Source organism: Wyeomyia smithii, chromosome 2, assembly GCF_029784165.1.
Source record: "Wyeomyia smithii strain HCP4-BCI-WySm-NY-G18 chromosome 2, ASM2978416v1, whole genome shotgun sequence".
Lineage (NCBI taxonomy): Eukaryota > Metazoa > Arthropoda > Insecta > Diptera > Culicidae > Wyeomyia > Wyeomyia smithii.
In genome coordinates, this window is record NC_073695.1 from 174,587,361 (window position 1) to 174,709,256 (window position 121,896).

The following is a 121,896-nucleotide window of genomic DNA, read 5'->3' on the forward strand; positions in this document are numbered from 1 at the left end:
CATTTCTCAAATAGGTATATATATTTAAAAATAGATGAATCAAAGTTGCACGAAACACTCGCTCTTCGTCGAATAAAAATGCTTGAACCAAATGAACAAAACACTTAGATTTATTTTCGCAACTTTCAGCTTCGAAGTTGACTCATCGTCTTGGTAGGTTAAGCATCGCAGGCGTAAAACAGCGGTGGCGCGAATATTACATGTGCAACGAACCATCGTTCAATAGTACCTACCTATTTGCTCTTCAACCAGATTAAGATATAACAAAATATATATATTAAAGCTTTATTTTTTTCCCAAATTTTTCATTCCTTTCTTGGCTCGACCCAGCCGGCAGTTGAAAGGTAGATAGGCACCTACATAAGTGCTCGTGTGTAAGTGCTTACCGCTCACATACTTATGCTGCGCGAATGTTTTTAGGGACCTTAATTTATGCGAGCCACACAAAAAAAAAACGCATCACATCTGCTCGCTCTCTTCCCTCCATCGTTCGTCTGCCTGTGTACCCATCACTACCAGTAGGACCGGCATGTTGCTCTTGAATTTCTTTGCCCCTGTTGGAGCACTGTGGACGAAACGTTCACTCGCACTGTCCAAAATAATGCACAGGAATATATTTTGGTCAGATATGATGGTTCAGAATTAGTTTAAACGGTCTGTTGTATCTGATGGGAATAATACATACAAAAAAAAAGCAATGCACGCTGGATTACGATAATTAATAATTAACTATTTCATAAGATATACCATAGTCACAACCATAGCCAAAACAACGATCATTTCAAATTTGCAGTGAAACAACATTCTTCGAGCGACAACACCGTCTAAAATTCAATATTGATCCATTTATCCGTAGATGCGACATGTTTCGATTGGTACCCGTAACTTTTTGTACTGAAATAACATGCATGAAAAAAAAATAATTCATTTATAAAGGGTATTAAGGTCAAAAATTGGTGTATTTCAATTTACCGCATAATTTTTATCGCGTAATAAAAAAAAATCTGAACACCCTACACTTTAAAGATATGTGGTATGCATATGTTTGATTTTGACATTTGCTCTTTAGCTGTGAAAATGGTGTCGAAGGAACGCATCAAAATTTTGCGCGCGCATCGCGAAAATCCGAACCACTAGCACGCCATGTTGACAAATTTGTTGAATGTGGCCAAATCAACCGTCACCAACATAACAAAAGTGTTTGGAGGCCTTTTGTCGACTGCCAGGGAGACAGGATCGGGGAGAATCGGAATCGAAAGGCAGTAAAAATGACGAAAAGAGTGGGCAACGGTTTCAAGCAAAATCCCAACCTTTCCGTTCGAGATGTCGCAAGCAAGATGAGATTGTCGTCTACAACTGTGAATCGAGTTAAAAAAGTGGAAGAGGTTGTTTATAAGAAACGACCGCAAGGTTAACGTAGAATTACGACAGCCTGTCTTATGTCAATAAAATTTTGCAATAGCTTTGGGAATACACTCGATTAGGGTTAATCATTTTAATGGTGTGAAGCGATATATTTTTCCGTATATGTTTCGTATACTATTTTTGCTTTAATGGAATGGAATGGGATAACTGTAAAAATAGGTGTGACTAAACTATTTCCAATTATACCATTCTACAACGTTCGAAAAAAAATACATCTCATTCATTCTGGCTCAGAGCGATCATTTGATAAGCTATACTTTATTTTTAGTTTTAAAGTTTTTCCTTAGTTTCGTAGCACGGATGTACAAAAATGATTTCTTGTGGACATTCTGTCGAGCCGGACCAATAGCACTCCCATGAAGGCAACAAAATAACATGTATTGTGTCGTGTTGCGCGGCTTGGAAGGAAAAAATGTTTCCTTCCCCGTGTCGCATGGACATTAGTACGGTAGACATTAGTATGAAGGTGGAAATTCTGCTGTGATGTCAAGCAATAACCGTCTTCTTCAAGACGTTACATTCTTGTTAATGAAGTGTTATGAATTTTTCTAAAACGGACTCAGCACCGTGAGCAGAACTTGCTGAACTTTTCTGTTTGGAATCGGATTTGTTTCGCATATACCGCTTGTGATGCACAGTATCAATGTATCGTAAATACAACACACTGCTGCGCAATTGCAGCAGCATCAAACTGCAATCAAAGTTGCAGTTTAGTAATAACCATTCATTATGCTCTTCCAAATAAATTTAGTAGCCTTGAAAAAGGCTGGTTGCTGCAGTTGCAAATTTCATTCAATTATCGCATAAATGCTCCATGGTCCAGATAGCGCGCGATATCCGCTCTGACAGAGATTTTTCGCACGTTGTGGAATGGGATAACTGGAAAAATAGGTGTGACTAAAGTCGCAACCAACGTCCGTGTGGTATCGGCACAATCATGGAATGAATTATACATAAAACACAAAGCGCGCATTCTTAGTCAACTAGGTATATTCTGTCGACCTTGTTAGGAAAAGAAGCATTGTGCGACCAATCAGAGGTCGACATTTGCGTTTCGACAAGGCTTGACAATTTTCAATAGTACAATCGTTCAAACAATCAGATTCCAACTTTCTGCATTTGGACGGGTGCTTGATTGATTTTCCAATCGATTACTGCAAAAATGACGAAAATCGGTTGGAAACTGACTGAGCTTAAAACGGTTGAAACTGGACAATTTTTGTGACGCTCTCGATGTTTTTGGTTTTTGAAATAGGATCCCTGTAATGAAATTGGTCCCCTGTATATGTTGCCGTAAGACGTAATTCTACGTCAAAATGAACCAGATTGTCGACTTACGAACGGTGGTGACCCAAAATCGTGACGATAAGCCAGACAAAGATCGCGAAACCTGTACGTGAAGATGTTGACGAAGATTGATTACGTGGTACAGGATGATGAAACTTACCGCAAAGCAGACTTTAAAAAGCTTCCTGTACAGGAATATGACACAGCAACTGGAAGGGGAAAGGAGGCAGAGATTTTCAAAACATTAAAGTGGAAGTGTGTTGAAACCATAAATGGCCGACTTCCAGCCATCACGTAGTCGACTTCAAAGGCTTACCACTCGGTAATAGTTTATGCATCACTTGTGAAAACATATCATCATGTTTGTTATGGTAACGAAAACAGAATATAGTGGTTTCATAGATAACGCGTTGACTATCACCGAGTCTTGTGGCACTGAAAATTCGTAGTCGACAACGTGGTGACCACGTCGTGGCTTCTACACAGTACCACCTTAAGCTTCCTACGTTTGCCAAGAAATATCTTGTGTGACCATTTGTTCCTGGGGTTTGAAAAGTAACATTTTCATCGCGAAAGGTTCCGTCAACCAGGAAATTTATGTACATAAGTTCCTGAAAAAAACGTATGTTGCTTTTCCTCAAGCAACACAGTTGTTTTGTTTTGTTTTGGCTGAATTTAGGCATCTCGCCGGAAAAAGGTCATGATGTGATATGCCGCGAACAAGGTGGTGCCAAAGGACATGAACCCTCCTAGCACACCAGAGCTCCGCCCTACAAAAACATACTGGGCTATCGTCAAGCGGAGCCTCAAGAAGACACGAAAGACAGTTGTTAGCGAGAAATCAAGAGAAGTTCTGGCAACATTTGTGTTTGACCAATTTATGACTGTAACACCCTTTAGGTATGAAATAAAAGATAAAATACATTGATAATAGAAAAGCCCTTTAAAATAATTACTCCAATAAAACTATTGGTAAACACAAATCAGATACTTAAAAGAGAAGTAAATGTCTCAAAAGTAAACAATAATTTACTTTAGTTTTAGCAAATAAGACGTGTTTGAGCGTGTCCATGCCAAATAATCTACAGTCGAGGAACGACCATTTTCGATTTGAATGAAAGTTTCATTACGTATTTTACGATTTGAATGAATGTTGCGCTTGTATTTGGCTTAGCAAACTGCGTATATTTCACAAGTGGCGGAATTTTTTAGACTCAAGTCTAATTTTCTAAAAGGGCGTATGCATTTTGGCAATGATTATCATTTCAAAGCATTCTAAGCATTGTAGCTCAGAAATCTTTGATTGTAAGGAAAAACTGTCTGACAGACATTTTGATATACAAAAAAAAACAGTTGATTTTTTTTTTTCAAGAAACTTGAAGCTACCGTGCTGGATCGAAATCCGTATACCTAAGCATCTTCGACGGTCAATATAAAATCGATAAATCACATATTGCTTTAAACTGACATGTTTACTCATAGGTCTACTTATATTTTATCACTATTTTCAAGCAAAATGATTAAAATCACTCCGAAACTCGGAAGAATCGTGTTCAAATAGAACATGTTTTGAATCGAAGCCCGTACACAGTTTTTTGTCTGAATCAAAACCCGTACACTTTTGAATCGAAATCCGCACACACGCGATATAGACTGGATCAAAGTCCATACAACAATAAATCGAATTCCGTATAGATATAAAAGTACAAAAATTAACATCTTTTATTTATAATTTATCTTTAAATTTACGAATGAATATATTTTGAGGAGCAATTGGTTCCTAAAGTTTCACACGGTTATCTAATTTTTCATATCAGCTGAAATAGTGCAATTCGTAGCGTTTCGTTGCGGCACTCCTTATCGTAGTAACAGGAACGCCGGAACCTCTCGAAGCTTCCCAGTAGGACTTTCCCTTGCGCATCTCAGTCACAGCTCCTTCGAAATTGTTTGCCGTATATTTATACTTGTTTTCTTCCAAAATATGCTGAAAACAAAAAGAAAATTCAACAATATATGCATAATACACACGCTGTACGGATTACGATTCAAGCAATTAACGAGAATCAAAATCCGTACGGCACAGTTTTTGTTGAATAAATACGATTTACACTATTTACCAAACAATATACAGCACGAAAATAACAAAGACTTACCTTTTCCATCAATTTCAACAAGATTCATCTGAAGAACGTTTCCTTAGTAAATTCTCTAACGATACAACGAAATGACAATTGAAACCGATACACGATTGATTTTTCATTTTTAATATTTGTATTTCATGGCCTACTGACGCATAGTTTGATTTAACAGAAGGCCAACAGCTCAACGGATAGGTATATGTAACTATCATATGAATTTTCATTTTTATAATGCTTAAAACTGAAGAAAAACATCAAGGTGTACGGATTTGATACTGTACGGGTATCGATCCAGCACGGTATAACAAAACTTTTGGAAAAAAAACCCAGGAACGAAAAATGAATAACAATTATTTTATTAAAGTTTAACTGCGAGGAAAAATTATAAATTTCGTCCTATTTTAAGATGATTATATTCTAATGATACTAAACAAATAAAAAATTATTATAAATCAAAAAGCTCCTGGAGATGATCTTCGTAAGTTCATTTGTTTTTAAGTTAGTATGATTTTAAGTTAAAAAAAATATAAAACGAACAATAAATTATACAATGAATTCTTTCTCTTCAAATCAATTTGTCTTTAAACTTGACATTATTTTGAAACGTATAATAAAAAGATCAGGATGGATAAATAAAAACAAGTTTTTGGTGCTTATTACGGGAGTCACTTCACGGTGAAATCAGAGTGAAGTGAACAAAATCCTACTACGGGACTCACGTAAAAGAGGAAAACGTCGCAAAGTGACATCTGCCGCGGAATCTGGATTATTATGAGTGTCATATCAGTGAAGTTAGAACGGAAAAAGTGACGATTCGCGTGGAATTATTTCACGACCATTTTGAACGGTGAAATGATTCCACGAAGATGCCGTAAGTCTTAAAGTTGATTGATTTGTGATCTAATGGTAAATATTGGATTTATTCTTCAGTAACGAAACGAATCAGAATTTGATCCGTGCCTTAAAGCGGTCAAATTTTCACTTTTTTGCCCGATGAAAAAATGCAATTTAGTTCAAGAAATTTTCGATACCGAAAAAAACATGTTTTTGGGATGCCGAATGTCTAAGAAATGCAGAACACGTCAAGATCTAGTGTTATCTAAAAAACGGAAAAAACGACTTTCTGGGACTTAGAGATTTTTGAGCTGGGTAACAATCTCATTTCACTTGTGCTATTCTCAATTTCACTTCACTGTCAATCTCACTCCACGGAGGTGATTTTTGTCACCTCACTTGAGGTGGAATCAGGAATAGGACTAAAAAAGTGAAGTGAGCGTGAGAGTGAAATATATTTCATCGTGAAGTGACTCCCGTAAAAAGCACCTTTACTTAAGTTAAGTTTTACACTTTTTTCCAAATTTCAATTATATAGAGAAAAATCAAATTCCAATTATGCAGTCTGATATTATTAGTAATTTCAGATCATGAAGGTCTTTGTTGTAAAGTCTCTTATTGCATCCGTTTCTGGGGTATTTTAAACCCAAGTTTGGAAATTTCCAGTTTTCTACGAAAATACGCTTTTTTATGAGTCATTTGTGGTTCTCCAGCAGCAGACAAAAGTTTATTGAAAAGTACGGTAAATATACAATAATTCATTCTTTTACAGAAAAGAAATTGGATTAACCACTCAGACAACTTTTATCAATAAAAAAAATATGTTTAATTTGTCTGCTAATATTTTGTTCCTTTAAAAATTCATTTCGTCTGTTTTGAAAAGTTATCTAACAACCACATTCTCAATACTAAACAATTTATGACAATTAAAGGTAATTAAATACAAAAACTAAAAACAAATAAAAGTGTAAAGTTAAATAAAATAAAGAGAAAAAATCATTGATATTATTTTCCAAACTAAAAAATCAATAACGCTATCCAAGTAAGATAAAATAGTTAAAAAGCAACATTTTGGTCGCCTAGGGTCGCAATCGTAACCGCCATGTGCGTGGCCGTAGAGAAGCGCATGGTTCGAGGGCTACCGGCTACCGATGTGCACGCTGGTGGCGAAGTTTTGTGCGAAAGAACGGTGAATATAGGACTACACAGCCATCAGCCCCCGGGCCGCATAAAAGAAATGTGATGAAGGAAACAAAGCTCTGTTTTCTTTTTGTCTCTTTCGCCCTATCAGGCAGCATGTTCTACCATGGTGGTACCGGTCGGTACCGGTGTGCAGCCGCACATATATTTGTGTATGTATGTGTTTGTGTGCGTAAACCGGGCCTAAACCATAGGAAGATGGGTTTGATCAGGCTGTGTTGAAACTGTTGCGCGCAGATCGGTTTCAGAACATTGTCGTGCATATCGCCGCCGTGGTGGTTTGAGCCACACTTAATTTTACCGGTGTGTCGTGTTGGTTCTTCTGCTTGTTGTTCCCTACTGATTGTTTTTATTTTTTCTCGTGACCGGTAATCGATATATATCCGACGGGCAAAACCGGCTTTTGGGCAAATTCGCGATCGTTATCTTTTCCCCGGTTTCGCCAATCGAGAAAACCGCGTCGATCCTTTGGCCTCGAATCGCTACGCGATGCAGTTTTCGTAGGTCCACTTGAGCGACTGGCAGCGGGTGACATTCGGCCGAGGAAAGGGAATAGAATCGAAACCATTTGAATAATTTGAATTCGACGACAGGAAGTGTTATTTATTGCCCGGCCAAAAAGAGGACGGCTAAGCCTGCCTTCTATGGATCGTGAGAATTTGTGTGGATCGAAAAAAACGAAGCGTTTCGAAAATATTTGGCGCTTCATTCTGGTGTGGTACCCTAGTGGGTATGAAGCTTTGAGTCAGGAAAAAAGGTTAATTCATCAGGAAAATAATTGAATTAGCGTGAGTGAATAAGTGAGTTAATGCTATAATCAAAGAAAATAAAGCTTGATTGTGGTTTTTCTTCAAAGTTTGGTGAGAAGTACCCGCCGCCGAAGCCGACTGTGGATTACTGTGGCTTGGCTCTGCACAGAAGTGCTAACAAGAAAAAAAAGTAGTGAAATCTCCGAGCGGTTTTGTGGGTGAGAGTGATTTTTCAATTGGGCTCGATACAATCATAATTAGCAGAGACGAGGAAGCAAAATAAATATGGGCAAATCAAGCAATTATTGCTTTAACCTAGCGGTCGGCTTGCTGCTAGTTCACATTGTTGGGGTTTGTGGCAAATTGGAACCGATCCATCACAAATGGACCAGGTCGGAAATAATGGATGCCAACGGTTTGTACCTGCTCGAGTGGAAGGTCGATCACAAGGACATCGTTTTCACGGTTACGGTCAACACACGGGGCTTAATCGGATTAGGATTCTCACACAAAAGCGAACGGATGAGCGGGTCGGATCTAGTGCTCGTCTGGGTGGATGATCGGACAGGAAAACCGAATGTGTTGGTGAGTGATTTAATTCTCCACTTTTATCTTCTTATTTTTGCTGGTTGACTTGAGATTTGTGATTGTATCCATTGGCACATCAATAGCATACGAAAATCATACGTTTTAGTTCTAACCGGTTATTTTTATACTTTGTACCATAATTTTCACGATCTGCAAGTAAACCAACCTTTATTCCAAAAACTACGAAAAATGTTTACGTAATGTAAGACAAATTTGAATACTAAAGTGTTCAAATGGCTGACTGACCAAGTTGATGTAGGTTCCTAATCTATACTCCAACGCAAAGAATTAGACCATCTCAGAGCGGATGAATAAGTAACTTGAATGACGGAATACTGAAATCCTCGCGTTGTCCATTATAATGGGTTTCGCCACGCCAATGCAATGAGAGGTTTAATATTTCACATACTATAATGCTATTAATGTTCAATCATGGTGAAGAGGATTTGTCGTTTTGACTGTTATTAGAAAAACAGTCACTTTTTATCACTACCCTTACCAACAGTTCTAAATTCAACATAAAATGAATTGCTTAAAATGTATTTCCCACCTCCTTCGGATCACAACAAGCGCACATCATTGTTTGGCTGAATATTCTATCACCTGCCTTCGAATAACTTGAGGATATCATAAACAGCCGTTGAATCCAATCAAATATTGATTCTAAACCCTTTTTACAAAGGCAAGCATTCAGACACAAAAAAAAACGTAAATCGTTTCGGTCGGCTCGTATATGTATCCAAATTCAACAAGCGAAACGATATCAGTAAATCCGAATGCCGCCGCAATCCACGTGCCATAAGGAACACATTTAATTTGGCTTACAGCGTTTAGAAGTCTGCTTCGGTACCACACTCGTACACATTTATATGCTAGTCGGTAGACCCGTTCTCCTGATGCCGGCTGCCATCCCAGATTATGCATGCCCTCAATAATGTTTCTCTTTTTTTCTGCACCGGGCTAACCGGCAGTCTGCCCCGGAGGATGTTCTTATGTCGTGGTGCGCATCGCGGTACTATGAAGGTAATCAATGGCAGCTGTGGATCGGAACGGAAAACATACGTTATGCCGCAAACACTACCACCATTTAAGGTTTCCTTCCTACCGGCTATGCCTACCTTGAACCACACCACACGTGACCGTCAACTTCCGCGCGTATCGTCATCAACATGCGCCGAATATGGGGAATCACTTCTTCCGCTCTGAAATATTCCGGGGGAAACGGCTTGTAACTAACACATACGATCCATCATTTTGTTCCAGCAATTTCTTTTCCGATTTTCTCATTATTAGTTCGTAAAGTGGGCTCTTATGTTCAGAGCACTACGAATAAGTCCTTTTCTTCCTGCACTACATATATAGGGTATGGAACATATTTTAAGCAGCTTTAGGAACCGCCTGTGTATTGAGAGGAAACACTCGAAATGTGTTGGGTGAAATTCAAAAAGAAGTATATCAATCTGTTCGCTATTTTTTTCTCTGTCAGAACTTATTTTCAGATTGTAAAACTAAGTTAGCAAACTTTAACAACAATCAATTAAAGTTACCAATCGAGGGACAGTATTCCAATCACCCCGAACCTGTTTTAAGCAGTTTCCATCTGCTTTTCAGGCGTTTTTTTTCAGCACCCGAAGTGGCTCCTGAATGGCTGCAATATAGGTCGATTTGTTTCGAATGGTGATTTCTGTGTGATTTCTTTGTGATTAACGGTATTTCTTATATTCGTAAGACAGCTAGACAATCAAAGTTTTCGTTTCCATCATTGGAATTGTAGATATTGATCAAAATCCAGGAGTTTAAGGCCTGCTTTCTTCGACTGATTAAAATAGGCGCTACTGCTTAAGCCGTTCCCTACCCTACTTGCACTCGTGTGCGCTGCGCAACTGGTGGCCTGCTGCCGGGTCGGCGAAAGTTGTTTGGCTTAATATAACCAACATCCTTGCTGGGTAGGGTCCCACATATGAAACATGTTGGCAGTTCGGCAGCTGTTCACAAGCTTACGATAGTCTACCGGTACGTTTTCAGGAAACGGGCAACTTGCACTATAGTTGATTATTGTGAAGCGCTCGAATAAACTATCATATATTTTGATTTTTTTCTTATATTTTTTGCATATTCACGATAATAGAATATGACAAAATATACACAAACAAAACTTCTTCAATCATGTCCATCACCGACGGACAAAATAACGACTTCATCTAGGACACAAATTCACAAAACTCTCGTTCAAAAGCGTCAAATATAAATACACTAAGGTCGCTTTCTACGCGATATTTTTTACGCCGGTTCCGTGTAAAAACACGGATTCCGGAATTAACGCGGTTTTTTACGCGGTTTCCGGAATTCACGCGGTATTTTTTTTTTCTTACGCGGATTGCGGAATTTCTTTACTCGGATTCCGGAATTCACGCGGTTTTTTTACGCGGCTTCCGGAACTTACGTGGTTTTTTTTACGCGGATTCCGGAATTTAAGCGGTTTTTTACGCAGATTCCGGAATTTACGCGGTTTCTTTTTACGCGGCACGTATCCCCCGCGTGAAAAGCGACTATAGTGTCCATACATATAAATAAAGCCACTCGGCTATGTAAATTTGGTCACTTTATTTTTTGTACTAGCGGAAAAACTAACTTTACCCTAGTGCATATTAATGATAAAAATATTTTTAGAGTCAAAACGATTTGTTTGATCGCTATAATGTTTTCGGCAAAGCTGTAGATAGTAAATTTTCCTTCCAAAAATATGTAGTAAAAAGAATTCAATGATTTTTACTTATATTTCGCGCAGATATCTACAATTCATGAATTATTTGAAATGAATTCATTGAAAATAAGAAAATGTTTCATATGGTCAAAAAGTTATTTGTTGGTTCTGGCTGAAGGCTACTTTTGACAGCTTGAAAAAATCGATAAAATTCTGTACAAAAATACATTTTCATCAGGGTGTCCCCAAAAAATCGATGTTGAAAAAGTCAAGATCAAGTCGACTTTCTAAAAAAAATTTTTCAGGTTGCCCAAACGTGATTTATGAAAAAATGAATTTTTTAAGCTACAAACCCACTCTTTGCGAAAAAAAAGTTAGAACGATAATTGTGATTTTTGCTGCCTTCTAATAGAAAACTCAATTTTGCACGTAATATGTAAGAGATAGAAACATGATGTCCTCGGTAAAGTTTCTTGTTTCAAGATAACCTAAAACTTTGTCGGAGACACCTTGCGTTTATCTTATTCTGATTAAAAAGTAAATTTTTTATCACACTCATTGGTGGATTGATCACCCATCTTTATACATTAAAAGATGCATTTTTGAATATCCTGAAACTTCTCTGAACATACCTTATGGCTATAATCAACATTTGAATTACATTATAGGAAACTATACACACAAACGGCAAAATAAAATAATCTTCAATGAAGATATTGAGCTTTAGCGGCATTTTTGACAAAATGCATAGTTTTTCATCACATGTAAAAACGCCAATATCTCAGCCCCTGATAAGATATCATGGGTTTTTTTTTCATGTAAATTTTCGTCTTGAATCCCGCTTAGCAGTAAAAATTTCCGTTCTTGATCAAAAAAAAATTTATATGTGTTTTAGAGCGTTTTATCTAAAAGTTATGAGAAAAATTCACTTTTTCGTGATTTTCAAAGGGCTCTGTGAGTCAAATATTTTAATGCGAAGCTGAACTGAACCATGCAAAATATTCAAAAACAACCCCAGAAAAATAAAATAATATATGGAAAAATGTAGGAATCGAACAGATTTGAAAAAAGTGCAAAAGGGTGGTTTTGTAGCTTGAAAAGGTCATTTTTTCATAAATCACGTTTGGACAACCTGAACACGATTTTTTAGAAAGTCGAAATGTTCAACAAAAAAGCTATAAATAACATTATCTTTAGGGCTGAGCACCATGACTTTTTCAAAATCGATTTTTTTGGGACACTCTAATTTTCATGCACTTACTACACTAAATTAAATTTCTTTTGAAATTATGGTTCTTGAATGTATGCCTGAAACTATTGTATAATTTTGGAAATTATTTCGGTAGGTTCGTACCATACAACCACAAACATAAGTTTGCAATAAGACAAAAAATTGAACGCCTCCAATATTTTTGCGAAAATAACAATCTATAACTTAAATTTGATTAAACTTATGGGGAACGAAATATCTTTTTGATACAGTTATCGACTCGTCAAAATTCTGGGCCAGCAAAAACAACGATTGTGGAATAAAAACTTTAGCAGCTATTACATAATTACTTTTGCACGTTTATGAAAGCTTAATCGTGTTTTGACAAGCATGAACGCGTGATTTTTGAAAACAGCCTATGCAAAATTGTGCAAAATACAATGTTTTATCAACATATGAAAGATGATGTGCAAGATTAGAGTGTATTTTTGCTAAAAAATATATGATAAAACGGAAGTGCCCAAAGTAACCCCGCTTATCAAAGGAAGCCCCTCACAACGGTATTTCACCAAGCTGAAACCGCTATCAATATTCTGCTAACAGTTTGTAGTTTTTATAGAAAAAACACTCAGATTTTTGAAAAAGTGAGTTTTTTTAAATATTTAACTCATGTTAATATTTTTGTGGTTCTTTCTCAATTTTTTTTGTCGTAGAATTGTGTCATACGGCAATATGTATAGTAGGGTGGTAATGACTGTATGAAAAAAAAACCATCATCGAATTTCAAAAACCGACCATTTTTTTCACCACCCTTACGAAAACTAGTTGGTCCATCTTTGCGGCACATCAAGTATAACATGCCAAATAGACAAATGAATATGAACATTTTTCCTACGAAACAGCTTCAAATTAAATTTTTATTGTGTTGTGGGTGGTTACCCTAGTAAAAATAAATAAACCACCCTAATGAAATTCAAGTTTGAGATACTTATTGAACATCAAAATAACTTACATCTGGTTTGGAACGAGTTGTGAGTCATTTTAGAAGCCAGTTCTATTATACTCCATATCAAGACTTTGGTTGCTTAGAAAACGGCTAAGTCCCTGAAAGTCGATTTTCGGTCAAATTATTTTATTTTTCTTTCGCGAAGTGAGTTTTTTCAGGAATGTTTGTGATGTTGTGTGTGCTGCGAAACTTTTACTTGATGCCGTGCCGTGAAGATTATTCGATGAAATAGCTGAATTAGCATATGGGATTGGCGCCACGGTCGTTTGCAGCGGGTTTTGTCTTCGTTTATTGCGTCCGAAGTTGTCGCGTTTTGTCGTGATTCATAATACGTGGAAAGTGTAATTCGTGTTGTAGTCATAGTCGAGAAGCCTTCGTTCAGAGTCCAGTGTGTTTAAAGGGTATTACGAATGAAAGGATTGATGAACACTGCTTTGAGAAGTGTAGAGTCAATCCTGTATCGGGTCGTAGAAAAAAATTAATTTTAGTGGTGCAATTGGGACTACCGAATCCCGTGTGATAGAGGAAGTGAACATTAAAACGATGCGGCTGAAGATAAGTATAGTGAACATGCGGGAGGTAGTTTAAAAGTGATATTTTTGTTACTTTCAAAATTGTTTATGCATAGAAAGTGACAATTGGAACGAGCGTCGCTTTCTTTCCACATTAAGGCTTGCATGCAAGCTTGTGTGCAGGTCCGAGTGGACAGACAGTACTGCGGTTTCCACCATAAATGAAGCAAATGCATTGCAAATAAATGTCTTTTTTTGCTTATATTTCTTAATTTATCATTATTATTTTAAGTTCTTATTGTAGCAATTGCGTAGGCGACCGATTGACATATTATTTATTACAAGTTTAGCAATTTGTCATCAGCTTTTAGGTAATATTTTGGTACATACATAGGTTATATTTTGGTACGTATAAATGGTAAAATTTATTCATTTTACTAATTGGCACTAAATATATATATTGATATAAATGAATCAAACGGATTGAAAGTCTGAAAATATTAATAAAATCTGTAAGATTCTAATATTATTTTGAGGCGGAGCTTACCGATTGGAAAATTACTCCGGAATGTACTGCAAGTACTCAGTCATTCTGTAAAGGGTCTTTGGAAGGTCGGTAGAGCTAACACCTTCTAGAACCCGAAACTAAGATAGTTGCAGAATTGAAATATAATTGCAACTGTCTTTTTTCACTATATCACTGCCATACAGTGGGTTCTAGAGAGGTTCCACACACAAATTATTTTATTTTTCTTTCGAGATTACACCAGATCTCGACGTTTTATGCATTTTTAAGACATCTGACATCGAAAAAAAAGTTTCGATTTTCCTAATTTCATGTACTCCCCTTGGTGGATTTTCTAGGGGTATAAGAATCACAACTTTGAGCGCTTTGAGGCACCCTTAAATCATTTGCATAGATGGTTTGTTTGGGCCAATAAACAAAATGTACATGGTCGGTTTTCGAAATTTGACATGACCCGTTTCACTGCCACCCTAATGTATATGGGTACAAATTGAAAAACCGAAAACATCGAGAGCGCCACGAAAATTGTCCATTTTCAAATGGGTAAAACTCAGCTAGTTTCCAACGGATTTCTTAAGAATTTAGGCATTCGATTGAAAAATTAACTATGCGTCCACCTTACTTTACTTTCATGGGAGATCCTGTTCCGAATCCAGAATACGCCTTCACAAAACTCGGTCTTGTGGGCTTCTCTTCTCCAGTCTCCCCTTACACCCGCTGCTCTGGCATCCTCGTCAACAGCACACATCCAGCGCGTGTGATGTCTGTCTCGAAGTCGTTGGCCTTTATCCGGTGCTCTGCTAAATATTATCTCTGCCGTTGGCTCAACCGCTATCCGTGCTACGGGCCAGCCCACTGTGACCTACCGTGTTCCATCAGCTTAACAGTATCAGCGTGCACAGATCGTGTACAGATCGTGATTCAAGCGCCTGCGCCTCACCCCATTTTCTAGTTTGCCTCCGAGTATTGATCGCAGGATTCTACGCTCGAAGACCCCAAGCGCTCGTCGATCGGCCTCCTTTCACGTCCACGATTCATGTTCGTAGAGCGCTACCGGGAGGATCAGAGTCCTATAGAGCGCAAATCTCGTACGGATCTGTAGGCTACAGGACCTAAGCTGGCTACGCAATCCATTATAAGCCCTATTCGCTGCTGCAATCCGTCTCTTCACCTTGCGGATCATCTCGTTGTCACATGTCACGAGAGGACCAAGATAAACAAATTCGTCGGCCACTTCGAAAGCATCCCCATCCAACTCCAACGCAGCACCAACACCTGCCGAACTACCATGCTCTCTACCTGCCACCATGTACTCCGTTTTGGCAGGGTTGATGGTGAGTCCAATTCATGTCCCTTAAGCTGGAAGTACAAAGTCAGCAGAACAAAGAGTTAATAGCATGAAAATTAAGTGCTCATTCGATGCTCATTTAATGCCATATCGCCGAATTTAATGCTCCATCGTTTCTTTGAAAATTGCATTTGTTTGCTAGCTTAAGGAAATAGCTAGCAGACAATATACGAAAATAGCATTCTTGGTCACAAAACGGTTCTATAACGGTCAAAAACATTTAATGCTCATTTAATGCTCTTGAAAAAACTTGATTTTCACGATAATTTTATTGATTTTGTATAAATTTTCCAATAATATTATAATAATATGATAATACATAAATAGCTTCAATTTTTTCGAACAGTTTCATCTGAAAACAATCAGAATCCTTTTGATACGATTAGATACCAATTAAATGCTCCCATACGCGAGCAGTTTCAATAACTCAGGTGCATTTTTCATTAAATATATATTTTTCAAAAATATTGTTCTGCTAGCTTAAGAAAAAAGTTAGCAGAACATTGGCCAGAAACAGCATTTTTAAGCAATAAACTGTTGTAGAATGGTCATAATAATTTAATGCTCATTAAATGCTCTTGAAAAAACCTGATTTTCATGATAATTTCATTGATGTTGCATAAATTTTTCAATAATATTATAATAATATGATAATACATGAATAGCTTCAACTTTTTCGAACATTTTCCTCTGAAAACAATCAGAATCCTTTTGATACGATTAGATACCAATTAAATGCTCCCATATGCGAGCAGTTTCAACAACTTAGGTGCATTTTTCATTGAATATATTTTTTTTAAATATTGTTCTGCTAGCTTAAGAAAAAAGTTAGCAGAACATTGGCCAGAAACAGCATTTTTAAGCAATAAACTGTTGTAGAATGGTCATAATAATTTAATGCTCTTGAAAAAAACATGATTTTCATGATAATTTTATTGATTTTGTATACATTTTTCAAAAATATGATAATATATGAAAAGCTTCAATTATTTCGAACATTTTCCTCTGAAAACAATCAGAATCCTTTTGATACGATTAGATACCAATTAAATGCTCCCATATGCGAGCAGTTTCAATAACTTAGGTGCATTTTTCATTAAATATATTTTTTTTTTAAATATTGTTCTGCTAGCTTAAGAAAAAAGTTAGCAGAACATTGGCCAGAAACAGAATTTTTAAGCAATAAACTGTTGTAGAATGGTCAAAAACATTTAATGCTCATTTAATGCTCTTGAAAAAACTTGACTTTCATGATAATTTCATTGATGTTGCATAAATTTTTCAATCATATTATAATAATATGATAATACATGAATAGCTTCAATTTTTTCGAACATTTTCCTCTGAAAACAGTCAGAATCCTTTTGATACGATTAGATACCAATTAAATGCTCCCATATGCGAGCAGTTTCAATAACATATGTGCATTTTTCATTAAATATATATTTTTTTAAAATATTGTTCTGCTAGCTTAAGAAAAAAGTTAGCAGAACATTGGCCAGAAACAGCATTTTCAAGCAATAAACTGTTGTAGAATGGTCAAAATAATTTAATGCTCATTAAATGCTCTTGAAAAAACCTGATTTTATGATAATTTCATTGATGTTGCATAAATTTTTCGATAATATTATAATAATATGATAATACATGAATAGCTTCAATTTTTTCAAACATTTCCCTCTGAAAACAATCAGAAACCTTTTGATACGATTAGATACCAATTGAATGCTTCCATATGCGAGCAGTTTCAATAACTTAGGTGCATTTTTCATTAAATGATAATTTTATTGATTTTTTCTAAATTTTCAATAATAAGATAAAAATATGATTTCCTGTTCCTGTTTTTTGATTTTCAGATCGATTCTGTTGACCTGAAAAAGTTAGAAAGATCGTTTATTTTGTGTTTTTTTTTCGATCTTTTAAAAAAATTATTTTTCAGCGTGCAGAACTTTTTTTTTATGCAATTTTGAGTGATTGTCAGGTATCGTGTACCATTTCTATAATTGTCTTATCGGCTTTTGAATGGTTGCGTGCGATTATGACATCATCATGCCTCCATATAGTCCATTTCATTCCTGCCCATAATGCAATGATGATGGACTAGCAATAATGAAATGATCGGAGTACAACCAGATCGAACCAATCTCCAAAAACATGATTTCGAGTCATCGGTGTTCAATGTTCTAGGGATTTTTTGTAATTGGGGCTTATCACAGAAAACGAGGCGAGCGGCGAGTTACTCGCCTGACCAATTTTGATATTGCAGATGGCTGGATTTGGACAAGCTGGTCTGCGAAACTGTTCGACTCAGCTGTCACCAAACATGTTTCACTCGCATTCTCTAATACAACATTTTGCTCGTCCGTCAGTGACTGGAGGTGAGGCCATATCATTATGAACTATTTAAATGATTTCTGTTCTTCATGTATGATGGATTATTCATTCTCACGTAGGGGTACTGGGGGTAAGCCCGGCACTGAGGGTAAGACCGTCACCCGGTTTTTAAAAAATGTGAGCTGTCGGGGTAACACCGTCACCCAGTGAGTTGGGTAAGCCCGACATGGTCTGAGGCTAGTTGGATGTTACTGACACATATTTCCAGAGCCGGATTTAAGGGGGGGCCCAGGGGGCCCGGGCCCCGGGTCCCCACATTTTTGGGGCCCCCACAAAACGAGAAAAAGTTCTTTTCTCTATCAAAAATGAGATTCAATCAAAAGTTCAATTTACAGTAAGAAAATTTGAACAGACCATTTCAATCTGAAACTTTCCTTCAGTGTTATTTTTTCGCGAGCGCCATATCACAACCACATCCATAAGATTTCACCTTCGATTCTCTTGAAATGACACACATTAACACACCATTTGAATCGAACCAGCGCGCATGGGAAATCAAGCTGGAAAGAAGATAATCCACAAGTTTTTTTAATACATTGCTGTTGATTCCGAAAATAAGTTTTCCTATCTGAATCAGGGATACTAGATTTGCGTTGCAAAATGCAGATTTTCAGAGTCCGTGAGCAGATTTTATTGACCTGCAGAAGTGTGTAGGGGTAAACAGGGTAAGACCGCCCTGCGGGGTAAGACCGCCCACTGTAGTTTTACTACCAAGTTATAAAATAATTGAAAAATTTCTTTAACGTGTCTATCACAGTATAATTACATAACATTTTGCACGTTTTTCTGTTTTGATAGTGCGCGAACGGTCGCAGAAATAATCAAAAACAACCTTTCAGCTGGCAACCAGTCAATGCGCTATTGTTTTGCGGCAACGGGACTTAAGGTTTTTCAGTCTAAAAATCTATTGTTTTGTTCGTGAATATACGTTTAATCGCTTGCCTGAATCTATCTTCTTTCGGGAATATCGAAGGCCGTGAGTAATCTTGTAATTTTGACTACTTTTTCGGTCAAATATGAAAATGTTCCACTGGGGGTAAAGTCGCCCACTATACAAGGGGTAAAACCGCCACGTATCCAACTGCTTGTTGTTTTACTTCAAGACCCAAATGCCTCGACACTACAAAGGGAATATTTACAGGATCAGTAAAGCAACTTCAAGCCACATAAGACATCGATGTTAATCGACCATTTTCAATTTGGTTGAAGCTTTTCTAGTAATATATTTTAACAAGACTTATTTTTGAAAAAAGTAAACCTGTGTGAAAATGGTGTTAATGAACCAAAATAATTTTAGAGCCATGACGGTTTGTTTGATTGGTATGAAGTCTCCGGCAGAATTGAAAATAGTAGTTTTTTACTTCCGAAAAAAATACACACTCTAAAAAAATTTAAAGAAAAGATATAAAAATAGAATTAAAAATATATTTTTTTTTTTCAAATTTATTTGAAAAAATATGTTTTTGCCTGTAAAATCTACAAAAGGTAAGCTAAAATTTTATGGTTGTTGGATCATGGAGTAATAGAAATATTAATTGCTAAATTTTTGTGAAGAATTTTTTTTTTTGGACGGTTTGTTTGGTGTATAGAGTCGTTGATAATCTTGTTCTTCAAAAAAAAAAAACATAGAAAATTGAAAATATAAATAAACGAAAGAATAATTATTAGTATTTTTCTATACATAATAAGTCATCAAAAGAATCATACAGACAGGTTTAATGAGTTTTAGTTTTTAGCTTAAAGATAGGTATATTATGAATTCAATATCTTGAAAACCCCCAATTCTGAAAAATCTATTTATTTTGAAAACCAAAAAAGTTACCTAAACATTGATCTGAACTTGAATAATCAGAAAACAAAATAAGTTGAAACTTAGAAATTTTTTTTTCAGATTTTTTACAGTGTATATTTTATTTAAAAAGAAAAAAAATACCATCCACAACTTTGTCAGAGACACTATACCGATAAAATCAACCGTTTCGGCCCTAAAAATATTGTTTATCCTCAAAAAATGGTGGGTGATCTTACCCCGCTGGTGGGCGGGCTTACCCCGCATGAAAAAGATCTGCACATTTTCAATGAATTTTTAAAAATTGAAAAAAAAAACTGGAAAATAAACAAAAATAGTTCTTATTTTTTAAATGCGGGTATTGAATAGAAGAACCTCTTAGCGAAGAAAAAATGAAATTGCAGCCGCAACTTTTTTTTCTATAAACAGAATTGCTTAAGGGGGCGGTCTTACCCCGCTTACCCCTAGTTTTTTCCTAGGTTCTGTAGATTATTGCCAGCGTAGCCTTATATTTGCGCAGTCTTTCTCAAATTGTGTGCAAATTTTTGCTTGCGGATCGCATTTTTTTCGAATTGCGGTAGGTTTTTATTTTTCAGATATCAAGAAAAAAAATCCGGATTTCGATTAGTTGCATACATTTATTTATTTGAGCCTAATGATCTCGAACGCAACTGGAGAAAGGTCTTTATCGAAGATGAAACTGATTGAAAATAGGTTGCGTACGACTATGAAGAGTGAAAGGCTGTCAAACTTAGCATTGTTAAGTTGAGAGTACAATATTCTGAAGAAGCTGAATGTTGATTATTCAATCAATAAGTTCTCTGCAAAAAAAAAACTCGTAAGAAAAAATTCTAGCAAATTTTTGGTAACTTTTCAATGAGAAATAAGTGTTTTTAACTCGTACGATAAAAAAACGGGTTTGTTTTATTCTGGGGCCCCCACTGTAAACTGGGCCCCGGGCCCCCACAATCGTAAATCCGGCTCTGCATATTTCTCATCTATTACCGATATCTCGCTGATAAATAAATTAATTAATCGACTTAGAACCATGCACTCAAGCTCTTCTGTGATTTATGAATGATTCAAGGGTTATTAGAGGTGCCAAATGTACTGAATCAAGTCACAAAACTGACGGCTTTTCCGGTGGTATTTGAAATATGCTCCGGTGTGGTCAATGTGATCCTGGTTTCAATGAAACTAGTTAATAATATGATTTAGAGTGCCACATGATAGGCTTGTCGAGTATCAAATTCTTTCATTGTTTATACATAATGTTCACCGGAACTTGTTCCGGTAATCTGCCCAGAACCAGTTAACCGACAACAACCAAATTCAACAGTAACATACAGAAATGTAAGATCTCTCATTCGGTGGTTTCCGAATTAAAATTGGTTCAGTTAATTCGAGTTAATTCATGAACAAACTTAGGTGCCGGTGTTACCCCCAAGGGGTGCCGGTTTCACCCGCACTGATTGCTAAACGTCATTTTTATCCTAGTTTCAAAACTTCACTATTCCTTGTAAAATAACAATTTGAAAGTACTGAAAACCTTTATATCTTGTAGAAAACAATCTAAGCAATGATTCTGTCAAAAAAAATTCAACAATATTTGCCATCAAGTGCTACTAAAGAATCATTTTCCTTAGGGGGCCGGGCTTACCCCCAATACCCCTACACTGGTGTTAATACTTAACTCAATTAAAAAAAATGGCGCTTGGTTCAGTGAATTTCACAGCGCCTCAAAAAATATGCTTTGAAAGATCGTTTCAACAGAGATCGATCCTGCAGCTCCGATTTTTTAGATGGATCGATCTGGGACTGCTCAGCTGAATCGATCCTGAAGATTGATCTTTCCCTGTAGATTGCCCAATCCCTTATTCCGTATCCTTTTCAATAGCAATAACTTCTCTGGCTATTTTCTAGCAACTGTTGGTCCCTTTTTTCGATTTGTTGGGTACTATTTGATCACTTGTTTGATCAACTGCTTATGCTTATTAGCGGCGAATGCTTATTAGCTGAGTCAATTAAAGGCCATAATCGTCTTGTTCAGTATTAAACTGATAAGATATACAAATTTTCAACCTATGACATCAAGAACGCCAAGCCGGTCGAGGTTGTCTTGAAAGGTCTCACCAGCGATCAAACCGTTGATGAGATCATCATCACCGCTCAACCACCGATCATATAACTTACCCCAACAGAATTAATTGGCATATCTAATGAAACGAAAATCATGAGGTGAGAAAAGTCAGAGAGCTGGAATTTCCCTTGTTAATTATTTAATTCATTTTAACCGGACTTATCTCCCAGATGGTCTCGTCGTACGATGCAAGCCTAACAAGCCAGTCGTCGTAAGTTTGAGTCTCGGTTTGGGAGAGACTGTTAGTGTCTGTAGGATCGTAGCGCTAGCCCCGCACCACTAAAACAGTCGGCTGCGAAGTCTTTGTATAGTAAACAGAATGTCAGTTTCCGAATCGGAATGTAGCACCCAGGCTTTGCTTTACTAACCGCACTGAGGTTAAAAATTTGAAATTTTTTGACAAACCACATGCCATCCATAATGTTCAGGTAAAGTGGGAGTTATAAAGAAAGTTTGGGGGAGGAGAAAAGCCCAATTGCGAATTTTCCAACGTTATGGCCATGGTTCAAAAATCTGTAACTTCGACCGAAAATGCCTCATTTGTGGAGACTCTTCTCACAAAAAGGCTATATGTCCTGTGAAAGAGAGTAAAAATTTTCGCTGTGCGAATTGTAACGGCAACCATATGTCAAATTTTTATTAATGCCCAGTCCGTCTAGCAATTGTTAAGGCACGGCAAGGTAAACAAAGTTCAATTTCACAATCAAAACAAAATTCTCCAAGCTGTACCGCTGTACCGCTCATTTTTTTACTCTTTTGCACAGATAACAGGTTCGGAATAAAATTCTGAAAATGATTTTGAAGCGTCTTGGTTTGGTACACTCGAATAACATAGACTTACTCGTGTTGAAACATGAAGCTATGTCAAACAAAATTATTAACAATTTTCGACAAAAATCGTTGCAATCCTCAATTGCTACGATGAGCTCTCTTTTTAGTCAATAAGTTTTGAATTGAGTTAGTTGTCAGTTTATATATATATTTTTTTTTTCGATAAGTAGGTTTAACTCCCTACGAATGATAAGTCCTAATTGAAACAAATCTCAATAAATTAAATTACATTTTTTATTTTTTATTTTAATTTCAATTTTATTTTAATTTGATTTTTTAAGTTATTGAAACTGCTTGTAAATGGGAGCATTTATTTGATACAGGGGCGACTCGTGGCTGTTGAACCTACCTGTTCAACTATAAATTCTGAAAATCAGAGTTTGAGGAAGTAATTACAATTTTATCCGCGAATGAAAGCAAGTAAAATAAAACTAAAAAATAAGAAAATAAGAGCATGAATTTGGATTTTAGATTCATTTTTTGCCTGACGTCCCCATGTGCATTGCACAGGTTGCACCTATAGACGAGTCGCCCCTGATTTGGTATCTAATCGTATCAAAAGGATTCTGATTGTTTTCAGAGGAAAATGTTTGAAAAAATTGAAGCTATTCATGTCTAATCATATTATTAAAATATTATTGAAAAATTTATACAAAATCAATAAAATTATCATAAAAATCAGGTTATTTCAAGAGCATTTAATGAGCATTAAATTATTATGACCATTCTACAACAGTTTATTGCTTAAAAATGCTGTTTCTGGCCAATGTTCTGCTAACTTTTTTCTTAAGCTAGCAGAACAATATTTTTGAAAAAAAAAATTTAATGAAAAATGCACCTAAGCTATTGAAACTGCTCGCATATGGGAGAATTTAATTGGTATCTATTCGTATCAAAAGGATTCTGATTGTTTTCAGAGGAAAATGTTCGAAAAAATTGAAGCTATTCATATATTATCATATTTTTGAAAAATTTATACAAAATCAATAAAATTATCATGAAAATCATGTTTTTTCAAGAGCATTAAATGAGCATTAAATTATTTTGACCATTCTACAACAGTTTATTGCTTAAAAATGCTGTTTCTGGCCAATGTTCTGCTAACTTTTTTCTTAAGTTAGCAGAACAATATTTTTGAAAAAAAAAATTAATGAAAAATGCACCTAAGTTATTGAAACTGCTCGCATATGGGAGCACTTAATTGGTATCTAATCGTATCAAAAGGATTCTGATTGTTTTCAGAGGAAAATGTTCGAAAAAATTGAAGCTATTCATGTATTATCATATTATTATAATATTATTGAAAAATTTATGCAACATCAATGAAATTATCATGAAAATCAGGGTTTTTCAAGAGCATTTAATGAGCATTAAATTATTATGACCTTTCTACAACAGTTTATTGCTTGAAAATGCTGTATCTGGCCAATGTTCTGCTAACTTTTTTCTCAAGCTAGCAGAACAATACTTTTGAAAAAAATATATTTGATGAAAAATGCACCTAAGTTATTGAAACTGCTCGCATATGGGAGCATTTAATTGTTATCTAATCGTATCAAAAGAATTCTGATTGTTTTCAGAGGAAAATGTTCGAAAAAATTAAAGCTATTCATATAATATCATATTATTGAAAAATTTATACAAAATCAATGAAATTATCATGAAAATCAGGTTTTTAAGAGCATTTAATGAGCATTAAATTATCTTGACCATTCTACAACAGTTTTTTGCTTGAAAATGCTGTTTCTGGCCAAAGTTCTGCTAACTTTTTTCTTAAGCTAGCAGAACAATATTTTTGAAAAAAAATATATTTTATGAAAAATGCACCTAAGTTATTGAAACTGCTCGCATATGGGAGCATTTAATTGGTATCTAATCGTATCAAAAGGATTCTGATTGTTCTCAGAGAAAAAGGTTCGAAAGAATTGAAGCTATTCATATAATATCATATTTTTGAAAAATTAATGCAAAATCAATAAAATTATCATGAAGATCAGGTTATTTCCAGAGCATTTAATGAGCATTAAACTATTTTGACCATTCTACAACAGTTTATTGCTTGAAAATGCTGTTTCAGGCCAATGTTCTACTAACTTTTTTCTTAAGCTAGCCGAACAATATTTAAAAAATATATATATATTTAATGAAAAATGCACATAAGTTATTGAAACTGCTCGCATATGGGAGCATTTAATTGGTATCTAATCGTATCAAAAGGATTCTGATTGTTTTCAGAGGAAAATGTTTGAAAAAATTGAAGCTATTCATATAATGTCATATTTTTGAAAAATTAATACAAAATCAATAAAATTATCATGAAAATCAGGTTTTTATAAGAGCATTAAATGAGCATTAAATGTTTTTGACCGTTATAGAACCGTTTTGTGACTAAAAATGCTATTTTCGTATATTGTCTGCTAGCTATTTTCTTAAGCTAGCAAACAAATACATTTTTCAAAGAAATGATGGAGCATTAAATTCGGCGATATGGCATTAAATGAGCATCGAATGAGCACTAAATTTTCATGCTATTAACTCTTTGTTCTGCTGACTTTGTACTTCCAGCTTAAGAGACATGTCCAATTCTCGCAGCTTCCCTTCTGAGTGCCGTAAAGGCCTCAAAAGCTCTACGGCCAACACCAATTATATCAGAGTTGTTCGTGAAGCCAAGAAGCATGTGAGGCTTTGTGATGATGTTGCCGCCCTCCTGCACACCTGCCCTTCGTATTGCACCTTCTGTAGACATGTTAAACAGCAAGTACGAGAGCCCATCACCCTACTTCAGACCATCTAACGTCACAAACGCATCAGAAAATTCACCCGCTGTCCTGGCGCTTGATAATGAAACCGTCAAGCGTCGCACGTAACAGTTTAATTATTTTTGTTGGAAAACCATGTTCAAGCATAATTTGCCACAGCTCTTTGCGTTCTACTGTATCGTACATCGCTTCAAAGTTTATAAACAGATGATGTGTCTGCAAGTTGTGTTCTCGAAACTTGTCGAGGATCTGTCTCAAGGTAAACATCTGGTCCGTTTGTCGATCGACCCACTCGAAAACCGCATTGGTATTCTCCAACAAAGGCTTCCTGCAATGGCCTCAGTTACTGGCACAGGATACGGGAGAGAATTTTATAAGCGAAATAGAGGAGGATAGGCTTCGATAAGGACAACCTTCGAGTGTATGTCTCTTCTTGTAAATAGAGCATATGAGTCCTTGCAACCAGTCCGTAGGTAACTGTCTCTCAGACCATCCCCTTGAGATAATCTGGTGAATTACACCACACAGCCGCTCGCTCCTGACTGTGAAAGGTTCGGTTGGTAAGCCATCCTTCCCAGCGGCTTTGTTGTTCTTCAGCCCTTTGCAAGCATTTTTCACCTCGTCCAATGTTGGTTGGTCCGTCCTCCCCAATATCTACCCTGTTCCCCTCGACGACTCTTTTACCTTCCTCACCGTTCAACACCACTTCAAAATGTTGCTTCCAACAACTGGCCACCTACGATTTATCGGTAATCAGGTTCCCCTCCCTGTCATTACACATGACAAGTACTGGCATGGTCCGATTCCTGATTCGTTCTAAAGAAGCTCCTCGTGTCGTGCCTGGTGAAGCCATTCTTCGCCTCCGCGAAGACGCGATCGCAGTGCTCACGTTTCTTACGGCAGTGGAAACTCTTTTCGGCAGCTCTTGCCTCCCGGTATTTCTCCTGCATCTGATGCGTCACACGATTAGCTGCTACTATCGTGTTGGCGTAGGCTCAGTTCTTCTCTTTCGTCACCTCTAGACACTAAGCATCGAGCCACCCACTACACATGGTCCTCGTTATCATGCCCATCACTTCTCGCGCTGATTTGCTGACCGCATCATGGATGTGCTACCACCGCTCGTTCAGGTCCACTCCAGCTGGTTGGTGGATGATAATGTCTAGTTTTGGAGTCGTCGTCAGCTGTATTTGTAATAAATTTGGCCTCTGAGATATATTCTTTTTTTATTCATTTCCTTTCGTTAGCAGAGGTCTTTGGGACACTTTCAACTAAGCTCAATTCGAAATAAGTTTTGTCTTTAGTGTATTTAGTTTTGTCCATCTCATAATCCACTTTCCGCTAAATTTGGAATCATTTTCTGCTTTGCCCTGTTCTTTCAGAACGCTTCTATTTTTCAACCATTTGGATGAATTCGAATCATTTTATTTTTTACATGTTCCTCTCCATACAATTAATTTATTAATTTGAATCAAATTTAGGATTATTTTCGTAGTTTTTATTTTTATTTTTGCTTTCCAGGAGCGTTCTTAAGCATTTTAAGTTAGTTCGGAATACCTAATTTGCGTTATCCGTTTTCTAAAGATATTACAGCCTTTTTTGGTTAATTTATGATCTGTCTAAATAAAGCGTCATACAGCATTGTTTCCGTTGTTGGCTTTTTCTAGACAACAGTGACGTCATTCAATCATTTTGAATTAAATTCAGTAATCATCTTTTCTATTTGAAAGAAGCGTTTTAGGATGTTTCAAGCTAAATTTACTAGAGTTTTTATGCATTTTAAATTAAACTTGAAAAAATTTTTCCTTGAGTTTTGTATTTTTTTCGGGTTCAAGTTATTTGATTTAAGTTATTATTTTTTAAGTTATTAGATATTAATTTGAGATCAATTCTTACCTTACCTCTTACCTTCACATACGTTTTCAGAATTTTTGTTTTCTTTTTCTTAACGTGTTTTTAGTAACTTGAAGTTATACATATTCAGGATTATTTTCTTCTCGACTTCTTCTGGATATCAGGGATGTTTTTCCAGTGTAAACTGTTGTATGCTCTCTTCTGGATACATTTTTGATAGTTTTTTCGGCCTTTTCTGACGGTAGATATATTTGAACTCAATTCGTTTTTTCTGGCTAAAGCGGTTTTAATCAGTAAGCTGCATTTTTTTAAAGTCTTCTACCTTGTAGAAAAGATTTTAGCTTTCCAGCTTTTACCGAAGCTTTCTGCCATATTGAATAAGTTTTGTTTTCGGTCACTTATTTGTTTTTTTTTTAAGAAGTTTAAGAAGTTTACAACTTTTTCGAAAGCAGTTTACAACTAAATCTGCAATACAAAAAAATGATCAGGCGAGTAACTTGCCCCTTGTCTCGTTTTTTGTTTGGGTCATGGTATGTGATAATATTTTATCTGAATTATAAAGGCGTTTGCTTTGCCCTTCTCTGTTTATTTGGTGCATTTCTCGGCTCTCTTAGGCTGGATTTTGATGGGATTTTTATCATTCATGCCTTAATAGTCTAGATGCTTTCATGCTGATTTTAAAATTATTTTTGTTATTCTTTTGGTGACACATTGTTTTTTTTCCGTGTTGGGTATTTGCGTCACTGCGACCAATTTTTTGATATTTTGTGACACATTGTTTGTTTAATCACTGAATAAAACCACCGAATTTTTCGAATTAACGTTGTAAAAAAATGTCCACGTGGACAAAGAGGGCGGTAGGGTTTTGTAAATATCCACGCTTGTCTACGGTTGTCTACGCTTGTCCACGAGGAGGGACGGGGGGTCAAAAATGACGATTTATGTGTCCACGTGGAATGTAAGACAGCCCCCAATGGCACAAAATGATACCTTTATCCCATAGGAACATTTGTGCAAAGTTTTAGCCAAATCAAAAATGATAATTAGAATGAATATTGAAATTGGAACATTTTTTATGAAATTGATCTGCGGAATTCCATATCCAACTCACGCGCGGCAACCAGTCCGCGAGACCGCAAAACATTTATCTGTGAGTGGTGTGTTAAAGACCAATAGATGCACATACATAGCCATCATCATCCGATGAATTAAGTCCATATTCAACGGAGTGGTACCAAAACAAATAAATGAAAATCAACCGGTCAGCACGCGGATACTGCTTACACAAAAAATGTTACCACTCTGTTTCACACGTATTGAGCACTTTAATTCAACCTTCTGTTTTCTCTACAATTCGCCGATTTTCCACTCAATCTATGCTGAACAAACAGCGTGTCTCTCGTGAACAATTGATTCATTCCGTTTCTTCTTTGGTTGATCTCTATTTTTCCTCAATTCAATTATATACACAAGTTATTGAAACATCAGATGCAAATAGAGGAAAAAAAAGGAACGAATCCATGCTTTGTTGAGCAGATAACTGTTGGCGTAGAAATATATTCCAGACCATTTAATTAAATTTTTCAATTTTTACCATTATAAAAGTATATTAAAACACCCGAGAAGATTTTTGGTATATAATTATTGACCTAATTCATTTCTGCCGCTGTGGGTATATTTCTAACTTTAATGATTTGACACATGCAACTGAAAGGTAAATAAGTTTCAACGGATAGAGTGGAGAAACAACAAAGTCTCTTCCCAGATTTTCAGATTTAAAATATCATTATATTGCATACACGAGAAGTACTCTATATTCACTGTACCTCTGACAATACTTCGAAACCACTAGCACCTGCTTCAGATTGTGGCGATATCGTTATATCACTAGCCCAATGAGAACGTGATTTGCTTCAATTGAAATGTGAATCGCTGACACTAAATAAAATTAACTGCCATTCCCCAGGAATGTCTTTCCTGCCCCCACAAGCAATACATGCATTCGATTGAACGTGAAGCATGTTCCGAATTGCAAATCGTCGCGCCATTAACATACAAATTTAAATATTCTCGCTCCTTCATTTTTTTCCCAAGTGAAAATCCCTCATAACGTGTACGGTACCGGTACCAACCAGTCAAGCTATTTTCACACTTTTATGCTGACCGTCGACCGATGGCTGCCGTACACATTCGGTAGATTAAAATTCAACATTCATTCAACGATTCCAACATTCATTGAATTACAACCAGCTCAATGACTTCATTCTCCCAGACTCAACTCTAAAGAGTTTACGAAAAGGTTCTCGCACTGAAAACAATTCGTCTTGAATATCGGGCCACCCTGTAGATATTAGATTTAGATATTCGGAACAGAGAAAGACTCTCTCGTATTTTCATTTTTAAACTTACCTGATGAAATCCGTTACAAAACAACAGATTAAACAAAAACCGACTGTGGTTTCATTAACCGCAATCTCTCACCGTTTGCTGCAATGGAATCTGTATCCGGTACCTTTTAGGGGGTTATATCAGCTCGAGACAAACAATCGGATACGTTTTTGGATGCTCCACGTGGAATAAAAATAAGAGAAACAAGGAAAAAGCACATCGCCCACACACCTGAAAGGGTGCGGTAATTTGATAGAAAATTAAGTAAAAACATATTTTTAGCATCCGTCTTCAAAAGCACTTGAGAAGCTTTCTGCCGTACAAAAGAACTAAGAATTAGGTTTGGTTCAAGAATTTACAATGGAAGTTGAAACGTTACGAGCGATTCTGCAACGTTAATGTTTTCCTGTTAGCGTTCTCATTATATGGGCAAACTTTAAACGAAAACAGCCGATGAATGCCACCCGCGGGTGGGAACTGAAGACTACCGTTTCTGCAGCTAAACTTGCGATTTGACGGTGTTGATTCGCATGGTAATTGTGGGACGCGGAATATAAAACGTATTTACCATTATGCGAAAATGTTAATAGCTCAGTTGGGTTCATTGTTATGTATTTCTACGCGTTTTGTTGGCGAATTGTATCAAGTATTTAACGACGGGTTCATTTTTCCAAGTTTATGAATAGAACAGCTTCCTTCACCAAGATTTATTTCATTCAGTAAAATGATTCGTATGGCTTTAAATATGGTACAGAACGATTTCCGTGGTACTTTAGCAATACAGTCGTATAGGAAATCAATTGAAGTGTAATGGGAAAGCTTTGTTAGCGCATTACAACACTGCAAATGTTATGTGAAAAATGTTTTATTTGAAGGTGAATTAAACAATTTATACTGTATTTAAAAATTCACAATCTGTTGTCCGGTTTCTTATTTGATTGATTTCTCTTCTGAACAGTAGGATTTAATAGTGATTTTTGACGACAAAAGCGGAAAAAATTTTCCCCAAAGCTCAAACAAGTAAAAATAGCTTCAACTTTCATTTTTTCCGGTCTGAGCTTTAGGAAAAAAAACTGTGTTTGCCAATGTTATCAAAAAGACCAAAAGTCACAAATTTTGCGATATGACCCGCGTTCATCTACAATGTCGAACACGCATTTGAATTGTCTCGCGTTTTTCATGAGTATTCTTAGCCATTCAGGTTGCTTTTTTACGCGAAGGATATAGCACAGCCATGGTGCTGCATTCCGATTCGGAATTCGATCTTCTGTTCATTATACACGGACTGCGCAGCCAACTGTTTAGTGTACAGAACAATTGCGGGGCTAGCTCCACGATTCTACTGACACTAACAGTCTTTCCCGAGCCGAGACTCGAGCCTACGACGACTGGCTTGTTAGGCCAGTATCGTACCTCAGGACCAGCTGGGAGATATAAAGGAATATGGTGCGTAAAATATACATCAACGACAAACATCCGCGGATAGAACACGTGAAAAATCCGCAAAAAAACGACATAAAAACCTAAAAAACTTAATTTGAATGATAACTGCTGAATGAATTCGAAATAGACTAAAAAGAACTTGAAAAACTTAAAAACGAGTAATACAAACCAACTTCTCCAGGATATCAACGTAGAAAACGCGTGAAAGTTTACAAAGAATGAAGTCCAATATACTATATATAATTGAATTTTAAATGCTAACTAACCCGTTAGTTTTCAATGGATTTTATTTGTTATTACAGTAATCGATTGGAAAATTACCTATGCATCAGCACAAATGCAGAAAATTGTAATTTGATCATTAGAACTTTTGTACCATTGAAAATTGTCAAGACTTGTTGAAACGCAGAATTCAACCTCTGATTGGTCGCTTAATGCTGACTTTCCTTAGCACGGTCGACAAAAGTATACACCCAGTAAACCGGGAATGTACTATTTGGGCTATATAAGAGTCTGCTCCTGCTTGAACCAATCATATTATTGGTGGATGGCGACTAGAACAGGCCTAACTGAGCAGCAGCAGCTGCAGGTAGTAATAACCTTACCAGTCAGCTCCAGGCCGATGTGTCCCTTGCTGTTCGAAGAATTCGTCTATATTCAATTCGGTCCATGGCTGCAGCTCTCCAGCCATGTCGTCTAAGAAGGCCCCGTAGGTTGTCGTCCACTTGATCGAGCCACCTTGCTCGCTGCGCATCCCGTCGCCTCGTTCCTCCAGAGTCCCTCTTCCTCTCATGTACTTAGTCTTCGACGCGTTTGTAACCAGTCCAATTCGTCCGGCTTCAGCCTTCAATCTGATGTACGTCTCCGTCATCTTCTCAAGGGTTCGTGCTACAATGAACTGAACAGACCTCCTGAATATCGTGCCCTTCGTATCAATAGCAGCCCTACGTATCACACCATCTAAAGCGATGTTGAATAGCAAGATAATCCATCACCTTGCCGTAACCCTCTTCGAGATTCGAAGGGACTCGAGAGTGTAGCCCACATCACCTAATCCATCGTCGACTTGACCAACGCCGATTTAAAAACAGATAAACAAATGATGTGTGGGCACATTATATTCATGGCACTTCTGTAGGACCTGCCGTACCGCGAATATTTAGTCCGTAGTGGCGCAGGTATCCATAAATCCCGCTTGATATTGCCCACCGAACTTCCTCGCAAACGGTGATAGGGGAGTTGGTCAGCTCCAGTAGCTTCGTTGTTTTTCAACCGGCCGATCTCCTCTTTATCCTCCTGGGGGTTAGAGGCTGGAATTCTGTCGTTATCTGCGCGTACACTGAGATCTATTACCACTCCGTCGTCGTCCTCTGCTATATCACCGTTGGGGTGCTCGTACTGCTTCCACCTTTCAATCCCCTCACACTTGTTCGTGAGAAGGTAACCGTTCAGGTCCCTACACATGTCGGCTTGTGGCACATAGCCTTTGCGGGAACTGTTCAGCTTCTCGTAGAGCTTTCGTGTGTCATTCGCGCGGTACAGTTCGCACGGAACAGTTCCAATCTTCCTACTGGCGCTATTCTAGTATTGTAGGGAAATTGGGGCGAAATTGACATATTGCTGACAATTTACGTGGGTCAGACGCCTACCAATCAATTTCTGAGATTTTTTTACTCAATATAAAACAGATTTCAACTATTACTTTTAGATAATAGCGCTTACCATTAATGCTCATATATACTCGATATTATTTCGCTTTTCGAAACATACTTAAAACCATGCCAAAACCGTTTTCGTAGAATCACCGTTTTGAGCTCAGTCTTTGTCCGATTTAAGATCTGTTTTTTTTAAATATGGGTGAGAAAATGCTAATATGTGGACAAACTCTTAGAATTTTGATATTTGATCTTAAAACAAAATGGCGTCTAAAAAAAAGATTTTCCGATTTCTCAAAAATTCAAAATGGCGCCACTGTGAAATGTATTCAAACTCAGGGGAATTTGTTTTTGCGTCAAAATACATGAAAAAATCATTCATAGAACCCAAGGCAAAAAAAATGTTGCACTGTGTAATCGATCAATGTTTCACACACGTAGGTTTATTCATTTTCGAGAAAATTATCTGAAAAAAAATTTAAAAAAAAATTTAAAAAACTTTAAAAAAAATAACAAAATTTGAAAAAAAAAATTTAAAAAAAATAAAAAATAAATTTAGGCAAACATCGAGCACGGAGTTTCACCTTAATCCAACTGCATTGTGAAAACACGTCCTTTTATAAAAACTTTAGATCACATTCGAATTTACATTACGCAACTATGCAGGTTTCTTTGAGAGTATGAAAGTGAAACTTTTATGTTCAACTAAAGACATCGAAATTGGTTAGAATTCGACAATTTGTACAACAAATGATACAAATTTCCACATTTTCTCACATGTTTCAACAAAACTGTCAACTTTATCATTCGATCAAGCATCTGTGTACAACAGAAACAGTATACTTAACAAAATTGATGGATGTTTGCCAAAACTTGCGCTCAACTATATCGTACGCTACCTTAAAATCGTTGCGTTTAATTTGTTTACACGAACTAATTTTTATGTGAAGTGATTTATACACTGAAATTACTTGTCAATATTGTGTCTTCTAAACGCATTCATGTAGAAAAATAAAAAGGTTTTATTAAATATGACCCAAATTCCTATACTTTCCAATTGGTACCAATAGATTCGAAGCGAAGGCCGTATCACTATCTACAGTGTTGTTACAAAAAGTTGTGTTGTGTTAAAGACTAAATATCTAAATTCAAAAAAAAAATTAAAAAAAACTGAAACTGAAGGTTATCGTTACTTCACTTACATTGTTTTGGTTTGAAGCAACAAAATAAATATCTTTTGTCGGCTCATATTCTACAAGTGCATTACCCACACAAATAAATATATGTGTCTTGTTCAGAAACAATCAACATCGTGAAAAAAGGGCAATTTCGAACGCAGAAAATGGTTCTTGAGAAATGTTACATAATAAAATTGAATAATAATTATGTGATCAACTGAAAAGGAATTGGTGTTAAATTTTATCAAATGATTTTTACGAAATGAAATTTACGAAATTAACAAGAACTATAAAATTTCGTCATAATGATTAAATAAACTTGAGGTAACAACCAATTTGTGTGAATAGTATATTTCAGATGACAAACAGTCAAGGTATATTATTTTATTTTCGGAAACACCACACTCAAAGAAATAAACGAGATAAACGAAAAAGCTTCGATTTCCTTTCTTCCCGCTCCCACAAGAATGAAGTTATCTGAGATGCTCACTGATTGGTTTTACTTTTCTGTTCTTCCAGGTACGTATATCAAACCAATCAAGAGGTAGTAATAAATAGAGTGAAGATGTCATTTTATGAATGGAGTATAATTGAAAATCGATCTGAGGGAAATTTGATTTCCTTCCTGTTCGTTTATTTCTGTTATAACCGACTACAGCTGATCTACTCCGAAGCGTAATTGAGTGACCTAAATTTGAGTGTTTACAAATAATTACCATAAATGCATAAATTTTATAATACATGTTTAATCATAATTATTATTATATTAATCAAAATAAATTGTGTCTCAACGGAAGATATGAAAGGTATCACGAAAAGCTGCAAACCGAAAATAAACCTAATTGAAATATATTAGCAATTTGGTGGCGCATGATAGAGATGTCGGTGGAGTGATGTAGGGGAATGCCGTAAATTTTCGAAATAATTCATTCTGCTAACGTACTATTCTGACAACGATCCGTAGAATTCAATCTATGCAATGCTAGATCAAAATACAGAAAAAAGCATAATTAAATTCCTTTCGAATATTTCTGAAAATATTTCATCACTTCAAGCGTGAAATCTAATAATCAAATCCGGTTTGTACCGAAAACAAATCTCATTTAGTTGAGATGGTATACATTCCTTGTCAAGAATTTGGCAGCATTGTGAAACAACAATTTTCCTGCAACAAATCCAATATCGAAGCAAAACCAGCGGAAGCTCGTTCAAGAACAAAATCGTACTGTTTACCGCAATATTTCTATCTTCCCTTCGGCATGATGCGGCAGACGCACGTGAACGTTGACAATCACGAAAAAGCAGTTGTTCGATACTTGTTTAGCATCCACCTCTTGTAGATCTCCCAGCCAACGGAAGGTTACAGAACAATTTTAATCAAACAAGTTGCTTTTATGCAAATTAAAATTTTAAGGCTGATCAACGACATCGAAATTCTCCATTCCTCGGATTGATATCATTAACCTTGGCTTCGATAAAAAATATTATTTCATTTAATGCTACAGATTGTCTTACCGTCAGATTAGTTCGAATTACTTAACATAACCTGAGCAATCATACCACAAGGCGATTGGCCTGATTATATCCAATTAATGAAAAACAAATATTCGTATCCTTTCCAAGAAAAAGATATTAGTCGAAGGTAAAATAATTAATTGACGGTAGAGAATTGTATGTTTGGATGTTGTAAGCCAAACTGGAACAACCAGTAATTTCTTATATATTTACTGGATAATAATTTCTAATAAATAAATAGTAAATCAATGTACAGTAGTTGCATTGCTGCACAACATATCTGTCAATCGACTGCAAGTGTAGCCTAGAGCTTTTATTTTCTTAGCCAGAGCATCTTATTTCTATCGTACGTAACAGGACGTTTCTTTGCTCTTGTGCCATATAGATTAAATAATACTTTCCAATAACCTATATTCAATGCTATCAACATGTTTTTCATTCCAATGGCAGCTTCTTTTTTTACCTGAAAATGAAATTGGCTGGCACCCAGTGATAGAAGCTCTTCTTGGCTGTACACCAAGAGCTGATATCGTATCTCACTGGCATAAAGTATGAACAATGCAAAACTACGTGCGTAAAAACCACAATTTGTCTTCGACCAAAGTTTCATAGTCGCACTCGCAAGGTTCATGAAACCATGATACTAGATACAAGAAAATACAGTTTTAAGCCATTCTAGGTCATATCGTTACGTGAAACTGTGGAAAATTTTTATCATCAACGCCATCCCCATCATCAATTCGAAGCTCTCTTAATATTCCACTCACAATTACGCATCATTTCAAACGACCAGTTCACAGTCTTCATCAGTAAAGTAGGTACAAGGCAAACATTTACACGACCTCTCGATTATTTGAAATTATTTATTAGCAAAAGATCAATTTTTAATCAACAAATGCCATAACAAAAACTCTGGTTTTAGATCGCAACACCGCAATGGTTAGTCCAGTGGAAGAAATTCAAATTGATGATAGAAATTAAATTAAAAATTATCTGTGGAAACTTACACCTTACGTAGTATCTTATGCACTAACGAATGATAATGAGAACCATTCAAAGAAGGTGACTTTGGAATTATTAATTAGTGAACTTTGACTTTTTCTCTGCGTCGGTCCTGCAAACTACGCTGCAGGGACATTAGCACCAAGTACCGAGGCAAAACCATATACCTTTATGTGGCAGCAATACCTTCTATCAATTCGGTCTAGTTTAAGCACGTCCGATGGACATTTTATGTTTTTCGCTGTTTTACTTGAGCAATGCCGCAACTAGCAAACGTGAACGTTCCTATTTAATCACGTAACGTTTAACTTCCTCACCAAAAAAATCGAAAAGAGTAAACATGAACATTTTATACTTACTACTAAAAGTAGGTTATTTGTCAACATAAACATAGGTCTTAAGAAATTTTTACGAGTTCTTGGAAAACAACCAAATCAAATCATCAATTCCGGAGTGATTCGCGATCAGGGCGCAACTAACAAAATGTAAACAAATCGTTTCATTACACCTTTGCACAGTGGTCCAGATCGTCGATTTAGCGGTATTTAATTTTTTGTGCAAAAACAGCTGATGTTAGGTTAATAGTATATCAGAAAGATATTTGTTTAGAAAGGCGCTTCTTTTTAGAAAATAAAAATTAGGGTGGCTCCATTTTTTAGCAAAAAGAGCAAAACTAACTTTTTTGCTGATAGAGATACGGTTCTTTTTCATTCAGAGGAGTTGTAGATCCATTTATTCTAAACAACTTTGCCGAAGAAAGCTTGTCTCATCTTGCATACTTTTCGCGGTATGATGAATTTAAGATAGCAAGTTCTAGTGAAAAAATTTTTTATTTTTGATTATATCACAACTTGGTCTTCAAACAATTTTTAGGTCTTTTTAAGGTGCATATTTTTTCTGAATACTTGAAAGCGCTATCTCGTTCACAAAAAAAGTTATTAGGTTTTTCCCTTTCAAAATACGCCTTTTTCAAATGTTTGTATCTAGTTAAATAGCAAACACAAACTAAAACTATTGATTGCGTTTGAAAGGTCGTACTTTTTTGTATATAATATCTAAAATTTGGAGGGTGGATATTTTTCTATCTAAAATAAATCCAATTTGAACTCTGCGTTTTTGGTTGGATTTCGCGATACATGTCACATGCATGCTACTATTTTTGTTATTTTTTTGTATTCGATCGGTCTATATCACTAAACCCAAACGTATGTTCATAGTAAATAAGGTGTTTTTTAATAGTTTTATGACTTATGAGAGTTGTTTTCATAGAAGTTTGGAAAACTCAACAGTTTTTTTTTATGTTTTATTTATGTTGTGTTTCCAGCATGGTGTGCATTACTTCAGCACTAAATGCAATGTGTTTTCTGACTTCTTTTGCCGTAAATGGTTTGAATTTGTTTCGTGCTTCCCATGCCTCGTCGTTGCACAGTCCAATTGATAGAAGCGTACCTATGTAATTTTACGAGAATGTGAAAAAGAACGAGATCTAACAGTTTCACAGAGGCTTAGAAATGTGTTCATCATCATAGCGTATGTTCGATTTTCTCAGTATATGTTTCACACTCCCATTTTATTGTTGATTAACGTTAAGATTACGTAGAAACTCTTAAATATTTCTTCATTGAGGCTTGTGATCTTTGATACTAATTCATATATATTGACAAATCTGCGATTTAAATTTGGTTATTCTCACCATCATATAGAAGCTCACTAATTCACTTTCAACGCATTCCGAAAGGCGATTTCTCATGCTTTAGAAACCAGGTTGTCGCTACTCACCACAATGATTTAGTTTACTTTCGCCAAAAGTTGCATGCAGCGAATGTAGGCGTGCGAGGGTGACATCCTAAATTTATATTTTTCAGGATCGTGAACGTCACGATCGCTTTTCAATGTTCTTCCTTAACGATGACGTATATAAAAAGCTTGTGAATTTATTTCAGTGAAATAATTTCCCACTTTTGTCTTCTTTATGTAGGAAGCCATTTTCGATGTACCTTGAATGCTGTCGATAGAAGTAGGGTGAAGTTTTTTATTTTCCGAGATGATTTTGGTAATTTCCTGGGTTGTCATTTGAGCGTAAAGTGTTTAAAAAACCTTTTTTGGTAAACGTAGCAGAGTTGAAGCTTGCATATAATGCAATACTTTTAGTGCTGAAGTAATACTCTCCATGCTAAAACACATGTAGAATATAAAAATATACTGTTGACTGTTTTTTTTTATGAAAAAGGCTTCCATGAGTCATCGAACTGTTTGAAAAACTTTATTTTTTTATGATCTTACGTTTGGGTTTAATGATATAGACCGATCAATTACAAAAAAATAAAAAAAAATAGTAACATGCATGTGACATGTATCGCGAAATCCAACCAGAACCGCAAAGTTCAAATTGGATTTATTTGAGATAGAAAAATATCCACCCTCCAGATTTGAGATATTATACGCAGAAAAGTACGACCTTTCAAACGCAATCAATAGTTTTAGTTTGTGTTTGCTATTTAACTAGATACAAACATTTGAAAAGGGCGTATTTTGAAAGGAAAAAACCTAATAACTTTTCTTGTGAATGAGATAGCGCTTTCAAGTATTCAGAGAAAATATGCATCTCAAGAAGACCTTAAAACTGATTGAAGTCCAAGTTTTGATAGAATCAAAAAAAAAACGTACATCGAAAAAACTAAATTTTCCAGCGACACCCTAACTTGCTATATTAAATTCATCATACCGCGAAAAGTATGCAAGATAGAGCGAGTTTTCTTCGGCAAAGTTGTTTAAAATAAATGGATCTACAACTCCTCTGAACTAAAAAGAACCGTATCTTAATCAGCAAAAAAGTTAGTTCTGCTATTTTTGCTAAAAGTGGAGCCACCCTAATTTTTATTTTCTTAAAAGAAGCGCCTTTTCAAACATAAAATATCTTCCAGATATACTATTAACCAAACAACAGCTGTTTTTGCACAAAAAATTAAATACCGCTAAATCGACGATCTGGACCACTGTGCATTGGATTTGAAAGGACTGACAAAATTCATTGCAAGAATTCTTTCTTCTGTAATAATCAATGAAATTATTCAAATCAAATTTTTAGTTCAGGGCGACTGGAATTAGACTCTTTTCAGTTTTCAGAATGCTTTAAGGCTCATTTCAAAAAGGTTAAAAACGCAGATTTTAGACATAAATGAACAAATTTAATGTAGTATTATTAAGAAACTATAGGATAGGTTTTTTCTATGTCGACTTTTGGTATTACTATTAATAGCAATCACTTCCTTTTAAATTTTTGAAAATGTGCTTGCAAATTTTGAAAACTAATATACCTCAATGTTTATCTTTAGCTCCCTAATCGCAAATCACTCCGGAATGTTAACATTTTTATATGCTAGCGGTAGCTGAGGCCTGCTGCTGATAGTGCTGACAACACGGCCGCACGACCTGACACACACAGTTGACTTGAAACTAGAAAAAAGCAAAAACCGGGGTTTTACGAGGCGCTACACTTTAGAGGCAAATCTCAGCCACAATCACAATCACATTGTATAAATGTAATTCAAATGAACTATTCTCTGGACTCTGAAATTGCTTAGCAAACAAAAAAGCTGAACTAAATCGTTTCCCAATTCATTTTCCCGATCTGGTTCGATTCAAATGGTGTGTTAATGTGTGTCATTCCAAGAGAATCCAAGATGAACTCTTATGGTTGTAGTTGTAACATTGGCGCTCGCGAGAAAATAACACTGAAGGAAAGTTTCAGATTGAAAAGGTCTGTTCAAACTTTCATGCTGTAAATCGAACCTTTGGTTGAACCTCATTTTTGATAGAGAAAAAACCTTTTTTTCGATTTGTGGGAGCTCCAAAAATGTCGGGACCCGGGCCCCCTGGGCCCCCCTTAAATCCGGCTCTGGGTACTGGTTTAGCAGTTGGCAGCCCCGTCGTGAGACTGAACTAATAAGGCAGCATGCCGAAAATTGAAATACTACGAACAATCAAGAATTGAATACGGACTCGAACAATTGGCAACGACCTAGACGATGAAATATGAACGACGATTGGAAGCTCGGTACATGAAATTGTAGATCGCTGAACGTCCCGGATGGCGGCCGGATTCTGCTGGATCAACTACAACCCCGTCACTTCGACATCGTTGCGCTTCAGGAGCTTTGCCGGAAAGGAGAGAAGGTACGGAGGATTTGTGGCTGGGATGAGCTGGGTACCGGCTATATAGTGCTGGGCAGGATGCAGAGTCGTGTGATCAGGTGGCAGGCGATCAGCGACAGATTGTGTTTGTTGAGAATAAAAGGTCTACACTAGCTTCAATGTGCACTGCCATCACGAAGAAAGACTCAATGTAGCGAAAGAAGCGTTCTACGCACAGCTGGAGAAACTCTACAATAGCTGCTCGGGAACATAAACGGTCAAGTCGGAAGGGAAGACATATATAAGCCGGTGATCGGCCCGCACAGCCTGCACACCGGGACGAACGACAACGGCCAGCGATGCGTCAACTTCGCAGCTTTCCGAGGACTGGCAGGAACACGCGCAGTAGCTCGAAGCGATACTACTCTCGAGGACAGCTGATGCAGCATTCACATAGCTATCGGGGAGACCGCAACGACGACACTGGAAGTGGAAGCACCTAGTGACAGAATCGACTGGCATGACGGGGACTGCGAGGCAGCGGTGAATGAGAAGAACCGCGTCTGGGCGATCAACGAGAGAGAACAAGGCCAATTACAAACGGGCACGGAACGACATGACCACGATTCTCAGTCGAAAGAAGCGCCAGCAAGAGTATCGTGAACATGCGGAGGTGGGCCAGCTGTATCGTGCCAGTGATACGCGAAAGTTCTATGAGTAGGTAAACCAGTCTCGCGGAGGTTATGTGCCGCAAGCCAACATGTGCAACGGCGTGGATCGGAACATTCTCACGTATGCCAGCGAGGTGGAGTACAGAAGGAATGAATACTTCGATGGACACCTGAATGGCGCTACAGTAAACAGAAGCGGAGCAGGAACTGACCTAAGAGCACCAGCAGCAGATGACTGAGTACCAGCCCCCGATGTTCTTGAAGTTCTTGGAGAACAACAAACCCGCAGGCAAAGATGGACTGCCGAACATGCCCTTTAAACATGGGAGAAAGGCGCTGGATAGAGCGCTGCAATGGGTCAATTCCTGGATTTAGGAGGAGGAAAAATTGCCAGATGAGCAGGGCGGGAGTCGTCTGCCCCATGTACAAGAAGGGCGTTAAGCTGGAGTGCCGCAACTAGCACGGTATCTCGCTTATCAATACTGCCCTAAAAATACTGTCACAGATCCTATTCCGTCGTCTATCTCCCTGTAACCAGGAGGTTCGTGGGCCAGTACCAAACGGGCTTCATAGGAGCCCGTACCACCACAGACCAGATGTTCTCAACCCAACCGATCTTACAGAAATGTCGCCAGTCAACGTACCCACACATCACATCTTCATTTACTTCACGGCGGCCTATGATACAGTTGCTCGATAAACTGAATCGACTGATCAAGGCCACCATGGCGCAAGTAATGTGCTACATGCATGTTTCGGGGATACTCTCGAGCCCCTTTGAACCACGCAGAGGTTTAAGGCAAGGTGATGGATTTTCCTGTTTGTTGTTCAACATCGCCCTTGAGGGTGTGATCCGGAGGGCTGGCATCGACACGGGGGGTACGATTTTCTATTCAGCTTCTAGGCTTCGCGGATGACTTTGCATAATAACACGTAACTTTACGTCGGCTTACGCCCGACTGAATGCCGGGCGAATCGAACTGCGAATAAATGCGTCGAAAATGAAATACATACGAGCGAGAGGCTCCAAGAAGAACAACATCAGCCTTCCAACTCGAGTCTCTGTAGACGGCAATGAGCTTGAGGTGGTCGCCGAGTTCGTGTATTTGGGGTCACTGGTGACCGCCGACAATAACACCAGCAAAGAGATCCAGAGACGCATCTAGGCTTTCCAGCCTACTCTTTACTCCGGAAGACACTTTGATCAAGTCGAGTGCGAGTTGACACTGTACAAAACCCTTATAAGACCGTTAGTCCTCTACGGAATCGAGACAACAACGCTTCTCGTGAAGGACCTTAACACTCTTGGAGTTTTCGAACGGAAAGTGCTGCGGATTATCGAGGGTGAAGCACAGACGGACGACGGAGAATGGCGAAGGCGCATGAACTACGAACTGCACGCGCTGCTTTGGTAGAACCCCATTGCTCACCTGGCGAAAGTCAATAGGTTGCGGTGGGCCGGCTACGTCTTAAGGATGCCGGACGACAACCCTGTGAAATCACTTCTCTTCTGCAACCCTGCTGGCACCAGAAATAGAGAGGCGCAGCGTGCGCGATGGCTCGACCAGATCGAAAGAGACTTGCGGGTGATGAGACGCCTGAGGATCTAGCGAAACACAGGAGTTAAGATTGCTTTCACACTCACATACAGCTCCGCACGTCATTTCTAGCAAAGTTGTCTTCTGTGCTGGTGAGCACCTGCTCGTTTTGCCCGTCTTCTTTCGACGGTGGACTCTATTTTCGGTTGCTCTTGCCTTCCGTTTTTGCAATAGCTTCTCTCTCTGTTTCTACGCGTAACCGCAGTGACCATGCTGGTCAACCGTGCATCGGATCTTACAAATGACGAGATTGACCATTATCAATGTAAGGTCCTCGAAAAGTATTAACATCAGTAACACCCGTGAGTTTTTCGAATATTCGAAGTGGAAATTAGGAGCACATAGTCATTTCCCTGAACGCAGCAATATTCATCAGCCTCAGGCCGTTTCCATTGGTTGACGAGTGAAGGCTATGCCTTCCAATGGCTGGACAGAAGAATTACGACATTGACGTCGTGTTTTGGGCTCTTGTTAACCTTCCGATTGGCCTCGAGGTACGATGCTGGTCTTACAAGCCAGTCGTTGTAGGTTCGTGTCACAAGTCGGAAGAGACTGTTAGTGTCAGTAGGATCGTAGCCAGGCCCGGATTTAGGATTGTGGAAGCCCGGGGGCAATTGGCTTGTACATTAAACAGTTGGTTGCGAAGTATGTGTATAATAAACAGAAGGAAGGCTTTCCTCTTTTGCTTTTTGGACACTCGTCATAGGTTCGTTCAAGCTTTTCAAAGTGCTAATCCTAGACGGCATAGTAGTTGCGTAGGAGTTGATTAAACTGTAGTTAAAGAAATTACTATTAATCCTCAACGCGCTTATAGGGTCATCTACGGGCCTCCACCGGATGCATCTTGTTTTCTGATTTTCCAGCACTATGGAACCGACACCCTATTTTGCTGCTTTGACACCACTGTAGTGTCTGTGATACTTGAAGGAAGTGCAAGCAATAGGGTCTACTGAAATTCCCTTTCTTCGGACTTTGGCCACCGAGCCCCTTGAATCGCCGGAATTTCGACTCCCTGCCACTGTAGTTCTCGAGTAAGTAAACCAGCTCGCGTCGGTTTATTGAGAGATCGGGCGTTCCAAGTACTCAAATCCCAATCGTTTACCGTTTTCTGTTTTCGCGTTCGTAGCCTAGTTTTTTACCGTATTTATAAATCTGTTGTTCGTGGTTAGAAGAGGTTTCGGTATGCTACCTTACCAGGATCGAGATACCTACATCCTGCTGATGGAGTTGCCATCTTAGGTGTAGCTGGTGAGATACACCATTGCATGATTCAGCGTTCCGGGTCAGATGCTGTTATACGCCATGGGGACACAGCCGTGACGACCTTCCTTCCCTGTCAGCATCAGCATTGGTTACCCGATTTCCGCTAAGGTTACTAGTATCCCGGCCGGCACCTCGTGGAGGTTTGGATAGATATAAATGTTATGTCCGTCTTTATGGCGCATAAAAGCAGAATATTGTTGTGTGAACAAAGCAGAATATGTTTCAGACGATGAGTAAATTTGAAAGTAATGGTGTGGTCATGTGCATGAATTCCGCAGAACTTATTCTTAAAAAAAATCGGTAAAAATCGGTAATACGAATACCATATTAACAAAACACACCCTGGATTGTGGACACTGTTTCATTATGAAAAAATAATTACAATCCTTTAAAAATTCTTGTTCACGAAAATGATTTTTTGTTGAACCTTTAAAATAAAAACAAAAGATATTTCGTGCTCACTCTTCATCAACAACGTTCTTTCAGAAAAGCAAAAAACAATGACTCGTTTTTGCAATAGGTTTTCTCACTTTTGTTTTTTTTTATGGAACAGAGCTACCAGCTGCGTAGCTTCATTCTATGCAACATAAGAAATGATTAAGACAACATTAATGATTTGTTGAAATATATTCAATATGTTGTTGTATTTCTTAAAAACTGTTTACAATCATTACTAAATTTTGAATTTACTCAAGAAAAATATAGAAAAAAAATACTTGCACTATTACGAGCCGTTAAACAACAACCAAAAAGCATATAGATTGAATTTAACGTTATTAGACTTTTAAGCACTTGGGCAGAGGGACTGCTGTTATATTTGATACTGAAGAAATCTGTAACAATCAATCCCTACTTTGTCACGAGTGACAGTTCAAATTTTGCTGCTTACTGCGCAATCTTCGAGCACAAGACGAAGTTAAAAATAAATCTTTTATGCAAATCTCGAGTGGCGTTGGATCCATTGCTACCCAGTCCCACCATGTATTAAACCAACTAAACCCCCACGGTGAACATTCCTAAAGTTAACACCTTACAAAATTTTGCATCACTGCGACGGAAAGTTTGTCGTGCGTTTACCCACCGAAGAATTTATGAGAGCGACAGCGTAGCGCAAATATCGGAAGTACCGTCTGTTGCACAACTCCAATTGTTCGACGCCGTTCGAGTGCGATGCGGTTTGGGTTCTATTTCAGTGTTTTGTTTAACCCTTCAACGATGCAATTATGGAGGATGTTCGGAGGAGGATGGTAATTATTTCAAACATTGAAAAGTACCTTATTGTTTTTTTGCTAACGAGAATGTTGCATGATTTTTTCATCAATTTTCATCTCGTTTTATTTTGAGCTTCCCGTTTGCGAAGATGAGCTCGTAAAAGGTTACTGCACATAATATTTCTCATCAGCATCTGAACACAGTAATTGCATCCACTTTACGCTTGAAAAAATATGTGTTGCATGAGTTGATTTAAAACTTGATAATGACTAACGAACGGTTTCTTTTTCGCGTGGTTCTCGTGGTTGAGGTTGATTTTCAAGCAGTAAAAGCCACTGAATTCCATTTAAACAAATTCAGCTAACGTCTATCATTAGTTGGCTTACTACCGCACTTCAGTTAGGTTTTTAGTGATAATGCTACAATACCTTTTATGTCGTACACCCGCGAAATTAATAGGACAAAATGGAGGTTGGATGAGTCACAATAACACATTCTTCGCGGTTTTATGACTGAAGCTCACAACAACAGTCTAGCCGCCATCACCCGTGAGTTGTTGAAACAAACCGCACTAAAGCTGAGAGCTTATTTTATCCATCCATCTTGAAGTTCCTCCAGAAAACATTGAATTGGCTCCTGCCATTTTCACTAGTGTCCGCGTTGCTCTACTTAACATCATTTCTCAGTTCTGTACATCACAACCGTGTGAGCCCATTAGATCACAACGAGCACTATGGTTTTATGATTTGGAACAATCACGGGTGAAAAAGAAAAATCTCAATACGATGCACCGATTCACGTTAGACTTCTGCAATTGGAGCAATTTATTGTTTTCAACCCATTTTGTTTTAGACAAATTATGTGTAATATAAAGTTGACATTGGATGAAACTGAAAGATAAGATTACGGTACATTTTGCCTCTCGAATGAAAAATGTTGTTTAAATTGCAAAAAAATAACAGCACATGAGAATAAAGAAAACATAATTAATACAGCTCCCCAGCAGGCTTCATTTTTCGCCATGCAAACCAGTTTTAGGACAAAATATGCCGCAAGTTAACACATTTTTCAGGTACTTATAATCAACCAAGAGACAGCTGTTTTTCCCTCCTTTCGTTCTAAGGTACAGAGAAATTTATTCTTAAACACTTCAATAACGGGAAATATGCAATGCTACGAGTAAGTGGTTTTCCGTCAGTCTGAAAATAAATAAAATTAAGATTCCAAGCCAGTCTCACATCATTTTGGGGTATTACGGGTAAAATGAGTGAGAGCTTAAACTACATATCCTTCAAGAAACTCGTACGTTGCAACCATACAACATGCATTCTACATACAAATTATGCACTAAAGTTATATAACCACGAAATCGAATTAATATCTTCTTTCGAACCCCCAACCAACGTCGCAAGCATCTCGTCAGCGATGAGAATCTCTCAAACTAATTATAATTACACCGCTGTTCCGGAGTTGAATTATGATTTTAATTGTGCGGGTATCCAAATAAATACTGGCAGTAGCGCAGACATCAGCAGTGGATGAACGATAAGCGCTCGGTAAACGGAAACTTGGTCAACGGTCGCGATGGGGTATGATTAAATGTAATTGCAAATTGTTACGTTTGAGGCTCCAGCTTCGAACAGACGGATGCAGTCGTACAAAACACTTTGTACAGATTAATCTTCTCGTACTAGTAAATTGTACATTGCAATAAGACATCCTTTTACTGCATACAAGTAGTAATATAAGCGGAGTTTGGTTCAATGAGTTTCATTCAAGGACTGGAAGAAGTAAGCTTGTAGTACGAAGTTTAATCCAGACGTATTTTAACTACCTTTGTTTCGCGATTAATCATTGTTTTAGAATATTGTTTATTCAATGTATCAATTCGTCGTCAGCTGCTCTGAACAGCAAAAGCAAAGTCGAATATATCCAGGAGACCAGTTAACCAATGGCAACTCTCTTACAAACTTCATGGAGCGTTTCAAGATCAAGTCACACGGATCAGGTGTTATTTAAAGTTAGTTTCATTAAGAATTTGGCCGCATACAATTTCCGAATTCCCCATGAAGAAATAACGTACGAAAGTCGTAAAATGTGTTTTTGCAGGGTTTTTTATAAATTTGAAGAAAAAAATACAATATAAATTTTTTGTCTGCTGTTCTGATGAATTCTCCAACTTTTCGTCGAATAACATCAATTTCTGCACAGTGGCAACATCAACGTCAATATCTTTCGATGGGACGAAACTGTGGGTAGTTGGGAATTTTTTATCCTTTTTTCGATAACATCAATATTATTCTGCTACCATTTCAATACATCCCGGGCGTAGTTGCAGCTAGCTAGATTGGGCCAGAACTTCACGGGGCCTTCGTGTGACTGTATGAATGGCAAAAATATCTACTAAAGACACTTCTTCTTGTAAACTTGTCCATTCATGGTTGCTCCAGTGATGAAAACTTTTGTCTTCATTCCACAACTACAGATGGCTTGCGGGCGAATTTATCCTCGAAAACAAATTTGAACCTACCTGGAGCATTCCCCTTACGATTACTTACTTTACTTTATTTTTCTTACTTTTACGGTGACAGACCGATTATCGATCCAATGCCAAATCCAGAATACGTCGCCATGTCACTCGGTCTGCGGCTGCTATCCTCCAATCTTCCCTAACACCTATTTTGCGGGCATCCTCGTCGACAGCACACATCCAACGAGGGCGGGGCCTACCTCGAAGTCAACGACCTCTATCGGGATTTCTGCTAAATATAGTCTTCGCTGGCCATTCATCCGGCATTCTAGCTAAATTCCCAGCCAGACTGCGAGACCTCAGCTGGTTTCGTTGCGAAGGCCTTGTTTGCAGCTCCTATCCGCCTCTCTATCTTACGGCTAACCTTGTTGTCACATGTCGCTAATGTACTCAGGTAAATAAATCCGTCGACTACTTCAAAAGTTTCCCCATCTAACACCATTTCAGCACCAACATCCGTCGGACCAACACACTCTCTATCAGCCACCATGTACACTAAGATCGCTTTTTACGCCGTTTTTTTTTACCCGGCTTTTTTTACGCGGATTCCGGAATTAACGCGGTTTTTTTACGTGGCACGTATTCCCCGCGTAAAAAGTGACTTTAGTGTATTTCGTTTTGGCAGAGTTAATGATGAGCTCTATTCTCGCAGCTTCCCTTCTGAGAGGTCCGAAAGCCTCTTCCACTGCTCTACGGTTGATACCAATGATATCGATATCATCCGCAAAACCTAGAAGCATGTGAGACTTCGTAATGATGGTACCGCTTCTTTGCACGTCTACCCCTAATGCGATGTTGAACATTAAGTTTGACAGCCTGTATGCCCGCTTCAAACCATCCAACGTCACGGAGGAGTCCGATATCTCACCGTCTACCCTGACGCATGACGTAGAGCCTTCAAGGGTGGCACCAAATATCTTAAAATAACAATATAGTTCACTCTCGAATTTCCCATGTATTTCCGTGAAGACAGACAGAGAACACCCCCTCTTGTGGTGAAAAAGGTAACTAAACTCATTGCACAGTGGTACAGTAAGGCAATTTAGGCGGACATGAGCTTTTCGTTGCGATTTTGGTTTGCGGTTTAAAGCCATAGTTTTTGTAAAAAGTTGTTTCTTATACATACTCCTCTATTTATGCGAAAATGAAAATTAGTGTGGTCCTAAAATCAACGAAATAAAAATAAACTAATTTGTTTTTATTTGCATAAATTATTGTAAACATTCTTGGGCAAACTTATAGATCAACTAATTCTAAGTAACTTTGTGAAAAACTTTTTTGTAGACATTAAATTTGGTTTCCAAAAACAGTCTTTTCGCTCTATTTTTTCAATTCAAATTTCAAAACAAAGTTTTCTTCGGTAACTTTAATCAAAAATACGCCAATTTTGACGAAAAAACATTGTCGATATATTTTACAGATGAAGAGTTTTCACTATTTCTATTTTAAAAATGGGCCCTTTTAAAATATTGATGTCTCCGTTTAGGGCAAACATAAATAATATTTTTTGGTATCATTTGAAAGAACAAATATTGTATAAATATTGTGAAGAAATACCGAAGGTTGCTTAAAATTAGTTGATCTACAACTGTGCCGATGAATGTATACATTTATTTCTGCAAATAAAAAAGTTAGTTGTTTTATTTAGTCGATTTCAGGACCACCCTAATTTTCATTTGCACATAAAAAATAGACTAAATATAAGAATCAAGTTCTTAGAAAAAAAATTTTACTCTAAAACCACAAAATCGCTAGAAAAACTCATATCCGCCTACATTGCCTTACTGTACCACTGTGCATTGTTGTTGAATTTCTGTGAGCGTGTGACATTCTCACACACGAAACTGAATTTACTCAATTTTAGCTTTAGTTGACTCAATTTCATACTTTCACAGAAAAAAATATGTTGTAGATTTCGTGCGTATATTGTTTGTATGTAAAACTAACGCCATTCCGGGAGTTAAATATTGATAATATAATAGATGTAGCACAGACTAACAGACGTAACACTGGAACTTAGCTCCATCGCCACAAAAAACGTTCATTTCAAATTTTCAATCGAATAACAGTCAACGCGCGAGAACGTCGTCTGGGGCGCTGTCATGCAATCTCATACATATTTTGTAGTTCCCCATTTGACACATGCAGTAACGCTGGCGCTGGTGTCAAAATACATGACGCAGCGCGAACAAGACAGCAGATGGTGCTAGTGTTATTAAAGTAAAGTACTGGAATCATTCAAACGATGATTTTATTGAAAATTTGTTCGACGTGTTATGTCTGTTAGTCTGTGGATGTAGCTTATCGAGGCACGAAGAAGAAATATTCAAATAATCAGGCCACGACGTGTAAATGGTAAACTAATCCCAAGTTGCTATAGACGTGGTTCCCTGTGTAACTTCACTAGCTCAGATCCATCACGGGAAGCAACTACGAAATGTGCGGCCGTCAAGCTCAAGCTCAATAATCAGGCCACGAAGTGTACAATTAAATGAATGTTTCAATTACCTCGTGGAAAAGATAAAAGGAGAAACCGCACAATGGTTGTCAATAGTCGTATATGGTTGTTGTGCAACTTTTAGCTTAAAATAAAAATAAAATTTGTAACGGCCTAATAGGTGTTATCTAGTCATTTTCGGCTGTTTTACAGAAACCGGAAGTCACCATCTTAGAATTCAAAATGGTGTCTGTGGTCGATTCTAGCTCCTATGTATCATTCTGGTATCGAAGCATCTCATATTGGATGTAAATCGGCCGGTTGAAGAAATACCCATATTGGGTGGTATTTGGTCATTTTCGGCAGTTTCCCATTCACCGGAAGTCCTCATTTTACAATTCATAATGTTGTCTGAGGTCGATTTGTAGCTTCAGTGCATCATAACAATCCCGGAAATACCCATAATGAGTGTTTATTGGTCTTTTGCCACTGTTGTTCAGGAACCGGAAGTCGCCATATTGGATTTCAAAACGGCATTTGGAGACAATTTCTGGCCTCTGAGCATCATTCTGGTTGAAGAAACACCCATATTTAGTTGTTTTTGGGTCATTTTCGGCAGTTTTCCAGTCACCAAAAGTCGCCATTTTACAACTCAAAATGTTGTCTGAGGTCGATTTGTGGTTTCAGTGCATCATCACGATTTCGGAAATACCCTTAGTGGGTGGTATTTGGTCATATCTCGCTGTTTCTCAGAAACCGGAAGTCGCCATCTTGGATTTCAAAATGGCATTTGGAGACAATTTCTGGCCTCTGAGCGTCATTCTGGTTAAAAAAAGAACACCCATATTATGTGGTATTTGGTCATTTTCGGCAGTTTTCCAGTCACCGGAAGTCGCCATTTTATAACTCAAAATGTTGTCGGAGGTCGACAAACGTACAAACCGTGGAACACCACCCATGGATTGCCTCATACATAGACGAACTTTATTATTATAAAATATTCGGCCGAGTCCACTTCACAATAAAATGTGCATTTTTTTCAGTGTACCTATTAGGGTAATATTATTGTCAAAAGTTACTCTTTTTCGCATGTCGTGTAGAACAAAATCGGAAGTGGCGCACCTAGCGGTCGAAAAGGTGACTAACGCTTCTGTCATTTTCAATTTGTCTTCATAATTTCACGTAAGTGAACTATATTGGTATTTATGATATTTGGTGGCACGTATCAGCCTAATTAATTTTGTTGGGAAACCAACATCGAACATAATAGTTATAATTTGTCTCAACTGTATCCTACGCTGTCCTGAAGTCTACAAACAGATGGTGAGTCTGCAAGTTGAATTCTCGAAATTTATCGAGGATCTGTCGCAGGGTGAAAATGTAGTCCGTAGTGGAGCGTCCTCCTTGAAAACCACATTAGTGATTGCCAACAAAGGTCTCCGACAACGGCCTCAGTATATGGAACAGAATACGGAAGAGAATTTTGTAAACGGTGTTGAGAAGGGTTATGCCCCGATAATTACTACAGTCGGCGGCGGTGGCCTTTCTTGTAGATCGTACATATGAGACCCTCCAGCCAATCCGAGGGTAATCGGACCACACTCTTAGCATGATCTGGTGTAAAACACGATACAACTGTTCGCTCTTACTTTAAAGAATCCGGCTAGAATACCGTCCTTACCAGCTGCCTTGCAGTTCTTCAGCTCTTTCACTGCTTTCTTCACCTCGTCCATGGATGATGTGTCCACAGCTTTGTCGTTATCCTCAATCACCATCCTGCTCCTTTCGACTACGCTGTTTTCGCGTTTTATGCTATCGACTGAGGAATTTTATCAGGGGGTGTTTTCTTCACCATTCAATTGCACACTAAAGTGTTCCTTCCAACGCCTGTCCACCTCCGTACTATCGATAATCAGAATCCCCTCCCTATCGTTGCACACGATAGGGACTGACACATTTCGGTTCCGGATTCCATAATTCTTTTTGTAGAAGCTTCTCGCATCATGCCTTGATAAGCAACCTTCCGCCTCCCCAAGAATACGCTCGAAATGCTATCGTTTCTTCCGGCGATGGAGTCTTTTTTTTCAGCAGCTTTAGCTTTCCGGTATCTTCCTACGTTCTGACGAGTCACAGCCGTGGCTAACATGTAAACTCTAACGATGGAGATAAAATCATTCACGCTTAAGCCATAAATGATCGTGTTGAAGCGGTTCATTACTTCCGATCGCGGAAACCGAATACCGCGCAACTTATCTGAGGATTTTCGGAACCACCGTACCAATTACCGAATTTCCAATCATCGTTATCCTTTTTTGTTCGCCTATGTCCATGCCGATTTTTCCGATTCGTATTCATTCCTGGATTGTTCGTAGTATTTTATGTGTATTCGGTATGCTGCCTTGCTAGAGCTGCGATACCTAGTCTAGTGACGGGACTGCCGTCTTAGATATAGGTGGCAAGGCGCTGCATTTCATGATTCAGCCGCCCGCTCCGACTTAGACGCTGTTGTGCGCCGCCCCTAACAAGGGGATACAACCGCGTACGATCCCCCTTTCCAGTCAGCATACGACCATAGTTTCCACCGGGGGTTGGTAACCAGATCTTCGCTTAGGTTACTCGTATCCCGTTCGGCACCTCGTGGAGGTTGCGATAGGAGTTGCTGAACAGAGGTGGACAATAGGGTCTCAAATGACCATTTACCAACCCCTTACGATTAGCAAGGTAAAATTTCCGACCCGGGATTTGTCCAAAGTATATTTGACGTATATTTCATCGTCCATCAAAATACAGCCGTTGTACTCTGTCAAAACTTGCTCGTGTAGCTTTCTTGCTCGGGTTTTGGCAACCAGGTTCTGTTTCAGCGTCCTGTTGAGTTGTTTGTTGGCGTAATACGTCCTTCACGCATACAGATTCGATGGTTTGTACTATGTGCTGCATTGAACCTTTTCGCCAAATCACGGAGGGAGACCCCAGAATTATTCCGGACTGCCCTGATGACCTTCGCACGTAGTTTCCGGTCCAATGTTCCACTTTTACGTTTGATTTTTTTAGCGCGATCCATCGTCAAAGTGTCCCGGTAACGTTTAAGCACGATATTCACAGTCGATTTCGGTAGTCTGAGAGCCTTAGCGATCATTCCTCCTGTTGCGTTTCAACGTAGGTGTGCACAATTTTTATCGTCTCTCGCGTTCCATCTTGGATAACTTTTCAACGCGTGTACCAATCTTGACGAAATTTTCACCACTGAGTAAACAAACCTTACAGATCAAAATGCTGTCATTAGTTTCTCGGTACGACAACTAGAGGCGCTGCAATAAATGAACGGAAACGGTCAAATACTAAGTGAAACAAACTTTTCTCTAGCAAGACGTAGATAGCTTTTGTTTTTCGGTTGGTTCTCTTCAAATAGTGCTTGGGACTAAACTGATATTACATTCTCATTGTGCAATTTTTACTGGTTTGTTCTGTACTGTACTGTATAAACTAAAACATAAACACTTATGTTTCAGTTCAACTTGCTGTCACTTAGAGAAATTGCAAAAATCCTACTATTACTCCACATTGTTTTGATAAATAAAATGCCAGTATTGATGCATCTGAATCCTGGGGCCTGTCGTAATAAAGAAATTCTGATTTCAATTACCTTACCTGCAAAAGAGCTGGTCACAGTGCAGCATAAAATATGAGGGTGACGACTTTTGCCATGATAAGAAAGCACCGAACATTCAGATATATATTTATTTCTCAACATAGTTCCCCATTAGTTTGATACATTTTTCCTAACGATTATCGATGGCTCTTATACTGCCAAAGCATTTTTTGACGTTGACTAACGTCTATATCGAAGTTAGGCCCCTGAATTTGAAAATCTAGTAATTCAACCAGGGAAAACCAGAGAAAAGTGGTCAGGTTTTGAGCGCTTATTTTGCAGTCATCTATAATCAGGTTTTCGAGGTTTTGGCATCAATCGATCAGAAATTCTTTTACGGTTAAATTTATGTAACAAAAACAAACTATTGTTCGAGATACACTATTGAAAAATTGGTAATTAATATCGATTGTCTAAATCATACCGCGCAGCCAATCACTACCTCTCTTCCCAAGCACAGTCGACACTAACGGATACAATCGATCTGACTTTGTTGTTATTGTTGTTGTCACTTTCTGTTTCCGATGTTTATGCTGTTGCTAGCGGAAAAAACCTTGCAAATATGCATCTTTTTGTTGGTGTTAATTTTACGACAGCGGCCGGCGCCCCATCATTCTGATTCCAAAACCGCACCAGTGACATGCGGACGCTAGGTGACAGCAGCTGAAAGGAGGAAATACAAAAGAGTACCGCTCATCTCGTGCCGGTTTCACCCGTAATGCTGGTGGCTTTAGTAGTAAATGGCTACTGCAAAACACTTAAATGGCTGGAATTCTGGACGGACTAACCAAAAAACAACAATATAATCGGCAACTGGCACCTTTTGGTGCCTCGAAGTTTTGGTACAGAAGCGGCTAATTGAATTTTCTGTTTTACCAAATGCTGCTGCTAGCGTAAAAAACCTTGCAAAAATGCATGTTTGTGTTGGTGTTAATATTACGACAGCGGCCGGCGCAGCTTTCAAGAAACATTTGTCTCTACCATTCCATCATCTATGTAGCCCCTCCTTCTTTCTAATTATCTGACGAAGCCTTGGTATAAAACGTATCGTTCGAACATTTCACCCCATCAGTTTCATTATTAAACCGTACCGGATACATACGGACGCTCGGTGTTAGCAGCTGAAAGGAGGAAAGACAAAATAGTACCGGTCATCTCGTGCCGGTTTCACCCGTTATGCTGGTGGCTTTTAGTAGTAAATGGCTACTGCAAAACACTTAAATGGCTGGAATTCTGGACGGACTAACCAAAAAACAACAATATAATCGGCAACTGGCACCTTTTGGCGCCTCGAAATTTTGGTACAGAAGCGGCTAATTGAATTTTCTGTTTTACCAAATGCTGCTGCTAGCGGAAAAAAACTTGCAAAAATGCATGTTTGTGTTGGTGTTAATATTACGACAGCGGCCGGCGCAGCTTTCAAGAACATTCGTCTCTACCATTTCATCATCTATGTAGCCCCTCCTTCTTTCTAATTATCCGACGAGGCCTGGTGCGTCTTGAACTGCCCTACAGATCAGACGTTTTATCGGTTGCTTGTGGACTGGTCTTTGACTGCCTATAGCTTCAAAGTTTGTGTTTTGTCAGTGTGTCTTTTAAAGATTACCTGAAAGTTATTTCCCATCAGTCTTTCTCAAGACTACCTACTTTTGAATTTAACATTTGTTTTAACTTTTTTCGTATCACCTGAAATGGCTGGACGGAAAAAGAAACCTCGCATCGCTGCGGGGAGGAAAAGAGAGGCATCTCTTTCTGACACTTCGAGTGTCTGTAGTGACAATCCTTTTGATATTTTGCCTGAGCAAGAAGCTGGTGAAATGGAAGTTATTAATAATGAAACTATACAAAATATAAAATCTTTAAAAAAGGAGAAAGTTCCACCTATTGTGGTAACTATTTCTTCTGAATTTAATATATTCAAAAAGGAACTTTCAACGTTTGTTTCTGACGTTAAAGTTACCTATCAAATTGGCCGTAGAGGTGAATGCCGCTTATTAGCCGACTCAGTAAAGGGTCGTGATCGTCTTGTTCAGTATTTAACTGACAAGATGTACAAATTTTTTACATATGACACCAAAAACGCCAAGCCGTTCAAGGTTGTCTTGAAAGGTCTCACCAACGATCAAACCGTTGATGAGATCAAACTTACTTTAACAGAATTACTAGGCATAGCCCCTACCCAAGTAATTCTAATGAAACAAAAATCACGAGGCAAAAACAGTCAGAGAACTGGAATTTCTCTTGTTAATTATTTAATTCATTTTAACCGCAATGAGGTTAACAACTTAAAATTTTTTGAAAAAGCACATGCTTTGTATAATGTGCGTGTAAATTGGGAAATTTATAGGAAGTATGGCGGAGGTGAAAAGCATATCACCCAATGCCGTACTTGCCAACGTTATGGCCATGGTTCCAAATTCTGTAACATGGACCAAAAATGTCTTAATTGTGGAGACTCTTCTCACAAAAAGGACACATGTCCTGTGAAAGAGGGTAAAAATTTTCGCTGTGCGAATTGTAACGGCAACCATATGTCAAATTTTTATCAATGCCCAGTCCGTTTAGCAATTGTTAAGGCAAGGCAAGGTAAACAAAATTCAATTTCTCAATTAAAACCAACTTCAAAACAAAATTCTCCAAGCGTACCAGTGACGCATAGTTTACCTACTCCTTTGCATACCCGTTTAACTTATGCACAGGTTACAGGTAGTTCGAACATTATACCGTCTAGTGTTGGTAGTTCGAAAATGACCGTTAATATGGATAAGCAAAACACGCTAGAAAATAATTGTACACCTGTTACTCCAGCTAATATTGCTGCCGAAAATATTTTTTCTAATGTCAACTGCCTGTGGCCTATTACGGCAGGTAAACTTTCTTTTTTGCAACAGGCAATGTTCGATCTTATGAACGCCATGTTGCAGGCAAAACCAATGTTTTAAGCCATTCAAATAGGCACAAATTTTACTATTAAAATTGTTTCTAATTTAAAATTTAGCAATGGTTTTAAATAAAACAATTAAAATATTAAATTGGAATGCTCGCTCATTGAAGGCCAATGAGAATGAGCTTTTTAATTTTTTAACAGTAAATAATGTGCATATTGCAATTATTACTGCAACATTTTTGAAACATAAAATTAAAATATGATCCCAATTACGTGGTTCATAGATATGATAGGATTCAGGGTTCCGGCGGTGGAGTTGCAATTGTTATTCATCGCCGAATCAAACATCGTGCTCTTCCCCATCTTGAGACGAAAGTTATTGAAACTTTGGGAATTGAAGTTCAAACTAAACTTGGGATTTTATTTATTGCCGCAGCATATTTACCATTTCAATGCACACGCGAGCTCAAAAATTATTTTAAAGGTGATTTACAAAAACTCACCAGAAATCGTTCGAAATTTTTCATAATCGGCGATTTTAACACTAAACATCGTTCATGGAATAATTCTCAAAGTAATTCCAATGGCAAAATTTTATTCAATGATTGTTCTTCAGGATACTATTCTATTTTGTCTCCGAATAGTCCTACATGCTTTTCTTCTGTAAGAAACCCTTCAACAATTGATTTGGTGCTAACAGATCAAAGTCATGTATGTAGTGATTTGATCACACATGCTGACTTTGATTCTGACCATCTTCCAATAACTTTTTCTTTATCCCAAGAATCAGTTTTAAACCCTATGAGCTCTGTTTTTAATTATAACAAGGCTAATTGGGAAAGTTACAAAACTCATATTGAGAGAAATCTCAATAATGAGCTTGATTCGCAAAACGAAGTGAATATTGATTCCGCTTTGGAAGCATTAAAATGTGCAATTGTTGATGCCAGGAATTATTCTGTTCCAAAGGCTCAAGTGAAATTTGATTCATCAATAATTGACGAAAATCTTCAACTTCTAATTCGTTTGAAAAATGTCCGCAGACGTCAATATCAACGTTCTCGTGACCCTGTTTTTAAAACTATTTATAAAGATTTACAGAAAGAGATTAAGCATAGATTTACTCTTCTGAGAAATCAAAATTTTGAGACTAAAGTTGAAAAATTGAAACCATATTCAAAACCATTTTGGAAGCTGTCGAAGATTCTTAAGAAACCTTCAAAGCCTATTCCAGTTTTAAAAGATGGTGAACGTTTTCTTGTATCCAATGAACAAAAGGCTCAAAGACTTGCTCAGCAGTTTGAGAGTGTTCATAACTCAAATTTGAATTTTATGAGTCCAATTGAAAATGAAGTCGCACGTCAATTTGATTTAATTTCTTCCCAGAATTTTTTTACCTGCAGAAATAATTGAAACTAACTTAAATGAGATTAAATCAGTTATTAAAAATTTCAAAAATATGAAAGCACCTGGTGACGATGGAATCTTTAATATACTAATCAAACATCTCCCTGAGAGCACAATGGAATTTTTAGTGAAAATTTTCAATTGCTGCTCAAAATTGCATATTTTCCCAAATTATGGAAAAATGCAAAAATTACTCCAATTTTAAAACCGGATAAGAACCCAGCTGAAGTTTCAAGTTATCGACCAATCAGTTTGCTTTCTTCAATAAGTAAACTGTTTGAGAGGATTATTCTTAACAAAATGATGTCACACATCAACAAAAATTCAATTTTTGCAAATGAACAGTTTGGATTTCGCCATGGGCATTCCACAACTCATCAATTGCTCAGAGTTACTAATATGATACGAGCAAACAAATCTGAAGGTTATTCCTCTGGAGCTGCTCTTTTAGACATAGAAAAAGCATTCGACAGTGTTTGGCATAAAGGTTTGATTGCGAAATTGCAAACTTTTAATTTTCCTAATCAAAATTTTAAAAAATTATCTTACTGATCGAACTCTGCAGGTTGTCTATCAGAATTCAAAATCTGATAGATTTCCTGTCAGAGCAGGTGTACCTCAAGGTTCAGTCTTGGGTCCAGTCCTGTACAACATATTCACTTCAGATCTTCCTGATTTGCCTCCAGGATGCACAAAGTCATTGTTCTGCGATGACACAAGCATTTCCGTAAAAGGAAAAAGTCTTCGTGTCATATGCAGTCGATTGCAGAAAAGTTTAGATATTTTTTCTTCCTACTTGCAAAAGTGGAAAATCTCTCCCAATGCTTCTAAAACTCAAATGATATTTTTTCCGCATAAGCCTAGGGCTTCTTTCCTCAAGCCAAACAATAATCACGTTGTCAAGATGAATGGGGTTATTTTAAGTTGGTCCGACAAGGTTAAGTACTTGGGACTAATTTATGATAAAAAAACTTATTTTCAAAGAGCACATTGAGAGTATACAAGCCAAGTGCATCAAATATACGAGATGTTTATATCCTCTCATTAACAGGAATTCTAAACTTTGTTTAAAGAACAAACTTTTGATTAACAAACAAATTTTTAGACCAGCAATGCTTCATGCTGTACCGATCTGGTCAAGTTGCTGTTCAACAAGGAAGAAAACGCTCCAAAGGATTCAGAATAAAATTCTGAAAATGATTTTGAAGCGTCCTCCTTGGTTTGGTACACTCGAATTACATAGACTTACTGGTGTTGAACCATTAGAAGCTATGTCAAATAAAATTATTAACAATTTTCGACAAAAATCGTTGCAATCCTCAATTGCTACGATAAGCTCTCTTTATAGCCAATAAGTTAGCAATTAAGTTAGTTGTAAGTTTACTTCCCCTTTTCTGACAAGTAGGTTTAAATCCCTACGAATGATAAGTCCTAATAGCGAAAGCAAACAAATCCTAACAATTAAAATTACAAATTTCTAACAGTGTTGAGAAGTCACCATTTGTGATTGGACACACATACTCATTATTTACTAATATTTATCATAAATACTTAAGCTACTAACAAATCCTCCCTTAAAAAAAAAAAAAAAATCTGACGACGCCTTGGTATAAAACGTATCGTTCGAACATTTCACCCCATCAGTTTCATTACTAAATCATACCGGTTACATACGGACGCTAGGTGTTAGCAGCTAAACGGAGGAAAAACAAAATAGTACCGGTCATCTCTTGCCGGTTTTACCTGTTATCCTGGTGGCTGTTAGTAATAAATAGCTACTGCAAAATACTAAAATGACTGGAATTCTGGATGGACTACCAGCAAACGGGAATAATCGGCAACTGGTACCTTTTGGTGCCTCGCAGTTTTATAATAGAAGCGGTTAGTTGAATTTTCTGTTTTACAAAATGCTGCTGAAAAAAACCTTGCAAAAATGCATGTTTGTGTTGATGTTAATTTCACGACAGCGCTAGGTGTTAGCAGCTGAAAGGAGGAAAGACAAAATAGTACCGGTCATCTCGTGCCGGTTTCACCCGTTATGCTGGTGGCTGTTAGTAATAAATGGCTACTGCAAAATACTAAAATGGCTGGAATTCTGGACGGACTAACCAGTAAACGAGAATAATCGGCAACTGGTACCTTTTGGTGCCTCGAAATTTTGTTACAGTAGTTTTGTAAAAGAAGCGTTGCAATATTTGGTTCAATGGAATATAAGAATACGGTAGTTAACGTCATGCGGTCGTGTCTTGAATACCACCCTCCTACTATTTATTTGGGAACAAAAAATAATCTGTATGGATCACAAGACCACACATCTATCTAACTAAGCCGATTTACTGACCAAGGTAGTAATATAGTATATGTAAAGCCAGGTATTTTTGCTATTTTCTCACAATTCATCACGGCACAGAAAAAAGTTTCTAATTTAGAAGCCGGGATACGTGCTCACAGATGTAAAAAGTGAAAAGTGAATAAAATTAATTTGAAATGAAGTGTATTACATATTCTATACCAAGCTCTGTAAAAATTATTTACTTACTTTTGCATAACTTCTATTAGGTACACTTCCTTTTTTTTTTTTTTTTTGAACACACTGGGGAACACAGGTTTTGCCCTTGAGCTCAAACTGGAAAAAATCTTAAAGATTATAGCTTTTTAACAATTCCTGTGAATTTTAGTGCCCCTAACAAAAATAACTTTTTCAGAGACTTAAATGAATTCTCCAACGTAGAAGCGACTAACCCGGCCAGCACCTTTGCATACAGTAAATTCATAGGAATGGCTAAAATCTTATTAGGGTAAACACAAGTCGATGCCATGACCTTGCCAACAAATTATGGGACCTATTACAGGAGAGGAGCTGAGCGGGGAGTTACTCGCCATACCAATGTTGGTATTACAGATGGCGAGTCGGCTGGATTTTGGACGAGTAGCTAGTCTGCAAAACTGCTCGATCGGCCAACAGCCTCGTTTTCTGTAATAGGGCTCTATTTAGTTCAACAGATTGTTCCGATTGCTCTTTCATCTAGGGTGTGAACCCAAGTTTTGACATGGTTTTGAATCGCCGTAACGGTTTAACTGTGTCATTTTCAGTTATCAAATGCTTCGCAATATAGGTGTTCATTATGTAATTTTAAATCTCTTGAACAGAGATTTCATGTTGAATTATAATTTCCAACTTGAATTGAATGCACAATTGGAATTGTCTCGCTATTTAAAAACGTGTTATCCAAGCACTATAATATTTCAAGAATGTTACGAAACACGTTGCAAACTATATTATTCGACCGTTAACGCCGTTTGGAGATTATCACTTGAATTTTAAAAAGAAATAGAACCTAAATTAAACAGATTTCAAACAACCCTATCTGTTACTCAAACAGGCATTCCAATCATTCTACCATGAATCAGGAACGCTCCATTAGATACGACATCCTGGTCGTTCAATCAAACCGGACAGAAAAAGATATTGAATAAGCTTCCGGATGAGAGTTCTCATTGGCAGAAATTTCAATATCAACAATTGTAGGCAAAATCAATTATAACCTCGTCCTGTTTCGGAATTCTGCACCATTGAATGAAAGCACAACGACAGGAGAATTTTCTACCATTTCATCAACTTTTCTTTCCGTTGCATCACATCAAATTAAGTTTACGGCGAGTTTCTATGCGCACCCGCATTGCAACCGTAACGTGCCATACAATGTCTGACGCGGTTTATCTCTGTGTGCGCATTAAACCGTAATATTGGAGAAAGACAAATCCAATGCACTACCGAGGAAAGGTTTGAAAACCGATGTGAAAAAAGTACTCTTTTTGCTACCACGTTCAGTTGAGCTGGGCACATCCTCTGCACTTGAACTGCGACTGATTGCAGAATCGCAGACAATTAGACAGAACATTGAGTATTCAGCTTACTAACAGTGTATTTTTAGTTATACTTGAACATTATAAAAGTTCTCCTTTAAAAGTGCTTTTTTCAAATTGTTGTTCCAGCAGCTTATAATAATGTTTAATTTCATCCGTCTATCAGTGATCGTCACTTGGAATCAACCGTAACGCAAGTTGAATGAGTCTGAAATTAGGTTGACTACTGATAGCTACTGTTTCGCACACTTTCATTCACACAGTTTAATAGGTCCATTCTATTTGTCTTCACGATGGATGCTACGCCAATATTTTTTTTTCACACTTATTCTAAACTCACATACTTCATACTTATTCTAAACTGCTTACAAATATATACATTTTTCATTCTTGTTATCAATTAAGAGAATAAAAAAAATGAAAATGTTTGTTTAACATAATCACTTGTATTCATTATGCTGTTCCGATCATGTTACACACAACCTTCTATTTGAAATTAAAAATATGTTTTCACCTCGAAATCATTTCTGTATTGCGAAATTTTGGCTCAACTGTTTTTTTTTAATTCGGTAAAATCGCTAATAGTGCTCACCATGCTGGAATATAAGAAATCAGGCACAATTAAATAAAGTAATCTTTTAAATACAACCTTCTGATTTTCACATATTCTAAGTTTCTAAACTGTACTTCAATAAAAAAAATGCTGATCAGACGATTGAAACACAATCAAGACTTCAAATTTGAAATTTCTAACGTTTAATACAGCAGTCTTTCGAACTTGAGTGTAGAATAGGTTATGAAATATAGAAATCTGATCAAAATTTATTTGCCCGTTCCATAGAAAGCATGCATGAAAGTGACAAAATCCCTTTCATAATCAATCATATTTTATGTATAGCATTCAACATTAGACCTTTCTGTGTCTAGAATGTATAACAACTTATCATTTCCCAAGAGACAGCGAAAGTTAACACGAAGCTAGACGTATTCGAAACAAATGTTCCCATGACAGGAGAAACAGCAAAGCCAAAATGATTCCAGATATTTCTAATGGTCATCCTGGTATAATGAATTTATTACAGCTCTAATGGTATCATTTTCTCATTCCAGGACTGTCACGGAGGCAAGGATGCACACCGAGCACCAATCCAAGATGACACGCAGAATTACCAGGTGGAAAGTGGTTTCCAAAATCTAACACACACCATCGTTACGTTTCGCCGAGCGTTGGAAACGTGCGATCCGCATGACGTGATAATCGGGGTAAGTACACCGGACACTCATTAAACCAATGGTTTTTGGAATTTAGTGCGCGAACTCTGTGATACGTTTCTGTACAATCTAGTAAAAAAACAGGAAAATTTATAGTATGCTGATTTTCCAACGAAAATATGAAATTTTGAATTGTGTTTGTAATTTTTCAGTGATATGCTATTATCTAACTATGAATACCATGCAAATTAAGACTAGGCATTTTGAAACAAAATTTATTTACGTATATGATCTTTATTGTAGTGAAAGACCGTCGTCTTCAGCGCCATTTTAAAGCATTTTTCCAGGTTTTATTGATGTTTTTGTTACATAGGACCTATGTTGTTTCATTATCACATAGGACCTATCTAATAGGTCTTGTAGTTAGAATTGGTAACACATTGAACCTTTGATTCAATGGCTACAAAGGCTTGACAAGAACCAATTTTTTTGTTATGATCAACGATGTTACGATAGGATTGTCATAGGATATTCGAATTCTAGATACATTTCTATGAAAATACTAGCTGACCCGGCAAACTTCGTCCCGCCTATTTCAGTGTTTAATTTAATAATTTTGAACATTTCAAATTCATTGATTCCTTGCGATTGGATTATATCGTTTAAAAATGATTGGTTTTATCGGAATGACAACATCCTCGACTTTTGGCTTTTGTACATGACTTCTATTCCGGATATATATTGGGTGCATTTCAGTTATTTTCGTTGTTTTCCAGAAACTGAAAGTGGTCATCTTCTAATTCAAAATGGTGTCCAGGGTTAATGCTTCTCTACATCATTTCGATTACGGACATATCCATATGTAGTAGTATTCGGTTATTTTCGGCTGTTTCCCAGAAGTTGCCATTTTTCAATTCAAACTGTTGTCTAAGGTCAATTTATAGCTCCTTGCATCATTCTGGATTCGGTGATAATCATATTTGGTGGTATTTGGTCCTTTGGGCTATTTTTCAGGAACCGTAAGTCGCCATCTTGGATTTAAAAATGGCATTTGGAGACAATTTCTGGCCCCTGAGCGTCATTCTGGTTTAAGAAACACCCATATTGGGTGTTATTTGGTCATTTTCGGCTGTTTTCCAGAAACCGGATGTCACCATCTTCGAATTCAAAATGGTGTCTGTGGTCGATTCTAGCTACTGTGTATCATTCTGTTTCCGAAGATACGCATATTGTATGGAAATCGGCCATTTTTGGCTGTTTTTTAGAAACCGGAAGTTGCCATCTTACAATTCATAATGGTGTCTGAAGTCAATTTTCAGCATCATTCTCGTTCCAGAGATACTCGTATTGGATGGTATTTAGTCACTTTAGGCTGTTTTCTGGACACCGGAAGTCGTCATCTTACAATTCAAAATGTTGTCTGAGGTCGATTTGTGGCTTCAGTGCATCATAACAATCCCGGAAATACCCATATTGGGTGGTATTTGGTCATTTTCGGCTGTTTTCCAGACACCGGAACTCGCTATCTTACAATTCAAAATGTTGTCTGAGGTCGATTTGTGGCTTCAGTGCATCATAACAATCCCGGAAATACCCATATTGGGGGGTATTTGGTCATTTGCCGCTGTTTTTCAGAAACCGGAAGTCGCCATCTTGAATTTCAAAATGGCATTAGGAGACAATTTTTGGCCTCTGAGCGTCAATCTGGTTGAAGAAACACTCATATTGGGTGGTATTTGGTCATTCTCGGCTGGTTTCCAGACACCGGAAGTCGACATCTTACAATCCGAATGTTGTCTGATCATAAAAATTCCGGAAACACCCATGTGGGTGGTATTTGGTCATTTGCCGCTATTTTTCAGAAACGGAAAGTCGCCATCTTGGATTTCGAAATGGTATTTGGAGACATGCCAGACTAAGGAAGAATGTGGAAGCATTATGGACATGTTTGTTACACCTAAAAACATTCACCTGCCAAATTTGGTTACATTTGCTTGATTGGTTCTCGAGCTGTGCGTAATTTGAGTTTCATTTGTATGGGACCCCTCCCTTATAGAAGAGAAAGGGGTGTCAAACCATTATGGATATATTTGTTACCCCTAAAAACAATCACCTGCCAAATTCGGTTCCATTTAGTTGGTTAGTTCTCGAGATAAGCATAAATTTGTGTTTTATTTGTTATGAACCCCTCCCTCACAGAAGAGAGAGAGGAGTCGAACCACTATGGACATACTTGTTAACTCTAAAAACATTCACATACCAAATTTGGTTGTATTTGGTTGATTGGTTCTCGAGCTGTGCGAAATTCGTGTTTCATTTGTATGGGACCCCTCTCTTGTAGAAGAGGGAGTGGTGTCAAACCATTATGGATATATTTGTTACCCCTAAAAACACCCACCTACCAAATTTGGTTCTATTTGCTTGGTTAGTTCTCGAGATGTGCAGAAAAGGGAAGGGTGTCGAATCAACTCGGACATATTTGCTACTCCTAAAAACATCTATATGCCAAATTTGGTTCCATTTGCTTGGTTAGTTTTCGAGATGTGCAGAAATTTATGTTTCATTCGTATGGGACCCCTCCCTTCCAGAAAAGAGAAGGGTGACGAATCAACATGGACACATTTGTTACTCCTCAAAACATCCACATGCCAAATTTGGCTCCATTTACTTGGTGAGTTTTCGAGATGTGCAGAAAATTGTGTTTTATTTGTATGGGACCCTTCCCTTCCAGAAGAGGGAAGGGTGTCGAATCAACATGGACATATTTGTTACTCCATATTTGTTTTCGAGATGTAGAGAAATTTGTGTTTCATTTGTATGGGACCCCTCCCTTGCAGAGGAGGGAGGGGTCTCGAACTATCTTAGTCACCTTTCCTGGCCTCTAAAACCCGTTTATACAAAATTTCACGCCGATCGGTTCGGTAGTTTTCAAGCCTATATGAATCAGACAGACAGACAGACAGACAGAGCTGCATTTTTATATGTTTAGATAGATTATCAATATTTTTTCATGGAGGTTTCTTTTTTTAACGAGCATTATTCTTGCATCAAATTCTTGATGGCAAGTGGTGAGGGTTTAGTCGTCTGTGAGATAACCATAGAAGATGATGTAGGGGTCAAGAAGGAAAATGATAAGTGGAAGCTCATACAAGAGGATTAGAGATGTATAAATATCTGAAATAGTTAAATGATTAAAAAAAAAACAGAGAAACGGTAATAAAACGGTGAATGTTCTATTTGTTTCTTAATATAAAATATCGTGAGAGAAAAAACAACAATGACGGCGAGATGTTCGAGATCAGTGCGTAGTTTCCAATGCCAAATTTCCATCTATAATCATATTAAAAATAATAATGTAGTATCTAGTATCTAACAATAAAGAAGAATAAACTAGATTTATCAAATTCGTCCAGGCATTGCGTAATTTGCTATATTCGTGATTATATGAACAATCACAAGAACCAATCTTATGGAGGCGGAAGAAGCGGAACAGTTATATGTCCCTATACCGTCGTGCGGACAACCTCCATTAGTAAGACGATAGCTACATGGCCGAGGTTGATACTGAGCCTCGAATGATGATTCACGATCTAAAATCGTATTGTTAGTTTCAATTTATAACTTTACATAAATTATGATATTAAAATTTACCTTCCAAATCAGTCGATTGCATGGAGACTCTCATACTAAAACAGCGATAAAAAATTGCCATGCAATTTCTGGTCTTTGGACTTCGAAGACGCAAATCAATTCTCTCGGCTGCATCTAGCAGAACAAAGTATCACAAATAACTTAAGTAATTCCGAAATAATTCTCCAATTTACCGAACAACAACTGAAGCTTAGACGACGATAACTTCATTTTTCCTCTTCTTCACTTCATTTCACTGATAAAGAGTTTTAACATGTTTTGCAACAGTTAAAAGTGCGAGGTTCAATCTGCATCTGTCAAAGTTTTTGTTCGAATAACAGATTGGCCTAATAGCAGGTAAAAAGGTCCAATCAGAAAGCTGTGCGATATTGTGTTGCTTTTCAAATTGGACGTTTTTTTCGAATACTCTAATTTTTTTATAAAAATCAAAAACCAATATTTTTTTCACTAAGCTTAAAGACAAGAAGCTCTTCTAAATGAATACGCATATATTGGGTTTTGTTTACAAATGTCAGATAGGACCTTTTGAAATGTTCCTCGAGATTTGGTCAATTTTTAAATATTCAGCATAGACACTTTCTGAAGGAATTTATGTAACGGTTCGCCGAACTCGAAGATTTTCTCTACTGGAGCGAAAGCTCGAACACATGCAGTGACATGTTCATTATATCCGAACAAAGTGCATTGGGTTTAAGTAAACCAGCAAATCGCAGTGAGTTACAGTTACTTAACTCTTTATTCAAATTTAAAAATGTAGAGGTGGGCAGCTTAACGTAATTTTAGGTCATATCGAACGTTACCTATTGTAACGGGGGGAGTCTGCCGGGAAGGAGCGTTTAAACAAATGCAAAATATTATTTATATGTGTCGCCTTTGTCACCTCGAAAAAAACCCTTTTTTCCAGGCTACTGATTAGGAAACTTCTAATACCTTATTAGTGCATTTGAGAAATAAAACCTTAATCTTTGAGAAAATAAAATTAATCTTGAAATAAAGTTGTGGCCCTTTCAGTGTACAAAGTTTGACTAACAAACCAATCACCCTCGGAAATGAAAGTTAGTATCATTAAAGCTTTTAGTATCATAGGATCATAGAGCGTTGATTATGCAAGGCAACTATACAGGGTGGCAAAGTGAAAGTGATATGTCATAAAACTCAAACCAGTTTTTATTTCTCTTCGGAATCGATTGCAATAACATCAACATTTCAAATTTTACAACTTTGTGTTCGAGAACGGCCCGTAGACGCTTTTGCAAGCCGCATACACAATTTCGTTCGGCATTCCGTCCTAAATCTTCACTAAACGTTTTTTAAATGTGTCCTTAATCAAATGCCCAACATTTGGAGTCTAACGGGTTCAAATCGGGTGACGATGCAGGCCATTCAGATGAACTGATTAAACAAGACAAATTCTGCTTACACCATTTCAGAACAATCAATGCCTTATGCATTATTTATGTTGAAAGCAAAAGCCGTCTTTCCCAAAAAACATGTTAGCTCAAGGATGCAAATGGCCTTTGATAACGTGTTGCAAGTAATACTCCTTGTTTATTTTCACTCCCCTGTCAATGAATAGCAATGATAATCTCCCTTAGGTCGATATAACTCCTAAAACCATCACAGCTGACGCATTTTGATATCACTCGACTGCTCTTTTATCGGCTGGTATTTCACAAGACATGCTCCATAAACAGGGTAATTTTTCTTGTTCAAAGTTGCCTCTAAAGTAAATAACTTGTGACCTGCGTGCGTCTTCAGCAACAACTGAGATCTAGCAACCCTGCCGGCAATATTTTTACGAGTTAATCCGTGAATTTCCTGCTTCTTAAAAACTGAATATCCAAGGTTCTTTTTGATAACATTTTGCATGCAGGTGTGGCTCATGTTCATTTCACACGCCATTTTTTTGCCGAACGGACTGGATTTCGCAGAAAACGTTCCTTCACTGCTTTGATGACCGCTGGAGTCCGAACACTCCGTTTTTTACAAGGTTTCTTCTTGGCAACAACCGTGCCAGTATCCTTGAAACGCTTGATGGTCCGAATAATCTGCTTAAATTCAGATGTGACAGCTTCCTCTTGATCTCGATGTTAGTCAATCCTTGCATGTGCAAGACCCTTGTTTGTTTTCTATTTAAATCTATTGAAATGTTCTGAGTGCGAAACTGAAAACTGACTGTTTTTATTTCGCATTAACAGTAAACACGTCGCTATTTCAAAACATGCTCAGATGTTTGTCATGCTGTGCATTTTGCATTTCACCCCAATTACAGAAATGACAAATGACATCTGTCAGTCTACCTATTTTTTTAAGGCGATACCCACTCGTACATTGTCCAGTCAGTAGGCTTTAACGTACTCAGATCCGCTTTATTCATACTGAGTAGGTTGCGTGTGATTCTATTACATGGTGTAATGAATAGTTTAGATTGTCTTGCTTTGTAGGAAATCAATCATCATTGATTTCCAGCCTCTGAGCTCAGATTTCGAACAGCATGAAGATACCCCACAGAATGGCTCCGGCCCGATGCAGTTGAAGAATCAATTCTTGCTGAGAGATCGTATAGATTAACATCGTTTGTTTCAGATAGTTGTCGGAGGGATAGAATACAATCTCAAACTAACTTAGACTGACATGTGTATGCTTTTAATGAATTGAGGGCAGCTTGACTCTCTGAGAAAATACAGATATTGCCATACCTTTACTTCCTAGCCAAGCAAATATTCGTGCATTTAAAAATAGCATTTGATTCAGCTTAAAAAACTGTGGGCGACTGTCCCATTGGAATTGATATATTGATACCTGGTCCAAAGACCCCAGCGCCTGTAGACTCGCCCATTTTAGAGCGGTCTGTTAAAAATATGATTGATCTTGGACGGAATTTAGGACCTCCTATTTCCTATTCGCTGTGATTGGATTCAATCACTTTGAAAGGAACATTGAAGTTAGTCCAAGAGTCCATCCAGTCTTTATTCATGGTTACTAAGGTGTTCAGTTGGAAATCTTTGAGGATTCGTAAATTTTCCTTTAGATCCCCTTCCTGAAAAGTTTTAACACGTTTGAGCCTAAGAGCACCTCTTTCGGTTTCAAGTTGTACATATTGATGCAAAAGTAGAAGATATAGAAGAGCTTCTAAGGCTTTGGATGCACTGGCCACTGCTCCTGTTGTTGATAAGCATGTCAGACGTTAAAGTTTATCTAGCTTTTTTTGAACTGATATTTGTGTAGTTTTAGAAAAACACACTAGCGAATATGTTACTCTCGGTCTCACTATCCCACTCTTTGCCAAATGTATTGCTGCAAGCCCAAAGAACGTTATTTGCTTTTGAGATTGCATACTCTAAATGGTCGTTCCAGTTGAGCTTATGGTACTTACTTCGCTTGGATAGCACCAACTGTGTTTCTCCCAACTTAAGAGTTGCAATATTATACTTTCTATTTCTTGTAAATGGGAATATGACTGTTTAAGAAGGATTGACGTTTAATCCTTCCGGGTTACAGCATTTGAGTGTGTAATTTAAAGCGGATTGCAGTCTATTAAAAATAGTAGACCCGAATTTACCCCTAACTAAAATAGTAATGTCATCAGCTAATCCGATGACTTCGTATCATAGGTTTATTAAGTTGTTCAGAAGATCTTCGATACAAGAGACCACAATAAAGGAGATAAAACCCCTCTTTGCGGACAATCCCTTGTTGGTTTTGTCGGTAATGTTGATCTTCCTAATTTGGCTGTGATCAACCGGTTTGCTAACATCGCAAGTGTCCTATTTGAGATGCACATGTCGAAACCGCGTTTTTGCATAGCTTTTTCTATACATTCATGAAAAGCATTGTCAAATGCTTCCTACCTGCTAACATTGAATAATTCGATCCAATTAATTTAAATAATTTATTCCTAATTCCAGGTGTAGGTTCCCATATTACTTTATTATTCAAACTTAACTTGTTGTGCATTTAAATACATATGCCTGCACCTTATCTGTTGTCAAGTATTTCAAATTATCCTAAATTAAAGATAGGTTCAATACAACTATTAACTGTTAGCTATTTACAGAATACTGGTAAAGGTACTGCTATTGGTAGAATTCATTGTCGCCAGTAAAGCAAAAACACACATACCGTAGCAATACACAACTCATCAATGCAAACCTCATTAACTTAGGAGCTATAATCCTCATCTAAGGTAATCAAAAAATAAACTCTATCTTTTAACCAAGCATGAATTTTCTTAAACTGCAAATATAAACCACAACCAACAACACAACACAACACACAACAACATTTCAGCCACTCACTCTGATATAATCTTTTTCATAAACAAAATATCGTTTTTGTAACTTACGAACAATTTCCTTTGACATTTTAAACTCTACTCGCATACACGTTACCTGACATTGTTTCTAAAAATAATTCTAAAAGTATCAACTGCTTTTCCTTACGACACTCCAGCCCTCGTCGAAAATATGTTACGCTACGCATATACAAAATTCATTCATCAGATTTGCACTATAGCGGAATGCCGGTATGGTTTCTTTCCTAAAGTTGAACCCATCCATCGCGAGGAAGTTCCAACATGGAAACATCCGTTGGTTTCATTAAACCGGCTCGACAAGAGATGGGACGAAGAAGGTAGTTTACCGGTAGAAATAAGAGCCCACAACAAGTGTGGGAGTCAAAAGTTGACGACCCGTTTTATGGTCGTCACTTTCGCCGGATTCGGATTTTCACGCGACGGACATGTCTATAAATATGTCTTTTATGTTTTCCCGTGACGTAAAGCTGCTGATGAGTAAAGTTAATTTTGCCACCCGGTGCTTTTACAGCATTAGGCGATCTTTGCATAATCCTTAACAAAGTATATATGAAAGCACAATTACGTATAACAGACAAGTTCAAGATGTCAATAAACATGTATGTTTTCAACAAAATTGAACAAACACTCGAATATAAATAGCCACCGTCATAAATGTGAACATCAAATAACATTCACTTCTGAAAAAATAATTAAAAATAAATTAAATTTGTTTTTATTTTCAGACCGACACGATGAAAGTGCTGTGGTCCTACGGCGACCGAGATCCGGTTCATGGTGATCTGAAGGACCACGGCAAAAACCGTGGTGCACGATCGATACAATTTCTCGGCCCGCTGTTCAAAAAACCGACGGATCCTACAGTGCGACATGACATCCGCCAATGGGACGTGACTGTGAAAAACGTTTCCATCGATGCCAGCATGGATACGCTGTACTGGTGCAAAATTTTGAAAGCGCCCACTCTGCGCGAAAAGCACCACATAATTGGTTACGAAGCCATTCTGACCAAAGAGAGGTAAGTTATTTCTGACAAGCATAAAAATAGATTATCGAGAACTGATTTTTTCCTGACACACTAGCACTAGCCAAAATTCATGCTACCTGGTGTATAAGAAATGCTACCAGCAGTAAAAAAGTACAATTATGTTGTCATTCATTTGATTTGTTCACATCTAACTTTTGCAAGTATTCCGGTTCATCAACCGGTAGCGAGTGTTGGGAGCGGTTATTTTTACTTTGTAAAGACTTCTATATTTTTTCTGAAAATTTTATCAGTTCGTCTAAACTGCATATATATCATACCAAAATATATCTAACTAATGGTAGCAGTGGTCATAGGCTCCTACAGAAAAAAAAACTGCATATAAGTTTTGCTGCGCTATTGAACATAGCCATAGTTTCAAAACATGAGATCGAATCATTACAAAAGTAAGCCATTCGAAGTCAAGTGATGGTATACTCTCGGGACCCTTCTCCTTTTTTCTAGATTCTTTTCTACGATAAAATAAAGTTACCTACGATAAATGTTATTGCCTGGATTGTGCCGTGTCAAATAAATGTTGTGTGAATAAAAAAAGTTATTGCTACGACACATCCAACAAGTATGCAGCGCGTCTCCAAGTTCATCTTTGTCCTTCATACCAGTTTTACTGATTTCTCAAAGGACAGTGCCTCAATCTCTATGATATTCCCTTCAACACTTCAGTTTTCTTCACAGTCCCAATACCTTACCTGTCGTTGTGCATTACAAAAGTTGGCGCGGTTCGATTTATTCTTATCAGCTTTGAAATTACTAAGTGCAAAGAATAATCATCGTTACTAAATTCAAATTAACCGAGCTTGACTATTTTTAATATCAAACATTTTTTCGGCCAAATGATATGAGTTTAATAATTACAAATTGGCTTGATGAATAAAAATAATTTTAAGAATTGAAAAGTATGACCATTCTGACTCAATCTGTTTTCTTCAAATGCGACTTGATTTTTTTTATTTCCCATAGAACTGTACAAATCGTAGTGAATATGAGTTTCAGTATCAGCGAGAGCACCGCCGTTATTGAATTTACCCCTAAGAGACTGCTGGTTTGCAATCTCAAACAGAATTCTTGCCAAGAAAAAAAAAACAAATCGGATTCGCTATAAAAAAAACTATATACAAAAACAAGCAGAGCATTTCCCGTCTAAGCACAAAAACACAAGGCTACTGAAAAGTTCAATTTTCCATAATCCACTATAAAAACTGACTTATGATGCGTTTTTCAGCATTTGCAATTTAGAAAAGATAACAGTAAATTGATAGTGCTGTTATTTTCTCTATTGTACACAACTAAATAACCGATGCATGAAGATAATAAAGTTTGTCAATGCAAATACATTAATAACAGGCTCCGATCACCGTCAGTGTGAATAATGGCTTGGCATTGGCGTGCTCGATTTTTCGCGAATTGTAAGAACGACGTCTATATTTTGTGAATTCAGTGAACATTACATACCTTACCAAACAGTCTCAAGCCGTGGTGTTTTTTTTTTTTTTTTTCAAAGGAGGCGCGAAAATATGCGAACAGACACCTGAGAAGAGAACTAAGGGTGTAAGGATGAAAATAGGGGTGAGATGCTGGGGTAATTACACTCCCCCAAACACCTGCTGATCCCTATCCCGACCCACCAAAACCCCTCCAGTCTCCAGCCCTGGTCTTCCCAGAAGAACGATTAAGTATTACATTGGGGAGTGGTTTTTATGCGTGATGCATCCTTTTCACTCGTATAACCTCCTAGCTAACTACCTGAAAACTGGTAGTCAGCTACCGCTGAGGTGTTGGTGGTTGACCCACCACACACGTCGCAGCTCCAGGACGATCTGGAAGGCGGCCGCACAAGCCGCGCTACAGATTTCCAGATCGTCGCACATCCTCCGGACTAGGTTGTCCGATGTAGGCCCGCTCACATCAATCCTGTCGCTCCTCGCTCTTACGAAACAGGGGCGTACGAAGAAGACATGCTGTGACTGGTGGAAGTTCACTTCGCCTCCCGACCCAACCGGATATCCCCGGAATAAGTCGGTGCGTCCATCTGTCCTTCGAGACATCGAGAAAGACCTTCTAGTATCTCGTATGCCCCTTGTGTCACGTTGGTCGAGGCATTTTTTTTCCTCCTTGATGGCGAGCTTATAGGTTTACCGCATCATGCCGGACAAGACACAGATAGTAAGACACCGTACGATACACACTCGCAACTCTCAGGCACTTTCCAGTTTACCGCGGTAACTGTTAGTACCTTAAGCTCTGGAGCACACTGACCCACCATACCTAAGTATGGATGAAACCACGCTGGCAAGAAGTCTTCGCTTGCTACCATAAACCGCTGAGCTATTGAACATCATACGAGATAGTGATGCAATAACCGATCAGGCTCTGCTACAAGCATAGTCGATGTGGGCTCCCGTACATGAGCTTGTCGTAAACCATAACCTCCAAGAGCTTTGAAAACCGCATTGAGGTGATGGTGCAGTGTCCGACTCTGACCACTGCCTGTTGCTCCGATTTACGCTTGTTCACAACCGTGTTCTCTGTCTTATGATGCGCTAGCTCCAGTTTCCTGGAGCGCATCCAGTCCTCGACCTTGCGTAAACAGTGCGCGGCCGTCAAAACGAGCTGCTCGATCGACTCACCGTAAACCTCTAGCGTTATGTCGTCTGCAAAGCCGACGATAACAACCCCTACAGGGAACTTAAGTTTCAACACTCCGTCATACATGACATTCCAAAACACCGGGCCCAGGATGGAATCTTCCGGAACTCCTGCGGTGATTGGGACGCACTTCTGACCCTCCTCCGTGTTGTAAACAAGTACTTGATTCTGGAAATAATTTTCCAGAATCTTGTACACCGGTACATAAATGCTCCTGAGTGGGAGCGCTATGGATTCCCAGCTGGCGCTATTGAACGTGATCTTCACGTCGAGCGTGACGATTGCGCAATAGCATATTCCCCTTCTCTTGCGCTGGAGTGGTACCTCCGCCGTCTTAGTGACGGAGAAGATAGCATGCTGCGTGGACCGACCCTTCCGGAAGTCGAACTGATTACTTGCCAGGTCGTTTACCATCCGTGTACCTCACCTCTGTTGAGGATGATCCTCTCAAGCACCTTGTCCGCAGTGTCCAGCAGGCAGATAGGGCTATATGCCGATGGGTCCCCTGGAGGTCTCCCAGGTTAGTGATACCATCCGGTGCCTTGCTCATCTTTAGGGAGTTGGCGATCACGATGAGTTCCTCATTCGGAACTCTTGCCTCCTCCTTAACCTCGAAACGGCCGTCGTCGCTCGCGGATTAGATGCTCGGCAGGCTGGCCGACCATTCCTGGTATATGTCTGAAATACTGGACAGTCGGACGTGAGACCGATCGCCGTGGTGTGGCCTTTGCTGTACGTAAGAGCCTTCTCCACTCTACTCGGTCCAGGGCTAGAGTTCGCCAACTCTGAAATCTGTGTATGGTACGTAGGTCGTCTTCTATCTGATCGATCCACCTTACCCGCTGTGCGATTCATCGTCTCGTCCATGACGGATTGGTTTCGAGAACCATCTTTGCTGAGCTGTCGTCCGACATGATCATAAAATGCCCAGCCTATCGCATTTAGTCAATCTGAGCGGTGTGGGCGATATATAGCTCCCCAAACAGCTCCTGCAGTTCGTGGTTCATTTACCTTTTCTACGCTCCGTTCTCTATCTGCAGTCCAAAGGTGGATCATGGCCGTAGAGATTTTCAGGAGACCAAAAAATACACGATTTTCGATCATAATGCGCCGATGAATTTGACGATTTTCAGGTACCGTCGCAAGCAGCTAGACTATCTCCGCTCCAGCTGCGCATAAAATTCTTCTTTTTTCATCGTCGGGTTTTCCTTCATGTGGGCAGTGCACGTTGATGATGCTGTAGTTAAGGAACCGACATTTTATCCTCAACTCGTACATCCTAGTGTTTACCCGCTGCAACCCCACCACGCCTAGGCGCATTTTACCCTGTACTATGGAGCCGGTTAACAGCTTGCTGATGGGGTCACAACTTTGTTGGAATGTAGCTGCCCGATGCTCAGGCATGGAGAAAACACAGCACTCCAGAACGCGGGCGGCTCATCTGCTAACAAACACACCACACAGGGCAATTCGTATTACCTTTCGTCGCGCGCTAAAGACAAAACACTGGAGATCCATTCGTTAACACGTGAGCCGATGGTTTTTAACTTCGGTACATGGGGCAACTCTCCCAGCTGGTCTCGTGGTACGATGCGCAATTGTCCTGTGCACTTAACAGTTGGCTGCGAAGTCTGTGTATAATAAACAGAAGGTTGAGTTCCGATACGGAACGTAGCACCAAGGCTTTGCTTTGCTTTACATGAGGCAACCGAGGGCTTGCAGTTTCGGGGAGCACACAAGCATTAGTCGCCACGATGAGATCGGCAAAGGTATAAGAATGGATAGCTTGATGGTAGTCATCACATACAACCACCTGCAATGTTTTTTTCATATGTACTTTTGTAGAAAAGAAGCTTTTGAGAAAACACGTGTAAGCAAGCGGGCTTCCGAGAACTTACGAAGTCTGTTTTATTTGAGACACTGTGGGTTTTCGTTTTGTATAAGCACTCAAGGGCAATGAAAATACCCTCCGTGACATCGCTTTAAACACACACATTGACAGTGCTTGTTCTATCATCCATTGAGAAGAGAAAAAGTTCAAAAGATATTTGAACTCTGGGACTTTTGTTTAGTTCACCCAATAGCTTATAGGTTTACCACAGACTAACAGACGTAACATTGGAACCTAGCTCCACAGACTAACAGACATAACACTTCGAACAAATTTTCAATAAAGTAGTCGTTCGGACGATTTCAGTACTTTACGTTAGTAACACCAGCACCACCTGCTGCCGTGTTCGCGCTGCGTCATGTATTTCGACATCAGCGCTAGCGTTACGGCATGTGTCAAATGGGGAACCACAAAATGTGTAAGAGATTGCATGACAGCGCCCCAAGCGGCATTGTCGCCCGAAGACTGTTATTGGATTGGGAATTTAAAATGATCTTTTTTTGTGACGATGGCGCTAGATTCCAGTGTTACGTCTGTTAGTCTGTGCTAGCTACATCGCCACAATAAACGATCATTTCAAATCTTCAATCTAATGGTAGTTATCGCGCGACAACACCGCCTGGGGCGCTCTCATGTAATCTCATACATATTTTGTAGTTCCAAATTTGCCACATGCACGTACGCTAGCGCTGATGTTGAAATAAACAACGCAGCGCGAATACGACAGCAGACGGAACTAGCGGGGTACCAGAGTATTATAACACGAAAAACTCTAACTCTCTTGAATCTTCCGGTCAGTTTGGAAAACAGAGGCTTTGTTTCAAACGCATTCAATAATCTACAGAAATCTCACTTTGAAAAACTTATTCATCTTCATCAGTTTGATAAGTGAATGCTTATCAAGAATCTTTAATTATAATCAACCGTAGCAACTGTCACTGGTTGTTATCTGAATTTACTAATTTGCTTTCCATTCCTAATGCAGCTCCACCAAACAACCGCTTGTTCATCACATGACTCTGTTCGAGTGCTCACCCAATTCCTACCCCGGATCGGATCCCAACTCTTGGGATGTTTGGGTCAAAAGCAGTGGAGCGGTATGCAATAGCAATCTTCTCACACCCAGGGACTGGGATTCTTGCATCACACCGGTCGCCACATGGGGCATCGGAGCTTCTGGGCAATTTCTGCCAGAGCATATTGGCATTCCCATCGGTGGTAATAAAGGAGGCGCCAAATATTACATGCTTGAAGTGCACTATGATAATCCACGAGCGAAACGGGTACTAGATCATTCCGGATTTCGAATGCATTACACGAGACACGTACGCCGTCACGATGCAGGAATGATGATCTCTGGTGTTTCTATATCGGATACACAAATGATCCCACCAGGACAGAAACTGTACCGGAATGTTGGAATTTGTGGGCCCTCGTGTACAGGAGTTGTTTTCCCACAAGATGGTATAAACATCGTATCAGCTGCATTACATTCACATGTAGCAGGACGAAAAATGAAACTTAGGCACGTGCGAGAAGAAAAGGAGCTTCCGCGAATAGTCGAGGATGATAACTATGATCACAATTTCCAGCAGATCAGACAACTAGAAAACGAAACTACAGTTTTGCCGGGTGACTACTTAATAACGGATTGTGCGTACGAAGTAAGTAAATTTAACTCCATACTTGGCCAAACTCTCAAGCTCATCTTTTATCCGTAGACTATCGGCAGGAAACGTCCAACGCTAGGAGGCTACTCAACGAAACAGGAAATGTGTCTGTCATTCATCACCTACTATCCGAAAATTGAACTAGCTGGGTGTTACAGTATGACACCCGTGAAAGAATTTTTCGAAACATTTGGAGTCTTTCAGTTTTACTCTATGAATATGACAGACGTGGAGAATCTTTTTCTTTACAACGGAAACATACTGGATCTGCTCCCAACAACAGTGTTTCCGAATTTTGCACCCGGTGGCGACGTGGATGACGAGCAAAACCAGATTGCTATCAAGGCGTTACAAAACGCTAAGGAATACAGTATAGTGGACGAAGAAGACGTGCTTTACAAAGAATCAATACTAAACAAATTAATTATTTCCGACCCTGTGGAGTTCCATGATCGGACATTTTTGTCACATCTAAATCAACTACCCTGGCAGGAGCCACTCTTCACCCGTCGAGTGGAGCAGAGTATTTTGACGGGCAAACACATGACCTTTTGTCGAGTATCGAATGACTCGATTTCTGTGGTAAGTCTACATTGATCCATTGTTTATTATAAAGCACATACTGTATATCCTATTGACAAGCAGAAATTTAATATTATCCATTTATTTTCATTATATTTACAGGCGGCGGAAATCTTCAAATACCCTTCTTTTGATGCCTATGTGAAACCTCCCAGTCACTGCCCCTTTCACCTGTTTATAGAATACAATCAGTCATCGAGAGCAAGGAAACTATCCAGTACAAAAGCGCTGGTGTTATTGTTGTTGTTAGTTGTCTATCATCATCATTGAACCGAAAGACTTCATGTTATGTACCTACGTTATATGACCCAAATGAGAGTCTAAGTAGCACCAAATGTTGTGCACTGTTGGGTCACAGACTAACAGACATAACACTTCGAACAAATGTTCAATAAAATCATCGTCCGGATGATTCTAGTACCTTACATTAGTAACACTAGCACCATCTGCTGCCGTGTTCGCGCTGCGTCATGTATTTTGACATCAGCGCTAGCGTTACTGCATGTGTCAAATGGGGAACCACAAAATATGAATGAAATTGCATGACAGCGCCCCAGACGGCGTTTTCGCGCGATGACTGTCGATTGGAAATTTAAAATGATCGTTTTTCTGTGGCGATGGAGCTAGGTTCCAGTGTTACGTCTGTTAGTCTGTGGTTGGGTCATTCTCTTTCTTCTTTTCTCATAGATCTTCAACCTAAACACGTATTCTACTTAACTGCTCTTATTTATTGACCCATTTGTTTATAATACCTCTAATTTATTACCCAATGTTTAACTATTACCTACTTGTATGCACAATGCATATTTTTTCACTTTTTAACTTAATACTTAACTACAATAATCATAATTGTATCTATCGAAAGATTTCTACTAGCTTACAATAAGCGAAAATAATACCAAAGTTGACTTCCATCGGTAAATGGAAAAAAATAACTCTAATTCGTTAGTATATCGTAGCATCGTCTAAGTGCATTGTTTCAAGTTGGTTGATACAGATATTCTTTTGATATGATATAAAAGTGAAAGTCAGTGAGCGAAAAGCTCTACATAAATTAGTTTAGTACAATCAGTTATTATTTAGCATTACCAGATTGTTTCAGTTTATTTTGCAACTGAAAATTACTTAATATGACTAAAAAAACGCTAAAACTGTTTGCACCGATCTGAAACTGACAAAACTTAGATCTCCTGTAAAAAGTCTTATTGATATATAGTTATATTAATATATAGTTAGACATTAAACAAAACATTAAAACACCATCCCTAATAGAAACGTTGGTTTTCTATGGATATATACGACTCACTTCATGCCAGTCAATCCTAACTGTAGAATGGCTCGCTAATATTTGAAACAAAAATGAGCAAAAAATGCATAGAACGCTAGCCATTTCGCGTTGACGGCGTTGCTGATATTTGTTTGGTTTTTGCATGCGAAAAAGAAGGAAGGAAATATTTTTGCTTTTGTCATCACGCACATTCTGACAATTGCATATGAGAGTTCACGTAGGTGCGAACAGCCTTCAAAATCTCTTTCAACGCGAATAACCCGATTTGGTGCCAACTTTACCAAGAAAACAAATTTGCAGTGTCCGAAACACGAAACTGAATCACATTTAGTTTTATTGATATTTATTACTGATCAGAGTGAATAGATAGAGTGACGCAGAGTCTGAAACCAGAAAAACCAAACGAACCGTCAAACGCTGTACCTAACGAGCAAAGTAAACAAACATTGCTGTTCGCTAGATTTGTTGGAAAAAGTATCGTAATCATTAAAAAAAAGTTTTTCATAAATTGAATTTTTTTTTTCATTTTGTTTATTTGAATGAATCGTTTCCTGGTAACAATTAGACAAAAGTACGAAAAAAATAACAGTTTATTTGCCTCAATTTCATTTTTTTATGTTTTATACGCAAGAAACTACGACATAAGCTATACTGCCATGGAACGGCTGTCAAACTTATTAGCGTTCGCTTATTAGTCCCAGCAACAGCAGAAGTCTCAGCAGCAGCAACAGTTTCAACGTCGCAAGGCTACAATATAGGATTAACTTTAGTCAAAAAAACAAAACACACATAAAGTAAAACAAACCTCTTCCATGCAATCGTCCTGGTTTGTTTCACTAAAATCCGGCACAATTTGGAAAACCGGGAGCACACCCGGCATAGCTCTTAGCCTCCCGCCGGCTTTGGCCACGTGCAGGTCTTGCTCGTAATTAAATTGAAGCTGTTCAGAATGACAAAAAAAAACTATTTATTCATCACTTGTAATTATTTTCTAATTTACTTACACTACAAAGTCGGGTGTTTTCGTCAATGAAATAGTCTGCTGGGAGACAACAAAAATCCATCCACTGTTTCCTCACAATCGGATTCTTCGGGAACCGAAAAAAACTCACATTCCTTACTGTTTTTTGTTTTTTTTTTTGTTACTACACAAAACGCACTTCATTTTATCTATCTCTATCAAACTTTATCAAACGAACTTGTTTTAAATTTAAATACAATAACGATCTATTCACTCTGACAATAACAACACACCGTTGAAGTCAACTGAAACTTGCGCAAAAAGGGGCTGCCAGAAAAATATTTTAATGGATACATAAAAAAACCGTGTTGCTGTTTTGACTGAATTTCTCTCTGCGCCACTCTATCTATTCATTCTGTTACTGATAATAATGCGCAGAGTCTTTTTGGAAATCATAAAATAAAAACAAGAACAATTTCTATGTGTAGCCAATCAGCACTCTGGCTCGGCTGGAATTTTCTCTATACTGAATTGGATATTTATATCTGAGCCTGTAGGATGAAAGAATGTTTTTCGCATTACTAAACCTGCTGTAAATTTATAGATTTAAGATTCATAGTTTGTCTATATTACATTTGTATCATATTTGGGAAATAAATGAAATACTCAATCATAGTTTTACGCATTTTTTTGACATGATAATTCATAAATACTAACCTGATTAGGAATTAGGCATTTATCACATTCAGAAACTCGAGCAGGCATTCATGAGGGCGTAAAACATATTTGTGTGTCAACAATCGTCGAACGTACACAAATTATTCGAGGATGTCCATCTGACGGTTGTTTGTTGACGAAGTTGCTATTGAATGCACCTGAAGAGTTGATGAGCAGATCGGTGAACCAGAAGGAACAGTGGAAGTAGAATAGCGATACGATCAAGCAATAAGGTTCTGACTTCTGGGTACGACCGCGGTAACCGCACGCAACGATGCTTGTGAATAACCAGGCCCACAAGCTAGTAGCACTGCTTTCGAACTCTTGCAAAAAATGAGATATGCTTCTCCATGCAAGATACGAGTAGTTTCTATGAGATTTATAGTAATCAGGAATCGTAATGTACCAATAACTGCCTTGTACAACGACATGAGAAGAAACTTGATTACATCGACGGGAATGTAATTAAGGCTAATTGATAGCCTGTAGATCCAACGAGTTTAGCAGAGGTTAAAAAAGTTTTTTGGATAGTTGAGCCACGGGGCAGCAGAAAAGGGTGGTCTTTAAGCCGAACTATTTAAAGTCTAGAGCGAACAGCTGTTCAGTGCAACCCAACGAATTATCTTGACGTAAAACTTCTCAACCACTTCTCGCCTAAATACTCCCCCGTATCTTGTATCATAGACTGAAGCCTTTGCAAAAATCTTTCATTGGAGCGTACCAGTGAGTTTTTGTTAAGGGTGGTCCACAATGGACCAAAACTATACCCTTTATAAGATCCTTGACAAATGCGAACTTGACAAAAACGAAGTACATGTTGGTTGATAGAGAGCGTTGGAGTTCGTCGAGTGTGATTGATAGGAATTGTTGGAGACGTGGGGATATCCACACCGCACTTAAAGCTCTCTGGCGACAGTGACAACTGTCATCCAGTTTGACACAAGTGAATGAATTCGAATACTCGGTCTGGTAGTATCTTGTTCAAGATTGCAAAACAGCGTTTCAAACTGTGATGTCAAATGATGACTAGAAGGTATTTGAATGGAAATTATCGTTCTTTATGGCGACGAAGCTTAGCTTCAGTATTACATCTATGCTCGAAGTCTCATATGCTTCTTAGCTTTGAAGATGATATTGACATGGTTGACAAAATACACTAAAGCCACTTTTTACGCGGGGGATACTTGCCGCGTAAAAAAACCGCGTAAATTCCGGAATCCGCGTAAAAAACCGCGTAAATTCCGGAATCCGAGTGAAGAGAAACCGAAATCCGCGTAAAAAAAATACCGCATAAACTCCGGAATCCGCGTAAAAACCGCCTAGAAAACGACCTAAGTGTACTTATTCCTTGAGCGAAAGCGATAGCTAAAATTGCGAAAGAAACTACGTTTAAAAGTTACTGTAAAATATGTATTTTAAAGCATTTTATTTATTTTTACGAACATGTACCTACTATTCAAAAAAAATGTGTTTGAATCGTTTCCAGGGACAAAAAAAATTAAACTGAAAACAAAATTATGAAAACTTCTATTATAGTGGCACCCAACATTTTTGGCCTTGTGACCTCTTTTTGTCAAGCACAGGAAGTTCGTAGCCCCTTTGCACAGCACGAAGAGCTTCGTGGCCCCTAAGAAAATTTTAGGGATTATTAATGAAACTGACATAGTCTATTATCTAAACCTCCAGAAGAACTAAAAATCTGAATCTTCAGAAATCTAAATCTCCAGAAGGATTAAAAAATAGGTGCTTTCGTAAATAATGACGCCACTAGAATTAGTTAGTTAGTATTAAATATTTCGTTTTGTTATTTTACTTGTATGATGCAAGGGCGTAACCGGAAATTGTTTCTGAGACGAAAAGGGGTGAAATCTTGAGAAGCAAAAAAAATTGGACATTGATTACACAGTGCAATAATTTTTTTGCCTTGGCTCCTATGTTCGATTTTTTGATGAAGTTTGATGCGAAAATAAATTTCCCTGAGTTTGAACATATTTCAACTTAAGGGGCAACAATGGCGCCATTTTGAATTTTTGGAAAACCGGTAATTTTTGTGGTTTTTTCGACGCCATTTTGTTTTGAGGCCAAATATCAAAATTCTAAGAGTTTGTCCACATATTAGTATCTTTTTATTCATCTTTTGAAAGAAAACAGATCTTTAACCGGACAAAAACTGAGCTCAAAACGGTGATTCTGCGAAACCGGTTTTGGCATAGTTTTAGTATATTCCACAAAGCAAAATAATATCGATTATTTCTGAGTATTAATGGTGGTAGTCAAATTTTATCTTATTTTGAGTAAAAAAGCCTCAGAAATCGAATGGTAGGTGTCTGATTAACGTAAAATGTCATGTGTTTCATGTTGTATATTGATCAAAGCAGGTATAGTTTTGAATAGTCTTTGATTTTTTATTTCTTTCCAAAACTTTTGAACAGCATATCAAATTGTTATGAAGCTTGTTATTTGTAATTGTGAGAGATGACTCGTTTGTAGGACACTAGTTATGTTCAAATAAGTCGTGTAATACTTGAGATAATAGACTTTCGTTGTTTCAACAATTTAATACATAACGGTTGCTTAAGTTTGATTACAATCAAATGAAAAGGGAACGTATAGGGCAGCCAAACTTTGAAACCACGTGTTCAATCATATTTCATCAGTTAACCCTTAAATAGCCTTAAATATTGTTCAAATCGGTTGTGTAGTTTCTAAGATAATGAAGTTTCGTGATTTTCACATTTCGATACATTCCAGACGAAGCTACAGTCCGATTACAGCAAAATTCAATAGGGTGTTATGAGGCAGCTAGACCTTTTATTTGACACTAATTTTGTGGAAATCGGTTCAGCCATCGCTGAGAAAAGTGAATGAGTTTAAGTAGTCTCCAGAACACGTTTCTTTCCATAACTTCTGAACCACATGTTCAACCTTCATAAAATTGAAAAGTTAAGGGTTTTTTAGGTAGCCCGTTCATTTGAAAGTAATTTTGTTCAAATCGGTTTTGTAGTTTCTGAGATATTAATGTTTCGTGATTTTTACATTTTGATACATAACCTCTAAACTAGAAATCAGATTACAAATAAATTCAATGGGGTCTTATAGGGCAACTAGACCTTTCATTTGCAATTCATTTCATTGAAATCGGTGCAGCCATCTCTGAGAAGTGAGATTAGGGGAGCGTTACACACACACATGCAGAAAATGCTCAGCTCGTCGAACTGAGTCGAGTGATATACAACATTCGGCCCTTTTGAGCACTTTTATACCTTTAGTTTTTGCAGTGATTGCTATACCTTTCTAGGAGAAAGGCAAAAAGTGAAATGATGGAAATGACTTTTAATTTCAACTTCAATCCCAAGCAAGGCCGCAAACATTGAAATAGTGCAATATCAAATTTAAATTATGTTGAGGCCACATATTTTGATCGTAGCTATAGTTTTGAACAGTCTGCGGGTTACGTTTCTTTCTATAACTTTCAAACCACATGTTTAAACATTATGTAATTCATTGTTTAAGTGTTTAAAAGCCCATTAATTTGAATTCAACTATGTTCATAGCTTCTGAGATATAAGAGCGCTTTTCACATTCTGACGCAGCGCCAAAACTAAAAGTTTAATTACAATGAAATTCAATAGCAACCTAAACGGCAAATAGACCCTTCATTTGACACCTAGGTAGAAAGAATCGGTCAGACCATTTCTGTGGAAAGTGAGTGCGAAAAAAAGGTGCACATACACACATACACACCCACACACAAACCTATACACCTATACATGCATACATGCAGAAAATGCTCGATTCGTCGAACTGAGTCGAGTGTATATGACAGGTGGCCATTTGGATCACTTTTCTACCTTTTAATTAGCCAGTGATCGTTAGGCGGAAGTCAATATGTTTACTTTCATTATGTGATTTCACATTTTTATGAACAACGGACAAAGTTACAATCCGATTACAATGAAATTCAATAGCAACCTATGGCGCAACTAGACCTTTCATTTGCAATTAATTTCATGAAAATCGGTCCAGCCAGCTCTGAGAAAAGTGAGTGAGAAAAAAAAGTTGCACATGCACACACACACACATACACACATACATACATACATACAGAAAATGCTCAGTTCGTCGAAAGGGGTCGCGTGGTATATGACATTCGGCCATTGGGACCACTTTTATACCTTTGGTTTTTCCAGTGATTGCTATACCTTTCTAGGAGAAAGGCAATACGATGTATTTTGCGGTGAGAACCGAGGGGTAAGACAGTGAGTAAATTTGAGTTTTTCCGAGTTTTTCTGAGAATACCTGAAAAATTAAGAGCAAATATGAGTAACTCTCATGTCTCTGAATATCCATCCCTAAAATTTTTTCACACCGCAAATATACACATCAATGTTGCTCGGTCCCACCGTTCATATATATTTCTTGCTCTCAAGGTAATCAAAGATGTGAATCATCTGAGAGTTTCGGAGTAATATTGAGTAAATTAGAGTAACTCCCAAGCAAAAGAGTAACTTAGATAAAAGTGATTAAATTTCAGTTTTTCCGAGTTTTTCTGAGAGAACGTTAGAAATAAAGAGCAAATCTGAATAACTCTCGTGTCTCTGAATATCCATCCTTAAACTTTTTTCCACCGCGAATATAAACATTAATGTTGCTCGGTCTCACCGCTCATATATTTTTCTTTTTTCAAGGTAATCGAAGATGTGAATCATCAGAAAATTTCGGAGTAATATTGGGTTAATTAGAGTTACTCCCAAGCATAAGAGTAACTCAGATGAAAGCTGTCTCGCCCCTCGGTGAGAACATTTAATGAACAATGTTTTTTTTTACTATAACCATAAAATATATGTTTTTTTTTACTGTAAGCACGCAAACGGTTTTTGTCATTACCATGTTTTTTGTTGTTGATTTTACCAGTGACAATGAAACCATTGTCAGTGACTTCTAAATGTATACACTCAACTGCATAATGTTTTCTCGGTAAAGTAAAATACCGTACTACTTGAAAACGTTTTCGTTTTCCGTTGTACCGTAAAAAATTTACTGAGAAATCGGAAACCGAATATGTTTACCGTAATACCGTAAATTTGTTTGCCGAAAAAATCCGTAAAAAAAGGAAATTGGGATGTTTAGCTATATCAGTTTTTTATGTCATCTGAAAGAGTTGCATTTTCTAAGCAAAATGTGATTTTAAAAAATTTTCTATCGTTGTCATTCAATTTTTAAATCACGAACTAAATCTGCTCGAAATCGCTACAATGACAGTTCGCCCTTATACCAACTGTAATTATAGCGATTTGGAGCGATTTTTATTTTTTATTTAAAAATCGAAGAACAATGATATAAAATAATAGAAGTATGCTTTATTGAAAAAAATTAATAAATAAGAATTGAGTATCATTCGCCTATATATTGCAATTTTAATTTGTTTTATTTTCATTGACCGGCAGAAGTTGTTAAAAATAATCATTCTGGCATCAACGGTATGGAACGTTCAAAAACATTTCGACGGGGTTGACGGCCGTTACGAAAAGAAAAATAAGAAGCCAGCTGTCGCGTCTTGTCTTAGCTATTGACCTCCGACATTGAGCAGCGGTATGCTGTTATTATGCTTCACGCAAAACAGTATTAACTCTTTGCGCACTTTTAGATCTTTTGGTAATTGATATAAGTGATGATCCGAATCTCTTACTTGTACTTTATTTTGAATGTTCACTTGAAAATATTTTAGATTATAACAGGTGACATCATAAAAATACATAAATCAAAACAACGAAACATGTTGTTCAGCAACACTGCCAGCAAGCCTGATGATAAATTTTAACGCACACGGGGTTGTCAATTTCAACCAATCAGCGAGTGGTTCCCAAAGTGGATGCAAATCTTAATCTATACCCAGTTGTCTCTCCTTAGTTGTGAGCACCCCTTTGGCATCACGCCATGTTTCAAGAGCTAACACCTCAACATATGTGTAAACGAGATAGCACATCACCGCTTCTTTTCATACATATTCATCTTACTGCTGACAGCGGGCACAAATTAATTTGAGCCCAGGACATGAGTTCATTGTCATTCACTGTTACTCGGTATAGGGATGCCAAAGGCTCGGTTGTGAGCAAGCACTTGACGTAGTTCGATAACTTGTAAGCTAGAAAACTTGTTCACTCCTCGTGTAAAATTGTGACTAATAACTCCTTTTAACAGTTTCCCTGATGAAGGCACCAACAAGTGCAGAAATGAAACCATCCCGAAAAAAATAATATGAAAAAACCTTAAAACTTGCTGTGATTGTACTTGTTTATACCATAATTTAAGTATGTTTTTCATGGTATTTAAACATATCAATTTTACATTGAATATTATTGTCCAGAACAATAAAAAACATTGTTTTGCCATTTTTACCATGAAAAAGGGTGTTTTTATGCATTTTAATAGCATTTTCCCATACACTTAGAAGTCACATACACACTAAGATCACAGACAAACAGACGTGCCGCTTGATGACGATTTCATCGACCAGAAAAATAACGATAATTTTGAAATTTTTCTTAGTGGGCAATAATGCTGCTAGTGTCGGTATAAGCAAGCGTGCACATTCATTAACAAAGACAAGAACCATCAGTAATGCCGCTTGTGTTGATTTAAGCAAGCGTGCACACCAATTAGCCAAAACCCTCCCAGCTGTCGCTCGAAATCGCTACAATGACAGTTCGCCCTTATACCAACTGTAATTGTAGCGATTTGGAGCGATTTTTATTTTTCATTTAAAAATCGAAGAACAATGATATAAAATTTTCAAAAATCACGTTTTGCTCAGAAAATTATACTCTTTCATCTGATTCATAAAAATCAGAAATCTGCGAGTAGCTAAACAACCCAATTTCCGAGTTCAGTGAACTAGTGAATTAAAATACCGAACATCATTTAACCGAGATCTCGTCGAATAAAAAAACTCTTACCGAGATTCCGAAAAAAAGAAGTGTCAAAATAACGATCAGTTTTGTTAGTTTTGTTAGTGAATCGGTTTGAACGTGAAAGCAGCAGGTGCTGCGGTTAATTATCATTACGGAGAAATCTGTAATATTCAGATTGATTGAGTTAGTATACACTATTTTCTCTCAGATCTTGTTTGTGTTTATTGAAAAAAGCACTAGAAGAAAACAATTAATTCTTTTTTTACTCAATTTTGTAGGGTCACGGCTCGCTTCGCAGGATGGAAGTTTCAGAGTGATGGATGTTGTTTTATTTTCAGGAAGCAACACAACTCTTCCGTTTATACCAATGCTGTAATCATTGAATCATTTAACTTAATGAATAATAAAATTATACGGATAATCAATCGTTTTGATCATTTTCTGGATTTATTTGAAAAATCGCATTCGCAATTAAAACGAGTTTCGGCATTATTTCATGAGTATCCTGGTAAATTATTACTGATAATCTCGTTAAAACTTGACAAGCTGTCAATTATTGGTTCTACAGAATCTCGGTATTTTGATGTATTACCCGACATTTTTACCGAGATCTCAGCTGTTGAAATCTCGGTAATTTTTTTTACCGTACTCGGTGATAATATGCCACCATGTGAGCTATACTAACATATTTTCGTAAAACGGTTTTTGTCTTTGCTAATGGGTGTGCAAAAGCAAAGCCTTGGCGCAACTTTCCGATTCGGAACTCGACCTTCTTTTTATTATACACAGACTTCGCAGCCAACTGTTAAGTGTACAGGACAATTGCGGGGCTAGCGCTACGATCCTACTGACACAAACAGTCTCTCCCGAGCCGAGACTTGAACCTACGACTGGCTTGTTACGCCAACATCGTACCTCGAGACCAGCTGGGAGGGTTTTGGCTAATTGGTGTGCACGCTTGCTTAAATCAACACAAGCGGCATTACTGATGGTTCTTGTCTTTGTTAATGAATGTGCACGCTTGCTTATACCGACACTAGCAGCATTATTGCCCACTAAGCAAAATTTCAAAATTATCGTTATTTTTCTGGTCGATGAAATCGTCATCAAGCGGCACGTCTGTTTTTCTGTGATCTTAGTGTGTATGTGACTTCTAAGTGTATGGGAAAATGCTATTAAAATGCATAAAAACACCCTTTTTCATGGTAAAAATGGCAAAACAATGTTTTTTATTGTTCTGGACAATAATATTCAATGTAAAATTGATATGTTTAAATACCATGAAAAACATACTTAAATTATGGTATAAACAAGTACAATCACAGCAAGTTTTAAGGTTTTTTCATATTATTTTTTTCGGGATAGTTTCATTTCTGCACTTGTTGGTGCCTTCATCAGGGAAACTGTTAAAAGGAGTTATTAGTCACAATTTTACACGAGGAGTGAACAAGTTTTCTAGCTTACAAGTTATCGAACTACGTCAAGTGCTTGCTCACAACCGAGCCTTTGGCATCCCTATACCGAGTAACAGTGAATGACAATGAACTCATGTCCTGGGCTCAAATTAATTTGTGCCCGCTGTCAGCAGTAAGATGAATATGTATGAAAAGAAGCGGTGATGTGCTATCTCGTTTACACATATGTTGAGGTGTTAGCTCTTGAAACAAGGCGTGATGCCAAAGGGGTGCTCACAACTAAGGAGAGACAACTGGGTATAGATTAAGATTTGCATCCATATTGGGAACCACTCGCTTATTGGTTGAAATTGACAACCCCGAGTGCGTTAAAATTTATCATCAGGCTTGCTGGCAGTGTTGCTGAACAACATGTTTCGTTGTTTTGATTTATGTATTTTTATGATGTCACCTGTTATAATCTAAAATATTTTCAAGTGAACATTCAAAATAAAGTACAAGTAAGAGATTCGGATCATCACTTATATCAATTACCAAAAGATCTAAAAGTGCGCAAAGAGTTAATACTGTTTTGCGTGAAGCATAATAACAGCATACCGCTGCTCAATGTCGGAGGTCAATAGCTAAGACAAGACGCGACAGCTGGCTTCTTATTTTTCTTTTCGTAACGGCCGTCAACCCCGTCGAAATGTTTTTGAACGTTCCATACCGTTGATGCCAGAATGATTATTTTTAACAACTTCTGCCGGTCAATGAAAATAAAACAAATTAAAATTGCAATATATAGGCGAATGATACTCAATTCTTATTTATTAATTTTTTTCAATAAAGCATACTTCTATTATCAAATTTTTTCTTCCTAAGTTTCTTGGTACCCAAATTTTTTCTTTCTAAGTTTCTTGGACTTCAACCGAAATAGTAAAAAACGATTAATCAATGCATTTTTAAAGTTATAACAGTGAAATACATTACTCGGTAATACATGTACCTTGCATACTTTTGCATCATTATTTATGAACAATTATAATAGCTAAGTTATGACTCTCCAGCATCACTGCTTTACAGTGAAAAGTAACCTCGTTGTATTTTCTACGTGACGATTGCGTTATCGAATTCAGCCAATCAGCAGCCGGTTCAAATTGGTTGAATGTAACGGTGACCAGCTGTCACGTCTTGTCTTAGGTAAATAGTATAGTGTAAGCTTATTTATACTTTTGAATCCGTTCTGGATTAAGTTTGGAACATACCTGTTGAGGCATATTGTTTGTGCGGAGAGTACAATTCAGATGGGTCAATTAAATCATAATCATTGATGGACGACACGTTTGGTTTTAAGGATAATAAAGATGCAGATTCTCCGGTAAACCTCAGACGGTAAAACTATCGCCTGCAAGAGGAATTATGCATAATACTGATAAAAAGCATTAAAAACATTCAAGTATTTTCCGAGTGAATGGCATCACTTACGAAAAATACAACAGGGATCATCGAGGTGGGTGAGTAAGAAGAGTAAGAAGCCAGATGTCTCCCCTTAGGCTCACAACATTATCTTTGCACATCTCTCCCTCTGAGTATTTCTAGTTTTTTGAGCAGTTGCAGTTATTTTTCAAAACCATCTGGCATCTCTGCCTTTCAGTCAAGTTTTCCGTCAAACAGTTGTTTTGGCGGAAAACAACCAGTGTTTCCAAGTACCTACATGTACTAAATTTTGCTATATGCTTGCTCAAATTATTTCATGAGCATTGTGATTTCTAATTGTTGCAAAATATTATTTGTGAAAGACTTATTAAATCAAACCTGAAAGTTAAAAACACGCTACCATGGGAATTAAAGGTCTATCGCAGCTTATTGCAGACGTGGCTCCATTTGCCGTCAAGGAAGGAGAGATCAAAAACTTTTTCGGTAAACCTAATACAACTACTAAATTAACATCATGACAAATAAATTTTATGTTTATATATGTCGCAGGGAGAAAAGTTGCGATCGATGCCTCTATGTGCTTATACCAGTTCCTTATCGCTGTTCGAGCAGAAGGAGCCCAGCTGACATCAGTGGACGGAGAAACGACCTCCCATTTAATGGGAACTTTTTACCGCACTATACGCCTTTTGGAAAATGGTATAAAGCCCGTTTATGTCTTTGACGGCAAACCTCCAGAGCTTAAATCTGGCGAATTAAGTAAACGTGCCGAGAAACGTGAAGAAGCTCAAAAAGCATTGGACAAAGCAACTGAAGCTGGAGCAACCGAGGATATTGATAAATTCAACAGACGCTTAGTGAAAGTAACCAAACAACATTCGAATGAAGCTAAAGAATTATTGAAGCTGATGGGGGTACCGTTCGTGGATGCACCATGCGAAGCAGAAGCACAATGTGCCGCATTGGTAAAAGGCGGAAAAGTTTATGCAACCGCCACTGAAGATATGGACGCACTCACGTTTGGCTCGAGCATCCTGCTGAGGCATTTGACATTCAGTGAGGCACGCAAAATGCCAGTGCAAGAGTTTAACTATGAAAAACTCCTAAAGGGTTTCGAATTAAACCAGGATGAATTCATCGATCTTTGTATTTTACTAGGATGTGACTATTGCGACAGCATTCGTGGCATTGGGCCAAAAAAAGCTATCGAATTAATTAATAAGTATCGGTCAATTGAAAAAATTATTGAAAACATCGACACCAAGAAATATATTATACCGGAAGACTGGAACTATAAGCAGGCGCGACAACTATTCAAGGAACCGGATGTGACCCATCCGGAGAAAATTGAATTAAAATGGAGCGAACCGGACGAAGAAGGCTTGGTAAAATTCTTATGTGGCGATCGTCAATTCAACGAAGATCGCATTCGTGCGGGAGCTAAGAAAATTTTAAAAACAAAATCAACAGCAACTCAAGGGCGTCTTGATTCTTTCTTCAAAGTTCTCCCATCGACCCCAACTCAAAAACGAAAGCCTGAAGAGAAGAAAACTCCAGCATCCAAAAAAGTAAAAACAGGAGGGAAGCCGGGACGAAAACCCAAATAAAAATAAGATACCAGTTCATTATTTATAATAATAAGTATTGTTTCATGTCAAATTTATCTCCAATAAACTTGTAATCGCTCGAACGCATCGAATTTATTTGAATTACAACATATATTGTTTAGCAAGAGATCGCAGAAAATGTGTTTTTCGTATGGCTGCTGCTTCACGTTTAATTTCCTCGTTGTTGTTAGCATTAAGCTCAAGCTGGCCTAAGTAAGAAATCTGAAAAGATATAGAACTGAATTAGGCATTCAAAAAAAAATTTAAATAATCACAAAAGATAACAATACACAGCCCAAGCAAGAGAGAAAAGTTTACGCGTGAAAAATATCCTACAGTACTTACTGCTTGGAGCCGGCGTTTGTGCTCTCCTTTTTTGAAATGCCAGTTAACAATAAATTCCAATAACGTCGGGTCCCAGATACAGCCGTAGTACGAATCCATAGCGTCCGAAAAGCTAGATGTTTTCTCGCTAATACTTTTAAATGCTAACCCGTAATCAGTTTCATCCAAAAACTGGCACAACACTGCAGCCTGCATGAAGCAGCCTAGATTGGAGCAACATTTTATCATTCTTCGAACAATGAAATCATCCAAAAGTGGCCTCTGCAGGTGTATAGTGCAATATTCCGAACCGGAAATGAGCGCTGTTACATAGTAGCGCATGGCTGCTTCATAGTTACCAGAACAGAATTCCAAGTCACCTTTCAACTTAATCCATGGTACGTTATTTGGATAGAATTTTAATGACTGCAGTAATAAATTGTTTAACGTTTCCGCAACCATTTTGATGTTGTAAACAGCAGGACTGCAATTAAAATTCCATTAAGTATTTATAGTTAAAACTGTTTCGCATAACTTACTTGCTAACATTGGTAGGCCATAGAAACATGTATTCTGCATTGATATCAAGATTTGTCTCATCCTTTAGGATGTTGTGAAGACGAGCCAGCAAAGAAAGAACTATGGAAATAACTAGAGGCTCCCGTAGCTTCGATAAGAACAATTGTAGCCCTGCCGAATTATCTGTCGCGTGACGTTGTCGGGACGTTTGCTGGTTTATGAACATAGGCAATATAAGATCCCATGCTTCGCGACTTGTCTTTTTGGTTCCTTTGAACTTCTCTATATCCAAAAAAGCCTGTGTTACAGCAAAGCATAGTTCCAATGCAGGGTATCGCTTATCTGGGTTCAATAGACTATTCCAATCGCTAAAATTCAATAACATGACTGCACAATGTTCGAGAATTTTCGCCCGTGGCGCCACGTCGTTGTTGTTACTAGCATTCAAACATTGTTTACAGTTTCGTAGAAATTGAGCTTGGTCCGTAGGTTTCTTGGGCCATTCATCCAACACCTGTTGAATTTGAATTAGTAGACCTTCCCATGCTGCGAGTTTTCCCAATTTTTGCACGAGTGGGTTATTCGCTAGATCTTGCCTAGTAGTTTCACTCTTCAAACAAGTTAGCAGCGCAATTGCTGCCGAATAGTCCTTCTTTGCTGCAAGCTCTCTTGATTTACCAACTAGAATGTATGCAAAGTCCTGCAAGAATCCACGCTGCAGAGACATTAAAAGTTGCTTCATTGGCAGCGGAATGGACCAGCTAGGATTGATGCTCCAAAGAGGTTTTGTTGGATTAGTTCCGGCCAGTTTAACTAGCATTTTGCGAACACCACTAGCATGTGTACAAGTAATCAACTGTCGCTCGTAGGTACCGACGTCTAAGCGGAGCACTAAAAAATATATTAAGGTATGCCTTACTAATACGAATAATAATTTAAATTGAATTAAAAAGTTTTGTGACCTTTATGATATGCCGAACGAAATGAAAATTTAATCATACTTACTCTTAGATTCACATACAGTCCAGTCTGCCTGTATCCCAATACCGGTAAACTGTACATCATCCTTAGTCTTCTGCTTTTTTAAATCTTCGAACTCCTGCAATGAAACCAGCTTTTGATAATTTTTCAAAATTGTTTCAACACCATTGGAATTTCCGAGAAGACTAAGAGTACGAATAAAATACTTTTTCAGCTGTTCCCTCTCAGTCAAACTGTACTCCTCGAACTGTTCTTCTCCATACTGAAGCATTAATTCTATCAGTTTTAACTGTTGCTGTCGATACTTCTGAAGTGCTACATTGGATCCCAAAATATTATCGCCATCTAGCACATGGCGAATAACGTTCAGTGCTACAACCGCTAGTTCTAGTTCTTTTTGATCACTAGTTCCTACTTCCGGGCTACCCATAGAAACGTAACCCTCAACATTCAACTCGAGAATTTTTCGCTGAGTCATGGGTATTTCTCGTTTGATGTTATCCTCTTTCAAAATCGATACAATACCTGCATAGTGATCCATTACCGATTCGTTGAGCCTTTGTAACAAACCGACAGACCCTCCCGTCACGCCGCATGCCATCATGTATCCCTGCAGTTGAGTTTCTTCAACACGGCAGTAAAGGAAGGTTTTGCTCGATTTCTTACTGTATTCCTGCTTTATTATGTCGTAATTTTCCTTAGCAAGAAGAATGTTCTGCTTCGCCAACTCATACTTTTGCGCATATAAGTAGTATAGACACAAATCGTAGTGGATTTGCGATCTCAGTTCGGCATTCGAAATAACTAAAGCATTATCAAATCTCTGCTGAACTCCATCAACATGAGCATCAAGAGCAACAAACGTATCGTACGTCAAAACACGGAACGGTTCCGAATCTGAAATCACCTGATTTAGAAAATCGATGCTTATATTCGTAAATGGCTCCAAAAAATTGATAAACGATTCATCTCTCATTGAATATTGAGTTGCATCGGTAACTCCTGCCACCATGCCAAACGGTTTCGAATTTTTAGCCACTGAGCCACGAATCATTAAGGCTCGCAACACCCACCGATGATAAAGTGTCAAAGCGAAGTTCAAAGAATGTTTCGAGCCCTCTGGGCCGATGATTGGACATTCATGTACCAACGAAAGTGGTAGATTAACGGCTTTGCCAGCAGTTACGCTGCATAAATCACTCAATAATTGTATTTGCTTCTGCAGAGGGAGATTCTTTTCTAGCAGGTCTAAATCCCAACGTAGAAATGCAGCTACTTTTAGAGCCAGAATTTTTAACGCCAACTGTTTCTTGCTGTATTTGAGTCCCTCGTTTTTGTTCATACTATCAGCCTCAGGCGAATTCGGCTCAGTCGCATCTTGATTACCGGGCGCAATCGACAGGAACTGAGTAATCAACTCCGTTGGAGAAGGATCTGCGGAATATATTGTTGTTTACTTTGCTATAAAAGGGTTGTTGTATATTTACCTGGGGCTGAATTGACTAGATGCGCTGTTAGTAAATTTGGTTTGAGCAAAAACTCGAACCACAAAATTGTTTCGTCGGATAGAGGAACAGTTTTTGGTCTAAGCACGTCCATGATTGCGACTGATATTTTCTCTATGCCTTAAATTGTGATATGGTGTAAAATTCTATGCAACCAACTCGAAATATGCTGCATTTCACGAGATATCAGGTATAAACAAAGCACCTATGAAAAATATGAAGAGAATGACACTTCAGAAATATATATACCCCATTAAAAACAATTCGATATGAGAATCCACCGACGAAATCGGGAATATTACCAAGAGAGTGAGATAGTTAGGTATGTAAACTATAGACCATTTTATGAACTAACAGCCCTAATAAACAGGGGTGGCATTGCGCAGCTCGATTCGAACGATTTTCGCTATTTTCTAACCCAGACGGTTTGGACTATACCCCGAATAGGCTGTTAAGCATGTCGTTATGGAATATTGATTATGCGGGAGGTGTTACGGATTTTTGACGTAGGACTACGTCTTTGTTTTCTATATTAGATTACACTTTGTGAACATGAAAATGAAACTGGCAAATGTTGCGTCAGATTTCAAACGATTATAGCAAGCGAACGACTTAATGCATATTAGTCATTTATATGTCGGTGGATAGATAAAATGTGTAACACTTTTTTGATATAATGTTCAACATTGTTGCTTTACTGCTTAATGGTGAAAAAAGGGGGAAAGTTCCAAGGTCAAGCATTCCCATACATTTCCCTCGTTATTGGCTTGCTTCCCGAGCACAGATAACAATAACATGGACGAAATGAATTCCACTGCCTACATATTTTGACTCAACAAAGTGTTTTGGTTTGTATGTTTCTCTCTAAATTGTGTGGCCACGCCCTAATGGCAAAAATCTACTCTGAACTCGATACAAAAGACTGCGTGTAGAAAATTCGGCTTCAGTCTAGTTTGTCACACAACAGCGAGTGGAGTATAGCTGTTAGAGGTACGTGACATTGAGAAACGAGAGCTGCATACGAGTCAACTTGCAGGCAGTGCGGAGCATGTTACCTTCATTTTGAATACGGCAGCAACAGTTACCATCGTATGCTGCAAGATATTTTGCTGGCACAGTTACTAGAGGGCACAGTGGAGAGCAAATTTTATGCGCGGCCAACAAAATATTCAATACTACCGGTGGTGGTGCGATAATCAGCGTCCTGTAGCACGAATTTCACACTGAAGATTATGGAATCGGTTTTCTTTAGAACTATAGATGCTTGAAGTGGAGAGTTATGAGAATTTTCACAACTACTACTCGGGTAAAATTTTCATGTATTCATGCATCGTTAGTTTTACAATAACGACCATCAAATATAAACGGTAGTGTTGCCTATGAACAGTTTATTGCAGCATATAATATATACATTTAGTCCTACGTCACTATTTCATACAACCCCTAGGGCAGTATACCTTGTAGTTTTATGATATGCTTTTACGTGCATTTTGTCTGCGGTTCAGTGTATTTCTCTTGTTATTTACTACCAAATATAAAATAATATAAGGCAATCCACGGGTGACGTTTCATTGCTTGTACATTTGTTATTGTTGCTGTTTTTCAAGTTGCAAAACCAAAACACAATCGAACACGAGTTCTTTTAGCTTTTAGTGTTGTAAAATAAATCTAAAGTGCTATTCAATAGACCTTTCCAATCGTGCAAGTGTTTGTGCACTTTACACAGTGTAAGTCGGATGGAAAATGAGACCAACAAAGTGCTGTCAAAATGCCTGCATTGACTGTGAAATTTTTCTTTTCTTTAGCTGACTTGCAAGTTAATTTATTCCTGTGCGGGTTGTGTGATTGGTGTACGGATAGCATCTTAGGGACCGTTCCTAAACCACGTGGTCATGTTTTAACCACTTTTTATGATCTTTCGTGGTCTTTTGGCCAAGCCCCCTCCCCCTTGCGACTTTAACCGCGTAGTCTTTATATTTGTCAAGTGTAAAAAATTCAGCTTTATTTCTACATTTTTATTATTAAACTTTCAGTACATTCTATATTTCTAAAATGCAAAAGCTTCATTCATGACTTGGTGGCAACAATAAATTGTAAGTCAGGGAAAAAGACCACGTGGTCATTTCGTTAACCCCCCCACCCTCCTGCGTGGCCTTTCGTGGTATTTTAAAAATCCCCCGTCCCCCTTTTCATGACCACGTGGTTTAGGAACGGCCCCTAAGGGCATCCTTAACAGTGCGCTTCTATACCCCGTTTGGCAGCGCTCTATCATCGCTTCATACCGTACCGGTCGCTGCAAAACGTGCTATAGAAATAGTAGCCGGGAAGCATCGCGCTCTCAAATTTAGCAGCCCGATAACAGCGCTGCTAAAGGTTTATGCTGGATGAAACGTCAAACTGAAACGATAGCAACGACCGGTGTGAAAACGGGTGAGTGAGCAAAAAGCCGCGCTGTACACAGCCGCCATAACAACTTAAATGGTACCGCACTGTTAAGGATGCCCTAAGGGTAACCTTAACAGTGCGCTTCTATACCCCGTTTGGCAGCGCTCTATCATTACTTCATACAGTACCGGTCGTTGCTAAACGCGCTACAGAAATACACTTTTACCCAAAAGTACCTTCCCGCACAGAAGGGCTGATTTTCGTGAAAAATGCGCATATTTGGGTAGTTTTATTTTTCTGTGTAAATAGTAGCGCACTGTTACACACTTAACTAATCTCGGTAAACTTCCCAACAGCTGATCGAGCTCGGCGAAATTTTTAACAAATGTCAGCAATATATTTCGACGAACATTCAGCAAATATATCGATTTACCGTAAACAAGCAAGTATTGACGTTTTGTTTGCCGAAGTTCTTGAAAATTCTGCCGAGAGCTTGTAGAACATTTCGCTGGGTTTATCAGCTGTTGAGTTCTCGGCAATAAAATCTAAGTGTGTAGTGAAGCGGGCAATGTATGTAGTTTTTCGAGAATGCGAAAATGAACGGGAATAGGGGCCATCCACATACCACGTGGACAGCTTTGGGGGGGGGGGGATAGGCTAATGTCCACGGTCCATACAATTTTTTTAGAATTTATATGGGCTGTTGTCCACGGAGAGGGAGGGGGGTCAAAATCGTTAAAAATCTGACCACGTAGTATGTGGATGACCCCATAGAAGGTGTGACTTTTAAGCCTGTATTACACTCTTTGACCAAGCGTCAAATATTTGGTACTTTTTGACAGATAAAAATGTGGTCAAAGATAATTGTTTGTCACTCTCCAATTTTAACATGGGGCAAACACGGGCAAACAACAACCATGATGTCAAATAAATTTGACCATTATGTCAGAAGGTCAAATATTTGACCATTAGACAAAGAGTGTACTACAGGCTTTAGGCTTAGAAAAAATTTTCCCTCGTCCAGACGGGACGCGAACCCGCAATCCCCGCAAAAAAATTTTCTAAGCCTAAAAGTCACACCTTCTATTCCCGTTCATTTTCGCATTCTCGAAAAACTACATACATTGCCCGCTTTACTAAACTAAAAATGCAAGTCATATGACAAAAATGGAATTAGTTCGTAAAGCAGCATGTATTGACATTTTGTTTGCTGATGTTCTTGAATATTCTGCCGAAAACTTGTAGAACATTTCGCTGAATTTATCAGCTGTTGAGTTCTCGGCAATAAAATCTAAGTGTGTAAGGATGCCCTTACAAAATAAATATTTTATTTCCAGTGCCGAGCAACTAAAAAATGACTACACGGAAACAAATCGACACGTCATGTTAAAGTGTTTTACACTTAAATTTGCACTACTGGATGAAGCACGTAAGATTCATGTGCAAAACACTGCAGATTCATCTGTCGCCTATCGCCGCATTTGAAACAGAAAAACACTTTCGATTCGTTTGCTATCACATTGCAATACAATGATTGTATCTTGAATCTGAAATAAACTTCTGTTTCATTTGAAAAGGATTTTCTTTCGGTTTTTGAATGATAATAATGTGAAATGCGAATAATTTTATGGAATGTTTGTTTATTGATTAGATAGAAAATCAAATTTATTATAACCAAACTTTTCAGAAACGCATAATTACAAGATGTTAACAGTCAAAAAAACAGAAAGAGTGAGTTATTTAACAGTAGTACAAGATAAGAACTTTACTTTCACTCGTTATATTTGCATCTTGCAGTTAGGCCTCTTGAAAAGTGCGTGGTACAAGTATAGGTTTTATAATTGTTAAATATAATTCTATAACCTAAAATGGATCTATGAACCTTATGCATATAAATTTCACGACAAATCAAACTAGATTGTAACAATTGATGATAGACTAGTTTAGCGTAGGTTACATGTATAAATATATTGCACTGAAAGCACGAAGTTGCACAAGTTAATTCATTATTACTGTGGTTGTTCACAATTTGCAGTGGCACGATTGAGTGGATTAGGCATGATAGACAATCGGCTAGAAACGTACACCTACATTAATGAATGCGAAGTAGTTTCGGCTTTCGATCGAACGCAACGGTATCCTTGAGTACGTCATCAAAATCAAACTCCATCGAATCTGACTCGATTGAAAGTTTGATTTGAAGTAAATGTTCCACATATAGAACATATAAAAAAATATTACTCACGTAGATCACAGATATATTTCCGGTAGAATTGCTTCGATTTTGCCTTGACACAACGTTATCTCTAACAGGCTGAGCATCAGGTACCAACAACTCCTAAAATATCACAAAATATTAATTAAATCAATGTTTGAATTTCTGAAATTAAATTTTACCTCTTGCGTAAATTCCCAATCCTGCAGAATTGAGCTCGCACAGGCTGGTGAATCCAAAGTGGAATTGTCCCTGTCCAAATTTTCTCGCGAAGCCAGAGGTAAATCCTCATCGGGCTGTAAACAAAACATATTATTAGCAATATTTTTGTTTTAAAACTTTAGGTATACCTTTATCGAAATTATCGTTTCGTTGCCCTCTTGCTGAACAAGCGTCACCAAGTTAGATTTGATTAGAAGTTGTAAAATTGCCGTTGGATCGCTTTCATTTACTTCCGAATCTAAAAAAACGATTTGATTCAATTATAATAAAAAAAAACATTTAGGTATGTACTTACTTTGTAAAAACTTTCGTATATAATCCGGGAATCCAGCAACATCTACAATAGAACGCGACCCGCTGCTGTGTTTACTCGCCATTTTTTTTTCGTTCAATACAGCTGCCACTTGACTTACAAAAACCAAACAGATGACTCGAATGTGTTTGGCACATGAAAATCACTACAATGAAACCTTAGGGCATATTCAAGTGTATTCCACTTGAAAGAGATGTGCAAATATTACGTAATTCATGAGTGCTTCAAAAATTTTAGAGCATGTGCAGCATCACTTTAATTGATAGTGATTTTCTATTTATTTTCATAAAATAACTTTATCCAATCCGTGCGCAGCGCTATTTTGAAATCTATGTGTCGAATCTCTTGGATAAATCGTGCCGATTCATACCAGTGTACATATTTCGATTTAACCCTTTCTTTACCACAAGGTTTTTACTCAAACATAAATCGAAAAATAGGTTTCTAGCGAAAGCGCTTGAACAAACCCTTCTTATTTTATCCCAAATTATAGTTTGAACGAAAAAAAAAATAAAATCCAAAATGGTGCTGTAGAGCACCACTGGGTTTTACGAGCAGCGAAGGAAAAAAATCACCTCTAGCGATTAATGAATACATATAAAACAAGCCTAGGATGCGTTGACATCGTCGTCAGTATGCGAAAAACAAAGTATTGGTGCTGGTGCACTCTTTTGCTTTCCTCTTTACGATATATTTCTATTCATTAGTGTACACCACAATACGTGGTTCTCAATGTGCACAACTCGGTATATGAAGTTATTCGTCTCTGTTACAGAGAGCGATCAGAACTTGTTATATCCTTATTCTTTTGACTCATGAATATGATTTTTTGTCAGAAAAAGAAAGAAAATGACAGTGTATGCTCTCCTGCTCTCGCTTAAACTCAACCGCTGCCGAAGTAGTTCCTTCCCCCACACATTCCCTCTCACCGCACCACACCTCTGCTGCTGTTCAGGCGACATGATTTTCTCCTGTTGCTATCCTTTCTTCCCGTAACTACCGGCCTATGGAGAGACAAACGCAACGATCAAATCGCTTCTCAGAGCTGATGTAGTCTAGTCATGTGTTTGTTTTCTCCCAGAAACCTATGCACCCTATCATCATTTCATAACGGGTTGAGAGGATTCGAATTTAGTCGCGGCCTATACACTTCGTGAAGTGTACCTATGATGAATAAACGATTATTGTATCATTTTCGTTTCGTTTCCATCACTGCTTACGAGTCACATTTTACGAACAACACAAAATCAACAACTAACTTTATTTCGCCTAGATATCTTATAAAAAGTTAATAAAACTGAACGGAATAATATTTTATATTATGTATGATATGCTGTAAAGCAATTACGGTCTCTTAAAAGGCATAACGGCCTTCCACATTTCGAGCAATAGAAATATGTGAAATGGTTACGAGAATCACAATGGTAACAACGTGATCGCTCGTCACATGCTACGGGCAAGTGAGCAACACCATCTAATCTGGAGTTCAACTCGGGAGCTTTCAGCGGAAGTCGAGATTTTTTTTTACAGGCATCTGTTTCAGGGGTCGACCTCTACGCTTTACTATTTGTTTTCCACGCTGAATGAACCAGTTTGCAATCTCGATACGAAAGTCCAGCAACGTAATTCTGGTTTCATCAAGTCGCGTATCGTGACGTCGGTATTGTATTGAAGGCATCGATGTGCTATTTCAGTCACTCTTTAGAAAACAGCACTTTGAACGATAATTCTGAATTTTCAAACGTGTTGGGAACAACTTCATTTTTGTTGTTATTCGCCCAGTGGTGCTTTGGTGCACCAAGGTTTGAGCATTCATGAAACTTGATTAAAATGAGAAAAGTGACTACAATTTGTTTTAAGGAGTGTTGTGACACCTAATTAATGAGAAAATATTTTTTGCACGGGTCAACATTAGAATGGTGATAGCTCATGAACAATAGAAAATATTGAATTATTTTTCGAAGAAAAAAACGGCACTTTTTCAAATGTTTGATATTCTAATAAATTATTGACTGTACATTTTTGGATAATTTTTTGCCGGAACATAAGTTAGGTGTGCAAGAATATATTTTCGAAATTTGAGCGAGATTGCTAAATGATTCGTAACGATACACACATCCAAACTTGTGGTGCTCTAGAGCAACCATGGTAAAGAGAGGGTTAACCCCGGTAGAGTTAAGCAAGAGTCATTTATGAGGCAAACAACCCGCATTTAGTGTGCGACCGCAATACCTAAGGGGAGACAACTGGGTATAGATTTGCATCCACTTTGGGAACCACTCGCTGATTGGTTGAAATTTAAAACCCCGAGTGCGTTAAAATTTATCATCAGGCTTGCTGGCAGTATTGCTGAACAACATGTTTTGTTGTTTTGATTTATATTTTTTATGATTTCACCTGTTATATTCTAAAATAATTTCAAGTGAATATTCAAGTTCTGTACAAATACGGGTGTAGTAAGAGATTCGACTTTGATCATCACTTATTACCAACAGATTCAAAAGTGCGCAAGGAGTTATTACGGTTTTGCGTGAAGCATAAGAACAGCATACCGCTGCTCAATGTCGTGTGTAGTGTGGGCTTATTTCTACTTTTGAATCCGTTCTGGATTAAGTTTAAAATATACCTGTTGAGGCATATTGCTTGTGCGGAGAGTACAATGCAGTTGGGTCAATGAATGAATCATAATCATTGATGGATGACACCTTCGATTTTAAGTATATTAAAAATGCAAAAAAAAAAAAAACATTAAAAACATTCAAGTATTTTCCGAGTGAATGGCATCACTTACGAAAAATACAACAGGGATCATCGAAGTGGATGAGGAAGAAGAGTAAGAAGCCAGATGTCGCCCCTTAGCGCAATACTAGAGCAACCCATCGGACAACCTTTGTTTTTCACGCTTTTCGATGGGGATTGCATCACAGAACGGAAGGTCATCTGTGATACGAAAACTGCTAAGTGCTCAGTGAATTTTGCAGCGCTCCCTAGGGGTGGAAAGAACGCTTTTTACACGGAAAATAAACAGAATTTATACTACTTTTATCGAAATCAATCAAACACACTGGTATAAATCTGTCGGCGAAAACACTACAGGTTAACCCTGCTAAGCATCTGTGAGAAGGAAAACACATTATTTCTAGGGGCTTGACAACTTTATTTCATGAAAAATATTTCGGTAATATTACACGATATTGGTTAATATATTTATTAATATCTATCATTAATTTATTTATTTATTTACATTAACTTCCCAACCATAGCGACATGTCGAAACGGTTTGATCAACAAGTAGGCACGAGCGGGGAAGCGTTTTTTTTGTTTTGTACGGTTGGAGACGAAGCATCACCAAGCGACAGCAAATACTTTTTCTACTTGTTAATAGATTCTTACTAACTAAGCAAATGAAAATCGCAAATTCATGTGTTTCAAGTTGTGAATTGCTTCTAAAATGAATGAATATCAGTAGCAAGGAATGTAGCTTTACCGTATTTATAATTTGAATGCATCGAAATAGTATATTATAAGATGCGATGAATTTTGGTCATCGGTTGTTTTAATAAACAACTTTAGTCTTTGGCATTTTATTTTTTTGCAATATAGCCGGTTGTACTTTTGGCATACCGTTTTACTATGTTTCTATACACCAACATCACAACGACGATAATATGACTTCAAAGAGTTTTGATGTAACTAGAGGTGTGTCTGAAAATGCAACGATAAACACTTAGTAACAATGAATACAATCGAATTTTGCTAGTTGCACTAAATTCGTAGCCCAACTAGTGAAGGACTTTCACGCGTTGGTTTGAGCTATCCAGGTTGCAAGATGACACCGGTTGTTTCTTTTTGTTAGGATTACTAATCACCTATTGGGTTACGCAGTGTCTTGCCCCTAGCATCCTTCAAAACAGCTGACTCAGATAGCGGCATAGATAATTGTAGAACTGTTCCTTTATTGTTTTTTAGTAATCTACTCCTTTTAACTGTGAAAATAATCAGATTATTAACACGAGTTACATAAAGTGAGAGTCGCATCTTTTGTTTCAAGTCTCTAATTACCACCTCGTTTAGAGTCCTCTTAAAGAATATTCGTATATTACGTAACGTGAAGTTCAGAAATTTTCAAAACCCCCATCAACTAAGTAACGCAAATTTGCATGGTGGTCTTATGCAGTTCAACACTTCGCTGGATACCTTTCCTCCACCTCTCCCCTGAGCGCGTTATCTATTATACGAATGTTTCCATATATGAACGAACGCTAGGGGCACTATTGATATACAATGGTGATTCGCTAACCGGTTGCTCATTAGTCGGGGGTTTGTTAGTTGGGCCCTCATCCATCTAAAAAGCGCTTTTATGTCAAAATTGAACGTCATTCAAATGCATGCAAGAAACCCGAAAAGTGAATAAATAATAAAATAAATTTTGACTACTCGTACTTGAGTTTATTTGTCATTGATTGTTGATGGTTACCTTGGATTACTCGAAAAAAATGACATTGATTACTTCGGAGTAATCTCAGGTTACGACGCATTTCGAAACCTCTTGAAACGAACCTCTTGAGATCCTTTTTCAGTGTTCTGTAAGGTTGTCACTTTCGGTTGTCAGCAGGGATACCAGATTTGTCAGCAAAACGCTGATTTGTTTTGATTCGCAGGTATGTGCGATTTTTTTTCAATCTCCATCCCGCATAATCAATAACCATAAACGGATGATAATCCATATGGTTTAAAGATACCCCATACAGTCGAAACTATATCCCGAACTAGTTGTTAGGCACGTTTTATGGTTATTGATTATGCGGGATGATTAACTACATTTTTTTCCCTATGACTTTCTCAAAATGTGTGCAGATTTTTACAGACTTCTGCCTGCTCGAGCGCATTTTTTCGAATCACGATTTGATTTTTATCAGATTTCAAAAAAAAAGACTGCACAATGGAACCAGTACCTCTTACAATCGCATTATTCGTTGCCCTAGAAGCTAACCTGATTTTACTTAACCTTATTCTGCTTATTTTTATTTAAATGGCATGTCGCATGTCGCATCAATGAGTAGAAAATCTATATTCTCCAGAATGGACTAGAGTCAATCGGCAAAATATTTAATATAATCTAATAAGAGGATGAAACTAGTTTATAAATTTTATTTCCGAATAAAGATGTGATTCATTTATTATAAATATTCGGAAAATTTGCGTTAAAAAATCCATCTGTGCCATGATTTTTAAAAACTCAAAGTACTTTCTCGAGTTGAAAAAAAAACTCACGAGCTGCATTTTATATTTTAACAATTTTCAAAAATAACCATCTATAACACATGGTACATTTGTAAATGGAAGAATTGCAACATTAACGGTATAAAACGCACGATTTTTCAATAACATTGATTGTTGCTCGTGTTTCAAATCAACACTTGTCGATTACAATACCTTCGTTACACTATTGTAATATGACAAAGTCCACAAATGTGAATAATTGCGAATTTTTTCCAAAACGTTTTTGCATCGAACGTAATAGATTGTATTAAACGGGTTAAACTGTTGTAATAACCGTCAATTCAAAACATCGAATAAATTATGCCACATTATACCACTGGCAAAGCGGCATAAACGTACACGACAAATATATATTGCCCGAGAGCACAGAAACTTCAATTGTCATTTTTCAGTCCTTTTTGTGTGCACTTTCTGTTCGATCATATACCTGAAGTTGACCTTCCGTTCTGTGATTGCGTCCAAGTTGCGACCGTTCGTACAAACCTGAAGCTGTCAAAAGTTGAAAACAAACTGAAATCAGCTCATCACAACTGTCTCGGGGTTGCCTTATACCCGCAAAATACCCAAAATGGTGGTTGGGTATTGATTTATACCAGATTCCGTGATACGTAATATACGAATGTCTCTTATCTCTATACGGTCTAACCTCCTGTCAAACGACAATCACAATGAAAAAGTCGGTTTCAAAGTACTTTCGATATATGCGCGGATGCCTGTTGTTGTAGATATAACAATGTCAAAACGTTTGATTCAAGTTGCCAGTATTTTAAGCAGTGATACTACATAATAATAATTAAACTTGTTTCGTTCATATTTTTACATAAACTCAAATCCTTTACATGCATGTTAAACTACCTATATGAGCTTTTTATATTTTTGTTTCAAATTATCTCTGATTGCCACAAAAATATATCATTTTGCGTCAGAAACTGGCAGCCTTGCAAGGTACTTAAAGTAAAATAAAATGTCTAAGAAGAATATTCAGGATCAGTCGTCATTTCACTGACGAAGGAGTATAGTTTGTTCGGAATTGAACTAGAGTTTTTGCATTGTTTGTTAATTTGCCGGAGTCAGGTTGCATCGCGCAAGGTTTTTTTTGTTATTCTTAAAATAAAGTAAATATTTGTTTTCGATATCGTTTTTCTCACTAGTAGCTTTGTTTCATTTATGACCGTGTGATTCTCGTTGTGTAACAAGAAACTGAATACTTATGCCGATTGTGGGAGAGTGTTTACTTTTAAAGTATTTTGGTCTTATCAGCGAAAAGAAAGCAAGAAGCAAATATTCAACGTGAAACGCGAGAACCGCCAACTTCAAGATGATTCCCAGTAAAAAGAACTGATAGTTACTGCACGGCATCTGTTGCTGAAAGATCTCTTTAGTTTATTTTGTAAATCCGAGTGATCCCGTGTTCTGAACGAAGACGGCCATTAGGTTGTACACAGTGAATCCGTAAACCAGCGACTAGTATAGGGCTTTCGTAGTTTTCATCGATTCATGGCTAGTTCTATGAACAACAAAACACGTTTTCGTCGTAGACTTGCTGCGATATCCTTTCTGTCCAATATATCTCTGGACGGTACTCATCGTGATACAAAATTAGGTCCGCTGCACGGCTCCGGAGCAGGTGCTGTTGGTTTGCTATCAAACGTTGACAACAACAATGTCGGGGGAATACGAACCACGGCCAACTTCGACGATTCGTCGGAGGACAATATCGACACGCCTGGGACGGGTACACAGGTGGAATATTCGCACAATTTCGAACAGTTTGAATCCAACCTGAACGGATCGACATGCCCAACCGGCGCAATGAGAAGAATTCGTGCCCGAACAGGCACATTCGGAAAAGGTTCCGACAGGAATGCAGTTCACCGGATCGATAGCGAAGGAAACGTGATTTACGCTAAGGTAGCCTCTACACCGCTGAAGGACAGGTATGTGGGATTTGATCAAGATAGTTACGATATTAATGTTTTATTTTATTCGAACAGAGAAAATGTGAACCCCAACGAGGGACTTCACTATTACTGCCCGGCGGATAAACGGGCACGGGCTAATTCAACGTCGCTTCGAGCTGGTTCCACCGGAGTCAAACGTTCGTTGCTTATGAATGCAAGCGCTAGTGACGATAAACGAACGATAGGCGATTTGCCTAACAACAGTAGCACAGAGAGTCTCATACAAGGAAGACAACGCAATGTAATCATTAACGAACCGGTAGAACGTGAAATTAAATTTATCCCAGCAGATACTAGCCGGCATCACAACTTTCGCGACGACCGTGTAGTTTTGATGTCCAAACGGACACCTTGTTTTTTGTTTTCTGTGCTCCCTCACTACAAAAATAAAACGTCACGTATGGAAGCCCGTCGAGAAGGAAGACGACGTAATCCATCTGGCACAAGACCATTGTCTTCAATAAACGATTCCCCATTCGATGCATTCCGGTTACTAGGAATCGAAAGAGGTGGAGAACCGGGACAGGAAGTGTCGTATGGTCATCTACTTATTCCCTCCCGGCAGTACCACCGGGAAAAGAAACACGAGAAAGCTTCACGCAGCGCATTCGAAATTACAAACTTTGCCTCATTGGAAAACCATGCCGCAGCTCGCTATTATACCTACGAATCAAGCAATCGCAATACCACAGCCAGTCCCTCACAGAATACAAGCAGTCAGGAAAAAGGAGACATCGACGAGGGTTTTACGTCAGTGTCGGGGGTAAGAAAATAAACGCCTTTAGTCACCAAATTGAATCCGTAACTTAAAGTAGCACTACCATTGCAGATTCAATACTCGCCAAACATTTTGGATGATCCAGAACTAATTGCCGGAAAACATCGCACGCTTTTAACCTTCACCTCGTACATGACTTCAGTGATTGATTACGTACGCCCGTCTGATCTCAAAAAGGAACTCAATGATAAGTTCCGCGAGAAATTTCCTCACATACAACTAACTTTGAGCAAATTACGCAGGTGAGTTCGTTGCGCTTGTCTGTTATCATAAACAGTGTCTCTGTTTTTGTTCGTGTTTGGAGATAGAACATTTGATAGGAAAATGATAAAAAATTTCTCTAGGTTGATATTTTGATGTTTCAGTTGTTTTCAATCATATTGTTTGTGTCCATGAAAGATCACAAGCATATTTATCCTTCACAGATAATTTATTGTTTGAAAACGTGTCAGGTTGCAGTTATTTATGAACGTCTGTGTTTTATCTTTAGCAGTCTTCAGTGATAAGAGGAAGTTGTATACATATAAAGCCTTTCTCAAATGAACAACATTCCAAGCTATATTTTATTAGCAGTCTGTTTTTGTAATCTTATTTTTTTTATTTGAAATAATTTCTATTTGATTACAATTTTATATAAAAATAAATTGAAATAAATCAACGATGTACATAATCAATTTTTATAATTACATTTTAGCATAAAACGTGAAATGAAACGCATCAATAAACTGGACTCGCGAATCGACTTTTTAACCATCTCGCAGGCATATGTTTATTTCGAAAAATTGATTTTATCCAATCTAATAAACAAGGAGAACCGCAAGTTGTGTGCAGGCGCTTGTCTTCTGTTAAGTGCCAAATTGAATGACGTCAAGGGAGAAGTTTTGAAGAGCCTTATAGAGGTAATCGTATGGTATAGACCCATTTTATTAAAATACTCATTACTATGTGTTTTCAGAAAACTGAAAGTTTGTTTCGTGTCAATCGTAAGGAATTAATTGCATCTGAGTTTGCTGTGTTGGTTGCACTCGAATTCAGCTTGCATGTTCCAACTAGTGAAATCCACCCACACTATCAACGTTTGCTGTACGAATCCTAAATTTATAGTTTGAATATCCATAGTTGTAGGTTGTGGGTACATTGGATTGCTGTACTGTAATAGGTTTGTTTCAGTTTATTGGCTATAAGCTATAACAACCATTCCCCAGATAGATCGTCAGTATCAAGTATGCATAACAAAAACTACTACCAACATGGTTGCTTATGGTTTATATTTTTTTTGTACTATGTTTCTATTTTTACATACGAAATAAAACACTATTATTTTTGCACCTATTGTTTTTTATTTTTTGGTCCTACAACGGTGGCCAAGTCTTTGAAAGAAACATCCGCAGAGCCTCGTTCGGCCGGTTTAGGTTGACTAGGACAAGGTTTCCACCCGACAAAATAAATAACCTGAAATGTTGCTGTTACACCGTCGTTTTTGCCGTACATGTCCTGATAAATTGCTGCCGCCGCCATAAGCTCATCCTTATTGATACGTAACGGCCTGTTGAAGGCGGCATTATTCTCAGCCATTCCTTTCAAATCTGCCATCAATTCGAACATAGAAGGGTAACGTACAATAATCTCATCGGTGTCAATCGTCAACATAGTGAAATTCGATCGATTCAACAGCATCCCCACATCTCTAATCTGAGTAAAGGGGGATATGTGCGGTGAGAAGCCCCCTTTTCTCTCTTGTTCAGCCAGATGCAACGACGATCTTAACTCGTACAAAGTTTCCCCTCCAAACATTGCTCCCATGAATACTCCATCAGGACGTAGGGCTTTGTTGATTGCTCTGAAACACGCCGGCAAATCGTTTACCCAATGAAGACTCAAACTAGAAACCACCAGATCTAGACTTTCTTGTTCAAATTCAAACTTCTCTTCGTCCATTTGGCGTGTGGAATAGTTTAAACCTGGTGTACCCTTTATCTGCGTCAACATAGTTTTGCTAATGTCTACAACGGTGAGGTTTGCAACCGACTCGTTCAGAACGTGATTAGTAACATATCCTCGTCCTGCGCCCAAGTCAACTGCATTCTGAAATTGCCGCTGCACATCGAAGATTCGATCGGACAACCGGAATCCAACCTCTTCCTTGATGTAGTCGTATAGTTGAACATCATCTCTAAGCACAGTATAGCATAAGAATAAGATGTAATACATTCGCATAACAGAGTAATAAAACTTGCCGCCCAATATTCACCTCTGGGCTGCTCGTTCTTTTTGCAACCTTTTGACGTTTCTATCGAATATGTTAACTACTGGCACGCAGTATCTTCTTATTCCAAAACGGTTCAGTTGTTGTTTCACTATTGTTAACATGATTTTCTAGTTACTGCATTGATTTTATCTGCTTATTAGACTATTGAAAAGAACTTCACATAAATAAATTGAACAGCACGGTTTATTTATTTACCTTTTGATTTCGCTTGGTTCAGGGTATGCACGGTAAAAAAAAGTCACGTATTTTTGTTCTTCGTATTATAACTCGAAATAATTTTCGTTTATAATTTATTTTAAAATATATTCTGTTATATTCTTTTTACATAGATTCTACGTGATTGTCATTTGAATTCATCATGACCTGGTGAGATTAATTATTGTGTAAACTATTCAGTATACATCTTATTCATAGCCATTCGTCCTTCATGTCGGTTAGGTGAAATGCGTTATGAAAAGATATTTAGGCTTCATTGAAAGTATAGTCGCAGATATAGTTTTCAAATCTCGTCAAACATGTGAAAAGGGCCCATGTGCCATATGTAAACAAGCCAAATTTCCTCGTTTTTTGATTAATATAAGCGAAATCTGCCCTTACCAATGAGCTTTAGTAAAAGAATTTACTCTTAATCAAACAATCTTATTCGTACGAGTAGATTAAGCTTGTATTCATTGAAAAACGTGAAATAGTGGCTTGTTTACATATGGCACATGGGCCCTTTTCACATGTTTAGCGAGAAATGTGATTTCTACGCTCACAACTTTCACGTTATTTTTATGAGAAAGTTCCCACTTCGATATTTTCTATCATTTTACATAATTTATATCTACGTGAAAATCATTCAACCTCTTAGGTGAACACTATGGTTTATCATTAGACTGATCAGGTTTTTTTTTCGTGGAAAACGGGACGAGTAGGTTAAAAAAACGGGACGCTTGGAAAGTTTAAATTTTGAAAATTACTACACATTTGATTATATGTCTTTTCGGTAAAGTAAAATAAGTAAATTAATGTACCGAATCTCAGTACCCTGATACCATTTACCGAAATCTCATCGAACACTAGCTGAAACATTTCCCATTGGTATCCGGTAAAAAAACGTCTTCACTACCAGATAAAAACGATGAAAAGTATTCCTTTTCAAGTATGGTCAAATACACTAGTCAAAAATAGACGCCAGAGTCGATTAAGATAAGCAGCGACAATGTGTGTAGTTATTTGTTGTGTTCTACTCTATTGGAAGCCGTAAGCAACGCACAGTAACACCTTTTCTATTTCTGGTAATCAAGCCGGTTTGATCCAAGTTTATCTGGTACAATATTCAACCCCTCTCGCAAACCCAACTACCAATATAAACCACTAATTAAAGATACAGTATAAATTTTTCGACATCGACAATTTATTTTAAAAATCCGAAAATATCCTTCTCGCCCAAAGGCTTTGAGTTCTGCTCTTCATCTGCTTTTAGGGCAGACATCAATGCTTTATCCAGAAAGTTTCCTGCACTAAGACCAAGGTCTAAGCTCTTGTTCAATGTGTCGGCATGAAACGATCCCTCTCCAGAGGTTCTTATCGATGTTATTGATCCCCTCTTGCCATCTCGGTATGACAAACCGATAACAACACTGATTGCACTACATTCTTCCTCTTCCGCCGACGGATCCACGACACAATGGTCACCTATTTTACACACTGTAACTAACAAGGGAGCAGATGCTACATCAAGCCGCTCACAATCGTAAGGATCATCTGAGAGAATAATATCCATCGAGCCCCCATCAAGCTCTGCAGAAGACACTCTTGGAAGTTTAGTATTATACAGCGCAGCTTTAACTGCTAATGATACCGCATCAAACAAATTTCCCCCGCATTCTAGTATCAATATATCCACGTAAAGTTTCCAGCATTGATGTTTTGCTAAAATGCATAGAGGACTTAAATCGAATACTTGCTGCGATAAATAGGCTTTCAATAAAGTATTAGCTATTTCCATTGCCAATTTTTCCCCTCCGCGACCCTCAAAATCCGGAGTGGCATTCGCCGAGCAATCCACAAAAAACTCGATTTTGCCTTCTTTCGGGCGATCAGAACTAGGGGTATCGATGTCTGCCTTTACAGCTACCAGTATGTCTGTATTGGCCAATCGAAGCCGTGCAGAACCCATCGCATGAACGACAACATCCGTTTCTAGTTCCATTGGGCGGTAGTCCCGATTTGCTCGACCATCGTTCCGGTAGTCCTTCTGTATACAGACTTAAGATTAGTTCGGCATCTTTATGAGTACAACATTATGATACCTGAATTCCATGCAAAATATACGTTTTCTCCGCTTCACTGAGTAAAACATTAGCCATTTCTGTAATTTGCAGTTGTTTGCGTGTAATCTCTTGCTTTTCGCCGATAAATATTATTATTTCAAAACTGTAATCGCACGTTTCAAGATTCGACTCCGACAACCGATCCTGATGTGAACACTATCCAGAGATGCCAGATGTTTTTGAAAAATGTCTACAACTGCTCGAAAAACCGGAAAAATGTGCTCGAAATCTGAAAAAAATCTATCCGTGATCCGAAAAAAATTCGCTCACGCAGGCAAAAGTCTGTAAAAATTTGCACCCATTTTAAGAAAATCTGCGCAAATATAAGGAGACTTTGACAAAAATCTGCAGAAACCGTGGAAAAACTGCGAATATCTGCAAATCAATAAATCCGGACTACTTCGTGATTAGGGCGAATCTTACAATGACTACGAAACTCAAAAAAGACAAACAAAGTTTTCAATCGAAAAATCAAATACTAAATAACGGTGGAACAATATATTTGTCATCCAAATACTCTAATAAAAGCAAAATTGTTCTAGCTTTGTACATGGTGAACCTAAAACTTGAACTTCAGTCGCTTTACATTGTATATTCGAGAATTTATAGTTTCGCCTTTTACTATGCAATCTTTTCGATCTGCTCGAAAGTATCGCCCTTCACTTTGCGCCTTATTTAGATCTGCTCGAAAGTATCGCCCTTTAGTATGCGTCTTATTTTGAGTTGCTCGACAGTATCGCCCTTTACTATGCGCCTTATTTTCATTTGCTCGACAGTATCGCCCTTTACTATACGCCGTGTTTACGTTATTGTATTGGAATACGCCCTTTGCTTTTAATGTTTATTTTGTTGACAACTTTGATTTCGCCCATTCATCAAGACGAAGTCAAGTTTCGCCTTTTACTAACGTAAACAACAAAAAGGGCGTATTCCTCATTTTATCTCGTTTTGAGATAAAGTAAATTTCGCCCTTAACAAACATCGTACTTTTTAATAGTTAGAAAAGAGATACATTATTTTTTCGAAGTTTTAAGGTAGATAGTAACTCACTTCATACGTTTTCGGTAAAATCTCTATTTGTTTACAGTTTGTTAGATTCGCCCTTATCACGAAGTACTCCGGAAATATCTGCACACGGACCAGAGATGCCAGATATACAGACAAGTCTGTATTATACAGACTTTCTGTGTTGCGATACAGACACGCATAAGCCTACAGATTTTATACAGACATTTAGTATAATACAGATATTACACAGATATCTGATATTCTACATAATGGTTGCTGGAAAAAGTGAACTAGGAACTGAACACTTTGCTGAACATATTAATCTTGCGTTTTTGAGAGTGAAATCATGACAACGGGAATCGAGTCAGGCTATCGGGGTTTTTATCGGCCCCGTGGGCACTAATCTGCCTGTTTCGCCCCCAGTAACAAACAGCTGATTGTCTCGATCGATTGCCATGCAGGTTATATTGGTGAAAAGACCGTTTGTTTTATTCGGAGCAATATCCAACGTTGAAGAATTGCTTAAAATGTCCCAAACCTTGAAGGTACTATTTTTATAACCGCGAGACTTCTGCCATCATCAGTTTAGCTACATTACGACGAACGACGATTTTTATCACGGGAAAGACTCTTACTTCTATGTGTTACTTAGATTTAAAAGATAAATTAGTTATCGATTAATCTACCAACTATGATAGACTCGAAAAAGAACAAGCAATAAAACAAAACAATCTGACAGGTCGACAAATAATTAGGTATCAATGTATCGGTAACTTTTTCTCGCAGCGGTATACAGACTTATACAGACATTTTTATGGATTATATAGACTTGCCAAAAAAAAAGTCTGGCATCTCTGACACGGACTCCAAAAATCTGCGTTTTGCAGACAAATCTGCACATTTGGTATCACTGACACTATTGATCAGAGATGCCAGATGTTCTAAAAGAATGTTTGCAACTATTCCAAAAACCAGAAAAATCTGCTTGAGATTTGAAAAAAATTTATCCGTGATTCGAAAATATTCAACTCACGCACGAAAAAATGTGTAAAAATCAATAATCTGCAGACACTATTAAAAAACTGCAATTTCTGCCGTTTTATAAAAATCTGCATTTTGCAGACAAATCTGCACATCTGGTACCCCTGCTATCGATAATTATCTGCCAGCATCGATAAATTTTCAGCGTTACCGATAATTATCGCTATTCGGGTTATTCGCGTTGAAAGAGATTTTGAAGGCTGTTCGCACCTACGTGAACTCTCATATGCAATTGTCAAAATGTGCGTGATGACAAAAGCAAAAATATTTCCTTCCTTCTTTTTCGCATGCAAAAACCAAACAAATATCAGCAACACCGTCAACGCGAATTTCTTCTGCATCAACCATGGCTTTAGACGCGCTTATGCTTTTGCACTGGGTGTGTGACATTTTTTTTGGCACCATTTTCAATTTCGAACCAGGAAAGTACTGCCGTCAAAATTTTGTCTACCAATCATAAATTTATCATGTAATCGAAATTCCATTGAAAATGCTTACAAACAATATAAAATATGCATTGAAAATGCACATCGTACTGAAAACAAACGTAAAGTCACAGACTAACAGACATAACACTTTGAACAAATTTTCAATTAAATCATCGTTCGGACGATACCAGTACTTTACAATGGTATAACACTAGAACCACCTGGAGGGAAGGGGGAGAGGGGGATTATTCGGGACAGTTACGTAATTTATTTATAAAACTAAAAACGGGGCAATTAGAAGTAATTTAGCGTTACATAATTTTAGGGAAGCGGTCTCTAGAATTTTGGGTTACGTAATCTATATACCACGCTTTACATGAAATTCCCTTCAAAACTGCATAAACAAGGTACGATGTCAGCAGCGCGCCAGATTGGACGACATGTCTTCAAATTGAAGACTTTTACTCTGCGGTGAAGACATGCTTGTTTGTGAAGACAAGTGGAAGACATTGAAAGAAATGTGAAGACATTGGAAAAAGTGTGATTATGGTCCGCACTTTGCAGAGGCGGTGACCTCTTATTTTTCGACAATTTTCGATTTGCTGGTAATTTTTCTCAGAGTCTATGTTTATATAGTGTCGCGCAAAGATGAAACCAAAGGAACCAAATCAGTGTCAAACGAGGGAACCAATCGAGCAATGTAAATAAACAAGGTGATAATGTTAGGAGTGGATGAAAAGTGTTGTAATTAAGCGTGATAAAGAATATGTGTTTTTCCGAAGTTTTACCTATACATTTTAATCCAACATTAAACCTGTACACTTGCTCAGTTAAATTTAACAAAGCATCACCGGTGCAATCTATCAAAACTGTGTACCTTGTGAAGAATTTCAAAAAATGATATTCGCTTATGCATGGTGAAAAATAAGAGAACTGTATATAGTTCTTGGCAGTAAACGGCGCAAAAACTGTGTTGCCGGAACGATAGATTTTCTCTTTGCGCGACTCTATATACACATAGACTCTGATTTTTCTAGACTTCGGTCGGTTTTAACTAGAGACTGTGTTATAAAGAGATACGCAAAGAGAAGAGCAGTAAATATGGCAACCCTTTGCTAATATTCTATTCCAAACAATTCTGGCAACCACATTTAATTTCGCATGACTTTTCATACGCACTAGAAAGTGTAATGAAATTCCGAAACTTCGTAAGGATATATAACTGAGTTTGAAACTTGTTTATACATTTTTTTAATTTTCAATGCATCACTCATAATACAAGCATAACAAACACATTTTCCGTTCAAACCATAATTGCACGTGGTTCACAACAATTATACTGATTACAGTACACATTCTGTACGAAAAGTAACACTCCTGAGTTTGTTTACGTTGCACACTTGGAGCCTCGATTTGACGGTTCACTTGGAGTTTTCGACCTCACTCTTTGCGTATCTGTTCATAACACCGTCTGTAGTTTTAACATCCCTGCTCAGCAGCCTGATGGTCAATTCGATCAAATCTAATCAAAATATAGTGAAAAATAAAAATTTTTCTATTGGGATTTTATTTTGCTTTCACAAATCTGGCGGTTACGGTTTAATGCCGGGTAGTAATAGTAGATAACTAACAACTTTGCCTTTTGCTTTAAATTATCAACTATAAATAATAACTTTGCTATTAAACTAAACTCATGAAATGGAACCGGGTACGATTCGCAGGTTAGACGAAGCTGTCGTCAACCGAATAGCTGCAGGTGAGATCATACAACGGCCCGCCAATGCACTGAAGGAAATGATAGAAAACAGCTTGGATGCAAAATCAACCAGCATTCAAGTGGTGGTGAAATCTGGTGGTTTGAGATCATTGCAGATTCAAGATAATGGAACAGGTATACGTCGGGAAGATCTGGAAATCGTCTGCGAGCGATTTACCACATCTAAACTACAGAAATTTGAAGATTTGTCAACTATTGAGACCTACGGCTTCCGAGGTGAAGCACTAGCCAGCATAAGTCATGTGGCCCAACTAACTATAACAACCAAAACACGGCATGAAAAATGTGGCTATAAAGCATCCTACGAAGATGGAAAGTTAAAAGGACAAATTAAACCGTGTGCTGGTAACCAGGGTACACAAATTCTCGCTGAAGATTTGTTCTATAATGTTCCTTTGCGAAAACAAGCGCTTAAAGCGCCTAATGAAGAATTTCAAAAGATATCGGATGTGGTGAGTAAATATGCCATTCACAATCCACAAACGGGATTCTTGTTGAAAAAAATCGGTGAAAATGCAACCGTTCGTACTCAGGCAAAATCTACTGTCGAGAACAATATTAAACTTATTTATGGACAATCAATAGGTAAAGCATTGCTGAAAATCGACATTGATGATGACATTCTACAATTAAAAGTTGAAGGTTTTGTAACTAATGTCAACTTCACGCTTAAAAAAGGCATATTTATATTTTTCATAAATCACCGGCTAGTAGAGTCGGTTAATTTGAAGAAAGCGATTGATCAGATTTACTCTCTGTATCTGCCAAAAGGAATGTCACCGTTCATATATCTTTCTATCGAGTTACATCCTAACAATGTGGACGTGAATGTACATCCAACAAAGCACGAAGTTCACTTTTTGCATGAGGATGAAATTATGGCGAAAATCACTGAAACCGTGGAGCGTGTTTTGCTCGGAGGTAATGTTTCGAGGACGTTCTACACTCAAGCGCTTTTACCCGGCGCTTCGAATCCTGATTCATCGAAACTGAATGAATCCAGCGATGCGGGAGACAAGGCTAGATTGGATTACAAATTTGTTCGCACCAGCCATAGCGATCAAAAATTGGATAAATTTTTCGGAAATGTTTCTCGAAATGGAAGCATGAGCGAAAATAAATATTCACAGAATCTGAAATGTCAAAGGTCATCTATAGACTCTGTAAAGTAATGAAACTTGAACCTAATGCATATCGTTTTCTTTCTTAGGGATACAAAATTGACCAGTGTGCTTGAATTACGCAAAGCTGTTGAAGACGACTGCGATCGGGATCTGCGAAAAATTTTCTGCGAACTCACTTTTGTCGGTGTTGTAGATCGTACTCGGGCACTGATTCAGTACGATACGAAAATGTTTCTTACTTCTACTAAAGTTCTCTGGGAGGAGCTGTGCTACCAGATACTGCTGTTCAATTTCGGCAATCTGAGTGGGTTGAAGTTTTCCAATCCGTTGCCCTTGCATGACTTAGCTAATCTTGCTCTGCAGGATCCAGAGAGTGGATGGACTGAAGAGGACGGTCCGAAACCTGAATTGGTGGAACGTATCGTTGAAATACTTGTAGAAAAAGGATCAATGCTGCAAGAATATTTCAATCTTCGTATTAACAGCGACGGAAAGCTGGAATCCATACCGAGCCTGGTGAATGAATATACTCCGTCGATGGCATATCTACCGATGTATATTCTACGTTTGGCAACGGAAGTTGAGTGGGATGAAGAACAGGAATGTTTTCGAACATTTTGTAGAGAAACTGCCAAATTCTACGCAACAATCGCACTGAGTAAAGAAGATTCCGAATATAAATGGGAAGTAGAGCATGCAATTTATCCAACTATCAAGCAATACTTTCTACCTCCCACAGCATTTGCTAAAAACGGTTCACTTCTTCAAATAGCTAATCTTCCAGATCTGTATCGTGTTTTTGAAAGATGTTGATGAAGTTAAATAGAATATATTACAATGTTAAAACCATTTTAATTTTCTATTAAGAAAGATAAGGGTTAGTTTAAATTGGGCTGATGATACCTCTGTTCACGGTTGCTATTTTTTACGTGATCTTTAAGCATCGTCATGATTTCGTTATCGTATTCTGGTGGAGTCGGTTTAACACCGGTGGCCCAGTAGAATATATCCCAATCGTTGCTAGGTGTGTTAATAAGACTGTCATACAACTTCGTCTGTTGAGCGTTCATCGAATCTAGATATTTAGCTGCAAAAGTACTTAGAAGCAACCCATTTTCGAGCATTCCGCGTTTGCGGGATTGGTACAGCAATCTAAAATCACAGAAAAACATTATACAACGTTCATTTGTTGATCTAATTTTCGGATTTTGATATACCTAGATTTTTGCAGCTGAAGCGGTTCATTTTGCTTTTCTTTGTAGATAGGAATTGGAATCGATTTGTCTTCTAAATCGATCATGGGAGGATTTCCATCACCGTCGCGAGGAGGTACCAACAGAAAGCGACCACTACTAATGGACCGAAAGGCCGATGCGTATCTGATGTTGAAGTAACGCGACTAGAACAATAAATTGTTTGAATCTTCAAAAATGTGCGTAAAAGCTAAGGCTAGCAAATAAAATTATAAATGAAAGTTGGCACTATGAATGCACATTCCTTATTGTAAAAAATACGGAAACTGATATTCAATATTTTTTTTATATCCAACTGTTTTATTTATATTCTTTGCTATAGGCTTTCACTTACTAAATGAATGAACATTTTGCGCACTGAGGAAATAAAATGTTATATAAATAAACCGCACTCTCGTTTGTTTAGAACTAAGACAAGACGCGACAGTTGGCTTCTTATTTTTCTTTTCGTAACGGCCGTCATCCCCGTCAAAATTTTTTTGAACGTTCCATACCGTTGATGCCAGAATGATTATTTTCAACAACTTCTGCAGGTCAATGAAAATAAAACAAATTAAAATTGCAATATATAGGCGAATAATACTCAATTTTTATTTATTATTTTATGTTCAATAAAGCATACTTCTACTATCAAATTTTTGACGTTGACTAACGTCTATATCGAAGTTAGGCCCCTGAATTTAAAAATCTAGTAATTCAACCAGGGAAAACCAGAGAAAAGTGGTCAGGTTT

The 121,896-nt window shown here is 37.8% G+C and overlaps 9 protein-coding genes across 9 annotated transcripts; 4 read left to right on the plus strand and 5 right to left on the minus strand.

Annotated features, from left to right (window-relative positions):
• The first annotated feature begins 7,132 nt into the window (after positions 1–7,132).
• On the plus strand, positions 7,133–82,066 carry LOC129721310 (MOXD1 homolog 1). The gene is made up of 6 exons (XM_055673744.1): positions 7,133–8,218; positions 63,241–63,393; positions 72,034–72,326; positions 77,876–78,554; positions 78,612–79,142; positions 79,245–82,066. Exons 1-6 carry the CDS (start codon positions 7,919–7,921, stop codon positions 79,410–79,412), a joined length of 2,124 nt encoding a protein of 707 aa, XP_055529719.1. The 5' UTR covers positions 7,133–7,918; the 3' UTR covers positions 79,413–82,066.
• Positions 82,067–92,083: 10,017 nt separating this feature from the next.
• On the plus strand, positions 92,084–93,547 carry LOC129724187 (flap endonuclease 1). Its single transcript, XM_055678872.1, has 2 exons — positions 92,084–92,336; positions 92,403–93,547. The coding sequence occupies exons 1-2, from the start codon at positions 92,255–92,257 to the stop codon at positions 93,458–93,460; spliced, it is 1,140 nt and encodes a 379-aa protein (XP_055534847.1). The 5' UTR covers positions 92,084–92,254; the 3' UTR covers positions 93,461–93,547.
• LOC129724186 (integrator complex subunit 8) lies at positions 93,475–97,022 on the minus strand. Its single transcript, XM_055678870.1, has 5 exons — positions 96,772–97,022; positions 95,309–96,718; positions 94,324–95,194; positions 93,806–94,268; positions 93,475–93,682 (listed from the first exon to the last, which is right to left on the minus strand). The coding sequence occupies exons 1-5, from the start codon at positions 96,881–96,883 to the stop codon at positions 93,563–93,565; spliced, it is 2,976 nt and encodes a 991-aa protein (XP_055534845.1). The 5' UTR covers positions 96,884–97,022; the 3' UTR covers positions 93,475–93,562.
• A 4,039-nt stretch (positions 97,023–101,061) lies between these two features.
• Positions 101,062–102,129, minus strand: LOC129724902 (uncharacterized). The gene is made up of 4 exons (XM_055680179.1): positions 101,907–102,129; positions 101,740–101,849; positions 101,572–101,685; positions 101,062–101,512 (listed from the first exon to the last, which is right to left on the minus strand). The coding sequence occupies exons 1-4, from the start codon at positions 101,986–101,988 to the stop codon at positions 101,267–101,269; spliced, it is 552 nt and encodes a 183-aa protein (XP_055536154.1). The 5' UTR covers positions 101,989–102,129; the 3' UTR covers positions 101,062–101,266.
• Positions 102,130–107,979: 5,850 nt separating this feature from the next.
• Positions 107,980–111,274, plus strand: LOC129723647 (CDK5 and ABL1 enzyme substrate 2). Its single transcript, XM_055677986.1, has 5 exons — positions 107,980–109,144; positions 109,202–109,931; positions 109,998–110,188; positions 110,641–110,845; positions 110,902–111,274. The coding sequence occupies exons 1-5, from the start codon at positions 108,705–108,707 to the stop codon at positions 111,040–111,042; spliced, it is 1,707 nt and encodes a 568-aa protein (XP_055533961.1). The 5' UTR covers positions 107,980–108,704; the 3' UTR covers positions 111,043–111,274.
• On the minus strand, positions 110,531–113,442 carry LOC129723648 (arginine-hydroxylase NDUFAF5, mitochondrial). The gene is made up of 3 exons (XM_055677988.1): positions 112,411–113,442; positions 112,198–112,356; positions 110,531–112,119 (listed from the first exon to the last, which is right to left on the minus strand). The coding sequence occupies exons 2-3, from the start codon at positions 112,314–112,316 to the stop codon at positions 111,276–111,278; spliced, it is 963 nt and encodes a 320-aa protein (XP_055533963.1). The 5' UTR covers positions 112,317–112,356; positions 112,411–113,442; the 3' UTR covers positions 110,531–111,275.
• Positions 113,443–113,592: 150 nt separating this feature from the next.
• On the minus strand, positions 113,593–114,685 carry LOC129723649 (exosome complex component RRP42). Its single transcript, XM_055677989.1, has 2 exons — positions 114,513–114,685; positions 113,593–114,457 (listed from the first exon to the last, which is right to left on the minus strand). The coding sequence occupies exons 1-2, from the start codon at positions 114,567–114,569 to the stop codon at positions 113,615–113,617; spliced, it is 900 nt and encodes a 299-aa protein (XP_055533964.1). The 5' UTR covers positions 114,570–114,685; the 3' UTR covers positions 113,593–113,614.
• A 3,782-nt stretch (positions 114,686–118,467) lies between these two features.
• On the plus strand, positions 118,468–120,757 carry LOC129724731 (DNA mismatch repair protein Mlh1). The gene is made up of 2 exons (XM_055679863.1): positions 118,468–119,934; positions 119,998–120,757. The coding sequence occupies exons 1-2, from the start codon at positions 118,709–118,711 to the stop codon at positions 120,722–120,724; spliced, it is 1,953 nt and encodes a 650-aa protein (XP_055535838.1). The 5' UTR covers positions 118,468–118,708; the 3' UTR covers positions 120,725–120,757.
• LOC129724733 (succinate dehydrogenase assembly factor 2, mitochondrial) lies at positions 120,725–121,652 on the minus strand. Its single transcript, XM_055679864.1, has 3 exons — positions 121,499–121,652; positions 121,129–121,310; positions 120,725–121,063 (listed from the first exon to the last, which is right to left on the minus strand). The coding sequence occupies exons 1-3, from the start codon at positions 121,511–121,513 to the stop codon at positions 120,790–120,792; spliced, it is 471 nt and encodes a 156-aa protein (XP_055535839.1). The 5' UTR covers positions 121,514–121,652; the 3' UTR covers positions 120,725–120,789.
• Between the last annotated feature and the right edge of the window lie 244 nt (positions 121,653–121,896).

Coding starts and splice junctions, on each gene's coding strand:
- LOC129723648 (XM_055677988.1), bottom strand. CDS start 112,316: ATGTTAACAATAGTGAAACAACAACTGAACCGTTTTGGAATAAGAAGA. Junction 112,120..112,197: donor AAAGAACGAGCAGCCCAGAG/GTGAATATTGGG, acceptor TACTGTGCTTAG/AGATGATGTTCAACTATACG.
- LOC129721310 (XM_055673744.1), top strand. CDS start 7,919: ATGGGCAAATCAAGCAATTATTGCTTTAACCTAGCGGTCGGCTTGCTG. Junction 8,219..63,240: donor CAGGAAAACCGAATGTGTTG/GTGAGTGATTTA, acceptor TTCTCATTCCAG/GACTGTCACGGAGGCAAGGA. Junction 78,555..78,611: donor TAACGGATTGTGCGTACGAA/GTAAGTAAATTT, acceptor TTTTATCCGTAG/ACTATCGGCAGGAAACGTCC.
- LOC129724187 (XM_055678872.1), top strand. CDS start 92,255: ATGGGAATTAAAGGTCTATCGCAGCTTATTGCAGACGTGGCTCCATTT. Junction 92,337..92,402: donor AGAGATCAAAAACTTTTTCG/GTAAACCTAATA, acceptor TATATGTCGCAG/GGAGAAAAGTTGCGATCGAT.
- LOC129724733 (XM_055679864.1), bottom strand. Junction 121,064..121,128: donor CTTCAGCTGCAAAAATCTAG/GTATATCAAAAT, acceptor CTGTGATTTTAG/ATTGCTGTACCAATCCCGCA.
- LOC129723647 (XM_055677986.1), top strand. CDS start 108,705: ATGGCTAGTTCTATGAACAACAAAACACGTTTTCGTCGTAGACTTGCT. Junction 110,189..110,640: donor ACTTTGAGCAAATTACGCAG/GTGAGTTCGTTG, acceptor ATTACATTTTAG/CATAAAACGTGAAATGAAAC. Junction 110,846..110,901: donor TTTTGAAGAGCCTTATAGAG/GTAATCGTATGG, acceptor ATGTGTTTTCAG/AAAACTGAAAGTTTGTTTCG.
- LOC129724186 (XM_055678870.1), bottom strand. CDS start 96,883: ATGGACGTGCTTAGACCAAAAACTGTTCCTCTATCCGACGAAACAATT. Junction 96,719..96,771: donor TCTAGTCAATTCAGCCCCAG/GTAAATATACAA, acceptor TATATTCCGCAG/ATCCTTCTCCAACGGAGTTG. Junction 94,269..94,323: donor TGGCCTACCAATGTTAGCAA/GTAAGTTATGCG, acceptor TTTTAATTGCAG/TCCTGCTGTTTACAACATCA.
- LOC129723649 (XM_055677989.1), bottom strand. CDS start 114,569: ATGGCTAATGTTTTACTCAGTGAAGCGGAGAAAACGTATATTTTGCAT. Junction 114,458..114,512: donor ATATTTTGCATGGAATTCAG/GTATCATAATGT, acceptor GTCTGTATACAG/AAGGACTACCGGAACGATGG.
- LOC129724731 (XM_055679863.1), top strand. CDS start 118,709: ATGGAACCGGGTACGATTCGCAGGTTAGACGAAGCTGTCGTCAACCGA. Junction 119,935..119,997: donor CAGAATCTGAAATGTCAAAG/GTCATCTATAGA, acceptor TTTCTTTCTTAG/GGATACAAAATTGACCAGTG.
- LOC129724902 (XM_055680179.1), bottom strand. CDS start 101,988: ATGGCGAGTAAACACAGCAGCGGGTCGCGTTCTATTGTAGATGTTGCT. Junction 101,850..101,906: donor TATACGAAAGTTTTTACAAA/GTAAGTACATAC, acceptor TCGTTTTTTTAG/ATTCGGAAGTAAATGAAAGC. Junction 101,686..101,739: donor AAACGATAATTTCGATAAAG/GTATACCTAAAG, acceptor TTTTGTTTACAG/CCCGATGAGGATTTACCTCT.